Source organism: Heterocephalus glaber, unplaced genomic scaffold, assembly GCF_053883595.1.
Source record: "Heterocephalus glaber isolate CG9 unplaced genomic scaffold, H.glaber_assembly_v1.0 deba00000474, whole genome shotgun sequence".
Lineage (NCBI taxonomy): Eukaryota > Metazoa > Chordata > Mammalia > Rodentia > Bathyergidae > Heterocephalus > Heterocephalus glaber.
In genome coordinates, this window is record NW_028258146.1 from 2107818 (window position 1) to 2251996 (window position 144179).

Sequence of the window (144179 nt, forward strand, 5' to 3'; positions counted from 1 at the left end):
TTAAATCATATCAGTGTATATGGGAGATGGGGCAGCTTAAGCCTAAACTGTGTCCTCTTCTGGAATTCACATGCCCATGTAACTGGTAGGCTAAGCCCCTAAAGTGGACTGGTATGAAGCACCACATAGACAACTTGGCCCAGGACCAAGTCCATGTGCAGTGGCGGGGAGAAATGCATTCTGGGTAGTGTTGTACACAAAGACTGGCACCATGATATCTGAGAGTCAGTAAGGAAGAGGTGTTCGAGCAAAAGCTAAAGCAATTATTTAACTAATAATATATTCCAATGCAAATAGCATTTCTTTGTTGTGCATAAAACAAAGTGAGCTACAAAATGGGAGAGGGGTTGAAATTAAGTTTTGGCACACTAAGAGCCTTGGAGGACAGTGGCCTTGGCAGTATGCATTGCTTGGGTACATAGTGGGAGATGTCAGTTTCTAGTTCAAACCAATACAAGGCTCAAAGGGGACCTTGATGTCACAGGACATCATTTGAGTGCCCAAAAATCAGAGGAAGAGGAAGAATATGGTGACCACTGCCTAGTTGCAAAGCCAGAATTTACACTGCAGTATTTTTGGGGGGCATACTAAAATAAGATGTGATTTTCAGGGGACTAATGTCCTCAATGAGTGGCAAAGTTAAAGAAAGAGTAAAATATCCTTTACTGGTGTAAAATTTAAATACCAATTGCTTTTTTTGGGAAGCCAAGAAGTTGTAAAAAACTAAGGCCCAAAGAAATCAATGAGGCAGCATATTAAGGGAGAGAAGAATAGGTACTTCCTAAACTACCTTTTCCTGATAAATGTTGCTTGGTTTATCTTCATTTAATTAAAACTTGGTTTATTAATTTAAATTTAGTAGGAAATTATTATGTAGACTTCAGGAAGGAGGTTGTGAAGATACCAGTGATTCTGTGGGCTCTTTATTATTTTTTAATTTTGCTTCAGGAATTCCCTTTTAGTAAGCCTTTTCTGACTCCTTCTGCTCTGCTATCTTACAGAAATATACTTCTTGAGCCAGAGATATAGCTCAGGGGTAGAGAATATGCTTAGCATGTGATACCATTGGTTTAATCCCCAAAGCCAATAAAATAAAATAAAATGCACATTTGTGGCTGTTACACAAGAGAAGTGACTTGACTGAAGTGTGATTTCAGGTTGAATGGGAACTGCAGTGTATTTGTCCTTCTGCTAAGCTGCTTCCCAGTGCCATTGCTTAACAGTTCACCATGTAGGTGGCTGCTTGTCCATTTGGACCCAGGGAAAGCTGATACAGATAACATTATTCTTCCCCACAAAAGCCTTTGCTTGTCACTTTGACAAGAAACATAATGCATAGCTTTGGCAAAGTGTCTGATGGGCTTTAGTTTTCTTCCAGGGGTGCTGAATATCGATTTTAAGAATACTGAATGGCAAAATAGCTTTAGTTTGCTGAGCACCAAGATACTCAGAACTTGGTGATGCTGGAACTTGGTGTGAAATGGCATGTTTGATATGTGTGCTCAGGGCACACACAGATGGCTGGGAAGAGACTTGTATCTGCATCATAGTTTAGCCCAACAAGTGGATCTTCTTGTGAAGATGTACAGCCATGACGAAGGGGTGAGGGAAATTCTTCCATAGATATACAGGGCCTCCAATGAAAGCTTAATAATGTAGGGAGAGTCCTCATGACATCAGAATGTAAATAATTTACTTTACTCCTTCATTCAGCAGGGGAAGGGGAGGGAAGATTAATGGGAGGTTTAAAAGAAAGTCCAGTTAAAAACCTTTGCTGTCCTAACGTCAGGGAAGCAAGAGCTAGTTCGATGTAAACAAAAGAGGAGACTCACCCATTTGGGCAGCTCTGGGAGACCACACAGTGGCTGAGAACTGCCCATCAGTCGGATCCCGCTCTTTATAGACCATTTGTTTCCATTTGTAGTGAAAAAGGAGATGCGCTTGTAGAGGTTAAGTCACCCAGTTATTTGTTATAAACTTTCAGAAAGGAATGGGTTTGAAACAAGTCTTAAGTGTTTCAGTGACAAATATTTAATGTCGCCCCTGAGATTTATGGCACTTCTGTTCACTCTTTGAAAGCTTTTAGTTCAGTGGCAAAGGTTACAGGGGCTTGCCCAGCAGAGAGGAGGTTCTTTCTGTTGTTTTATCGTCTTGAGTGCTGATTGAAGAGTATGCCTAAATTTTGGTAATGAATAATCACCCTCTCTGCTCACATCATCATTTGTCCTACGGTCATGATTGTCCTACCACTGCAATTGTCCTCAGAGGTAAATATAAGGCATGGAAGTGCTCCTGGCATTTGGTCTGCCAATATTTCATACTTACACAGCTGTGAGGCTGGGTGGGAGGTCACTGAAGCCTGATTTCAGGCTGTTCCTGAAGCCAGAAGACCACAGAGCAGAGAGGCCCAGGCACTATATACCTACTGTTAGTCACTGGCACCCTGTCTGGAACACCTGTTGTGGTGAGATATCGGTACTAGAATAATCCTAATGTGAAGGCCTCGTCACTTTGTGGCTGAGGGAAGTCTCATTTTTTTTAATGTCTACATTTTGTTAATGAGAGCCCTTGCTGGCTTGGTTACAGGAAATGAGGGTCCCAACAGTGTTCCCTGGCTGTTTCTGGTGGGATGCTGTGTATGACCTAGTGCTACAGCACTGAGAAGTCTGTTGCTGCTGACCCTGCTGCCACCCTCTGGCCTTAGGGGTGGGAGGGGTCTGAGGAGAGAGGCTTTCCCTCCCAATGTTGCAAATTGAACTGGAACTCTGATCTTTCTCAAAAGACTGTAATGGCTTAAAATAACTCTCTAGATCCATCCAGGCAAATTCTAATGGGCACGCCAGGCTCTCTTGTTCTGTGTACCATAATAAAAGCATCAGCTAACACTTATTGGATGCTTATGATGGGACTGACACTAATCTAAGCATTTTGTATGTATTATTCTGCTGATTTTCACAAAAACTCTGAAATATGTGCGGTATGAGCTCCATTTTACAAAGAAGGAAACCAAGACACTGGGAGAATCAGCTAGCAAATGCAGAGAGGGATCCCAACCCAGTCAGCCAGCATTCAGGGTCTTCAAGGCACTGCATTTTGTATTCTTTCCTTTTCCACCAGGAAGCTCCGTGCAATTCTCTGCCTTAAAGTTCAGGCCCACTTGCTGAACTTAGGGCAAGTCCCTTTAAATCTAAGGTTCTCCCAACAAGTCTTTTTTTCCTCTTCCAGAACTGATCTCTTTAAATAGATGACTGAAAATGTGTTTCCTCTGGAGGACACTCTGCCTCTTCCTGAAGAGGAGAGGGCCAGTTCTCACTGTCTCAGAGGTCTCTTCCTGCCCCTCAAGGCATGCTGTGGAATGATTCAATACATATCACAAGGTCCAGCTATTCAGTGAGGCTACAACACTGCCATGCCTGTTTTTTTCCCCAGTCTCCTTTTTCTAAGGAAAGAAATGAGATCAAGGACGGATATTGCTTTGCTGCTTTCCATTTGCCTTCAAACAGGTAAAGAAGAGCACACACAATTCTGCAGGAATTTTTTGTCCCTGGAGGTAGAGGGGAGTCTGAATCTTTACCTAAGAAAGGAAGAAACTTCTCTACATCAGTGGATCTGGACCCTGGAAATACAAACACTGCTAGAAAAAACGTGAAAACAAAAAACAAAAGCCAAGGCTTTTGTACTATAAAAGCAAACTCTCATATGTGATTCTAATACACAATTCTGGTTGCAAATTACTGACCTAAGGAAAAGTAGAGCAAAGATGTAGAACTGTTAAAAGATATATAGTTGGATGTCTGTTTCTGTGATTCTACATCTTTGGATGGAACAAACTGCAGATCACAAATATTTGAAAAAATTTGTATCTGGACTGATCATTTACGTGCATATTTTTCTTGTTATTTTCCCTAGACAATATAATAGAACAACTGCTTATGCAGCATTCCGTTATATTAAAGAATTATAAATAACCTAGACATGATTTAATGAAGGAAGATGGCATAGTTATATTCAAGTACTACACCATTGTACATAAGGGATATGAGCATCTGCAGATTTTGGTATGGGGGGGGTCCTGGTACAAATGTCCTGTAGAAGCTGAGTGACAGTTGTGCTCTCATTTATCCAGCAAACACAACATCTAAATATAGACTGAAGCAATGCAGTCTGGTGGGTCCTAACACTCAGGTTTTATACAACAGCAATGTGTGTGTGTGTGTGTGTGTGTGTGTGTTTGGTCCATGATGTATTTGTTTTGCATTTGCTAACAATGAGGTCCTGTGCAAATACTAATCCTGCCAACTTTAAGGTGGCATAAAATTCTCCTAAAGTGTTTATATGGTAATAAAAAGTATTAACTTTCATTTAACTGAAAAAAGAGAATATGAAGTAAATCTGAAGAAAGTTTCACAACACAAAATTTTAGATCCTTATAAATTCCTTTCATTTTTAGGCAGAAAGATTTTAGAAATGGTCAAGAAAGTTGGAATATTTGTGTTTTACCTCTTCATAATGGCTTAAGAGTAGCATATTCTAGAGCATATTACTTGTTTTTATACTTGAAAATTAACTTAGATAGCCTTGGTTCACACTTTATTTCCTTCAGAACATTGTAGGTATTGCTTTATGGTCTTTCGGCATCCAATTTCATTATAGGAAAATCTGAAGGCAGCCTGACTGTTCTTTTGCACTGAATAGTGTTTTTGTCCATAGGGCTGAAAATTCGGTCTCTATCCTTGAAATTACATAATGTAACGAGGCTATGTCTTGATGCCAGTTATTTTCTCTCACTTATTCCCAATCCATGTGGTATATGTTTAACCTATAGATAATTTTATCTTTTTTGAAGATTGTGTGTATGTTTGTGTGTGTGTGTGTGTGTGTGTGTCTATCTTGGCAAATTTTTCTCTCCTACCTTTTGGCTTTTTCATTATAGGAGCCCCAATTAGCTTTACATTGGGTATTTTTTGTCTGCTACTTCTTAATCACTTTCCTTGCCAACAAGGCACAATACTTGACACTCGTAATTTAAAGGAGAGATTTACTTTGACTCATGGCGGCAGTCCATGGTTGCCAACTTCATGGGAAAAATGGAATGGCACCAGGACAAGGCGGATACAAAGGTGCTCATGTCATAAGTGCCAGGAAGAAGAGAGACAGAAGGGAGGAGCCAGGGAGGTATATACCCCTTCCAGGTGATGGTCCTGTGACCCGCCTCTAGCCATGCACCGCCTCCTAACTGCAAGTCAGCTATGAACTCATTGATGAATATGGCGACCCCATGATCCAACAGCCTTCCAAAGGAGATTTTTAGGGACATTTTTATCTAAAGCTTAACAGTTCCATTAACCATTCATTCTGTAATTTTTTAAACGTTTTTGTTTATTCCATTCATTAAAAACACCGGAAGTCCTCCCTCTATGCTATTAGCTTAATTTTAACATTATCTACTCTATTTCTTGCTGTTTCTAAAATACCGCTGGATCCTAAATACAGAAGTATTACTATGGTCTTCAATTTGTTTCTTTTTTATCTGAAGATTTTGTAATCTTGACTGAATTATAGCTTCATTGAATTTCTTTTATTTATTTACTTATTTTGGGGGGGATTTTATCATTATAGGTTCTTTTTTTCATTAATTTTACTGGTACATTTTAGGTATACAATATTAAAACATTCACTATTTGGAATTCATACCTTTACATAATATATCTTGACTCTTATTTTTTTCCCCATTCCTCTGCCCTCTTTTCAACCCCTCTACCCCTCCTCATTTACAGAGACTTTGTTTCCAATTTTTTCTTTGCTCATATATATTCCTTTCCCTTCTTTCTTTTCCCCTACCCTTTCCACTTCCCCTTCCTCTTTGGACCTGCTCTTCCTATTTCACATTATCTATTATACATTTTGATCCTCATTTACACTTTCAGCTTCTCACACCAGAGAAACTATTCAGTATTTACATGTGCATCATATTTATTTCACTTAAGAGTATGGCCTCAATGTGCATCCATTTAGCTATAAATGTCTCTAGTTTCTCATTCTTTATGGCTGAGTAATACTACATTTTATAAAAAAAATTTTTACTAGCTGTTCCTCAGACAAAGGTCTACTATCTAGAATCTATAAAGAACTTAAAAAAATCAGACCTTGCAAATTTAAAGACCCAATCCAAAAATGGGCATCTGAATTGAAAAGACATTTCTCAGACAAAGAAATAGAAATAGCAAATAAACTTATGGAAAAATGTTCAACATCACTGGTCATTTGAGAGATGGAAATGAAAACAACACTGAGATTCTACCTCACCCCAGAAAGAATGGCTGCTATCAAGAAATCAACCAATAACAAATGCTGGCAGGGCTGTGGGGAAAAAGGAACCCTTCTCCACTGTTGGTAGGAGTGTAGACTGGTGCAACCACTGTGGAAATCAGTATGGAGATACCTTATAAAACTAGGATTAGAGGTCCCATTTGACCCAGCTATTCCCCCAAAAGAATTAAAAGAATTATACCATAGTGATATATGCTCAGCCGTGTTTATAGCAGCACAGTTTGTAATAGCTAAAATGGAAACAGCCCAATTGCCCATCAACTGGAGACTGGATAAAGAAAATGTTGGTTTTAAAATTTTTTTTATAAAATGGAGTACTATTCATTGAATTTCAATGCATTGGTTCTTTGGGTTATGTTTTGCTCCAGAGATTTTCCTTTGCCTGCTTGAGGGATGCAATTTTTATTGTTGTGGATCATTTATTCATTGGCTTTCTTATTTTATCCCCTGTTTGAACACACACACACACACACACACATACATATATATGTATACATGTATTTTAATATGTCATCTCCTTTTATGTTTTCTTGTTTAATCTGGGTTAAGTCTGTCCACCCCCTTCCCCCTTTGAACTATATTTTCAGGTCAATATTTTTTTCATCTGTCATTCTGTAGTCTGTTTGTTTGACCATGGGAGAAAGGGGGAGACCAGTTGGGGGAAAATTAACCCTTTCTAGGAAACATGGGCTCTTCTGTGTTTCCTAAAATCTTTTGTATGATCTGTTCCAGGGCACTCTCCACCTAGTGGGTTCAGGTCCTTTGTTCTACCTCAGATGCTGCCTCTGAAGATGGCAGATATTCATGCCCCTTCTTATTTCTGTCCAGACTGTTACTTTTTCATTCAAGTAGGTGCTATGATACCCTATTTTTTAGATGAGGAAATTGAGGTTCAAATGAGGCCTATTCAATTATCTCCTCTATTGAGCTATTTCTCTTATCTCCCTGTACTGCCTAAATTATTATAATTTATATAAATATTTTAATATGCTAAATTCCATATAAAATATAGTGTAGCATATTAACCCATTATGATATAGTGTCATATAAGTATATGGATAGCATTATATAAGATACATTAATGTACTATGGATATATAAATTAATACATGTTGGGCAATCTCCCCCTTCCCCTGTTCGATTTCTTTTGTATTTATTTTTGTTGTTTTATATTTTTTGGAAAGAACTCTTAATATCATTGATTTGTCAAAATCTCTTTGCCATTTTTTATTGGAGTTGCATTAACTTACAAAATAATTTGAGAATCAGCACAGTGAGTATAACACTCAAAGCCCCAAATGGCTTCTCCATTTGGTCAATTAACCTACTGATCTTGAAAATTCTTGACTTTCATATTTGTTGCCCTGGTGAATATGAGTATATTAACCTTTCTTTCCTTGTTTTCTAATTCTTTTGTTGGTAATACATAAAACATTAATACATATTTTATATTTAACATGAATAATAATAAATTATCACTGTTCAGTTGCCTCTCTTGAGGTTTGCAGGAGGATAATTCTATTATTGCCAATAATTTTGATTCCTCCATTTCAGTATGTTCAAGTCTGACTTCATCTTTTGAGGACTGGTTGGAATGAATAGCTCTCTTCCAGGACAATACTAAGCTGGTTGCTCAGTCAGCTATTCACACCATACTCAGTGGCTGCAGTCAGCCTCCCTGGCCTTGCTTCTCACCCTCCATGCTCCTTCTCAGGCTGCCCCAGGGGCTCACAAACCTAAGCTGTCTTGACTGGCTTGGCTCTGGGTTATAGGTTGAATTCAGGGGCTGAATTTAATTTACTCTGGATTTGTTTTGTGTTTATATCCACAAGTGTGCTTCTCAGATTTTCAGTGGAAGCACTAACGTTGAAGCCAACATGAATCTTCTGGGTTTTGAAATTCAAAGCATCCAGATTGACTTTGTCAGGAGACTCACCACTAAACTCGTAGAAAACGCTGCCCAGATGATCTATACCAGAGAGACAGTTTCTGTCCCTTCCATGGCCTTTCTCAAGTTCTCATCAACCCCCACAAAGCAGTCACTACTGCCTTCCTTCCCTCAAAGGGCTGCATCTATTAGCTCAGTGCTTGTTAGCCTTCAGGATTCTCTTCAATCACCTGGGAGTCTAGTTCAAATGCAGTTCGTTATTGTGGTACACCCTGGAGCTGAGATTTTGCATTTTCACAAGCTCTCAGGTGACAATGGCCCATAGTCCCTGCTTTGAGTAATACGATTTGGACTACAGCAAGACAACAAGAATATAATTTGTGTCCCGCTTTTTGAAAAGAATTATGTACTCTTTTTTTTTAAAATTAATTTTATTGGTACATTTTAGGTATACGATATAATGACATTCATCATTGGAAATTTGCACCTTTACATAATCTCTCTTGGTTCTAATTTTTTCCCCATTCTCCTGCCCTTCCTTCAACCTCTCCATCCCTCCCTATTTACAAAGACTGTTTCCATTTTTTCATTTTTCTCATATTCATTCCATTCCCTTCTTTCCTTTCCCCTACCCCTTCCCACTTCTGTTTCCCCTATGCCCCTTTTCTTCGTATTTCACATGATCTATTATACCTCTTAGTCCTTATTTACACTTTCTTTTTTTTATTAAATTCTTTTATTGGTACATTGTAAGTATGCAACACAATTACATTTCTCATTGGGAATTGTACCTTTACATAATGCATCTTGGTTCTTATTTTTTCCCCATTCCTAGCCCTCCCTTCACGCCCTCCACCCTTCCCTATTTACAAAGACTTTATTTCCATTTTTCCCATTTCTCATCATTTTTCCTTAAGAATTATGTACTCTTAATGGCAATGTATAAGTGACATAGGGTGAGTGAGAAGAGTACTGGGCAAGGTCAAGATTCTCATTCTGGTTCTGCTATTTATCACTTGTATGCTTTCCATTTTCATTTTCACATACTGAAAGCTGGACTAGTCAAATGTCAGAATGGAAGTGATTACATGTTGCCTAAAGCATCCACATGAACTATATCATTCTTCATGATTAACTAGAATAATTATCAACATTTCCTAGATAATTTATTGTCATCAAAAAATAGCATCATTAAGTAGCCAGAAAGGTAAGGTTAAAAGAGGTCATTGATGTAAAAAGGCTATTACTGTGCCTAGAATATACATAGTAACTAAGTGCTATTGTTTTGTTTTATTCAATTTGGTAAGACTGGAAGCTATGCTTTCTAAATGGGTCTTATCAAGGGATGTTACTCTGTCTTTTTCATGTGGTTCTGTGTTAGTCAGTTGTCCATTGCTGTGATGAAATACCTGACATAAATCAACTTAAGGGGAGAAAGGTTTATTTCAGCTCCCAGTTTCAGAGTCAGAGGTTTCAGTTCATGGTTAGTTGGCTCATTGGTTTCAGGCCTAGGCAAGTAGTACATTAGGGTGGAAGGGCATGGTGGAGGAAAGCTGCTCACTTCGTGGCAGCCTGGAGAGATGAGAGATAGATAGATAGAGAGAGAGAGAGAAAGAGAGAGAGAGAGAGAGAGAATACTTCCGTGACCCGCTCCCTTCAACTAGGCCCTGCCTCCTAAGTGTCCATCACTTCCTGATAAAGCCATCAAATTATGAATCCATCAGTGGATTAATTCACTGATGAAGTTGGAGACCTTATGATCCAATCACTTTCCAAAAGCCCTATCTCTGAACACTGTTGCATGAAAGACCAAGCTTTCAACACTGAACCTTTGGGAACATATCATATCCAATCCATAACAGTCCCCTTTGGTGCTGGGAGTTGTGCATGTGTTCTCCCAATGAGGACACATACAGAATAAGAAGGATGGCCAATTACCTTGAATGTTCACATTTGCATCCATTAGTATACTTTAAGCTTCAAGGAACAAAACCTCCAAATTCAATTTACATTAAGCAATGAGGATGATTTATTGTGTCACTTAACAAGAAGACCTGAGGTAGGGGACTCTAAGTTTGAAGTCTGTTTGCAGTGACTAGCTTCTTAAGCTTGATTGATTTAGCCCCTGGACAGATTTTGCATTTTCATTGTGTTGTAGATTTCCTCCTGATCTCAATATGGCTTCAGCAGTTCCAAATATGATATCCAGACAAGGCAATGTTTATGAAAGCTAGAGATTCTTTTCCTGCATTTCTCTTTTTTTACAATGGAGAAAATCACTTCCAGAAGATCTCAAAAGACTTGCTCTGCTATCTCATGGGCCACATGCCCCTAAGTATGCAACTCCACTGCAGAGGGAATGATTGTCATGTTGATCTGGAGAGTACATTCAGGAATTATCCCTGTGTCAAATGGGGAAGGATGGAGGCGAACGTACCATCAGAGTTCAGCATTTGAGAAGGAGGATGAGCACTAGGTCACTTAAAGCTGATAATGCTCTACAGGTAAAGGGCATGATGCATGTTGAAATCCTTGCAGTGGCAAAAACCTTTGAGTCCCCCACATAGGATGAGTTCCCTTTCTGATGTACTCAACCTTAATGTATTCTGTTAAAATTTTTAATGGGGAGGGGGTTAATTGCTTTGAAGATCTTTAATTTCTCCTTCCTCCTCCACTGGTCCTAAACTACACTCCTAGCTAGAAGCTGAAAGAAAGTTTAGCATTAGCTGTACCAAGCCATTGGAAGGAGGTGTCACCCTCAACTTTTGAGGATGGAAATGACTCTGAGGCATTGGCTAGGGATTGAGCACGTGTCCAAAGCTCCAAGTCTTCTGGACATTTTGTGTGTCTTTGCGTGACCCCATTGGTTCAAATTCATGTTGAACATGCTGACCTTCCACACATACTGCTTCTCCTAATGTTTCATCACTGTGCTCTTAAAAACAATCATACCCTACATACCCACTCCCTGCAAGGAAGGTGATCATTGTATACTACAAACATGTACTAATAAAAAATAAAAATTGAAAAAAAGTGAAAAACAAACTAACAAAATGCCAATCATATCAACATGTCACTTTAAACTTGTTGGAAGTGTGCTGCTTTAATAAACTATCTTCATATTGTCAGCACCACCAGTAATGCCTCCCATCCACCACATCTGCCGTATACAATTGTCCCTGACTCTTTCAGCTGAATGAAAAAGCTTTAAGATCTTTCAAGACCAGATTTAGAAGCCACTAAAAATATGACCCATTTTCTTTGAACTCTGAGCAAGTCAATTGACCCTCAATAGATTCCAGAGCTTAGAGATGTATACATCTAGAGAGATTTAAGCCCTGACCTCTTACTTACTTCCTGAGTAGTTCACCTTTGTTCAGAGGCATTGAAAAATCCACATTTATTTTTTGCTCTAATAGCCTTCTTGGAAGCTTCAGAAGTATTCTATTATCTATTCCAAGATGGAAGAGATAACATTGAAATTAACCTCATTTCTATGCAATGTAATCTTTTAAAGTGGACATTATTCAAAAGGGCAACATTAAAAGCTTAGTTTCCTGTCAAAAGTAGATTTTCCCCATAATCATCATTATTTGAAAAAATGTAAAGGAATTTTGTCAAGAAACCGCTACTTAAAATGTTTGTTTATTTTTATGCTTTTAAATCCTTCATGACCTGGCCTTTTCACATTATTGCCTCTCCATGAAGAACAGAGCCCCATAGCTAGGTGTGATGGCACATGTTTATACTCCCAGCACTCTAGGAGGCTGAGGCAGGAAGACTATAAGTTAGAGCCCAGCCTGGACAACTTAGTAAGACCCTGCTCAAAATTTTTAAAAAATTTTAAAAAGGTTGTGGATGTAGCTCAATGAGAAGGCCTTGAGTTCAATCCCCAGTTCTGAAAAACAAAAACAGAAACAAAATACAAAACAAAACAAGAAAATATGGCCTCATGAACATGAATAAAGATCAAGGGAGCATAGAAACATTACCAGGGCACACAGCCCACATGACTGTGTCCAAGTGAAGCCTGCTGACAGTCTGAGGCAGACTAGGAGAGCAAAGGCTCCTCTCTGCTTACCTGCCTGCACAGCCACTAGGAAAGCTGTGGCTGGAGGCTGAAGAGGCTTCACAGGCAGGAACTTCTCACCTCGAATTCCTGATGTCTGAGAGCAAAAGTCAAGTGAAATGGTTTAATGGGAAGGGGCAGCTTATCCTTTAAGCAGATCCTAAATCAGACCCCCTAGAGAACTGTACCCAAAATGTAGGCTGGAGAGGCTTTGTCTTTACATACCTTACTCAGAGAAGTTCTCCTTTGTTCAGAGGCATTGGAAAATCCACACGATATTTACTTCTTGCTCTAACAGCCTTTATGCAGAGCTCTGAATGTGCATCCAAATTTATTTATTTATTTATTTATTTAATTATATATTAGTTGGTACATTTTAGGTATACAATACATTTACATTTATCATTGGGTGCTTGTACCTGAACATGATGTATCTTAGTTCTCATTTTTTCCCCCATTACCTGTCTGCCCTTCACCCCCTCCACCCTTCCCTATTTACATAGACTTTGTTTCCATTTTTTTTTTCTTTTCTCATAGTTTTTCCTTTCCCTCTTTTCCTTTCCCCTTCCCCTCCCACCACCCCTACACCTTTGGACCTTTTCCTATTTCAAATTATCAATTATTCGTTTTAATCATTTTAATTCTTATTTATACTTTCAGTTTCTCACACCAGAGAAACTATTCAGTATTTACACATGCGTGTCCTATTTATTTCACTTAAGAGTATGGCCTCAATATGCATCCATTTAGCTATAAATGTCTCTAGTTTCTCATTCTTTATGGCTGAGTAGTACTCCATTTTATAAAAAAAACACATCTTCTTTATCCAGTTTCCAGTCAATGGGCACTTGGGCTGTTTCCAAGCTTTAGCTGTTACAAACTGTGTCACTATAAACATAGGTGCCCATATATCGCTGTGGTATGATTCTTTTAATTCTTTGGGGAAGATCCCCAGTAGGGGAATAGCTGGGTCAAATGGGACCTGTAGTCCTAGTTCTTTGAGGTATCTCCATACTGATTTCCACAGTGGTTGCACCAGTCTGCACTCCCACCAACAATGGAGAAGTGCTCCTTTCTCTCCACACCCCTGCCAGCATTTGTTATTGGTTGACTTCTTGATAGCAGCCATTCTTTCTGGGGTGAGGTGGAGTCTCAGTGTTGTTTTCATCTGCATCTCTCGAGTGACTGTGATGTTGAAAAATGTTTTCATATATTTATTTGCTGTTTTTACTTCTTTGTCTGAGAAACGTGCATCCAAACGTAAAGCACCACAGATGACTGAGGCCAGTGTTGAAAACAATGCATTCTGAGCAAAACTGCCCAGAGTCATAGGCTTCAGAATCAGCATCAGGAATAGATGCTCTCTGCCTACCACAGCTCCTCTGTGCAGGGTTTGTTACATAGTTGTCCCACCTTCACTAACCTCACAAGTTCAGTGGCCCAATTTACAGATAATGAGAATGAAGCACACAGAGGGCTAGGTCATGGTCTGCTCCTGGATATCACCTTATCTACTTGATTCTAAGACCCATGCTTTATGTCTGGGCCTTTCAGTCTCTCAAACTAGCACTTAGGCTCTGAACATACAAAGACAAATATAAAATTCATTTGTAGAACACATCCTAGTGGGGTTTGAGGGGTAGTTTCTCCTTCTGCTTCTAGATGTGGAAAACCAACTTGCCCAGTGATGAGCAGGACCAAGGCTAGGGAATGAGACTTCCTACCAATTTTCTCCTGATCTAGTGACAAATTTAGTGTATTGGATAGTTTGGCTTCTGAGCTTCCTTTGCAGCAAAAGAGACCTCCAAGAACAAAGCAGTCCAAAATGGTTTGGCTCATGAGAAATTTAGAAGGTGCTCTATTCTTTCCCAAACAATGTGTCTACGATGGTGCTTAAAGTTGTTGAGACATTCCTAAATTATGGTGTTGTGTGCTGAGTTAAATAAGATGGTTGACATGGAAGCACTGTACATGTATTACCTAAAGTCCTGTCAGATCAGCCTTACAAATGTGCCATTTCCAACCTCAGAATGACAATAATATTGCTGAATATCCATCACGAGCAAGTAATGAATCCATCATGTGCAAGTATTGCATCACTAATGCAAATAACTATCCCATGTTATTAAAGATACACACATCTTTACAGCAATCCCCCCTGCTTTTCAAAAGTGAGAAATGAGGCTGGCTAGGGAAGACACATAGCTAGTACATAGTTCAGCTCAAGACCTGAGATTTTATATTTAAACACTATATATACATTGTGCTGTCTTTTGCTAATTATGCATAAGATATTCATGCCTTTAAAGATGGGATGTCTATACAGAGCATATAGTCCTAGAGGTGATGTAGTTCATCCTCAGTGTATGTAGAAATGGACTGTGTATAATTCTCTGATCACAGGATGTGTCCTCCCAGAAACACTTTCAAAGGTGGACAGTTTATACCTCATAGGTGAACTTCAAAGTTCCCTTATGTCTATAGGACCAAGAACAAGCTCCCCAGGCATGCATATCTAGGTCCACTTACTTTCTATCTCTCTTATACAACTTCTTTTTAAATTTGCTTTAATGCTAGGGATGAACCCAGGGCCTCATGCATGCTAAGCACCTGCTCTACCACTGAACCTCATCTTCAGCCTTTCCTCTTACTTCACAGACATGTTGGTCTACTGCTATCTACTGAGTGGACAATGCACATTTGCAATCTCTGCTACTGAGTAAAACCCCATAAGAAGTAATATTATATATTGTTTCCAGGAAAATGTGTACCTAATACAGTTCTGAGGCAATATATACAAAACCAAGCTGAGGGAAAATTTATTAGTGCCCTGGGATACCAAAACAAAATACCACAGGCTTGGGGGAGGGGGAAGCTTAAACAACAGAAAAACGTATTTCTCACAGTTGTGGAGACTAGAAGTCTGAGATCGTGGTATAGGCAGGTTTGGTTACTCCTGAGACTTCACTGCTTCTTGTCACATGCTCTTTCCCTTCAACAGGTGAGCGCCTGTTGTTCATCATGTGTCCAATCTCCTTGTAAGGACACTAGTATGACTGCATTAGGTCCCACTCTAGTGACTTCATTTTAACTTCATTATCTATTTAATGAAAGGTCCTATCTCCAAATTCATTCTCATTTTGAGGTACTAGGGTTAGGGCTTCAACATACAGATTTTCAGAGCTAACAATTCAACCCATGAGAGCAGGATTAGATCCTCCTGAAGGCTGTGAGGGAGACTGTTCTGGGCTCTCACCCAGCTTCGGTTGGCCTCAAGCCTCCCTTGACTTGTCCATGGTACTGCCCCTGTCTTCACATCTGGCTTCTCCCTATGGATGATAAGTTTTTTGGGACATCTGTGATCACATTTCCTCATTGTAGAAGGACATCAGTCATACTGAATTATGACTCACCCTAACAAACTCAACTTGATTGTTTCTGTAAAGACCCATCTCCATAGATCACATTCTCAGGAACATATCTTTTTTTCCCTTTAAAAATTTTTTAAATGTATTTAATTTTATCCCTTTTCACTCCTCAAGTACCTTCCCCTCCCTATGTACAAAAACCTTGTTTCCATTTTTTCCTTCTATTTTCACTTTTTCTTCTCCATTCCTTCCTTTCGTCCTCCCTCCTTCCTTGTTCCCCTTCCCATTTGAACATTTTCTTCCCATTTCCCAACATCCATTATACATTTCAGTCCTTATTTCTACTTTCAGTTTCTCACACCAAACAAACAATGCAGTATTTAAACATGTCCAATTTATTTCACTTAAGAGTATGGTCTCAAGGTCCATCCATTTAGCTATAAATGTCTGAAGCATATTCTTCTTTATGACAGAGTAGTACTCCATTGTATAAAAAACCACATCTTCTTTATCCACTCATCAGTTAATGGGCATTTGGTCTGTTTCCAAGGTGTGGCTACTACAAACTGTGCTGCTATAAACATAGGTGTGCATATATCACTGTGGTATGATGCTTTTAATTCTTTCAGGAAGACACAAAGAGGAGGTATAACAGGGTCAAGTAGAACCTTTAGTTTTAGTTCTTTGAGAAATCTCCACACTGATTTCTGCAGTGGTTGCACCAGTCTATACTCCCACCAACAGTAGAGAAGGGTTCCTTTTTCCTCACAGCCCCTCCAGCATTTGTTATTGGTTGATTTCTTGATAGTGGCCATTCTTTCTGGAGTGAGGTGGAATCTCAGTGTTGTTTTAAATTGTATTTCATGAATGACCAGTGATGTTGAATACACTTCACGAAGAAAACCCAGACTGCATGGGAAATACTACAAAGAATCAACAACTGGGACCTCATCTTCTTAAAAAGCTTTTTCACAGCAAGAGAAACCACCAACAGAGTGAAAAGACAGAGTGGGAAAAAAATTTTACTAGCTATTCTGCTAAAGGACTATTATCTAGGTATAGAAAGAAGTAAAAAAACAAATCAGACTCCCCCAAATTTAAAGACCCAATCCAAAAACGGGCACTTGAAATAAAAAGACACTTCTCAGATGAAGAATTACAAATGGTAAATAAATATATGAAAAAGTGTTCAACATCAACATTTTTTTTATGTGGGTGTCATTCAACCTACAATAGACAATATGATTTCAGGGCCAGGAGAAGGATGTTTAAGGAGCTTGAACTGTATGTCTCCTGTTTTCATTCTTAAATTGGGTGGAGGTGGGCATTTCATAGCATTGACAACAGCAACAAACAGAAGAACTGAGCTGGGCTGTCAACTTGATCCTTGCAAGGACAGTCAGAGGCTAGGCTGGTGCTCTGGTTTGGAGGAGTCCCTCAAAGACCCATGTGTTAAAGGCTTGGTGCCCAGGAGTTGGGAGGTGGTAGAAACTTTAGGAAGTGGGAATTATTATGGGCCCTTAAGTCACTGGGAATGTCTTCTGTAACACAATTCCGGGATCCTTGTCCCTTCCCCCATCCCCTTGTAAATTTTTTCTGCCTTGTGTACTTATAATAAATATAAAGCTGAAAAGAAAGATAGTGTGGGCTTCCATGAAAGCAGGGGATGAAGTCAGGACTTGGTATGTTCAGCCAGGAAACATAACAAGGGTAAGCACTTTGTGGCTAAATAAGAGCAACAATCTTGTGAGAAGAGGAGCTGGTGCATGTGACGACAGGAAACAGGAGCATCTGAAGACATGAAAGTTTCCATGGTTTAAGGATTGGGGCCAGGAAAGTGCAGGTGTTTGTTAAGGCTGGCTAGAGGCCAGAAAGTCACGTTGAACAACTGTTGCTTTTATTTTGAAAGAAGGTATGAGAAGTTTAAATAGGAAAATATGGTAAGATTTACATTTTAGAAACATTGCCTTAGATGCAGAGGTGGGGTGGGAGATTGCATGAGTGATAATGAAGGGAGAAGCCTTTTATAGGGTTATTCCAGAATGCAGCCCTGCAGAAAATAGAAGCAGGTTTGATCAGGGTGGTGATGGTGAAATGTGAGTGAACGTCTTTATACTAAGGATCTCAGATTCTGGGCCTTGTACAAGCAGTCCCTGACTTATGATGATTCAATGTACAATGTGTGTGTGTGTGTGTATGTGTGTGTGTGATATACAATGTGAAAGTGATATACAAACCAAAGTGAAAGTAATATACATTCATTAGAAACCACACTTCAAATTTTTAATTCTGCCTTTTCCCCTGGGCTAGTGAACAGTTTAATACTCTGTCATGATACTGGACAGCAGTGAGCCATCAAGAGAGAAAACAACTGATATTCTAAGCTGTGACATTTGGTAAGTTGTGTCAGTTAAAAGCTTTTTGGATATACAATATTTTCCACTAAGGTAAGTTTGTTGGGACATAACTTTCTTGTAAGTTGTGGAGCATATATACTTTTAGGCCAGGGGTCAGCAATCTCCAACTTGTGGGCCAAATCTAGCCTCTATCTTGATTTTTTTAAAAGAACTTTTATTGAAACACAGCTATGATCATTCATTCTGAGACAACTTTCATACTACCACAACAGAATTTGGTAGTTGTGACTGATACTGTCTAATCTAAAAGGCTAATGTGTATATTATCTTGTCCTTCTCCAGGAAAAATGTGCCAATCTCTGCTTTAGACAACTTCTCATATCACAAATACAAAAATGAAAATCCCAGGCAAACCTATTGACTATAACTCAATCTATTTCAGTATTAGATCTGCCTGGGACCTACAGACATGATTCATTTAAGCTTTTATTCTAGGTTTTATAAATGAAAGGATCTAAATGCTATGGAAACTTGGTTCTTGTTGTTACTAAGGAGGATTTGGTGGAGGAATGCTTAATAAAAGATGAATTCATTGACTTGTTAAAGTCTTTGCCTACTCCACAGTATGAGAGTAGTTATCATAGTAACTAAATAGCAAAGTGCAGTGTTTCAATGTAGTCAGCGTCCAATGTGTTTGTTTTGTCTTTCTCTCAGAAAACTCTTAAGTTAGAAACTCCTAAGAAACTCATAAGTTAGTACAGTCTTTGCAGTACTGTACATGATAGCTGAGAAATATTTTGCAGACAATATAACTCATATTACTCTAGTCTAGACCTAACATAAATGAAGTAAGATATAAACTCCGTTTATATTCTTACTCTGGACCCTGCAAATGTTAGGGTGGACCAGGACAAAGAGAAGGGTCAAGATTGTTTCTTGGATATCTGGTATGATCACTTAAGTGATGAAGGTGACAGCCAGTTTGAAATACCACAATCTCTGACTTTTGATGGTTTGATATAGAATTATTTTATTTTACAATGAGAGAAAGGTTTACTCATACAACCCTTCTGTTTATTACTTCCTGTATAGTATTCAACAAATTACATGAAATATGCAACACTTTATTATAAAGTGGGCTTTGTGTTACATAGCTTTCCCACTTTAATTGTGTAAGTTTTCTGAGCACATTTAAGGTAGCTAGGCTAAGTTAGAATGTTTGTTAGGTTAGGTGTATTACATGCATTTTCAATTTATGGTATTTTCAGTTTATGATAGGTTTATCATACCGTAACCCCACTGTAAAGCAGGGAGTTTCTGTTGTTTTGAAGAGCTTTTGAGGATGTAGGTTGAAGATGTGAAGCAGACACTAGAATATTAGAATACTCAGAGGGGAGGTCTGGGTGGACTGGGGACATAGAGTCAGCAGTTGTTGGTCATTGAATGTATGGATGTAGTCAAGATCTCCTAGAAAGAAGAATTATGAAGAAAAGAAGGCCTGAGGATCAGTCTTGAGTTATAAAGAGGACAAATATGCTATGAACAATGTAGAGAAGAAGAGGAAAAGCAATAGGAGCAAAGCTTAGGAAATGGAGACTATTCATAAAAGCTGAACATAAAGTATCTTTGGAAGGAAGATTTGGTTCATTGGAAGCCATTAGTGACCTCAGAGCTATTCTCATGAAATTGGAAGGAGAGGATTTGAAAGCTACTTTGAGATGGTTTGAGAAGTGTATGAGACATGAGAAAAATTGAAACAATAAGGAAGTTCAAGGTTGTTAAAGGAAATCAGCAGGTGTTAGCTGAAAGAGGGAGAGGACAAGAGAGGATTTTTAATTCTTACTTTTAAGGATAAGAGGGATTCAAAGATGTTTCAATGCCAATGAAAATGTCTCACCAAAGAAAGTGAGGTTGACAGTCAAATAAAGAGGTGGGATTGGAGAGTTGGCGCTATAGTTCAGTGGTAGAGCACTCTCCAAGTATACTCAAGGCCCTGAGTTCAATCCCCAGCACCTTAGGAGACAAAAAGAAAATGAATTACAGTTAGGTCTTAAGCTCAGGCGATTTGTTCGTTTTTAAACTCACTGTGCTGATTCACTCCTTGTTAAGTTTCTGCTAATTCAAATGGACTTAAAAAAAAACAGCATGAGCATTATGCTGGGTGAAAGTCCCTGCAAAGCCACCCTCTGAGTTCTCATCCCCTCAGACTTAGCTGTCTGTACAGCATATGGTCTTCTGATTCAGTTGCAGACAGAAGAGGCTTTTGCTATTATCCCTTAGAAGATGCATTACATTTAAAATAGATCTCATTTTAGATCCAGAGGGCTGTAATGCTATTAGGATACTAGAAATAGCTTGTTGTTCTCTTGGTTCATTGGTATCTTAACAGCAGGAGTCCATGTTTCACCAATGCGCATGGCCTGCATGAGCATCTGAGATGTTTTCCATCATTATTTTACCTGATTAAAATGTTTGCACTCCACAAAGAAATGGCATTTAAGACACAGGGGTCTCAGAGCATCAGAATTTTCATTGTAAAATGAAGTTTAGAATCTTAGAGATGGTATCAAGCTGGGAAATTTACATATTATCAGGAAGCAAGACTAGCTGTCTGGAATAATGGAAGTCTGCAGTAATAGCTTGAGTTGTCCTAGGGAGTGATATTAGAAAACATAATAAATATTTTCTGGTTTTGAAAGTATTTATTTTTCTTCTCTTTACTATAAAGAGATCCTGTCAACCTCATAACTAAATACTTTCCTTGATATGCTTTAGTTCCCCAAACGCTGATCCCCATCATCACCAATGCATTTGTAGTAACTATTGTGCTAAATGCTTTACAGACATTTCCTCATTTTACTTTCATCACAATCTTGAGAGGTCCTGTTGTAATCATTCAAAGGAGGAGGAAACTAAGGCTCAGAAGATAAATTTCTTGCACAAGTCACACAGCAGAGTCTAGATATAAATGCAGGCAGGAGCCCCCACATTGAGCTCCATTTCCCTGTTTAGTAATGAAGGAATTTTAGCTTCTGCCCTCAGGGAGCTTAAAATCAAATTGGAAATATATGATGTAAGTACTCATAACCTTTCCATAGGCAAAGTGTGTTAGGTACAATAAAGTAACTATTCTTGAAGCTTAAGACACTGAGGAATTAGTACTAGAAGTGCAGAGGTGCATACTATTATAGTTGGTTCTTCATTCTTAGAACTAAAGGACTAGATGAGTTGTGATTGTTTGAGAATGGAGTGGAGTGAAGGAGATCCAAGGTGAAAGAAATAGTAAAGGCAAAGGCAAAGACAGGTTACAGTAATATTGGGGAAACAATGGGAAGTTCTGTTTAACTGATATGTGTGCGGTAGACATTGGAAAAACTGTCTGGGTCACAGCGTGGAAGTCTGTATAGCTAAAAATTTCTGACTTACTATGGTTAAACTTACTAATTTTTACTTTTCCCTGGTGTGAAAATGATAAATGCAGTCAGTAGTAATCATGCTTTAATTTTTGAATTTGAATATTTTCCTAGGCTAGCAGTGTGCCTTGAAATATTCGTTTTTGGTATTGGACAGGGGCAATTAGCCACAGTGCCCAGTCAGTCAGAGTATCATGAGGGTAAACAATGAACACTCTATAGTTTACTATGTTGCTAAGCTATGATGTTCAGTAGGTTAGGTGTACTACATGTATTTTTTATTTAATGATGTTTTTGACTTCAGGTGAGTTATTGAGACTTAAAGTTATTTTAAATTGAGGAGCATCTGCATTCCGTCCATATATTTTGCAAATGGTATAAAGATTGAAGTTGAGTTGGATAAAAAAATGACTAAACTAACAAAGCCAGTTGTGCTTCTGCCATCCAGGGGACAGATGTTGAACTCAGATGATATCATTAAAAAGTAAACAAATGTTTTGCATTTTTATTAAACTATTAATATTTTATTAAATTATTTTTAATAATTTGAATTTTCCCTTCTTATCATGCAATCAGCAATTAAGTCCTGCTCTTTTTCTGTTTATCCTGGCTGCATACTAGAAATCATCCTAGGAGATGTAAAAACTCCTAATGACCTGAGACTCCTGAATGATTAAATCAGAATCTACAAGGGTAAGAAATAATTAGCATGTTTTGAAGATTCCCAGGCAGTCCCCATAGGTACTTGAGGCTAAATACTACTTTAACAGATTCTTTGCTGGATAAATGAGCTAATTAATTAATTACTGCTGCAAACATGGCCAGGTAAGTAAAATGATAGTTGTGCTGGTAACAGAAAATTACAGTTTAGGGAGAACTGATCTAATACAAGATGAGGAAATACATTTGTTATTAAGTATAAGGAAATTGTCAAATCTGAGTGGAGACTGGATGTTCCTTGTAGGTAGGGTCTGCTTTTTATTGTAGTCTCATATTTGAGCAATGTTTCCTGTGCATAGTGCCAGAAAATAAACATCTGAATTTAAACATTGCCATCTGAAACCAGTATTGCTAAGATCCAGATGTTCATCTGCATATAGGTGATAATGTACATTCTATAAACAGAAAGAAGACAAAAGGCTGGTGACACAGTATAGGAAGTGATAATATGAAAAGAAAAGGAAAAGGAACTAAGGACAGGAGCTACATTTAGAAAAGGACAAAATAATGCAGGAATAAAGAGATGGAAATGAAGTCTAAAGAGTGAAGTATATGTTGCAAATGGTAAGGGAAGATGAAATCTAAGGTGAAAACCTTGAAGGTTTTGGTATATATGGAATATAGAAAAGTTTTTTGTTTGTTTGTTTTTCTTTTGGTGCTGGTGATGGAACATGGCCTCATGCCTGCTAAGCACATGCTATACCACTGAGCCATCTACATGGTCTAGATTGTTTTTTTCTGGTACTGAGGATCAAACTCAGGACTTTGAGCTTGCTAGGCAGGCACAGTACTGCTGAGCTACATCCCCTGGTCTCAGATGTGTTTTATCTTAAATCAAAAAATATACAATGGTTGCTTTGTTCTCAACTCAAAACCCTGGATATGTTCCTTCCATATTTTGGCCAACTTAAAAGGTAAAAATGGTAGTTTAATGTACTTTTACTTGCTTTTGATTACTAATTATGCTAGGGGTTTCTCATATTTATATATATAATTTGTACTTCCTCTTTGTGCATTTCTTTTAATTTCATTAACCAGTCCTCCCATTCAGTGCATTTTGGTATTTTAGAAATATAGTCATTTGTTACTTATGATACTTTTTCCTTCACATGTACAAAGCAGAGTGATGTGTGTTTTTGCCTCATGCCAATCCACCTTCCCTGATTTTCAGGGCTGATATTATGATAACCCTCATTTGCATTTCTTTGGTCAGTACTTGGGATGAGGGAATGACTAGAGGGTTTCTCTGTGAGAAGATGTTGAGACAGAGTAGGGCATGAGGGATGATTTAGTGGCTCAACCTTCCACTAAGAAAAGGACCAAATGGGATTGTGCAAGAGAAACAGACAAACCAAGATGCTGGTCAGACAAGGTTTTGACAACCATTCATGAAACTCTAGATTAAATATTATCCAATGCCACTCCTGTTTGGGGCCAAATGTCTTGGTCCTTCTGCTCTTGCCTTACTCAGTCATTGGATGAGTAGAGTTGATAGTTTCACTGAATAAACTATAAGATATACAATTAAATTTAAATTGCAGATAAGCAATGGATACTTTTCAAATATGAGTAAGCCTGAAAGATTAAATGAAGCATACATTTAATAATAAAAGTCCAATTCATTATTTATCCGAAAGTCACATTATACTGAGCATCTTATATTTTATTTGGCAACCCTAAATGTGGGCTGCTTAGGAAAGGTGTGACCTTCAATGAAGTGGCCCAACTAAGGCAGGCTCTGAAGAATTTTACAATTGAAGGTGGGGGACCACTTTTCTTGTGTCTGAATAGGAGGTACCTTAATGAGGAGTGTAGGGAGTGCAGGGAGTGTTTACGGGAGTTGTATATAGGACTCCAGTTCTAATCCGGAACTGGCAATCCTAATAGAACAGCTTAAATTAATTGGCAATAAAAGAATCTATGATTAGAAAAAGTAAAAAATTCTTATACAATAGGGTAGAGAAAGCAGTGAGTACATGCTATTTTAGAAAAATATTTTGGGGGCAATTTTTTTTTGATGGGGGATCACAGAACATTAACACTAGGAAATAGGGTCAAGGGAGACTTGTGATGTTTATAGCAGAAAGAGGATGGATGGAAGATGTTGAGGTAAAAGACAAGGTAACTCTTAAAGTTCTAAAGAAAAGTGATCATTGTCAATTAAGAATGATCTTTCTTCTAAAAAAGCAGGGAAGGAAAGTGAAGCTCATGAAGTGGAAGAGAAGGAAATCATTGGTAGAAGTACCTCTATCATTCAGAAAATAAATAATCAAGGACATCTCCTGAAGGTGAGGGATGAATGGTTAGTTCTGGGGCTTGAGGGACATGAAATCACCTTCACCATAATGAGCATAATTTGGAATCAAGGATTATTGAGAGTAATCTTAACATCAAGAGAAACTTTTTCCTATGCCACTCACAGTAGATGAATTATATAAAACATAAATCCTGTTTGGAAGAAGCTTGTAGTCTCCCTAAATATGGAGAGAGAATTTATAAGAAAAGATAAATAAGCATCAAAGGCATGCACATTAAATACTATTTTGTGGTTAAAGGCAAAAACTCTTACCATTGAGAAAGTTAAAGATTATTGTAAACTAGAGGATCTGAGAAGGATTCAGCAACAAGTAGATACTTTAGCTGGATGTTGGATAGGCATTAGATAATGTGGACAAGTAGTACAAGTGGTCCAGATGGGGGTGTTGGCTTCTTGACAAGCAGGGTTTGGCTGGAATCTTGTAGGGTTCATTTATCTATGGATGACGTCTATCACATTTGGCAAATGTATTTCTGCAATGTGCTAAGCCTGCAACACCCCAAGTCATCTTGGTGCTTTTGGTTCAACTTTTATCATTGTCTTGAATGAAAGATCGCAGACATGGCTTCTGTTCTTTTAGTCCCATAAGAATAGATGAAATCTCAACTCTTGTGGAAAAGGGGACAGTGGGAGGTTCAAACTGGTATGTGGGCTGGTGGCTGACAGTGCTCATTTGCTGCAACAATGGAATGGGATATAAAGAAGTGTTCAAGAGGTCCCTGGACTGCCTGGAGACTCCCTGGGCTGTAGGACTTGTTTTAACTCATGAATACCAAATGAGAGCAAAGAGGTAATTTAACTTAATGAACTGAGAAAGTGTTGCTAGACTACTTGAATACTTTCCAGCCTATGTTACCTTAACTGCCTCCTAAAAGTAGAAGAGATTGGATGCATTTTTTCTCCTAGTTTTTAACTCATTGCTAATTTTATCTCTATTGCCATATAAGAGACTTAAGATAGATCTGCCCTAATACTGCCAGACTAATCTTCTTTATTTACAAGTTTTATTGCATTGTTTTCCTGCTTAAAACTCTTCAACTGCTCCTCATTTCCCACTATAAATTCTTGATTTACAAAATTGCCCAAATCTCTCTAGTTTGGCCTCACATGACAACTATATTCTTTTTTAAGCTTTAAAAAACACACACAACTCCCTTGACGAGTGGCCCTAAGTGAGGTTTTAACAGTGAGCCATAGATAGCATCCTCAGGGTGTGTACATTTAGTGATCATCCTGTTCAGATCTTACCACAGTCACATAATGGCAGTAATATTTTCATGATCCTGTAAATCCTATTTTCTCAGTGTTTTTTTTTTTTAATTTGGTCTTCAGTCTGTCTGCTAGAATTTTCACCAATAAATGGGGCTTTGATTATAGATTTCATGAAAAGCCTCTGGTTTTGGTAGAGTTGATCTATCTTTGCAAAAACTAAACAGCTAGTGTTTTGTCAACATTAATTCCTAGTTTGCATTAGAATTGTTAGTGGCAGAACAAGTGGTATTTGGGTGAGCAGTGATTATCAAGGGAGCAAACAAAGAATTGGGTAATTCTGTCCATGTTTTGCAGGTATACTAAAATGAAGACTTGTCACAAAGACTTTCAAAATAGATGATAACATGATCTCAATTGAACATCTCCACCTCACATTCAGAAACCCAGCTAATTTGCTAAAACTACATAAAAATCAAGAAAATACAGATTTGGCATCAGAAATTGGGAAAAAGCTCCATAGATGTGTTATAACATCTAAAGGTTTTCTGATACAGTCCAGGGGAAGTGAGAGAAAATAGTCATGATTCCTCTTTTTTGTAAATGTTAAGTGTTGGTTGTGGTAAGCTGATGCACTGGCTTTCTGGAAAAATAAAGCCCTAATTTGGAGTATTTGGCATGTGGTGTAAATGCCCTGCCATGGCCAATTTCAAGCTACGAAAGTGGAACCAGGAAGAGATGCACAGCTTCCGCTCTTGCATACTTGCAGTTGGCCCCATCACACTACTGAATATTATGGGAAATTAGTGTAAGTGGTGGTTTGGAATAAATCTCCCAAAGTGGGCGTATGGGTGTGAGAATGTGTGACAAGGATTGGAGCCCACAATGAGATGATGTTGACTTCCTGGGCTCTGTTAACTGTCAGGTTCCAGTTTCTAGTAGCATCAGTCCTGGGAGGTGCAGGAACAAGTCAACCAGTGAAAACAACTAAGCAAACCCCCTGCTCTCTCTGATACAGGTTCACAGCTGCAAGCCTCTTTCTCTATAAGCCAGGTGCTTTGGCTCCCATGAAGGAGGAACGTGGAGAGACAAATAGAAGAAAAAAGTAGGTTCATAAAGATGGTCCTACTGCAAAGACATTGTTACAGTCTGAAAGTTTGTATGGCTCCCAAATTCCTATGTTAAAATAGTAACCCTCAATGGGATAATATTAAGAGGATGGCTTTTGGGAGTTAGTTGGGGTCAGATGAGGCCATGAGGGTGAGGCCCCTGTGATGGGATTAGGGATCTCATATGAAAAGAAGAGCATTGGAGCTTCCTCTTTCTGCCCTGTGAGGACATGGTAAGAAGACAACCTTCTAGAAGACAGAGGGCTCTCACCAATGCCCAGCCATGCTGGTGACCTCTCTGAACTTGGACTTCCAGCATCCAGGCCTGTGTGAACTAAAGGTCAGTTGCTTAAGACACTCAGCCTATGGAGTTTTGTTATAGCAACCTAAGCAGAGCAAGGCACACATTCACAAAAAAGAAAGCATATAATGCTGTGGTGGAAATATACCCAGATTTACTGTTGTCATAGCAAGAATGGAAATGTTTTTAAACTTCTGATCAGAAGATACATTCCTTAGATTGGGTAACAAGGAAAATGTCAGCTATATACTGTTTTTAGGGGAGGCACCTAAAATAAAATGACACAGAAAAGTTAAAAAAATCATAGGATGGCAAAGGTAACTCACCATACTACAACATAAACAAACCCAGAGCTTAATATCACATATTAAAGGGAATTTAGGCTGGAAGAATTGAGTGGGATAAAAGAGTTACTTGGCATTAATGAGAAATTAGAAACAAGAATAATTAAGCATCTCAAAACTTTAATATTGAGATATATAAAGCATAACTTAGGAAAACCAAAAGTTTATATAATCTTGTTGTACTTAAACAAAATGTGACTTTCACAATCTGACTGATAAATTAGAAAGAAAGGATTATAGAAGAGTGGGATAGCTTAGTTATCACAATTAGTAATTATATTAGATTTAATGATTATACATTTTACTTTTGATCTTAAAAGAATATGGATTATTTTTTAAACCCATTGTAAAATTAATTCCATAAGCATTTAGCAAGTATTTGCCACATATCTGGCCTTAATGCTAGGTAGTGGATGGAATTAGAACAAACTTGTAATTGGACCACCACACAGAGCTTATGTACCAGGCATGTTTGTAGAAGGAGATGCAGCAGGGGACAAAACTGATAAAAGTTCTTTCTCTCAGGGAGCTTGTATTTCATTGGGGGGGCACAGATATATAAAGTCACAACTAGTGTGTCAGAAAAAGATGAATAAGAAGAGCTAGAAGTGATAGTATAGCATGCTATCTTAAAAACAAACTCTGAGAAGAGCCTCTCTGATCAGGTGATATTTGAGCAGAGACCTGAAAGAAGTGAAGATGTGAAGGTGATAGAGAAAGGGATACTCAGGAAAACAGGATAACAAAAATGGAAGCGGGTTTTTTCCTTTGTCTTCTGTTAAATGTCTTGAGTTGAATACTTACTTTTTCGTCAGTCTTGTTTTCAAATACACCAAAGACCATGATTTTATTTTTGTTGTTGTATGCTTTGATCATATCTGCTATGGTTTGAATGTGGTTTGTCTTCATCAAAACTGATGTTGAAGCTTAATTTCCCACTGTGACATCTTTGTGATGTTGTAATCTTTAAAAGGTAGATCATAGGAGATGGTAAGATCATGAGGGCACAACTCTGGGAAGGGATTAATAGCAGTTTTCTCAGGACTAGGCTAGTTCTTGCAACAGTGGGTTGTTATAATGTAAAAGGGCAATTTATGTACCTGTACCCTCTGTACCTAGCCATTTCCCTCTTCACTCATCTGCTGTGTTCTGATGTAGCTAGGGATTCTCATCAGTCATCATTGCCATGTTGTTTGGACTTTTCAGCCCCATAATCATAAAGCAAATGAATTTCTTTTCTTCATTAAATTCTCAGCCTCAAGTATTTTGTTACAGCAAAAAAAAAAAAACAGATTAAGAAAATATGCCATATGTCTTTGTTTTAAATTTCTAACTAGTTTCTAACTGCAGTGTTTATGTAATTATTGGCCCAAGACTAAGCTTAAAAATTTAAATCTTTCCCTTCATGGTTAAACTTTTTGACTACTCTTTTAGTATGTTTTAGTTTCACTTGGAGCCAAATAATGTACCCTGAACAATTTCTCTTGAAAATCCATGTACATTTTGTCAGTAGACAAGTATACGACAAAATCCGGCCAATGTCCCCACACTGTCATTTTCATTGGTATCAGCCTAAGTCTTCTACAAGTGGACATTATTCCCTTCTATCCTTTCCCCTAGCCCTCCCACTTCCTTCCCCTTTGCCCCTTTTCTTCCTATTTCACATTACCTATTATACATTTAGTCCTTATTTACACTTTCAGTTTCTCACACCAGAGAAACTATTCGGTATTTACACATGTGTGTCCTATTTATTTCACTTAAGAGTATCGCCTCAATGTGCATCCACTTAGCTATAAATGTCTCTAATTTCTCGTTTTTTATGGCTGAGTAGTACTCCATTTTATAAAAAAACCACATTTTCTTTATCCAGTCTCCAGTTGATGTGCATTTGGGCTGTTTCCAAGTTTTAGCTATTACAAACTGTGCTGCTATGAACATGGGTGCACATATCACTGTGGTATGATTCTTTTAATTCTTTGGGGAAGATCCCCAGCAGTGGAATAGCTGGGTCAAATGGGACTTCCAGTCCTAGTTCTTTGAGGTATCTCCATACTGATTTCCACAGTGGTTACATCAGTCTACACTCCCACCAGCAGTGGAGCAGGGTTCCTCTTTCCCCACAGCCCCACCAGCATTTGTTATTGCTTGATTTCATGACAGCAGTCATTCTTTCTGGAGTGAGGTGGAATCTCAGTGTTGTTTTCATTTGCATCTCTCGAATGACCAGTGATGTTGAACATTTTTTCATATGTTTATTTGCCATTTCTACCTCCTTGTTTTGAGAAATGTCTGTTCATTTCAGATGCCCATTTTCAGATTGGGTCTTTAAATTTGGGAGGTCTGATCTTTTTAAATTCTTTATAGATTCGAGATAGTAGGCCTTTGTCTGAGGAAGAGCAGGTGAAGATTGTTTCCCACATTGTGGATTGTCTCTTCACACTGCTGGTGGTTTCTCTTGCTGTGCAGAAGCCTTTTAATAAGAAGAGATCCCACTTGTCAATTGTTTGTGCTAGTTCACAGGCAACTGAGGTTTTGTTCATAAAATCTTTTCCTACACTGATGTCTTCAAGGGCTCTACCCAACCCCTGTTCCAACTGGTTCAGAGTTTCTATTTTAATATTTAGATCTTTAATCCATTTTGATTTTAGTTTAGTGCATGGTGAGAGATATAGGTCTAGTTTTAATCTTTGGCAAGTTGAAGCCCAATTTTTCCAGCACCATTTATGAAAGAGGCTATTTTTCCTCCAGTGAGGGTATTTGGCTCCTTTATCGAAGATGAGATGGCTGAGTGTGTCTGGTGTTGTTTCTGAATCTTCTAATCTGTTCCACTGGTCCTCAAGTCTGTTTCTTTGCCAGTACCATGCTGTTTTTTATCACAGTAGCTTTGTAGTATAGTTGCAGGTTGGGGATTGTGATACCCCCTGAACATGGCATATCTTAATTCCTTTTTTCATTTCTTTCCCCTCTCTTCACTACACCCTCCCACCTCTCTCCATCTCTTGGTCTCGATCACTTTTGCAAAAGATATCTTTCCCTATTTCCTATTATCTATCTTTTATTTTTATCTTTATTTGTATTTTGGGTTTCTCATGTTTCTCACAGCCTTAATCCTAGTGCCCTCAGGCCTAGTCCCACCATGAATCAATCACACACTCTAGATTCTGCCACCTAGAAAAAAGCATGAGGCTTTGGGGAGACATCTAAACATAAGCCATAACAGCAACATTCTAAAACATTCTAGAGACATTTTAGAAAACAGCCATGCCTTGGTTCTCTACTGTCTTGAAATTTCACAATTTTGGTACTTCAGGCATTTTAACATGAAAAATTTTGTGCTGATACTTGTCATTTGTTTGGTACCCCCTGACCTACAAGCTAGTGTAAGCTAGAACCTATTGGTTTCAATTGGCTTGTGATTCACTATCCTTTCCACCCAAAATAATGTCTTTGGTAATAGTTATTTTAGTACTTGTGGTGCCACCTGGAAGAAATTAACAATACATACTAAGGTACCACTATATATTGATGCAAAAAAGAAAAGACTTTTTACAATGTTTAATTAAAATAATAAAGACACCAATAACCAAAATCATGGTAATGAGGAAAAATGAAAAGCCTTATCATTAAAATAGGATGGGGCTCAGGAAACCATGGTATACAAAACAAATCCAGCTATGCTCATTTTTAAAGTTTATAGCTGCTTTCAGACTACAATGGCAGAGTTGAGAAGTTGTGACAGAGGTGGTATGGCCCACAAAACTAATTTACTGTCTGGTTCTTTACAGAAAAACCTTGCCAACCTCTTATAAAGAAGAAGAAAAAAAAAGATTCACATTTGCAGATATTACCAATCTTATTCTGTAATTGCCATCCAACTAAAGATATGAAATAGAAGTAGATATTAGTAGGAAGAATAGAGGAAATTACCATTATCTAAAATGATTCACTTTTGACCTAGGAATCTCAAGAAGCTCAATGCAAATATATTAGGACTATTAGGAAAGCACACCAGGGTAGCTAGTTGGAAGATAATTACAAATCCTTATATTCTGTAAATAAATATAGTTAGGAAATAGCAGCACATTCCTAGCTCTTAATTTATGTTTTCATGAAATCTTTATAATTTTATTTAGAACAATAAAGATATGAGTTTGTGAAGATTCATAACACACTCTTCAACGGGAAGATTAAATATTGTACAGATGCCAATTCTTCCAAATGAAACTTCAAATTTAATGCACTTCCAACCAAAATTCCAAAGAGAAAAAAGAATTTCCAGACAGATTTTGAAAATGTCAATGATTTGGGGGTATATCAGAACAGACTAGCCTGGAGTACCACATAAAGCCCACTCCCTGGCTATCCACCTCAGTTGCTTAAGATGATAAAGTTTCATTTTCAATGCTGTAAGTCCATTGCAGAGTAATTCTTTTTTGTTTTCTTACAATGAGATTGAAGCTAAAGTAGCAGCTGTTTCTGTCACAGATGTTGGCAGGGATTGTGGCAGATAAAAGAGACCTCTAGAGAATCAAAAATTGACTATTAAAAACTGTGACCTGGAAATTGCATATGCCCCAGCGCTCACAGGCATGGACACAGTCATATGGCTCAACCAATGAGAAAGGCATGAACCCTAGTCCTCCTGTAGAAACAGGAGAACCAGGTGATAGTGGCAGCAGTTACTTCATCAGAAGTGTAGAAGCGCAAAACAGAGAGGATTTCACTTTACCAAACATAAGGATATATAAAGATTAGTTTTAAATTGTGATAATGTGTGGTACTATTTCCTGGATGGATAGACTAATAAACACAACAGAATAAGAAGTTCCAAGAGAGAACAATTGAATAAGAATTTAGTCTGTGATTAAAGTGCCATTGATTAATTGATTATATAACCTTTAATTTAGTATCAAATGATATAGATTTTTATAAAAGAAGAGAAGAGAGTAGGAGGCTTCTGGGCCAATGTACCACTGCTCCCAGCACAGAGGAGGTGAGCTGCGTACCCCCCTGCCCCATCGAAATGAGAAGACACGTAAACAAGCCTCAAAACCAGACTTCCAGGTCACCTATAGCAACCCCAAAGGGAAACAAGATGGAACACTCTGATACTCAAACACCTGAACTCCCTGAACTGGCAACAAAAGGGGATCTGGAAAAAATGAAATCAGAAATATAAAAGAAGAGAAAAATATTCTGTACGATAACACAATAATGGACCTGTGGCATTATTCCTTTGTCCAAACCCATAGAATACACAACACCAGAAGTCAACTCTAATATGAACTATGGACTTTGGGTGATGGCTTGTCAAGTCAATGTAAGATCATCAATTGTAACAAATGTAGGACTCTGGTGAGGAAGTTGACATGTGTTGGGGGAGGTGTATGTGGGATACCTTTGTACTTTCCATTCAATTTTGCTTGTGGACCTAAAACTGCTTTTCAAAACTATCTTTAAAATATCAAAATAAAAATTCATTTACTGGTGTTGGGTGTATATGTAAAGTGAGGACATACCAAGTCTTGCAAACTTCACTAAGAAAAATATATGTATTACATATTATTTGCATTTCTAAAGATAATGGCTTTTTAGAATCAGTGATTATTTTTATAAAGGATTGTTAGCCATTTTTTCCTAATACAAAAATCAGTATGAATATAGCTTTTTAGTAGCTGGATTAAAACTATAATTAATTGATTTAACAATGTTATACCTTGTGCTTAAATTTTTATCGTATAATAAAGAGCTCTGTTAGAAATTTCATGTATGATAGTTTCCATCTAGTCCTATGAATAGGCCATTGCTAAAGGAAACACCTGAAAACTACTGAATCTTTAAATTTTATGTCTGTAACTTCAAAATGAAATATATGTGAGGAAGTTGAAATTTCTCTTTCCTGAAGGTAAAAGGAAATTTATTCTGTTCATAGTATAAAAGAGAAGTCAGAATATTTGATTTAAATGAACTGTATTACTAACTCATCTACAGCTTCTGTGGTGGTCTACTGAATTGAAGCCAAGCAGAACTTGGAGAAAATCTGAGACTTATGTCCTGTTGTATCTGAGCAGAGATAAAGCTAAAGTCAACCTAGCAATGAAGGAAGCTGATGAAGTTTCATTGATAAAAGAGTAGAAATCTTGGGGTTTTTAACATCACATCATAAAGCTATCAGGAGATAGAACAGTCAAAAGTCATAGCAATTATATGGTTGAATAACGATAGCATAGAATTTTCTACAAGTCCTTTTCTGTGGCAAAACAGTAAGGTAAAAAGTCATTTTGCAAGTTGAGAGAGAAAATAGGATGTTAAAGAGATTTTTCTTTGACTGAAAATGGCCACTAATGAGACTAGTGGTGTTGTGGCTGTGAGAAATCTCTAGCCAGGGCAATAAAGATAGCCAAAGTCAAGGTGGCTTGAGTTAAAACAGGCAAGTAGTATTCTCACGTGACTGCGAGGGTAACAAAAGATCCAGGACAGCCAGCGAGTGACAGAGAAATAATAGGTTAACTGATTAAAAGTTGAAAACTGATGGGATTAATCAGAAAAGACACCAGTCCATCCCCAGGTGTTATACATTTTTTACATATTGCTTCACATTTTTCTGTAACTTGGGTAATGTAGGATGCTATAGTTTACATCTGGAATGACCCCCAGAGGCCCATGTGTTAATAAAGACTTGGTCCCTCCTTGTTGCAATTGGGAGGCTGTGGAACCTTTGAGAGGCAGAACCTAGTGGGAGGTCTTCTGGTTGTTGTAGGTGTACTCTTGAAGGGGACAGTGGGGCTTCTTTTTCTACTCTTTCACATCCTAGCCATCAGGCAAGAGTCTTTTCTCTGCCATGTGTTTCCACCATGATACGCTGCCTCTCCATAGGCCCCAAAGCCATGGAGCCAGTCAATCACAGACTGAAACCTCCAAAACTATGAGCCTTTTCTCCTTATAACTTGAATATCTCAGGTGTTTGATACAGTAATGGAAAGTTGGCAGAGTAGGGGCAGCAAAACTCCAATTCCATCCTCTTACAGTCCTGTCTGGGATTGAGAATTAAATTGACGTAAAACAGATTAACGGGAGAAAAGCATACAAATTTATTTAATACAAACTTTTTTTTTTGTACCGGGGATTGAACTCGAGACCTTGCACTTGAGAGGCAGGCGGTGGAACCACTGAGCTAAATCCCCAGCCCTTATTTAATACAAATTTTATGAAGCTTGGGAGCCCTTACCTGGAAGTGCAGATGGAAAGGACCAGCTAGTCAATTACTTATAAATATATACTAAACTAGACTAAAAATAGTAGTTTTGAAACTGTTATAAGGAGAGGCTTGGGCCAGGTTTTTAATTGGGTAGAGAATTGACTAGGAAGATAAAGATTAGTTTAATAAAGTTTGTTTGTACAGAATTCCTTTGATCTCAAGTTTTCTGTCCTTGATGATAAGAGTGTCACTTTTTTTCTGGTATAGGGAGGACATCTTTCACACAGGAATTTCATTTTCTACTTTTAAGAAACATCATGAAGGTCAGAGTGATAATATTTCATCTGTTGCTTTTCAAATCCTTTTAACTTAAATAGCCAGTAAGCTGAGTTGTATCCTTTTAATTCCTTTAGTAATTAATATTTATATTTTATTCTCAATTTTAAAAGTAGCAGCAGTGGTGAATTTTATCTGATTCTAAAGTAACTTTATTTAAATATGATGTACATCTAGAAAAGTGTGTGTACCAAGGTCGATGAATTGTCACAGAGTGAGCATCCCCAACTGATCACCACTAATGGCAGTGTCAGCACTACATAGGACTCATAATCTAACCAGCTGCTCTCTACTGCCTCCTCTCAAGTGTAGATTAATTTGGCCTGTGTTTGAAGTTTATATGAGTGGAATCATTCAGCACACATTTATTTTTTATGATTCTTTTAGTAAAGAGTGTGGGATTTATCAATGTTATTGTGTTCAGAAATTAATCATTTATTTTTACTGAAGCATAGTTTCTTGAGGAATGAACCAATAACAATTTATTTATCTAGATTCCTATTGATAATTTTTTTTTTTTTTTTGGTACTGGGGATCCAACTCAGGACTTTGCACTTGCGAGGCAGGCAGCAGCACCACTGAACTGTATCCCCAGCCTGCTGTTGATAAAATGCATTAGAATTATTTCTATTTTTTGACTCCTTGAAATGCTGCTATTCTTTTGCAATATTTTGGTGCATGTCTGTTGCTCATATAGAGTTAGAGTTTAAATAGGAAGTGTCATCCAGTTATGGTGGTGCATACCCGTAACCCCAGCATTAGGGAGGCTGAGACAGGAGGATTGCTGCAAGTTTGAGGACAGTCTGGGTTCCATAGTTAGTTCAAGGCCAGCCTACACTACATAGTGAATCCCTGTCTCAAAAAAACAAAACAAAATAAAAATAGGAAGTGGACACTCTAATTGGGGGTGCTAAGTTCATCAATGGATTAATTCATTGATGGGTTCACTAAGTGATGTGCAGTTAGGAGGTAGGGCCCAGCTTGGAGGAACTGGAGGCATGCCTTTGAAAGGTATGTTATTTCTTCTTAGGTATTTTCCTTCTCTCTCTGCTTCCTGGCTGCCATGAGGTAAGCAGTTTCCTGCACAATGTCCTTCTTCTATGCTGTTTCTACCTTAGAGTCATCCGACCATGGACAGGAACTATGAGCCAAAATGAACCTTTTCTCCTTCAAGGTCTGTTTGTCAGATATTTTTTCCCAGTAACAAAAATCTTATTAATATACAAAGAGAATTGTTGAGTCATGGATCAACTTTATATTCAACTCTAGTAATTAATGCTGAAGGATTTTCTAGAGTAGTTGCCTTCACTATCATTTCTACCAGTTATGTATATAGAAGCTTCCTTTACTTTAGCACCAGAGCTTGGTACTAGTAGTCTTTATGGTGGGTATGATGTAATATCTCACTGTGGCTTTAATTTTTGATTCCTTGGTAAAAAAAAAATGTGTTGGGCAACTTTATTTATATTTACTGGCCATTTGAATTTACTCTGCCATATTCCTCTTTAAGTTTATTGTCTAATTTTCCTTTGGATTTTTAGTTTTTTCTTATTCATTTGTAAGAATTCTTTATATACTTTGGGTGCAAACTCCTTTTGTTATCTGTATCTGTATGTTTTGTAAATGTCCTTTTCAATTTGTATTTTGCTTTTTCATTCCTTTATAATGCCTTTTTGTGTATTTAATTTCAATGCAGTCCAAATTATTGGCACTTTTTTGTAATTAGCTTGTTTGTCCTCTTTTAGAAGTCCTTCTCTACCTCATTATCTTTTTTTGTTTTGGTACCAGGGATTGAACTTGGGTCCATGCTCTTGTGAGGCAGGCGGCAGAAACACTGAGCTAAATCCCTGGCTCTTCTACCTCATTATCTTTAAAATTGCATTCTTATTTTATTTTCTAGAAGCTCTCTATTGTTTTATCTTTCACATTTAGAACATGTATTTATTTGGAATGAATTTTTGTTTATAGTGTGAGGTAGAGAATCATGTGTTTTTTCCCCATTTGACTATCATATTTTTAATAGTAGGATATATCATGCAAGATAAGAGGCAACATGGTAAAAATGCCAGTTATCTCCAAATTTACCTATATATTTAGTCCAATTTTAGTCAAAGCACCAGCAAGTTTCTTGGTGGAAAAGCCTTGGCCCTCAATTCATTGAGAAATGTGTAAACCCCAAAATAATCACAATATCCTCAAAGACAAACAATGTAGGAACTGTATTCTAGTAGATATCAAGTTGTATTTAAAAAGTGCCATAATGAAGGCCAGATGGAATAGATCACAAGAATAAAAAGAAAGCCCAGATAGACATACACATATTGTTTCTTGATTATTGTGTAGGTGATAGTACAGAGCAGTAGAGAAGGGACTTTAAAATTCCTTAATTTTAATCAAGAGCAATAACTGAAATTAGAAAGGTAGTAAGTGGTACTGAAATATTTTAGGCATGTGTCATTTTAAAGTATGATAGCTTTTGATATTTTGTGATGTTAGTAGTTACTGAGTTAAGGGAAAGGCCAATTTAAAATTCAAGACATGTTCTAAACATTTGCTGTAAGGTTGAAGTTCTGCCATCACTATAGTAGCTTAATTGTTGTTGAATGTCTAACCAACAAAACCAATACCTGAAAACTTACCTTGAGACTAGCACTGAGCAAGGGCTCTTGAAGATAAAAACTATGATTCACCTTTTAAAGAACTATAGACCATGTGGTGCTCAAATCAGCACATAACAAATGAGAAAGAAAAAAATGGGTTCTAGAAAAACAACTGATTATACTGTGGTCAAGAGTATGGAACATCAGGGAAAAGAGGCATCAAGTTGGACTGATTTCCAAAGCATTTCCTGGAGAAGGGGTATTTGCAATGAGACTCAAAATCTGAGTGGAATATATAGAATCATAAATGGGAGGGAAGTAATGCGTAGCATAAATGGACAAGAGAAATTAAAGAGATATAGAAGAGGGACCAGGGATTTGGCTCAGTGGCACTGTGCCTGCCTCACAAGCACAAGGTCCTGAGTTCAAGTCCCAGTACAAAATAAAGAGATATAGAAGAGAATGATGTTTGTACATGTGTTCTCGTGAGGTCGTTTGTGTGTTTGTGTGTGTGTGTGTGTGTGTGTGTGTGTATGTGAGTGTTTGTAGGAAAATAGCAAAGTGGGCTGAAGCATTTACATGGATGAGTAGAGGGGAACAGTTGGGTTTACAGTTTGGGGTCACATTATAGAAAAATTTAAAATACAGGACAGGAATTCACATTTACATAAAATGCATAAGAGAACTGAGAATTAGTTGTCTGTTTATCACTTTGTACCCTCACATATCAGTTTGTGGCACATACTTCATATTTAATAGACATTTATTTTAAAAAAGAATGAAAAAATAGGATTCAAACAAGAACAGGCAGTCTGTGTCCTGGTTTAAGACATATAACAATGACTAATTGAGTTTCTACTTGAAGTATTTCCAGGGCACTGGTGGCTGCTGACACTGTTAAGAAGAACTGAAATTATAATTGCCAAATCATTCTGAACTCCATAGGGAAAATGTTTCACTGAACAAATACTGTTTATTAATTTCCATTTCAAAAATTCCCAAAGAGAAAGCCTCCTCTCTGAATCTCATTCTCTGACTCTGTTTACATGTTTTGAGAGACTATGAAAGATGTTCAACCCGGGGAAACAATAGAATTCACCTGTTTTGGGAATTTACCATTTTTTTTTAACAAAAAAAGAGAACTGATAATAAATGACATTTTCATCACCAGGGTTTAGGCTTCTGCTTCTCTGCACATTCAAAGTTAAGTTATTCAAATGTTTGCGGATGTCTGAGCTTCCATCTGTTCATTCTCCTACTCTAGAGAAGGACAAAGTACATACCTCACCCTGCAGGTTCCACCTCGTCATGCTCTACTAATCACCCTTTCCCTGAGGCTGCCACCTGTCCTGGCTCTAACTCAAAAACCCTAGTGGAAACCTTCAGGGAAAGGTGAAATCCTTCATTAGAGCCTACATAAGACTCAATCTCTGCTCCTTCATTCAGTGCTTGAGATTTCCTACGAGGGGATAAAGAAGGATTAAATCCAGTATCAAACTGTCCTCTGCCCAAGGATATCCACAGGCCTCCACACTTACTCATGGAAGTCCAGGATTTTGCAGATGAGGAGACTAAGCCTGACAGATGAATTGTACAAGGCTACAGAGCTCATTAGTGGCAACAATGGGAATAAAGCTAAGAACTCTGCTCCTCACTTGCTATTCCTGCACTTCACCTGTCTTAGTCCAGTCTTACTGCCCATCACTAGTAGCTATAGTTTTGGCCTTGGTTTCAAATCAAAGTCACATAGTTGTCATAAAGTAAGTTTATAAGGCTGATCACCATTGCATTTCACAGTCCTCTTATGGCGTTTCCCGTTTGTCAAGCACACAAGGAAGTCACTTACAATGAATCAAAGCTGGAATGACATGTGACTTGAAGAGCTCTTGGTTGAAAATAACTCTGTTCCAAGACATGTGGCCCCCAGATAAGTTTATGTGGAGGGTTGATTTTTGAAACATAAAGTGCTTCTTTTGTCTAAAATCCATTGGCAATTTAGAAGAGTTTATGGAAAGAGCTCTCAAGCTGACAGACTACAAAAGAATGGGCTTTGCAAGGAGTAAGGCAGAGCATCTGGGAAATCAAAGGCCAGGAAATCCAAATGCACGGATGATCATCACCTTGATTAGTGTGAAAAAGTTTGTCTCACCCTGGCCAATACTTGATGGGTCATTAAATCTGGAAAGGACATGAAGTCCCTCTGACCCCCTGCCACCCCGTAAACCAACCAAAGCCCAAAGAGTGCAGATAACTTGGTTGCTGAGTTGGGGCAGCTATATTTTCTAACACTCGACCTCATTTATATTAAAAGTAAAAAGCTATGTAAAAGTTATGTAAAGGTGACTCATTTATAGACTTTAACACTTGTAATAAAATAAAATCCTTTAAAAATCTTAACTGCTTTTTTGAGATAAACTCTCACCTTTTTTTGACTCTGATATTACTGAATTCCTTAAACAAAGGCAGGTACTAGCTTCTCTGAAAGTTTTTGTGACATTTTTTCTGCTTTCCTCAAACAACACACACACACACACACACACACACACAAGAAAAAAATGAGAGGGAGGGAAAGAAGGAGAGAGAGGGGGAGAGAAAGGGAGAATGACAGAAAATATAGTTAAATGGGTTTTTGGGAAACAAAGAAATATACTTCTTAGCACTATTGTTTACTTCTCTACCTTAAGAAAAATGACAGAAAAAATATCATGCATTGGGATTCTGTTATCAGAAAAAAGTAATTCCAATTCCTAAAGAATAGGCAGCATTTTCAGATGTGAACTAATTTATTTCCTATATCTTAAAGAGCTCTACATATCATTTTTCCAGATAAATTCATAGTTCCTGTATTATTAAAACTCTTTTGTCAACACAGATATGCCTCCTAATTTATAAAAACAAAAGCACATTCAAGATTTCCTCTCCTACTTTTCTCTTTTTCATCTCAATATGTGGCATAGTCCCGGTCACTTGTTCAAGATGGAAACCTACGACTCATTCTTGATTAATCCATTATACCTCAATACTTCTTTCCTACCACCTCTTCTTTTACCCTGTTGCTTCTGACTCTATAATACATCCTGACTAACTCCACTCCCCTCTCCCCGACCAATCCTAGCCACTGTCCATCCATCTGGTCCTAGCGATCATCTATCTATCCATCTTTCCCTTTGCTTTTACTCTGACCAACTTGCTAAATGCTCTTACTCTTGTCCTACTAAAACCCTTTCTTCACCCAGCAGCCACAGTGATCTCTTGAAGATAACTCAGTTCTTTATCACTGCTGCTCAAAAGCTTCCATGGGCTTCTCATTGCATCAAGGAGAAACACACTTCCCTCCTCAACTCCTTGTATTTCCTGTTCCCAGTATGTCCTGGGCTGGAGCACATTTTCCTCTGCTCTGGATCTGGATAGATCCTTCAGTCCTCTGCATGTCATGCCCTCAAAGAGGTTCTCTTGAATTAGCTTATGGAAAAATAATCAAACCCCACTCTCATTCTAGTTTCACTGTAATATTTTCTTACCATCTCTTAGCCTGATCTGTAATTCTTCTGTTTCATAAAATGTTTTTCTTCCCTTACTGTAATATAACCCTTCCCAGTACCTAAAGTAATTTCTATCTAGGAACACAATAACCTCTCAATACCTGTATGTTCAATATTGAATAATGCTAGGTCCTACTTAGCACATAGAATGTGCTATATGCAGGTCCTTAGTAAATTATATTACATTTTATCCTCACAATAACTCTAAGAAATGAGTATTCTCATGTTATAGATGAAAAAACTGAGACCCAAAATGATTAAGAGCTTTGACCAAGCAACTTATAAATAGTACAGTACATTCTTCTCTCTGACACCCTTGTCTTTACAGTCCAGAGACAAAAGTGTTTACTGGGGGCTACAAATAAAGGTGGTCACTTTTTAGTGAGGCTAGACACCATGGTTTTGCCATGTGACTTCTTCACTTTGTCCCTTGCCTGTGGTCTTCTCAACTTAGGGCTTCAGCTCCTGTTAATTTCTGCTTTCCATTCAAATTTTTCACTCTGTCAAGGGCCATCTCCTTGTGGAATCGGCAGATTAGGTAAGGAGAAGTCAGAAGGGGAGGGATCTGCCAGTAACTACAGTGGGAGCTTTGACCTCATTTTCTTTATCTGTAAAACTCAGGAATGATCTCCAAGGTCAATTTCTAGGTTTATAATTTTATGGCTCAGATAGTACTTTGCATGGTCTTAACTGAGGTTTTTTTTCCCCCAGGTCCTCTTCTTAACTATTTCCTCTCTGTTCACTTACTCATTTCACAGGTCTTACATATCAAGGTTAGAATAACATCATAAAACAGACCAGACAAATTCTTCTGATGCCAAGGTATTTGGCAGAGCGGCTGGCTAGGTTTGGTGACTTTCACTTCCCCTTGGGAATTTCTATTCTATTCAATTGTCCATTCATTCATATGTTTATCTAAGAAATAATTACTGACTACCTACTATGTGTTAAACTCTGGGTGTATAGAAAGCATTGGGTATATACAGAATCTGGACATTCACAGAACTAGTACAAAAAGAATTATTAATAAAAGGGAAGTCACAAAAATAAATGTAAAACTATAGCAGTGATAGGTATTATGGAAGGGACGTATATGGTGGTCTTAGGACAAAAATTGCTGGAACGTGACCTAACTGAGAAAAAAGGTGGGGGATTCTCTGAAGAAATGTAAGCTAAAATCTAAGTGCTGAGTCGGAGTTCACTAGAAGAATGGGAGGTAGGATAGAACATCTAGGACTAAAAGGTCCATGTGACTTTTTCACAGAGAGCAAAGTGATTTACTCGAAGGCAGGGAAGACTTTTCTAAGAAGGAAAAGCTAAAGCTGAAATCTAGCAGAAAAGAAGTTGGACAAAGCATTATAATCCAAAGAAGACTATTTCCACCTAGTTAGAGCTCTGCTGACATGTTTCTTCACTATGCAAAATGTGGAAGTTTCAGGCAAAGGCAATTAAAATTTAAGGGGGGAGTTTCTCATGATCTCATCTTTTGTGTACAGCTATACTGGGGACATCTCTTTGGAATCAAGAAGAAAGTCTCCATCAATTGTCAATTGACACCAAAGACTGGATACAAGGAATTCAGCAAAGGACTCTTGCCCTGCCCTTTGCTGGCCATGCTATAATAGATGGCTGCGTGTGTTCTGGAAGACTTCCTGCTCCCCCAATCAACCAAATGAAGACATACAGAGTGAATAGAAAGCATTTTTTAGAAAACTAAAACCAGGGGATCACAGACAGGACCAAAAACCACAAGACATTGCCTTCCAGTTGTTCTGAGACAGAAATCAAAGTTTGTTTTCCTTTGTAGAAATAACACAATCAATAGAGGCTGTATGTTCCAGAATAAAGTTTAGAAACAATAAATGGAGGTGATTCAAAACAGTGGTAATTGCCCATTCTTTCCCCATTCTGTATGACTCACACAGGATCAATAATCCAAATTACTTTCTCCTCATTAGTCCCCAAATGGAAAAGTTTGCCATGGTTGTAAGGAGGAGAGTTAATGTGTATTAACTGAAATCTGCTTCATAGATGCTAAGTGGCCCCACAAGCTTAAAACAAACTACCTGCTTTACAAACTCTCTGTAATTCTCTATGGCAGAGGAGATAATGGGCAGAATTAGTGGGGGGGCTTTTAAGAAAAGCACCATTGCCATTACCATTAGGAAATTTTAGATGTAAGGCAGGTCAGCCCCTTTGAAAAGTGTGAATGTTAGTGTGTTAAACAAATATTTTTAAAAAGAGCCTGCTTGACAGTTATATTTAAGAGCCTGGAAAATATATTTTTTCTTCAGTCAAAGAACTCAAAATTGGCTTAAGTGGAGTTTAATTGAAAAGGTTTGCCTCAAGAGTGTGATTAACGCTGGAAAATTTTAGCCAATAGGGGAATTTTTCATAAAATTATGACTGAGTGGAAATAGTGTTACAATGGAAGTCTGTGTGTAATGGGCACTATTAAAATTATATGTGTATATCTTTGAGCATCAACAGGTAAGTGAGTTACAAGGTTACAGTTCTGTGACTGGTTTAGCTAAAGGCACAAAGCTCAAATCACCCAAATTCCTAAATAGAATTACAGTTACATCTGAACACATTCCTGTGGTAATTATCCACCAGGCATGGTTTGATGTTTTCTGCTTATAGGCTTTGCTTACATAATGTCTAATCAGACTGACAAGTAATAGAATCATTGGCTATTCAACAGGAATTAGCTTCTGATTTTCTAGTTTGTTTTCTCCCCTAAATTCATAAAGGAAACAAACATAACAGCAGTCCTGCAAATGCTGACTGCCAGAGAGGTTAAGTGACTTACAAATTAAACATTCAGGATGGAGGTTTAAAACTCAGGTGTCTTAGTCCTGTACTTACTTATCATTTTTATTCTTCTTTTTGGTCTTCTAGTCTTTCAGTTAATACAGAACTCCACAGTTTTTATGTAAGAGGAGTGTAGAATGTTAATTTGGTTAGCTCATAGTAAAAAGCAACTAGGAAAATGATTGTCAAACCGCATCTCATCAGTGCAGACATATCTGACTTTGGTCAGTAATGTTCCAAAAAGCTTGAAGGTGATGCTAATGTGCTGGTCCTGGAATATAACTTCAAGTAGGAAGGATGTAGAGGGCTTGTCTTATGACTGGGTTTGCATATAGACGCTAAGTGTAAAATAGATAATATGTTTTTATGTGGAACGTCTGGGGTGATGGATGCAGCTTAGTGGTACTGAGCTAACTCCCTGGACTGATGCCCTCCCAATCAATTCTTGGCTTGAATTCTAGTATGATTTGAATGTATCTCCCAAAGTTCATGCTTTGGAAACATAATTCCCAAATTCAAATGTGTGTGATGTTTGGAGATGGGACCTTCGGAAGGTGATTAGAAGAGGTCATGAGAGTGGGCCTCTTATGATGGCATTAGTGGCTTTGTATGAAGAGGAAGAGAGACTGAGCTAGCACAGATATTCTCTCTATCTGTGTGATACTTCCCACCTTGTTATTTATGATGGAGCAGGAAGGCCTTCACCATGTACTGTTGCTATGATTTTGGACTTCTCAACTTCCAGAATTATGAGCTAAATAAACTTTTATTCTTTTTATCTTCCATGCTGGGGTTAAACCCAAGTCTTTGCACTTTCTAGGCAAGTATTTTACTACTGAGCTACATCCCAGCCCAGCTTCTAATCATTATAAATTATTCAATCTCAAATTTTGATACGGTAAGAAAAAAATGAATGAAGACAGCTTCTTGGACTAGAATGGCTACTCAACTTAATTCTCAGGTCCACCAGGTTTCTCTAGACTCTCCGTCTAGAAGGGTCACCTGCTCAGTTTTATGAAGGTCCTGCTTTGATTTATTTTAATTGTATGTTTGTACCCTGTTAGATTTGAGAAATTTTTAACCATTATTTTTTCAAGTACTTTTTCTACTTTATTTCAGGAATGCCCATTGCACAAATAAGAAATTTTTGTTATACTTCCACAAACAGTGAGTCTCTGTTCATTGTTTTTGTTTTCTTCACCTGGGATAAATTCCCTTGTTCTACCTATTGCTCTATCTGCCAGCTCACCAATTCTTCCGTCTGTTCCCTCCATTCTGTTGTTAAGCATTCACTGAGGTTTTAATTTCTGTATATTTGTGTTATGCTGCCCTATTTTTGTATTTATTGTATTTTCCAGTTTTAAAATTTCCATTTGGTTCTATATTTTTGCTGTGGCTTTCCCTGCTTGTTTGTTTGTTTTAAACATGGTGACAATGGCTAATTGAAGCATTTTTATTGTGGCTGCTTTAAAATCTTTGTTAGATCATTTTAACATCTCTTTTATCTTAATGTTGGTGTTGTCTTTTATTTTTTTTTTCAGTTTGAGATCTTTCTGGTTCTTGGAAGGCTGAATGGTTTTGGACTAAAACTTGGACATTTTAGTATTGTGTGTGATGAAACCGAATCTTACTTAAATTTTCTATTTTAACTGGGTTCTTCTGACACTGCTGTAGCAGGGGAAGGCAGTGTCCAAGTTGTTTCTGTCAGAAGATAAAGGTCTAGACTCCCTGCTCAGCCACTGTTGGTGCATGGGTATGGGTGGACCCCTCCTTACTCCTGGGTGGGGTGGGAGTCCCAGCTTTCCTTGTGGTCTTCACAGATGCTATAAGATCATTACTGGCCCATGGGATGAAGGTTTTAGTTCCTTACTTGGATTTCTTTGACACCACCTGGGGTGAGCTATGCTGGGTGTCTTGGAGTACTTTGTTTAACCTTCCCTGCGCCACATGCTCAGCCCTTGGTGATGGTGATAGGGAGGCTCAGATACCATATTTTCTTGTTACATGACTTGAGTAGAATTGTCACCGCCAAAGTATTTTCCCTCTTTCTCAGCAGCCCCTTCCTTGTCCTGTGAGTGGGTGTGCAGTCTTTTGCTGGAGACTTTTTGTCTCTGCCCATTGGTATCCTGGTTACAGAGTTCTTCATCTCCCAGTCTGAGATACATGAAGCTAAAAAAGACTAGTGAACTTGTCATCATCTCATTCCTCCAGTTCTAAGATGCCTAGGGAGTTGATCTTCTCTTCAGCTTCCAAAGTCTTTTTGCATATTAATTTTGTGTGTAACATCCAGGGATTTCAGTTGTATTTAGTGGGAAGAATAGGAAAAAAATATCTTTACTTCATTGCCCCAGAAATGAAAGTCATAATTATTATCTTTCATTTATATAAGGGGGCAACATGCAACATACAGTACAAATTAATTTATAACTGTTTTTCATATGATATTATGATTTTAGGAACTATTGCTGTTGATACGTGAATATTTAGGCCTAATTTACTATTGATTGTTGCATAGAATGAATGACCTGGGTTAGTAACACACATACAAGCATGAACTAAGCAGTCTTGATAATCTGCCATTCCCATGACTCATAGGGACTATACCTAAGTTACTTAATTTGGTGTGTTTTCTTTTTTGAATGAATCTATACTTTTAGCATCTATTGGGAAGTGAACTAGAATACATTTAAAATGGAGCAGGAATAAGTAGAAATTGTGGGTTATGGCAAATAATAGTATTGGTCTAGTAATAACAAGTAAAACAGTAAAAGAATAATATTGTTACTACCATTGTTGGATTATTCCTTGCTATGTGCCAAGTATTTATTTCTCATAACATCTAGGTTTAGTGCTATTGGCCTTATTTTTTAAATAAGTAGATGAGTTCACAGAAGTTAAATAACTGAAAATCATCCTGTAAATACTTGCTAATAAAATCTTCTGTGAAATTTTTAAAGGAAAGTCATCTCAACTAGTAAAAAAATTTAAAAAATCTCATATGAGGATGCAGAAGAGAGGTATCTTATTCTGTGTGTGTGTGTGTGTGTGTGTGTGTGTGTATTCTCTTACCAACAAAAATATTTATTGCAAGCCCTCCAAAAATTTCTTCTACATCATATTCACCAAAATTGTATTATATACTCAGGACCAGTTACATAATTTGCAGAATTAAAATGTCTTGTCATATGTCCTGTTCAATGATTGTTAAGAACTTTATGATGACAGTAGAGCATCAGAACTTCCACGCACAAGGTCCTGTGTGGACTACACAAGTTATATGTTCATAAAATTGGCCTTGGGTATGATTATGGCTAAACTAATTTCAGACAAGGAGAAAAGGACCACCATTACTGGCTTAGTGCAACTGAAATTTATTCCTGAGCCATGTAGAGAAAGGCGAAAGCCAGAGTAAACTAGGCATGCTGGTCTCCAAGAAGTTGGAGAAAAGGACATTTGTTGGTAATCAGCAGTGTTTGTTTATCTCCAAGGTCCCTATTTGCTTTCCCAAGAATTTATCTGCCTTCAGACTAGCTCAGTTCTGGTATCATGGGACTTGGAACAAGTTTTTTGTGGCCTTGAACTTCAATTTTCTTATTTATAAAATGTCCTCACATTTCCAGGTATTACCTTCCTGCTCCGGTATATCTACCACCGAAAGGTGGAATCTAAAGCTCTTTCCTTAGGTAATAACTCAAGCAAGTCTTATATACTCAACCCTCCTGAGTGTTTTGATGCCTTTTACTTAGATATTGAAAAAACAGACTCTGCCTCTTCATGAGAAAATCTGCAACACAACATATACAATGGCATGGAGAGCAGAGAGGTATTTATGGCATCTTGCAATCTATCACACAATCTAAAAGGTAGCTGAGTGTGCAAAACAAAAATACCTACTCTGAAAGGGCACCATTGTTGTGTTATGAAAACCCTCTGTTGCATGCCTGTGTCTTCTTTTTCCTACTCTCTCTCTTGGTGTGATTCTGTCTGCTAAGTTATGATGTAACAAGATCTTCATTAAATATGGCTTTTCAATCTTGGACTTCTCAGCCTCCAAAAATATAAGAAATATTATTGTTTTCTTTATAAATTACCTAGTCTGTGGTATTCTGGTATAGCAGCTGTGAAATGGATAGAAATGGTTTGAATAAGTGTCCTCCAAAAGCCATATGTTAACACCTTGCTCCAAGTCTGTGGCACTACTGAGAGGTGGTGGAACCTTTGAGAGACACAGGCCAGTGGGAGTAGGTTAAGTTCCTGGGGGGATGTTCTTGAAGGCAATATGGGAACTCTGGCCCCTAACTGTCTTTCTCTGCTTTCTGGCTGCCATGAAGTGAGCAGTCTCCTCTGCCATGTAGTTCTTTTCTCTGACTGCTTGGAGAACTTTGTTCTTCTGTTGTGTTTCTGGAATCTTAACTATTATATGTCTATGTGTAGATGTTTTTTGATCAAGGCTATTTGGAGCCCTATATTCCTCACTTATCTGTATGTCAAGCTCTTTTCCCCTGCTTGGGAAGTTTTCTGCCATTATTTCTGTGAAGAGATCTTTTATGTCATCTGCACTCTCTCTTGTTTCTTCATTGACTCCAATCAGTCTTATGTTATTCTTCTTTGCATCATCTAGCAGCTGCTGGATTGATTTCTCATGTTCCCTTATAATTTTGAAGCAATTTTTCTTTTCCTGGTCACTAATTGCAATCTTATTTTCTATATCTGAAATTCTGTCCTCACATTGGTTCATTCTGCTGTGTAGACTTTCAGTGGAGTTTTTCATGTCCTGGAAATCTATTTGCATCTGTTTTATGGATTCCATTTGTTTCCTATGTTGGGATTTCATCATGTTCCTCAGCTCCTCTCTAGATTTATTAATCATGTCTTGCACTAGGGGCACAATTTCTCCTGTTATCTGAGAAATTATTTCTGATTTCATTTTTTCCAGATCCCCTTCTGTTGCCAGTTCAGTGGGTCCAGGTGGTTGAGTATCAGAGTGTTCCATCTCATTTCCCTTTGGGGTTGCTGTAGGTGATCTGGAAGTCTGGTTTTGAAACTTATTTACATGTTTTCTCATTTTGACTGGGGCGGGGGGCTGTTAGTGCCTGCACGGATTACCTCCTCTGAGCTGGGAGAGGTGGGACAGGGGCCAGGAGCAGCGGTAGGGATAGTGGCCCAAAAGCCCTTTCCTGTGGGCTGGGAGCAGCGGGAGGGATGGTGGCTGGGAAGCCCCTTCCTCTGGACCAGGAGCAGTGGGATAGTGCCTCCAAAGTCCCTACCTCTGGGCTGGGAGTGGTTGGAGCTATGGTGACCTGGAAACCCCTTCCTCTGGGCCAGGAGCAGCTGGGCAGAAGGTGGCCCAAAAGCCCTTTCCTCTGGGCTGGGAGCAGTGGGACTCAGTACCTTGGTCTGGTGGTCTGGTGTCCTCTGCATCTTTGTACTGTTGAACCAGGTGGCTGCCTGTCTGCAGCGGGGTGATTTGGCATCTTCCGCGTGACTCAGGACCTCGGTAGGGCGTGCACAGACCCGCCTGTCTGCAGCAGGCTCTGCCATGTAGTTCTGTGATGTACTGCACTGCCATAGGCCCAAAGTGATAGGGCCAAGTGACCATTGACTGAAATCTGAAACCATTAGCCAAAATAAATCTTTCTTCTTGGTAAATTTATTTATCTCAGACATTTGTTAGAGCAATGGCAATCAGAATAAAACAGAGACTAAGACAGACACTAACATACAGCTTCCAGGGAATAGGATATGAACATTTTTTTTGGGGGGGGGATTATTCTTCTGACCATGAAGCTCATGCTATAAAATACTATACTATTTAGATCTCCTTATCCCTACATCTTTGCAACAACAATCTAAACATAAACTCAAACAATATTTAAAAGAACACATTCCAATTTTCCAAGTTCAGTAAACAAATTCTCCCCCTGTTCTTAATCCAGATGAGGATGGACATTCATTGTGCATTTTGGTTGTTGGTAGAAATATGTTCCTTGTGTCTGTAGGGCTGAGACCTTCCTTTCCTTTTACACTGTTTGTTAAAGAACATTTCTGTCTGCTATGGTTTATGTCTAGATGTCCTCCTAAAACATCATATGATCATAGGCAGGACCTTTGGAAAGTGAATGGATTATACAAGCATTATAGCATTCTGTTAGGAGGTAGGGCCTGGTTGGAAAAGTTGGGTCACTGTGGGTGTGACCTGGGAGGTTGTCTTTCTTTCTTGTGTTCTGGATCTCCTTCTTCTTCCTTTTCATCACTCACACTCAGCTGGGAAAAGGACCCTGTTTCAAAGAACCATGTGACTAAACTGGGCCCACCAGATAAACAAAGATGAACTTCCACTTCAAGGTCTATACATTTTTTGGGGGGTCTATACATTTTGAAACATCTACAAAGTCTTTTTTTTTTGCTATTTAAGGCAACACATTTTTAGGTCTAAAGATTAGGGCATGTATATCTCTGGGAAGCATTATTCTGCCTACCACACTATCCTAGAACCTTCAGCCTTCCAGCTGAGACACTAGCTGACCAGAGAAGCCTGAGAAAGTCCAGCAGAGAGTGACTGAACAGGATCAGACTAGAAGAGCCATGAATTCACTCACAGAACCATAGCTACAGGAATGATGATTGTTCTAAGTATTTCATTTGGGAGTGGTTTGTTATGCAGCATATTAGATAGGCACTACAAACCACACACTGGATCATGACTGAACCTTTTATGTTACAACATCATGGATACAGAGCCAGATAGGACACAAGAGTTCTATAGCCCTTACCTCATCTCCTTTGGGGGATTGGGCATGTATCCTGCAACCCCTTAAAACAAAACAGAATCTTGTCTTGAACATTGGGGTCTTTTCTGTGAACTCAATATATTTTTAACTGAAGCTGCTTTAAGGGATATTATGGCAAATTAAAGTGGCATGGCTTGGGAATATGCCACCCAACAGAATAAATTGCATGTGGTTTTTATTATGGTGCAATGTATCAGCATACCCTTAGTGGCTTGGAACTGCACGCATTTTTTACCCTGATTCTTGTGAGTGGGGTTAGGACATAGCTTCATTGGTTCCTCCACTTAGTGTCTCACATGAATATGTGGGATCAAGGTGTCATCCTGCCTGTCTTCTCATCTGGAGGCATGCCTGGGGAAGAAATCACTTTCTAGCTTTCTTGGGTTGTTGGTAATGTTCATTGCCTTGAGCTGGGGGAACTGAGGACCTCTGTTTTGTGCTTGGATAGAGGCTACTCTCAGCTTCTAGTGGGAACCTATATTTCCAGAGGCCACCCCATGGATTTAGAGACCACTCACATTTCTGTGTCATGTGGAGTCCATAGCATGGCTGTTTTCTTCATCAAGCCAGCAAGTAGAGCTTCTAAAGTAAATCTGCAGACAAGACAGAGTGTTGCAACAGGTTGTACTCATGTGAGTGGCATCTCATCATCTCTGCTGTATTTTACTGGTTAGAAGCAATCCGTAGATCCTACCCAATCCAAGAGGAGAGAATTGCACACAAGCGTAAACACCAGGAGGTAAGGATTGGGGGAACCAGCTTGAACTCTACCTGCCACAGTCCCCAAACAGGTAGATAGTAAAAACAATATTTGCTTTCTTTGGACTCCTGTTGTCCATAGCATTGACCTTTAACACATCACTTCATCTTTTTCCTGAGGCTTTTCATCCATTTCAGAAAGTCTTTTGGACAGCTGATCATTTTCAAGTTAAGTCCTTTAGATCAAACTGGAGAGGCATCCTGGCAATTTAAAAAGATACTGCTGAGTCTGATGAGGACAGCTTTAGTTAAAAGTTTCCCACACTTCACCTCATTAGAAGGGATAAGTCTGTTCTCTGCTTTTGTTTCACCTCTAGGAATGAGGCTTCACTGGAGTCTCATGTAAGATGAGAGATGTGTTCAATAGCATAGAGGAGCAGGATGGCACTCTTACAAAAGGACAGAGTAAGAAATTAATGACACTCTTGCCTGGCAGTTTTGGGCTAATTGAGCAAAATAAAAATATGTTTGTAAAAGAACAGTTGATCAAATGCCAGTTAGAAGGCACATTTCATAAACAAACTCTGCAAAGGAAAAGAACCAAGGTGCAAGCTTACAGTTTTGATTATGGTTGTTGAAAACAGAGAATTAGATTTGAAACATATTTCTTTCTCCTGCACCCTTCTCTGTACACCATGTGACAGTGTGGAAATGGGTTAGAGTATCTACTGTTTTCTGGTTGCCATGTCTTTCATCTTTCCTCAAATTGCCTTAACAATGGAGCATCTGTACATCCAAACAGACAAGTGGGGAGATTAATGAACTGACCTTTAACATTGCAAGTATTTATTCCAGAGCCCAGGGGAAATGCATTTCTGTGCCACTGAAAATCCCAAAACTGTCTTTGATAATTTGGTATTAAAGATAGCTCTGTCAAATATTTCTTGAGGCATTGTGAGCATTGCCCTTCCCCTAACCCCAAGCTTCTTTCTCTTTGCATACCTCTCTCCAGATTCAAAGGGTTTGATCCTATCCCCTCTTGTATACTCTAAAAGAGCTTCTACTCAAGAATATTAGCTGGCATTTATTAAGCACCTACTACATCAGGACCCTTGTTTAGCTATTTTAATAATCTTCATCATCTAACATTTTGAGCATTACTGTATAAAGGCAATCTCGTATTCTCTCATTTAATTTTTGTACTAGCCCAATGAAGTAGACATTTTAAAAAATAGAATTGACTATTTACTTGTGCATTAATTAATGTCAGACAATGGAATGGGAATCAGGCCTATCAAAAATTTGATGAGATAAAGCAAATGGCTCCTGAATATTGTCTATAGATTTCCTTGTTGCAATGACATGGAGAATAATTGGCATTCTAAGCCAAAAGGTACTATATGTAAACGGTGTCATTCTTTCTGGCCTTCTGGGAACTTCTTCAGTCCAAATAGGTGTATATAATCAGCACACATGCATAAATGTAACCCCAGGAAGGCCAGGCTTATCTTTTCCATGCATTGCTCTTATAATATGGTAATACTTTAGAAGTAGAAAGTCATAAATATGGATCAAGAGCTTGGAGATACCTCAGACTTATAGTTTGGAGTCAAAGGATAAGTTTATTTTGGTGCCACTGTTCAAAGATGGTCTTTCCAAATATGTGTAGATTGCTGTTTCTATAAAGCACACATTTTGGAAAAGGGCAATTTGTTATGCAGCCCTGGGTAACAAGTACACTCCTGTTTCTTCATGCAAAGTTTTTTCTGCAAACCTATCATTAAATGTCTTTCTTTCCCTTTCTAATTCTTCTCTCCTTTCAAATTCATGTCACAGAAGCAATGGAGCTAATTCAAGAGTCCTTCTTGCATGGGAAGCAATCCAGAGAACTTTCCACCTCTGCCTTAAAGGACCTATTAGGACCTGGATATAGTTTAGAGGAAAAGAGAAAAGTAGACAAGAGACCAAATTTTTTGTTCTAGAGAGGAGATTTCTTTGGAGTTGGTTTTGATTTTTTGTATTTCTACTCAATAACAAAAGTAGTTCAATTTGAGAATTATGATTAAGTATGGAATATAGGAAGGTCTCCATGAAGGCTGCTTTCCCAAATATGCAATGTCTGTGTCACTTTTCAGATTACCTGTTAGGGGCACCCAGGGATGCAGTAGTATGGTCTCTGGGATTGTTATTGAAAGTCATCACGGAGGGTTGCTGTGCTTACTAAACTGCAGATTTACTCATCTTTTGGGTTCCAAGAGCTATGATGAACTATCATAAGAATAGTTACATATCATTTGATTTCATGTCACTTCAACCTGATTATACTAGTATTAATTTTTAGGCTCTAAAGTAACTTTTAATAGTCTAGTTTGCATTCTTCCCCCTTTTTCTGGTTGATAAAATTTTAAAAGGACATCTGTGTGCTAAAGATGACTTTTTCATAGGATCCAAAGTCACTGGAAAGTTTGGTAGCAGTTTTTCTTAGGTAATAACTTCCCTTATCTTATAAAATGAGGCTTTGGCTTAAGGGCTCTTTTTATTCAATTGTTTAACTTTGTCATTTGTTGACTGGACAAATGAATGATCCTCTCACACTGCACTCTAGTTTTTTTATGCATTTGTCTTCAAATCTAAAGAAGGAATCTAGAATCTGGAGGCCTGGCCAGAGGAATAATGAGAAATTCTAAAGCTGTTTTGGAAAGTTTTAATGATGAATCCATCTCCTTCAGTCTATGGAGGAAGGTGGAGAGAATCTGTGCCATGATATCATTACCATTCTCACTAATGGCAAACATTTAATGAGATTCTGTCCTATGTACAGAGCCTTATGATATGTCTATGGCAATTATTTACAACTAGTGGTCATTTTACTGCCTTCTGCTTCCCAGAAAACATTTGCAAATGTCTGGAGACATTTTTAAGTGGCATTACTGCAGGCAATTTTGATACTTAATGGACACAGCACAAAAGTGATGTTAAGAATTTTAATGCAGAGGAGGAGGTTTCCAGGCCAACTTAGCACCACTCACAGCCCAGAGGACGTGAGCCACATGGGCATCAAGAGTACCACCCACTTCATTGAAATGAGAAGACATGTAAACAAATCTCAAAACCAGATTTCCAGATCACCTACAACAACCCCAAAGGGAAATGAGATGGAACAATCTGATACTGAACCACCTGGACTCCCTGAACTGGCAACAAAAGTGGATCTGGAAAAAATGAAATCAGAAATAATTTCTCAGATAACAGCAGAGATTGTGCCCATAGTGCAAGACATGATTAATGAATCTAAAGAGGACAAAGATTAAAAAAATAGAGGAGCTGAGGAACATGATAAAATCCCAACATAAGAAACAAATGGAGTTCATAAAACAGATGCAAACAAATTTTCAGGAGATTAAAAACTCCACTGAAAGTTTACACAGCACACAGCAGAATGAACCAATGTGAGGATGGCATTTTAGATATAGAAGATAAGATGTAAATTAGTGACCAGGAGAAGAAAAATTGCTTTAAAATAGTAAGGGACCACGAGAAATCAATCCAGCAGCTGCTGGACAATGCAAAGAAGAATAACATAAGACTGATCAGAGTCAGTGAAGAAACAGGAGAGAGTGCAGATGACACTAAAAAAAAAAACTTCACAGAAGTGATGGCAGAAAACTTCCCAAACAGGGGAAAAGAACTTGACATATAGATAAGTGAGGCATATAGGACTCCAACTAGCCTTGATCAAAATAAATCTACACATATAATATAATAGTTAAGATTCCAGAAACCCAACAGAAGAACAAAATTCTACAAGCAGTTAGAGAAAAGAAACAAATCACAAAAGAAAAAAAGGAAAAGGAAAAAGGAAAGCCCATCAGAATCACAGCTGACTTCTCAATGCAAACCCTCAAGGCAAGAAGAGCTTAGAGTGACTTATCTCAAGCCCTAAAGGGAAACAATCTCCAAGTCAGATCGACGTACCCTGCAAAACTGTCTTACAAAACTGATGGAGAAGTAAGATACTTTCATGACAAAGAGCATGTTAGTAACTTCATGAATACCAAACCAGCACTCCAAAAAATCATAGACAATATCCTAGGAAAAGATATTGAGGATCACAACCTCAGGAAGCCCAGCAGAATGAATCCATCAGGCATGGCAAGATGTTAAATGCAAAGGGGGAGAATCCAACAAAATGAAAAAGTCATGACAATGATAAGTCAACACGTATCAGTTGTAACCATCAATGTTAATGGTCTCAATTCACCAATCAAAAGAAACAGATTGGCAGAATGGGTCAAGAAGCAAAATCCAACAATATGCTGCATACGAGGAACACACTTAATTCAAAAGGAGACTCATAGGGCAGGGGATTTAGCTCAGTGGCGCTGCACCTGCCTCGCAAGCACAATGTCCTGAGTTAGATTCCCAGTACCAAAAAGAAACTCATAAACTGAAAGTTAAAGGGTGGAAAACAATACTCCATGCGACAGGAACCCCCCAAAAAGCAGGAGTAGTTATCCTCTTTGCAGATCAAGTGGATTTCAAACCAACACTGATTAAGAGAGACAAAAGAAGGATACCACATCTTTCTAAAGGGAACAATCCAAGAGGAAGAGATAACAATCATAAATATATATGCACCAAACACTACTGCACCCAACTATATAAAACACATACTAACAGACATGAAAAATCAAATAAGGACTATTTGAGTAGTGGGGGACCTCAATGCCCCACTGTCACAAATATAGATCAACTAGACAAATAATAAGCAATGAAATATTGGAACTCAATCAAACTCTTGAACAAATGGACTTAACGTGTGTTAACAGAGTGTTCCACACCACCCAATCAGAATACATATTCTTTTCAGCTGGACATGGATCATTCTCCAAAACAGACCACACACTCACTCATAGAACATATTAAAGTAAGTGGAGAGGAATTGAAGTTATCCTCTGTATATTATCAGAACATAGCATGATGAAATTGGAGATAGATATCAAAAGAAACCACAAAAACTTCATAAACACATGGAAATTGAACAACCCACTTCCGAATAACCAATGGGTCACAGAGGAAATTAAAGAAGAAAGCAGACAGTTCCTACAATTAAATGACAATGACAATACAACATATCAGAATTTATGGGACACAATGAAAGCAGTCTTATGAGGGAAATTCACAGCAGTGAATACTCATATTAGGAAAACAGAGTGAGCCCTATTAAACAACCTGATGCTGAACTTGAAGCTTCTAGAAAAAGAAGAGTAGGACAACCCCAAAGCTCATACAAGGGAGGAAATTATAAAGATCAGAGCAGAAATCAATGCAATGGAGACTAAGAAAATGATACAAAAAATCAATGAAGCAAAGAGTTGGTTCTTTGAAAGAATAAACAAAATTGACAAACACTTAGCCAACATTATCAGGAAAAGGAAAGAAAAGACCCAAATCCATGCAATTAGGAATGAAAAGGATGAAATTACAACAGACCCAGCAGAAATTCAGAGGATCAATACCTACTTTGAGAACCTATATGCCAATGAGATGGAAAACACAGAAGCAATGGATAGCTTCTTAGATATGTATGAATTACCAAAGTTGAACGAAGAAGACCTAGATATTTTAAACAACCCAACATCAATCAATAAAATTGAAAATGTAATTAAAAACTTACCAGCTAAGAAAACTCCGGGTCATGACAGCATCTTCACTGCATTTTACAACACATTTGGAGAGGAACTACTGCCACTACTGTTTAAACTCTTCAATGAAATTGAAAGGGAAGCAATACTCCCAAATTCATTCCTGGAAGCAAGCATCACCTTGATCCTCAAAACAGAGAAAGACCCAACTGAAAAAGAGAACTATAGGCCAATCTCATTAATGAACATAGATGCAAAAATCCTTGATAAGATACTGGCAAATAGAATCCAGAAGATCATCAAAAAGATCATACACCCTGATCAAGTGGGATTCATCCCAGGGATGCAGGGATGGTTCAACATACACAATTCAATAAATGTAATACACTATCAGTAGAGCCAAGGACAAAAACCACATGATCATCTCAATTGATGCAGAAAAAGCATTTGACAAAATCCAACATGCACTTATGATACAAACCCTGCAAAAAATTGGAATAGATGGTCTCTACCTCAATCTGATAAAAGCCATCTAAGAAAAACCAACAGCCAATATCATATAAATGGTCAAAAACTGAAATCCTTCACACTCAAATCAGGAACAAGACAAGGATGGCCACTATCAGCACTTCTGCTCAATATAGTCTTGGAAACATTAGCCATGGCAATTAGACAAGAGAAACAAATAAAAAGACTAAAGACAGTAAATGAAGAAGTCAAACTGTCATTGTTTGCTGATGACATGATACCTTATAGAGAAGACCCCAAGAACTCCGCCAAATATCATCTAGACTTAATAACCAAATTCAGTGCCCTGTCTGGATACAAGCTTAACACACACACACAAATCAATAGCTTTCCTCTACATGAAAAACAGATTCACTGAGAGAGAAATAGGGCAAACAATTCCTTCTACAATAGCATCCAAAAAACTGAAATACTTAGTAATCGACCTAACAAAAGAAATCAAAGTCCCTTTCTCTGAAAACTATAGCACTCTGAAAAGAGAGATTGAGGTTGATTTTAGAAAATGGAAGGACATCCCTTGCTCCTGGGTAGGAAGGATCAACATAGTGAAAATGGCCATACTTCCAAAACTGCTACATAGACTCAATGTAATCCCAATTGAAATTCCAGCTGCATACTTCATGGACCTTGAGAAAACAATCCAAAAATTCATTTGGAACCAGAAGAGACCTAGAATAGCAAAAGCAATTCTAGGCAACAGAGACATGGCAGGGGTTATCACAATCCCCAACTTGAAACTATACTACAAAGCTACTGTGATAAAACAGCACGGTACTGGCTAAGAAACCAACCTGAGGACCAGTGAAACAGATTAACAGATGCCAAAACAACTCCAGACACACTCAGCCTTCTCATCTTTGACAAAGGAGCCAAACACCCTCACCGAAGGAAAGATAACCTCTTTAATAAATGATGATGGAAAAATTTGGTTTCACCTTGCCAAAGATTAAAACAAGACCTATATCTCTCATCGTGCTCTAAATTAAAATCCAAATGGATTAAATATATTAATATTAAAACAGAAATTCTGAACCGGTTGGAACAGAGGTTAGGTAGAACTCTTGAAGACATTGGTGTAGGAAACGATTTTGTGAACAAAGCCTCAGTTGCCCCTGAACTAGTACAAATAATCAACAAGTGGGATCTCTTCTTAATAAAAAGCTTCTGCACAGCAAGAGAAACCACTAACAAAGTGAAGAGGCAACACACAATGTGGGAAAAAATTTTCACCTGCTCTTCCTCAGACAAAGATCTACTATCTCGAATCTATAAAGAACTTAAAAAGATCAGACCTCCCAAATTTAAAGACCCAATCCAAACATGGGCATCTGAAATGAACAGACATTTCTCACACAAAGAAGTAGAAATGGAAAATAAACATATGAAAAAAAGTTCAACATCATTGATCATTCAAGAGATGCAAAGGAAAACAATGCTGAGATTCTACCTCACCCCAGAAAGAATGGCTACTATCATGAATCAACCAATAACAAATACTGGCAGAGCTGTGGAGAACACTGCTCCACTGCTGGTGGGAGTGTACACTGGTGCAAACACTGTGGAAATCAGTATAGAGCCACCTCAAAAAACTAGGACTGGAAGTCTCATTTGACCTAGCTATTCCCCTACTAGATATCTTCCCCAAAGAATTAAAAGAATCATACCATAGTGATTTATGTACACCCATGTTCATAGCAGCACAGTTTGTAATAGCTAAAACTTGGGAACAGCCCAAATGCCCATCAATTGGATGCTGGATAAAGAATATGTCAGGCTTTTTAATAAAATGGAGTACTACTCAGCCATAAAAAATGAGAAATTAGAGATATTGACAACTAAATGGATTGACAATGGATGGATGGCTAGCTAAATGGATGGGTGATTTTTTTTGCTTAAATTCTTTTATTGGTACATTTTAGATATAGAATACATTTACATTTATCATTGGGTGCTTGTATCTGTACATGATGTATCTTGGTTCTTATTTTTTCCCCATTACCTGTGTGCCCTTTACCCCCTCTAACCTTCTCTATTTGTGTAGACTTTGTTTCCACTTTTTTCTTTTCTCATAATTTTTCCTTTCCCTTCTTTCCTTTCCCCTTCCCCTCCCACCTCCCCTATCCATTTGAACCTTTTCTGAGGCCATACTCTTAAGTGAAATAAATAGGACACATGTGTAAATACAGAATAGTTTCTCTAGTGTGAGAAACTGAAAGTGTAAATAAGGAATAAAGGTATAATAGATAATGTCAAATAGGAAGAAAAGGGGCAAAGGGGATGGGGAAGTGGGAGGGGCAATGGAAAGGAAAGAAGGGAATGGAATTAATATGAGAAAATGTAAAAATGGAAACAAAGTTTTTGTATATAAGGAGGGATGGAGGGGTTGAAGGGAGGGCAGGGGAAGGGGGAAAATTAAGAACCAAGAGAGATTACATAAAGGTGCAAATTTTCAATGATGAATGTAATTATATTGTATACCTAAAATGTACCAATAAAATTAAATTAAAAAAAATTTATGCTACTTGAGCCAGTCCTTCATAGCAAAGAATTATCTGACCCAAGATAGCACTAGTAGAAGATTTGGTTTATGAAGAGAAATACTTCCTTCATTCTCTGAGGGGATGACAAGTAAGGAATAGAGATGAAATATGGGTATCATACGCATTATTGAGAGAGAGGCTGCTGAGCTTTCTCTTATCACTATACACAATGTGTCATAGAGCCACGCACAATAGGGAAGAGCGCACACCATGGGACCTGATCACTTTAGCAAGAGCACAAACAAGAGGAAAAGAGAGCCACAGGACTCCCCACGGAGTGGGACACAGTCCTTTTTCCTCCATCTTTTCTCTAGAGAGAACTCTCCACCAGTCCTATGGAGTTCATCTCTTTAAGCTGTTGACTCCCAAATGTCTATGACAAGACTCCGAGTCTTTTCCTCTGATATTTAGTCTCACATACCCAAATGAAAGATTTTATGTTTCCCAGTGGATGCCTCTTACACATCTGTAATGTGTCTGATATGGAACATTTGGTTTTCTTTTCCAAACTTGTCCTAACCTCCAAGGATTCCCTTGTCTAACAAATATGTACCATTATGCCAACTTTTTAGGAGTAAAACATAATTCTTACCACTTTCCAAGCAACTATATCCATTCCATAATAAAGTCTATAGATTTTTATCTTTTAAATATTGTTGCTAAACCTTTTTATCTCCATCTCTTTTTTTTTAACTCCCTTAGTCAGATTGCCATAACAGATAAGTTTCAAAGATTAACTTCCTCAGTGATTTAACTTTATGTCCCTCCTCTTGCTCTGCTCTCATCCAAGTCTACCTATGACACCATTATGCAAGTTTGATTTGTCACTTTATGGTAATCTTTAAAAATCATTCATTGTTTTTACACTGTGATCTGAATACCTTACCTGGCTTTCAAGTCCCCCTGTGCTCCTGCTGGTTCATCCATTGTGATGGGTTTTGCTATAAGAACAAAAAGACACAAAGACACATAGGGAGAAGATGGCCATATGATGAGGAGGCAAAGAAAGAGTGATGCAGCCTTAAGTCAGAGAACCCCAAAGATTCTGGCAAATACCAGAAACTTAAAAAAGCAAGGAAGGATTTCCAGGACCATGCTGACACTTATAAATAACATTATCTGTTAAGTCCTCAGTCTCAGGTCTGGCAAAGCAACACGGGCTCCTTATTTTCTTTTCTGCCACCTTCCTGCTACACTGGCCATCTTCCTCTTCCTCAACACATCCAGGTCACTCTCTCCAGAGGCCCCTTTTTAGTTATTCCCTTTCTCTGGAAAAATGCATTTTCCTTGTCATTCAAAGGCCTTTCTTCTTGTCTCTTGGATGACACCTTAGTGTTACCTCCTCAGAGAAGAGGTCTGTGATCACCAGATCTAATGTAACAATCATATGCTATTCCACTCCACCCCACCCCTTGTTTTAATTCTGTTTTAGGACCTAACATTATATAAAATATTGCTTCTTAATTTGTTTATTGGCAATCACCACTACCATGTAAATGCCATAAAACAACACTTTTTTTTTCTGTTAATAACTGCTGTTCCTCTTTTACCTAGAATAGTAGCTGAACTTAGCATATAGATCACAGATATTTTTTTAGTGAGTGGACCACAGTGAAGGTGGTTTGAGTGCTAGATGATAGAAAATAGAGTGTAAGATATTTGATTGAGTTTTTGACTTGGGGAGGGTAAAATATTTCACTGAAGGTAGCTAGAATTCTCTAAAGAAGATTGCCTTCACCTGGGTGAGAAGAATCCCAGCCCATGTTTAATGCTTAACCTTGGGTAAAGGGGGATATGCATGGTTGTACTCCATCAAGCCCACCCTCTTTCCTCTACAAATATTATGTTGTGAGCTCCCGGCTCTCAAGCCTAATGGGAGCTCAGGAGAGCTGCATACAAGAGCTGAGTCTAATGGAGACATTGCAGTGCTATTAGCACAGATGGTTGTCATATGTATGCAAATGAGAAACAAATTGAATTTGGTGTCCCCTCTCACCAGCTGTCCTATCAAGGAAGGCTCCCAGAGCAGCAAAAGAACTGCTGCTACACTGCTAATCTGTCACCACAGATTAATTACAACGAGCACATTAATCACCATTTGTTTCTAATACAAAAGAAAATATCTTGTTTTTCAAATACGGCCTGTTAAAAGAAGGTGTCCAGCCTTGTAGAAACAAGGCTCAACAAGGGCACAAGGCTTCATTAGTTAAGAACTGGAGGCAAATGAAGGATGAAGAGCCCTAGACTGCACACGGCCTCCAGAGCTATCTGCTAGCAAGGCCCCCAGATAAGGCAGCAAGACTGAGGTTGCATAAGGAAGGACAGTGAGCCAGCTCTTCCACAGAGGCACTCACACATTTCAAAGAGGTAATTTTATCCAGTGGATTCTCAAAGACTTGTGAACTGACTAAAAAGATATTTTAAATGAAGTACTATTGTTATTACTATTTGGTAGACAGTGCAATGAGTAGAATACTAGCTATGGACTCATGGGATCAGACCTTGGTTCTGGCCATGTACCTAGCTTTTGTTTAGAAATTGTATTAGGCTAGCATTTTAAAAACTTTTGGAAGTTGAGACCCATTTTAAAATTTTATGAATATGATGGATTCTGTGCCCATAAAATATTTGTAGCCATAAAATATTATATTTAGTTGCATTAGAATCATTGATTCTTCTCAGCTTCTTGTGCAACCATGTGAAGAAGGTTCTGACTGGATGACCTCTACTCTCTGCTTCCCTACAGTACTACAATCCACTATGAGGCCAGTTCCTCAGCTGACCTTTTTTACCTCTTTGAGGTTATGGCTCTGTTTTAGCCACTCATTTGTTCACTAATTATTTAACAAACATTTTCTGGACACTGTAGCTGGTGACAGGTATAGAATGGTGAAGGAAGAAGATGCCACTCAGGTTTTCATGAAACTCACACTCTAGAAGGCGAGAGAGACATGAGTCAAACACATGAAATTTTATTCAAAAGTAAGGGCTACAATGGTGTGTCACTGATACAGTGAGAGCATAGACTAGAGGGATTCAGATACTTGGGGTAGAAAAGGCTTCACTGTAGTGGTGATAGGTATATCAAGATCTGAAAGAGGAGGTGTAGTTAACCTGACAAAGACAGAAGCCAAAAGAGTTCCCTGCAAGCAGGGAATGAACCCTTGGAATAGAGGAGCACATGATTTGCACAAGAAACTGAAAACCAAGGAAAATCATTTTCAGAGAGGCAGAGCTAGTATGGTGAATATGTTGTCAAAAGAGAAAGGTTCTTAAAGGTCCAAGTAAGGAGAACTATATCATGTGAGCAGCAGACGAACACTATAGGGCTTTATACAATAAAGAAAGCTGGTCATATTTGTATTTTAAACAGATCTCTCATCTCTGACATTAAAAACAGATATTACATTTAATGGTGGCTTTGGCTGCTTAAAGTTCTAGGCCAACATTTAATCACCTTGTGATTCTCTGCTGGATAATACATGGAGTTCAGTAAAAATACCAGATAGTGTCCTTCTACAAAGCAACTTTCAATGTTTGGGGGAGAGGAGAATTGAATGAATCAGTGCCATATCTAGAAGTGAGAACTGCTTTTGGGTGGAGAGAGTCCTAGGAGGATTCGAACCAATTTTGGTATTAGTCCTACTTTCAAAGAACTTAAAGTCAGTCTTTTGAGAGTCAAGACTTTCACTAACAAAAATGAACAGAGGTATGAAAATAATAAGAGGTATGTGTGTTGGAGGCACATATCGGAAGAAGTGGAAAGAATCATTCTTGTGAATTTAAACTGTAATGTCTTTCAACTTCTACAAACAGTTATTTTTCTAAGATTTACCAAGCAGCTTCTTGCTGGCAATTGTGTTGGCAAATAAATGAGAAGCTTCCCTTTATATTGAATTATTAATATGTTATTTCATATGACTTTCAACAAATTTATACATGAGACTGTGATATATTAAAAGAAACATGACAATAAAGTCATATCAGGGGCAAACATTTTTGTCTGGCCTAAGTTGTTGAAAGGAAATGGAAGTGACATCCTTGCTTTTGTAGAGGAGAATTCTTTCCATTCACAAAATAATAAAATATTGGAAAAAAGGAAAGGTGATACATAATTGTGTTGGTTAATTTTATGCACCAACTTGATTAGGTTAAAGGATGCTCAGGTAATTCATAAATCACTATTTCTGGATGTTCCTGGAAGAGATTAGCATTACAAGTGGACTGAAAAGACCCACCATTGCCAACATGTGTCAGTAGTATCTACTCTGCTCAGTACCTAGAAAGATCAAGTGGGTAGAGGAGGGGAAAATTTTTATTCTGCTTCTTGAGCTGGGGCATCCATCTCTTCTCTAGACCTTAGACATTGGAGACCTTGACTCTCCAATTCTCTCTCTTCAGAATCTGAGACTTATACTCCAGCCACCTCGAGGTCTCAGGTCTTCAAAGTCAGGGTAAGGTTACTGCATTTCCTCTCCTGACTCTCAGGCCTGAATAGTCAGACTGAATAACTTTATTAGTTTTCCTGGCTCTTTAGCCCATAGACAGCAAATCATGGGACTTTTCATTTTCCGTAATCACACAAGCCAGTTATCACACACACACACACACGCTATTGATTTATTGATTCTGATTCTCTAGAGAACCCTGAATTACATATAATGAAGGATGATTTTTTTTTACTTTTATTGGTACATTTTAGGTGTACAACATAATGATATTCATCATTGGAAATTTGCACCTTTACATACTCTCTTGATTCTTATTTTTCCCCCTTCCCCTACCCTCCCTATTTACAAAGACTTTGTTTCCATTTTTTTTGTTTTCTCATATTAATTCCATTCCCCTCTTTCCTTTCCCATACCCCTTCCACTTCCCCCTCCCCTTTGCCCCTTTTCTTCCTATTTCACATTATCTATTATAACTTGTAGTCCTTATTTACACTTTCAGTTTCTCATACTAGACAAACTATTCTGTATTTACAAATGTGTGTCCTATTTATTTCACTTAAGAGTATCGTCTCAATGTGCATCCATTTAGCAATAAATGTCTCTAATTTCTCATTTTTGATGGCTGAGTAGTACTCCATTTCATAAAAAATCCACATTTTCTTGATCCAGTCTCCAGTTGATGGGCATTTGGGCTGTTTCCAAGTTTTAGCTATCACAAACTGTGCTGCTGTGAACATAGGTGCACATATGTCACTGTGGTATGATTCTTTTAATTCTTTGGGGAAGATACCCAGCAGAGGAATAGCTGGGTGAAATGGAACTTCCAGTCCTAGTTCTTTGAGGTATCTCCATACTGATTTCCACAATGGTTGCACCAGTCTACACTCCCACCAGCAGTGGAGCAGGGTTACTTTTTCCCCACAGCTCTGCCAGCATTTGTTGTTGGTTGATTTCATGATAGCAGCCATTTTTTCTGGAGTGAGGTGGAATCTCAGTGTTGTTTTCATCTGCATCTCTTGAAAGACCAGTGATGTTGAACATTTTTTCATATGTTTATTTTCCATGTCTACTTCTTTGTGTGAGAAATGTCTGTTCATTTCAGATGCCCATTTTTGGACTGGGTCTTTAAATTTGGGAGGTCTGATTTTTTTAAGTTCTTTATAGATTCGAGATAGTAGATCTTTGTCTGAGGAAGAGCAGGTGAAAAGTTTTTCCCACAGTGTGGGTTGTCTCTTCACACTGCTGGTGGTTTCTCTTGCTGTGCAGAAGCTTTTTAGTAAAAAGAGATCCCACTTGTTGATTGTGTGTGCTAGTTCACGGGCAACTGAGTTTTTGTTCATAAAGTCTTTTCCTACCCCAGTGTCTTGAAGAGTTCTACCTAACCTCTGTTCCAGCCAGTTTAGTGTTTCTGTTTTTATATTTAGATCTTTAATCCATTTCGATTTTAGAGGAGTGCATGGTGAGAGGTATAGGTCTAGTTTTAATCTTTGGCAAGTGGAAAACCAATTTCTCCAGCACCATTGATTAAAGAGACTATCTTTCCTTCAGTGAGGGTATTTGGTGCCTTTATTGAACATGAGATGGCTGAGTGTGTGTGGAGTTGTTTCTGCATCTTCTAATCTGTTCCACTGGTCCTCAGGTCTGTTTCTTTGCCAGTACCATGCTGTTTTTATCACAGTAGCTTTGTAGTATAATTTCAAGTTGGGAGTTGTAATACCCCCTGCCATGTCTCTGTTACCTAGAATTGCTTTTGCTATTCGGGGTCTTTTCTGGTTCCAAATGAATTTTTGGATTGTTTTCTCAAGGTCTATGAAGTATGCTGCTGGAATTTCAATTGGGATTGCATTGAATCTATACAGAAGTTTTGGAAGTATAGCCATTTTCAGTATGTTTACCCTTCCTACCCAGGAGCAAGGGATGTCTTGCCATTTTCTGATATCCCCTTCAATATCTTTTTTCAAAGTGCTATAATTTTCAGAGAAGAGGTCTGTGATTTCTTTTGTTAGGTTGATTCCTAGGTATTTCAGGTATTTGGATGCTATTGTGAAAGTAATTGTTTGCCCTATTTCTCTCTGAGTGACTCTGTTGTTCATGTAGAGGAAAGCTATTGATTTTTGTGTGTTGATCTTGTATCCAGCTACTTGACTGAATTTGGTTATTAAGTCTAGAAGACTTTTGGTAGAGTTCTTGGGGTCTTCTATATAGAGTATCATGTCATCTGCAGATAATGACAATTGGACTTCTTCATTTCCTATCTTTATTCCTTTTATTTCTTTCTCTTGTCTAATTGCTGTGGCTAATGTTTCCAAAAATATATTGAACAGGAGTGGTGATAGTGGACATCCTTGTCTTGTTCCTGATTTGAGTGTGAAGAATTTCAGTTTTTGACCATTTAGTATGATATTGGCTGTTGGTTTTTCATAGATGGCTTTTATCAGATTCAGGTAGAGACCATCTAATTTGATTTTTTGTAGGGTTTTTATTATAAATGCATGTTGGATTTTGTCAAATGCTTTTTCTGCATCTATTGAGATGATCATATGGTTTTTGTCCCTGGCTCTATTGATATAGTGTATTACATTGATTGATTTGCATATGTTGAACCATCCCTGCATCCCTGGGATGAATCCCACTTGGTCAGGGTGTATGATCTTATTGATGACCTTCAGCAATCTGTTTGCCAGTATCTTATTGAGGATTTTTGCATCTATGTTCATTACTGAGATTGGCCTATAGTTCTTTTTTTCAGTTGGATCTTTCTCTGCTTTGGGGATCAAGGTGATATTTGCTTCCAGGAATGATTTTGGGAGTATTGCTTCCCTTTCAGTTTCACTGAAGAGTTTAAACAGTAGTGGCAGTAGTTCCTCTCTAAATGTCTTATAGAATTCAGCAGTGAAGTCATCAAGACTCGGGCTTTTCTTGGTTGATAAGGTTTTAATTACATTTTCAATTTCACTGATTGATATTGGGTTATTTAGAATTTTTAGGTCTTCTTCATTCAACTTTGGTAATTCATGCGTGTCTAGGAATCTGTCCATTTCTTCTGTGTTTTCCATTTTGTTGGCATAAAGGTTCTGGAAGTAGGTATTGATGATTCTCTGGATTTCTGCTGAGTCTGTTGTAATTCACCCTTTTCATTCCTAATTGCATGGATTTGGGCCTTTTCTTTCCTTTTCCTGATAATGTTGGCTAAGGGTTTGTCAATTTTGTTTATTCTTTTGAAGAACCAACTTTTGGCTTCATTGATTTTTTGTATTGTTTTCTTAGTCTCCATTGCATTGATTTCTCCTCTGATCTTTATAATTTCCTCCCTTGTATGAGCTTTGGGTTTGTCCTGCTCTTCTCTTTCTAGAAGCTTGAGGTTCAGCATCAAGTTGTTTAATTGGGGTCATTCTGTTTTCCTAATGTGAGTATTCACTGTTATGAATTTCCCTCTTAAGACTGCTTTCATTGTGTCCCATAGATTCTGATATGTTTATTGTCATTGTCATTTATTTGAAGGAACTGTCTGATTTTTTCTTTAATTTCCTCTGTGACACATTGGTTATTCAGAAGTGTGTTGTTCAATTTCCATGTGTTTATGAAGGTTTTGCAGTTTCTTTTGCTGTTGATTTCCAATTTCATCGCACTATGGTCTGATAATATACGGGGGATAACTTCAATTCCTTTGCACTTACCTAAATGTGTTCTATGAGTGAGTATGTGGTCTATATTGGAGAATGACCCATGTGCAGCTGAGAAGAATGTGTATTCTGATTTTGTGGGGTGGAAGACTCTGTAAACATCTGTTAGGTTCATATCTTCAATAGTTTGATTGAGTTCTAGTATTTCATTGCTTGTTTTTTGTCTAGTTGATCTATCCATTTGTGACAATGTGGTATTGAGGTCTCCCACTACTACTGTATTAGTGCTTATATGGTTTCTCATGTCCAGTAGTATTTGTTTTATATAGTTGGGCGCACTAGTGTTTGGTGCATAGATATTTATGATTGTCATCTCTTCTTCTTGGATTGTTCCCTGTATAAGGATATAGTGTCCTTCTTTGTCTCTTAATCAGTGTGGGTTAGAAATCCACTTGGTCTGCAAAGAGGATAGCTACTTCTGCTTTTTTGGGGGTTCCTGTCACATGGAGTATTGTTTTCCACTCTTTAACTTTCAGTCTGAGTTTCTTTTTTAATTAAGTGTGTTTCTTGTATGCAACATATTGTTGGATCTTGCTTCTTGACCCATTCTGCCTGTCTATTTCTTTTGATTCATGAGTTAAGACCATTAACATTTATGGTTATAACTGACATGTATTGAGTTATCCTTGTTGTGACTTTTTCTTTTTGTTGGTTCCTCCCTCTTTGCTTTTAATTTCTTGTTGTGCCTGGCAGATTCATTCTGCTGGGCTTCCTGGGGTTGTGATTCTCATTGTCTTTTCCTAGGATTTTGTCTAAAATTTTTGGAGTGCTGGGTTGTTATTCATGAAGTTCCTAAGGTACTCTTTGTCATGAAAGTATCTTATTTCACCATCAACTTTGAAAGATAGTTTTGCAGGGTACATCAATCTGGTTTGGAGGTTGTTTTCCTTTAGGGCTTGAAACACATCACTCCAAGCTCTTCTTGCCTTGAGTGTTTGCACTGAGAAGTCTGCTGTGATTCTGATGGGCTTTCCTTTGTATGTGAGTTGTTTCTTTTCTCTAACTACCTGTAGAATTTTGTTCTTCTGTTGGGTTTCCGGAATCTTAACAATTATATTCCTATGTGTAGATTTTTCTTTTTGATCAAGGCTAGTTGGATTCCTATATGCCTCGCTAATCTGTATGTCAAATTCATTTCCCCTGCTTGGGAAGTTTTCTGTCATCACTTCTGTGAACAGTTTTTTTGTGTCATCTGCACTCTTTCCTGTTTCTTCACTGACTCTGATAATCTTATGTTATTCTTCTTTGCATCGTCTAGAAGCTGCTAGATTGATTTCTCATGGTCGCTTACTATTTTAAAGAATGTTTTCATTTCCTGGTCACTAATTGCAATCTTCTCTTCTATATCTGAGATTCTGTCTTCACATTGGCTCATTCTGTTGCATAGACTTTCAATGAACTTTCAATCTCCTGGAAATCTGTTTGCATCTCTTTTATGGATTCAATTTGTTTCCTATGTTGGGATTCCATTATGTTCCTCAGCTCCTCTATTTTTTTTATCTGTATCCTGTCTAGATTTATTAATCATGTCTTGCACTATGGGTGTGATCTTTGCTGTTATGTGAGAAATTATTTCTGATTTCATTTTTTCCAGATCCTCTTTTGTTATTAGTTGAGGGAGCCCAGGTGGTTGTGTATCAGAGTGTTCCATCTTGTTTCCCTTTCAGGTTGCTGTAGGTGATCTGGAAGTCTGGTTCTGTGGCTTGTTTGCCTATGTTCTCATTTTGACGAGCAGTGGGGTGAAGGTGTCGGGTAGGTCTGTGTTCCTGGTGCCTGGGAAGCTCACCTCCTCTGGGTTCGGAGCTGTGGCATGCCTACCCAGAAGCTTCCTCTATGCTGGGAGCCACAGCACACCTACCCGGAAGCCTCCTGCTGCTTGAGAGCCATGGTGCACAGATCTGGAGGCCTCCTCTGGTGCTTGGAGTTGTGACATGCCTACCCAGAAGCTTCCTCTATGCTGGGAGCTGCAGCACGCCTGGAGGATGATTATTAAAGAAATACTATATGTAGCATCTATCCTGAGGAAAAGAGGAAAAAATTGTGTAGAAGATATTTATCATCAAAAAGATGGAAAAAAGTCTATATTCCCTCACCCAAATAGTACTCATTAGATAAATAATGGTCAACTATATAAAGGAATGCTATGCAGTAATTTTAAGGGTATGATTGAGATGCATATTCATTAACATAAAATATGCCCATGATCAGTACTCCCTTGTCTTCCTCCCACCAAATTTACAAAACTGCCTTGAGTAGCATACATGTTCTCTATCTTCCATCTTGGTTCAAAGGAAGAGAGCTTCCTGCTTCTACTGATGGACTATTGTTCTACTTATTATCTGGACTCTAATCTCCTCTGCAGTTGTTACATATTTTTTGTTCATTGTAAAATTCTTCCTTCTTTTACAGTTATTCCCCTTGGCATGGAAAAGAGCTCCAATTCTTCCCACATTTGACAGCATATGTTCCATCACATGTACTTACCCATTCAGAGCAAAATTATAAAATTTTTCCTACAATGCCCATTTCCACTTCAGTTCACTCCAATCTAGTTTTTCTCCCTACTACCCAATAAAATCTTTGTCAAGGTCACAAGCTGCTTTCATGCTGCCAAACACTTTGGTTGTTTCTGTGATCTCATTTGATTCATTTAATGGCATCTGATATTATTGACCTTGTCTCCTCTTGGTCTTGATCTTTCTTTTGACTTTGCTCTCTACTCACACTAATGTCTAACTTGGAATGCTTCAAGATTTAGACTAACTTTCCTCCTTTCCTCATGAGATAGGTTTTTCTCACTTTTGCTTGCATGCTAGTGTAACCTAGAAAAGTTTATAAATCCTGTGATGCCTAGGCTCCATATAAAGATAATTAGAATTTCTGGGTATAGAGTTCTGGTTTGGCAGGTTTTAAAAGCTTCATGGGTAAATAGACCCTCAAAGTTGGGAAACATTGATCTTGATTGTAACATTTGGTTCCATGCTTCTATAAATTATAGTCCTTGTGCTGAGTTACTGCTAAATTTATATAATCAGTCTTTGGATAGAACTCACTGGAAGAATAGGCCAACCTATTCTGAGATACTCAATGTCCCTTGACCACACAGCCTAACATAGTAAGAGAACCACATTGGAGTCCTATGATATCCTATGAATGTGTACATCACACACTTGGTATATTAAAATCTGTTTGTCAGTGTTGTGAATATTAAGAGAGCAAACATAAGAGGTACATGCAAAGGCTTTGATGAAAACAGTCTTTCCTCTTGTCTCCTTGCCTTTCTCAAAATGCTGAAGACAGTAGATGGTATCTGCAGGTGAGGGTCTGGGTCACATCAACATTCATTTGGGAAGGTCAGAGGAGACAGAGGTATACTTCCTGTCACTCTGCTCAGCATTTCTAGACTCTAGAACTAGCCTCAGGAAGAACTTGGTGAATCCTGTGTATGGAGAATGACTGGTAGTCTTGGCCTGTACACCTATTTCTTCCTGTGTGATCATTGTGATATGCAAGTGGTAATAGTAGTCCAAAAGCATAGTGGTTTTTCAGAAAGTGCACACCCCATCTCCTCTTTTTCAGTGTTCTGTTTAAGGGTTTGCTAAGATTTACTTACTCTTGATTAATATATTTTCATTTTAAAATATTTATTTCATTTTTAATTGATATATAGTGATACACATTTGTGATGTTATGAAAGCTGTATACCCTATGAGATGATTTAATCAGGTCAATAAACAAATCTATTGTACTACTCCATGTACTACTTCTTTCTTTTTGGGGGGGAACATTTAAAATTTCTCTGATTTGGAAATGCACAATACAGTACATTGACATTAACTATAGTTATCCACACTGTGCATAGATCACTAGCTTTCTTAATCAATTTTGTCTTAATGTAGCAAAACCCTGAGATAATCAATTTATAGAAAAAGTTGATTTTGGCTCACAGTGTTGGAAGCGTCAGTCCTTGGTTGGTTGCCCTGTTGCCTTTGAGCCTGAGGCAAAGTGGAACATTATGGTGAAGCATATGGTGGAAGAAGCTGGAATCCAAGAACCTCACAGGTGGAATCCAAAAGAGATGAAGAGGAAGGGGCTGATGTTCCACCATCCCTTTCAAGGGCACATGCCCCATTGACCAGAAGACCTCTACTACATCCTTCCTCCCTGATATATACAAAAACAGCATGTACAGTATAGGGTTTAGTATTATCTGCAGTTTTAAGAATCTACTGAGGGTCTTGGAAGGCATCACATACAGATATGGGAGATTACTGTACTTCAAAATATATTCACATCCTACTGATGGATATTTAAGTCATTTTAATTGTCTTGCTACTGTTATGGTAAGCCTGTGCATGTTGTATTTCAGAGCTCTGTTAGTTTATTTTATGGTTACATTTCTAGAGGTGGAATTACTAAGTCAAAGGCAAATGTGCTTTAGCTTTTTGTTTCTTTGTCAATTTTCTGACAATAGTGGCATAGTGTTTTCTACTCCCAGCAATGTGAGCATCCACACTACTTTTGAAAATAGTGCATTATCCACTATTTGATAGTGAATAAATGACACATAGGCATTTGATTCTGATTTTGATTTTTCTAATTGTGAGTACAGCGGGGCATATTTCCATAGTTTAATAGCCATTTAGACTTTCTTTTCTAAAAGAGCTATTAATATACACTCCCAATTTTTATTTAATTACTTCATTTATTCCAATTGAGTTTGGAAGATTTTTATATATTAAGAAACTGTCATTTTTGTAGCAGAACCAGCATTTTCTCCTAATTTTTATTAATGCTTTATGGATCTTTTCTTATTATTGAAATTTAAAAGTATATTCTTAGTGGTCAAATGTTTTACTTTTCTCTTTTATGGAATGTTTTCCCTTACAGCAAAAACAAAAAAAAATAATTATTTAATTTTAATGTTCACATCTCTGATTAATGAAATTTAGTTTAGTCAAAGTAGGAAATTTTCTTTTTGTTGGTTGGTTGATTTTGGTTTACTTTATGTTATGAGTTACAAATGTCAAGTTGACTATTAAAGTTATTTTTTTAAATCTCTAATCTTTAATACACATGTTAAAATTTTTCCTCTGAGTTCTGTGTTAGCTCTATGCCATACTTTCTAGTAGATAGTAGTTTTTTATCTTTATTTTTCTAGCTATTTGTAATTCACTCAAAACTTATTAAATGTTTTAAAATTTTGAGATGGTTAAGTATTTGTTTATTGCTAGTTTTCTTATTATGTTTTAGTTTTATTTCATTGCAATAAGAGAAAGAGTTCTGATTTTTTTTCTCCCAGGGATTTATTGAGATTTGCTTTCTGGCTTGATCAGAAATTTGATTCACAAATACTTGCAATGACCATATATTTTCTTATTTTGGGTTACAGAGATAACTATGTGTCAGTTAAAGCCATATAACAGTGTTCTTTAGCTTTCTTTATCTAATTAATTTTCATTTTTAATTGCACTTGTGTAGACTGAAAAAAGATGAAATAAAGTCTGTTGCTGTAGTATTTATCTATCCAGTTATTTCCTGTTTATTTCCTTTTTGAATAATGTTATTACTTGATAGACAACTATCAAAAATATTAAAGATTTTGAGAGAACAGAAGTCTTTTTTTCCTGGAATTTAATTTTATTTTGTAATTCAGCACATGACCAGTCCTTTCTTTGGTTCTATTTATTATTCTTCATATTTTCAAGCTTCCTGGGCCATTTTGTTTTTGATTTGTCAATTTTACAATACAATTTGGGATTTGCCTTGTGATCCAAGCCTTTAGTTTGTGTTATAGAGAGAATTGTGGCTCATTTATGTCTTAAGTGAGAGTGTCAGTAGTCCCATAATTAATTTTCTGTTAAGATTATTTTTCTCTTGATATTTTGTTTAAAAACCTATGTCTATGGTTGAATTTTTATTTTTGCATTTGATGTGTGTGTTCTGTTCATTTGGAAAATTCTGTATTTTAGTTCAAGAATTATTTATATAATCATTAAAATACATATATTCATATTTGTATATGACATTTAAATATCTACAAAAAACAATAAATTGCTTGATACACTTCCCTCACAATTTTCTCTTAGTTTCCACCACACAAATTTAGTGGAATTTCTTATTTCTTATTATTAAACTTATAAATGTTAAATATACTCATACCTCAATTATTTAAAATAAATTTTCCCTTCTTTCTCCACAGCATCAAGGCTGTTTCTTAACTTCTTTCTGTTTTTTATTTTGAATTTTGTTAAGGATTTCATTTCTATATTTTTAGTATTTTAGTATTTACATTCTATTCTAAAGTGTCATCTGCTTTTACTTTCATTTTAACCCTACAGTTCTATCCACTTTTTTTGTCATATTTTTCCAATTTACTATTTTTTTTCATTAAGTTTATTGGTACATTTTAGGTATACAATACAGTTACATTCATCAGTGGGATCTTGTATCCAACTTACTTTTAAATAGCAGAAATATATCCTTCTATAGCTCTTATCTTTGCACATACCTTTTTTTTTTTTTTTTGGTACTGGGGATTGAACTTGGGACCTTGTGCTAGTGAGGCAGGCGCTGGAACCACTGAGCTAAATCCCTAGCCCGATACCATTTTTTAAAAAATCTGTTGTATCATTTACTTCTCTATTGTTTTCTTTCATTTTTTTTCAAACTTTCCTTTCTTTCCTTTCCTCATTTATTTTCTCCATGTCTATTCATAACATTTTTTGTTCCCTGTGCTACTTCTAATATGGCCTTCATGGACTTGGGAGTTTTTTTGTTCATTTTTCTTAACAATTTCTGATTCATGTAGGATTCACTTTTCTCACTTATCTGCTCTGAATGAATGTTTGGTTTTTGACTTCTTGGTTCAGCTCACATATAGTAAACAACATGATCTATTTAATGTCATAGTTTTCACATTTTTGAGCTTTCTGTTGGTGTTTTTCTGTTATTTAAAACATAGTATTGCAAGACTACTAGGGTTCTTAAGCACAAGGAGTCTGTTGTGTTACAGAGAAAATGCATGTGCTTAGATAAGCTCCATCAGGTGTAGAATGGTAAGAATTATCAATATATATTAAATAAGATGTTAAATAGAAATATACTTAAGACAAAGTTATGTTTTGACCAGTTAATAAAAATAGCATGGCCAGAGGCTCACCAGAGCCCAGCCTTGAATATCCCCTGGGAACAGGGCTTCAGTATTTTCTAATTCAATGTTCATAGCAATTTTATATACCTATGGAAAATGGCAAGAACTGAATATATTATCATTTTGGGGGTTACTGATGTCTTTCAGTTATATCACAGACAGAGTTTTTACCTGTCTTTCTTGGTTTTTGATTGTTTGATTGTTGGTTTGGGGTGATTTCTGTGAAAAGCAAGAATGTCTTGCCATTTTAACACTATCAAAACACTTGAAATTAGGGCTTGTTTAAAGGTTTTATTTTCTCAGGCAAAGTTCCACCTACTCCTCATTTGGAAGAGTGGGAAGATTCCAGGTAGGAAGCTTAGGTTCAGAGAAGAGAATAGTGGAAGCAAATGAGGAAAGAAAAAGGGGAGCTGGAAAGGGAACTGGGTCATAAGTTTTGGCTGAGTACAGAGACCTCTGTGCAAGACAGAGTGAGTGATCTTCCAAAGTCTTTCCATAAAGCTACCATTACCCTGATACCAAAACCAGAGAATGACTGAAAAAACAAAAAAACCCCAAAGAAACAAAAAAGAAAACTACAAGCCAATCTCTTTGTTGAGTACAGATGTAAACATCCTCAATAAAGTATTTGAAAACAGAATTCAACAAATTATTAAGAAGATCATACATCGTGATCATATCAACTTCATCCCAGTTGTGCAAAAATAGGAAAACATACATAAATTAATAAATATAATACATACATAACATAAATATAATCAAGGATAAAAACCACATGATCATTTCTTTTTTTTTTTTAGTTCTTTTATTGGTTCATTTTAGGTATACAATACGTTTACATTTATCATTGGGTGTTTGTACCTGTACATGATATATCTTTGTTCTTATTTTTTTTCCCCATTACCTGTGCACCCTTCACCCCCTCTGCCCTTCCCTATTTACATAGATTTCATTTCCATTTTTTTTTCTTTTCTCATAGTTTTTCCTTTCCCTCTTTTCCTTTCCCCTTCCCCTGCCTTCACTCCTTCATCTTTGGACATTTTTTCCTATTTCAAATTATCAATTATTCATTTTAATCATTTTAACCCTTGTTTACACTATCAGTTTCTCACACTAGTGAAACTATTCAGTATTTACACATGTGTCCTATTTATTTCACTTAAGAGTATGGCCTTGATATGCATCCATTTAGCTATAAATGACTCTAGTTTTTCATTCTTTATGGCTGAGTAGTACTCCATTAAAAATATCACATTATCATTTCAATAGATCCAGAAAAAGTGACAAGATCCATCATACTTTCATGATACAAACACTGATGAAAATAGAACCTCACCTCAAGCTAATAAGTCATATATGACAAACCCACTGCCAATACATGCTGAACAGGGAAAAACTGAAAACATTCCCTCTAAAATCAGGAATGAGACAAGGTTGTCCACTCTTATCGCTCCTGTTCAAATAGTACTCAAAACTTTAGCCAGAGGAATCAGGCAATAAAAATAAATAAAAGGGATATAAATAAGAAAGGAATAAGCTAAATTATCCTTACATGTAGGTTATATGATCCTTTATGTAGAAGACCCAAAAGACTCAACCAAAGTCTCTTAGAGCTGATGAATAGAATCATCAGGAAGTATATACATTGTTTCATTCTCTTACATCAATAATAAGTCCACTGCAAAAGAAATTATTGAAACAATTCCATTTACCATAGATTCAAATAATTAAATAACTAAGAATCAACCTAAGCAAGAAAGTGAAAGACCTCTACTAAGAAGACTAGAACTCTGAAGAAAGAGACTGAAGAGGATACTAGAAAATAGACATTTCATGCTCCTGGATAGGTAGAATTAATATCATTAAAATGTATATATTACCAAAGCAATATATACATTTTATGAAATCTCTATTAAAGTACAAGAGAATTCTTCATGAAACTAAAAAATAAGCCAATGTTAAAATTCCTATGGAACCAGGAGAGACCCAGAATAGCCAAAATAGTGAGCAAAAAGAACAAATTCTCAATTTCAAGTTACACTACAAAGGTGTAATAACAAAAACAGAATGAACCTCACATACTTTCATCCACCTGATTTTTTTTACAAAAGAGCCAAAAATATATATAGAGAAAAGATAATTTTCTTAAAAATGGTGTGGTAAAAACTGATTATCAACATGCAGAAGAATGAAGTTATACACATATCTGTTATTCTGTATTAAATAAAATCAAAATGAATCAAATATCTATACAGATATAAAAACAGACATTTTGAAACAACTGAAAGATAACAGAGGGAAACACTTGAAGCCATAGGCACAGACAATATTCCTGAACAGGGAGCCCTGGAACCATTGCATGGAGGCCAGCATTGCCCCTGACCATGGTGCATGTGGCTGGGCAGTATTTGAATACACACTGCAGATGCACTAGGGGGCCATAAAGGCCATGATTATGAGCTCCAGAATATAGAGCAAAATGAACAACAGAGAGAGGCCTCTCTGAGGCTCCTCAATGAAAATTTTCACTGGGAAAGTGAAGAAAATTTCTTCAATAAAAGCACATGGGACCATCATGGTTGGTAAGTTGGTGGAATCAGCACCTCCCATAGGAACCTGGACTCATGTCAGGGGAAGGGCAGCTGGAACCTGCAGTAATGCTTGCAGAGTTCAATCCTGCAGGAGGTCAGGGACTTCAACTTGGGCCTTGCAGCCAGAAATCTGCCTGAATCTCAGTGGACTACAACTGGCTTGCTGAGACTAATTGACTTAGATCTGCACACTGGTGCCCACACTGTCTACTGCAATAGCAGAGACATACCTGATGGAGGCCCTTTTTAAAAAACATTTATTTATATATACATTTTTTCCATTCTTTTTCTCTCTTCTTGTTCTGCATTTTTCTTCTTTTCTGCATTTCCCTCTTTGGTCTTGTTCTTGTCCTATTTCTGATTGTTTTTCTCTCTCTTTCCTTCTCTCAATTGTCATTATTCTTATAGGAAGGTGCACACAGTTTCTAGCCTCCATATTGCTGTTAATTTGTTCTGATTTTGTTTTTTCACTCTGTCTTTTCCTCTTGTCTTCAACAGTTTCCAAAAATTTGCATGATCTTCCTGTGTCCTCTAGTCTCACTTCTAACCTTTTCCTCTCCTTCTGTCTTTATGTTCCTCCCTCCCGAACCATTTCTAAGTCCACATCCTGAAGGGTAAATTGCTATATTGAAGGATTTATTTACTACAAACATACTTTGGGCTGGTCCTCGATTTTGATCTAGTTCATGCAGTTAAAGGTGACAGATTAATAGCTACCACAGATTATCATTTTCTAAGTTGTTTGTGATGCTATTGTTGATGCTGATTGTATCACTTGGGCTAAGGTGTTGTTATTGATTTAATCAGTTGTTCTCCCTGGTTTACTGAAAATGAGATTGTCTAAGAGACATTAGAGATTCAAAGCCTAAAGACCAGTGATACCTGGAAGACATTTCTGAGAAGAAATCATTGCATAAGGGTTCTAAATACAAGCAATAAAGATACTCATAATAAGCAATATTGAAGTATCAGTCCAAGAATTAAACCAAACACAGCACCAACAACAAAAATAGGAATGAGAAGACACCTAAACAAGGTATAAACACGTACATCCAGCTCACCACAGGCAAATTCTGTGGGCAATGAAGTGGAAAAATCTGATAATAAAACACCTGGACACCCTGAACTGATAGCACAGGAAGTAACAAAATAGTTGAATGAGGTTCTAGAAAAATTCAAAACAGAAATAATTTCTCCAATAACTACAAAGATGGTGAGCAGAATGAAAGACATGATTAGAGACTCTAGAACAGAAACAAAAAAATAGATGAGGTCTGGACCATGATGGAAGTCATGAATGCCCACATAGGAAAGAAATAGAATCCATGAAACAGATTCAAACAGATATCCAGGAAATTAAAAATTCCATTGAAAGTATTCACAGAAGAATGAACCAATGAGAAAAAATAATATCAGATATTGAAGACAGGTTTGGAGTTAGTGACCATGAAAAGAGATTTCTTAAAGCTAGTAAGGGACCATGAGAAATCAATCCAGCAGCTGCTAAATGATGCAAAGAAGAATAACATAAGACTGATTGGAGTCAATGAATAAACAGGAGAGAGGGCAGATAACATAAAAAAACTGTTCACAGAAGTGAAGGCAGAAAACTTCCCAAGCAGGGGAAAAGAACTTGACATACAGATAAGTGAGGCATATAGAACTCCAACTAGCCATGGTAAAAAAAATCTACACCTAAACATATAATAGTCAACATCCCAGAAACCCAACAGAAGAACAAAATCCTACAAGCAGTTACAAAAAAGAAACAAATCACATACAAAGGAAAGTCCATCAGAATCACAACAGATTTTTCAACACAAACCCTCAGGGCAAGGATTGGGTGGAGTGAGAGCCTGGAGTGAAATATTTCAAGGCCTAAAAGAAAATAACCTCCAACCTAGATTGTTGTATCCTACAAAATTATCTTTCAATACCAATAGGGAAATTAGATACTTCCATGATGAACACCTGAGAAACTTCATGAATACCAAACCAGCACTTCAAAGAATTCTTAAAAATACCCTAGAAAAAGACAATGAAGGTCACAACTGCATGAGGCCCAAAAGAGCAAAGCCATCAGGAAAGGCAAGAAATTAAAGGACAAGGGGGGAAAAAAAGAGCCAACAACAGAAAAGTATCATGACAAGGATAAGTCAACACATATCAATTATAACCATCAAAGTTAATGGCCTCAATTCATGAATCAAAAGAAATAGACTGTCAGAATGGATGAAGAAGCAAAATTCAACAATATGCTATATACAAGAAGCACACTTAATTCAAAAAGAAATTCACAGACTGAAAGTAAAAGGATGGAAAACAGTTCTCCATACAACAGGAACCCAGAAAAAAACAGGGTAGATATTTTATCTGCAGACAAGGTAGATTTCAAACCAAAACTAATTAAAAGAGACAAAGAAGGTCACTACATCCTTGTAAAGGGAACAATCCAAGAGGAAGAGATGACAATCATAAATATACATGCACCAAATATTAGTACAACCAACTATATAAAACAAATATAAATGGACATGAAAAACCAAACAATCACTAATATAATTTTAGTGGGGAACCTCAATACCCCACTGTCACAAATACACAGGCCATCTAGACAGAAAATCAACAATGAAAGACTAGAGCTGAACCAAACTTTTGAACAAATAAACATAATAGATGTCTATGGAGTGTAGACAAAATCTCAAAATCAGAATACACATTCTTTTCGGCTGCACATGGGACAGTCTCCAAAATAGACCACATGCCAGCTCATAGAACATGTTTAAGTAAGCATAAAGGAATTGAAATTATACCCTGTATATTATCAGACTGTAGTGCAAATAAACTGGAGATCAATAGCATAAGCAACTGCAAGAACTTCACAAACACAAAGAAATTGGATAACACTCTCCTGAACAACTGATGGAGGAAATTAAAGAAGAAATTAGACAATTTCTACAATTAAATTATAATGCCAATGCAACACACAGGAACAATAAAAGCAATTCTCTGAGGGAAATTCATAGCAGTGAATGCCCATACTAGGAAAACAGAGAGAGCTCAAATAAACAATCTAATGCTGAACCTCAATCTCCTAGAAAGAGAAGAGCAAGACAAACCCAAAGCTCATGCAAGGGAGGAAATTGTAAAGACCAGAGCAGAAATCAATGTAATGGAGACTAAGAGAATGATACAAAAAAATCAACAAATCAAACAGTTGGTTCTTTGAAAGAATAAATAAAATCAACAAACACTTAGCCAACCTTACCAAAAAAAGGAAAGAAAAGGCTCAAATCCATGCAATTAGGAATGAAAAGGGTGAAATCACAACAGATCCAGTGGAAATCCAGAGGATCATCAATACCTACTTCGCAAACCTATACTTCAATAAAATAGAAAACAGAAGAAATGGACAGATTCCTAGATACATATGAATTACCAAAACTGAACAAAGAAGGTATAAAAATTCTAAACACCCCAATTTCAATCAGTGAAATTGAAAACATAATTAAAAATTTACCAACAAAGAAAACCCCAGGTCCTTATGTCTTCACTGCTGAATTCTACAAGAAATTTAGGGAAGAGCTAATGTCACTACTTCTCAAACTCTTTAATGAAATTGAAAGGGAAGCAATACTCCCAAATTCATTCCTGGAAGCAAGCATTACTTTGATTCCAAAAGCAGAGAAAGACCCAACCAAAAAAGAGAACTACAGGGCAATCTCCCTAATGAACATAGGTGCAAAAATCCTCAATAAGATACTGGCAAACAGAATACAGAGGATCATCAAGAAGAGCATACACCCTGACCAAGTGGGATTTATCCCAGGGATCCAAGAATGGTTCAACATAGGTAATCAATAAATGTAATACAGTATATTAACTGACTCGGGGACAAAAACAATATGATCATTTCAATAGATGCAGAAAAAGTGTTTGACAAAATCCAACACCCTTTGATAATAAAAACCCTACAGAAAATTGTCGGGAGCAATGCTACATAATTTTAGGGAAAAATCATTTGGTTAGCCTAGTTCTCCTGCCTACAACCCAGCTATGGAATTCTGAGACATAATTGCATTTTGGCCTCCGGTCACAACTGAGACCTCAATGATCTGGTGATGCTGTCTGTGATTCTCCAAGAAACACCCTGGGAGCTGAAAATATGCTGGGAGGAACAAACATCTACTCAGTTCCTCCTTGTTCTTGGATTGTTACTTCTTATTTACACAGGATGTACTGAACTCTCTGCAAGTCATTTGTTACACTTTGTTTCTCCTGATGTACTGAATAAAAGGTGCAGTAAGCTGGGGACTTTCTTGCTGCTCAGAGCAGCACTGATCAGACCCAAAGCTCAGCTTCTTCTCAGTCTCATTTTTCTACCTTTCCTGTAATTTGCCTTGTGCTGCTGTGGCTCACAGGAGACTAGGACTTACTGCAGAGGTTCTGGTAACATCCCCTTTCCCTGTTCCCTACAGAAAATTGGAATAGATAGTCTTTATCTCAACCTAATAAAGGCTATCCATGAAAAAGCAATGGCTCACATAATACTAAATGGTCAAAAACTGAAAGCTTTCATGTTAAAATCAGGGACAAGACAAGGATGTCCACTATCACCACTCCTGTTCAATTGAGTGTTGGAAACATTAGTCACAGCAATTAGAAAAGAGAAAGAAATAAAAGGAATAAACGTAGCAAAGAAGAAGTTAAACTGTCATTATTTGCTGATGATTTGATACTCTACATAGACTACCCAAAAAACTCTGCTAAAAATCTTCTAGACTTAATTGAAAGATTCAGTAGAGTAGTTGTATACAAGGTCAACACTTGAAAATCAATAGCCTTTTTGTATACAAATAACAGACTCACCAAGAGAGAAACCGGGGAAAAAATTCCTTTCACAATAGCATGCCCAAAAATGAAATATCTAGGAAGCAATCTAACAAAAGAAGTAAAAGACCTCTACTTTTAAAACTACAGCACTCTGAAAAAAGAGATCAAAGATATCAGAAAATGGAAAGGAATCCCTTGTTCCTGGGTAAGAAAAACCAATATAGTAAAAACGCCCATAGTTCCAAAACTGCTATATAGATTTAATGCAATCCTAATTGAAATCCCAACAGTATATGTCATAGAACTAGGGAAAACAATGCAAAAATTCATTTGGAACCAAAAGAGACCTAGAATAGCAAAAGCAATTCTAGGCAATGAAGACATGGCAGGGGATATCACAATCCCCAGCATGAAACTATACTACAAAGCCACTCATAAAAACAGCATGGTTCTGGGAAAGAAAAAGACTCAAGGATCAGTGGACTAGATTAGCAGATGCAGATGCAACTCCAGACGTATTCAGCCACCTCATCTTTGACAAAGGAGCCAACCATCATCACTGGAGGTAAGATAGCCTCTTTAATAAATGGTGTTGGAAAAACTAGATTTCAACCTGCCACTGATTAAAACTAGACCCATATCTTTCACTATACTAAACTAAAATTGACGTGGATGAAAGATCTAAATATTAAAACAGAAACACTAAGCTTGCTGGAAGATAGGTTAGGTAGAACTCTTGGAGACACTGGCATAGGAGGAGACTTTAGGAACAAAACCTCAGTAGAATGGGAAGTAGTACAGAGAATCAACAACTGGGATCTCATCCTATTAAAAAGGTTATGCACTGCAAGAGAAACCACAAACAGAACTAAGACAAACAACAAGGTGGGAAAAAGTTTTTACTAGCTGTTCCTCAGACAAAGGACTACTCTGTAGAATATATAAAGAACTTAAAAAAACCCAGACCTCCCAAATTTAAAGACCTAATTCAAAAATTGGCATCTGAAATGAACAGACATTTCTCAAAGAAGTAAAAGTAGCAAATAACATATAAAAAATGTTCGACATCACAGGTCATTGGAGAAATGCAGATGAAAACAATGCTGAGATTCCACATCACCCCAGAAAAAATGGTTGCTATAAAGAAATCAACCAAAACAAATGCCTGCAGGATTACAGCAGGGAAAGGAACCCTTCTCCATTGTTGGTGGGATTGGAGACTGGAGCAACCACTGTGGAGATCAATATGAAGATACCTCAGAAAACTAGGATTAGAGGTCCCATTTGACCCAGATAGTCTCCTGCTGGGTATCTTCCCAAAAGAATTAAGAGAATCGTACCACAGCTTTAAGTGTGCAACCATGTTCATAGCAGCACAGTTTGTAATGGCTAAAACTTGGAAACAGCCCAAATGCCCATCAACTGGAGACTGGATAAAAAAGATGTGTTTTTTAAAAATAAAATGGAGTACTACTCAGCAATAAAGAATGAGAAACTAGAATCATTTATAGCTAAATGGATGCACATTGAGGTCATACTCTTATCTGAAATAAATAGGACATACATGTGTAAATATCAAATAGTTTCTTTGGTGTGATAAACTGAAAGTGAAAATAGGAATCAAAATGTATAACAAACAATGTGAAACAGGAAGAAAAGGTCTAAAGGGGAAGAGGAAGTGAGAGGAGTGGGGGAAAGGAAAGAAGGGAAAGCAAAAAATATGAGAAAAGGAAAAAATGAAAACAAAGTCTTAGTAAATGGGGAGGGGTTGAAGGAAGAACAGGGGAATGAGGAAAAAAATAAGAACCAAGATATATCATGTAAAGGTACAAATTCCCAATGATGAATGTCATCATCATTGTATACCTAAAATGTACCAATAAACTTAATGAAAGAAAAAAAAATTCCTGAACAAAATTGTAGTAGCACAAGAAATAATACCAAGAATCAACAAATGGGAGTATATTAAATTGAAACTTTCTGCATAGCAAAGGAAGCAATCAACAGAGTGAAGAGACAATATTCAGAATGAAGTTTTCCAGCTACTTTTCTGATGGAAGACTAATATCTAGAATATTTAAAGAACTCAAAAAACTTAATACCCTGAAAAACAAATGACCTAATCAAAAAATGAGCAAATGAAAATATATGTCTCAAAAGAAATACAAATGATCAATAAATGCATGAAAAATGTTCATTGTCTTTATCCATTAGGGAAATTTAAATTCAAAAAACTCTAATACTCCATCTTAGTTCAGTAAAAATGGCTATTATCAACAATACAGAAAGCAACAAATGCTAGTGAGGGTGAGAGAAAAAGGAAATCTTCTATACTGGTGGGAATGTATACTAGCTACAGTGAAAATCAGTAAGGAGATCCTCAAAAAACTAAAAATAGCAATTCTATTTGATCTAGCCCTACCTCTCTTGGGTATACTCCTGAAAGAGTTAATCTGGAAACAGCCTAAGTGACCATAAAGAGACTAATGGATAAAAAAAAGTGCTATATATTTACAATTGTATTTTATTCAGCCATAAAGAAAAATGAGTTCATGTCATTTATGGAAATGGATGAATCTTGAGACCATAATGTTAAGTAAAATAAGTCAGATATAGAAAGTTAAAAATCACATGATTTCTTTTATATAAGAAACCAAATTATAAATCAATTAAAGCATAAAATGAAAGAGAGATGATAGGAAATAAGGTGGCAGACATTTTGGAGATGAGATAAAGGGAAAGAGATATATAGAAAAGGGAAAGGGGAGGCAAGGCAGAGTGATAAAGGGATATATATATATATATATATATATCTCCAAATTAATGTAACTATTATATTCCATAAACATGCACCAATAAAAAAGACCTACTGTGTGAATATTTAGGAGTCAGATCACTTTCAGTTTGAGTCTGCATCTGCCATTCATTAACTCTGAAAGACTAAATAAGTTATTACTGCAATTATCTGTTCCCTCTTTGGAAAACTTTCATCATAAGATTATTGTGAGGGTCCCAAAAGATTATATAGAGAGAGCCCTTGTACACTGTAGGCTGCAGCCTGTACCCATACATTCCTCATTCACTCAGGGAGAAAGAGCCTTTGGGAAAGCTGGTATGCTTGGATTTCTGATTTTCCTCAGATCAGTTTATGATCCATGCCCAAAAAACTCAATCTCCAACTCATGGTTGTTTATTACTCAAAGTGCTATTAAACTGCCTGATGACTGTTCTTTTCATGAGGATTGGCACTGAATCACTCTTAGTTATTTTCCAAAATCAAATCTACTCTGAGAAAATGAAAATTTGTACAGGTTACTATGTTGTAGAAGGAAGACATGCTGTGGGTACTGGGAGCTGTGAGACTTGACCAGGAGGGCAGCCCAAGTTCTGCTTGGCCTCACATGGCTTCTGCTTAAAAGGGGATAGCACACATTTGGTTGCTAAAGTCTTGCTCAATATATTCCTTAAAAATCAGCCCAATTATCTTCACATTAGACCTGGAAGGCCTCTGCTGGTGTGGCCCAGAAAATTAGGCTCAGCGTCTTCCCCTTAATGGTGTCAAGACTGGTGGAAGGAAGTAGGAACACTCCTAACTAGTGCCTCACTACCACTCTTCTCACCATGCTAAAGAACAGACCTAGTAGATCAGCCATTTCCCCAGGTGTCTGTGCTGGGACTTTGAAAGGGGAATTGAGGAAGGCCAAGGCTTTCTCCAGATGAGGCTCAACTGTGCCAAGAGGAGGAGATTTTGGTTGTCCTGTTCTCTGGCCAAACATTGGAATCATTGAGTGGAAAATTATAAACTGATAATACGTGTAGATCTGGTGGCACATTGAAAGTTATAAGCAAGACTAGAGTCCTGCATTTGCCTCTCCCTTGTAGGGGAGTTTGATGTAGGTGGGGAGGGACCATGATAAAAGCTTTTCATCCTCATCACCTAACACAGGATTGTAGCTGATGTCTTCTGCCTGGCTGTTTCTACTTAGCATCCATCTTTTTATCTGCCCCCTTTTTCTGTTCTATAATAATGATGATAATGATTCTTCTGCATTCCAGAAATGAGTGAGAAATTACACAGACCGTTCCACACAGCTGATCCATCACTGGGATTACAAACTGGAAAGTGGACACTTATCAATTCGTTTCACAAGTGAGGTAGCTGAAGGTTGGAAATACTGAGTCAGTTACTCAAGGTCACACAGTTGACAGTGGCAATGCTGACATGGAGATCTAAACCTGAATTTCCTACCAAAGACTCTTTAGCGATATTTTGGGGTGCAAAAACACCAAGTTAGCTGTGATGACTAATTTTAGATTTGTAATTTTGTAATTTTTTTTGTAATTTTTTCCACATTAACTTTATTGGTACATTTTAGGTATAAAATACAGTTACATTCATCATTGGAATCTTGTACCATTACATGAGTCTCTTGGTTCTTATTTTTTCCCCCTTCCCTTGCCCTCCCTTCACACCCTCAACCCTTCCCTATTTGCAAAGACCTTGTTTCCATTTTTTTCCTCTTCTCATATTTTTTCTTTTTCTTTTTTTCCCTTCCTCTACCCCTCCCAATTCCCCTGCTCTTTTAGATCTTTTCTTCCTGTTACACAATATCAGTTACACATTTTTAAAATTACAATATCAAGATCTAGGAGACATTACCATAGATTTTACAGAATTTAAAAGGATATAGAAAGCATATTTCAAAAATCTGTTTTGAAATAAATTTGACAACTTCTAAGAAGTACCTCAGAAGACAAATTAATGAAACTAACTCTAGAGGAAATATAAAATTTGAATAGCACCTATTAAAGAAAGTATATTCCTAGCTTGAAAACCTACCTATATGACAACAGCAGGCTCATAAACATTTTAACTGATAAATTATATCAAACATTTAAAGCAGAAAAAAGAAGGAACACTTCTCCCCTCATTTTAGGAAATCAACATTGTGCTAATCCTAAAACTGGATAAAGATAATAGAAGAAAAAAGTATGAACATAGATAGAAATTTGTTTAACAAAACAAACTATTAGAAGACAGATCTGGCAGGATGTAGAAAGTGGATTTATTATAGGGATGGCAGTATTGGTTCAGCATTGGAAGATCCACCCCCAAAAGTCATCATTTTAACAGAGGAAAGGAAAAAGCCATATGATCCTGTCACTAGTTGGAGAAAAAGTATTGGACTAAATTCTATAGCTGTTCATGGTAAAAGCTATCAGGAGGCTAGAAGTAGAACAGAAACTTCTCAATAGATTAAAGACATGCACTCCATACTTCCAGCGAGAATGCCTTATAGAATGGAGAAGATACAATGCTTTCTCCTTAAGGTGGGGAACAAGGGCAGATATGCTTACTCTTTATCTGTCCATTAAACTTTGAAACCTAGTCCCTACCAAAATAGTCTGGCAATAAAATGACACGACTAGGATAGGATTGGGAAGGTAGAAGCAAAATCTTTATATGTAGATGAAATGATCATCTACAGAGAAAATACTAAGAAATCTCTAGGAGCCCTTAGAACTTGTACTTGAATTTAGGAGGATTAGAAAACACAAGGTATATATAAAAATTCAGGTCTGTGTATACTTGCTATAAATGAAGAACTGGATATTGAAATTTAAAATTTATGTAGGAGTACAAAGGACCTAGAAAAGCCAAAAACAAAAACAAAAACAGTGTTGGAAGATGTTTAGTACATAATTTTAAGATTTCTTCTAAAGCTACAGTAATCAAGGCAGTGTTGGTGTAAGGAAAGACATATAGATCACTGGAATAAAACAGAGAATCTAGAAATAGAACCACACATATATGGTCCACTGAGTTTTGAAAGATTATTTAACATTAGCATTTTATAGAATATAAACTCAATTCAAGAGCCGAGGAAGAGATAGTGTTTTCAACAAATGGCACTAGAACACCTGGTATCCACATATAAAAAATCTCAACCCTTTTTTTCCATACACGAAAATAACTTGAAGGGATCTATAAACCTAAATAAGAAAGCCTAAAAGTATAAAACTTTAAGAAGAAATTATAAGGGAAAATATTTATGAATTCAAAGTAGGCAAGAACTACTTAGGATATAAAAAACATGATGTATAAAAGAAAAAAATTGATAAATGAGATTCCATCAAAATTTAGAACTTTAAATGACATCATTAAAATGAAAAGTAGTCCTTAAGCAGACCATATTTACAATGCATATAACCTATGAGCAGAATATATAAAGAATTCTTAGAGCTCAAGATGATAAATAGCCAGTATAGCACAAGGAATGGTGTGCAACTCTAGAATCAGAAAAATACTAATCAGTACAATAATAAGATTGAATTATACACTCATTGGGGAGATGAAGTTCAAAGTTTTAAAAGCCTTGTCATGACTTTTTCTTTTTGTTGGATTCTCCCGCTTTGGGTTTAATTTGTCATGCCCAGTGGATTCATTCTGCTGCTTTTCCTGGGGTTGTGATCCTCATTGTCTTTTCCTAGGGTATTGTCTAAAATTTCCTGGAGTGCCGGTTTGGTATTCATGAAGTTCCTGAGGTGCTCTTTATCATGAAAGTATCTTATTTCTCCATCAATTTTGAAAAATAGTTTTGCAGGGTACATCAATCTGGGTTGGAGGCTGTTTTCCTTTAGGGCTTGAAATACATCACTCCAAGCTCTTCTTGCCTTGAGGGTTTGCATTGAGAAGTCTGCTGTGATTTTGTTGGACTTTCCTTTGTATGTGATTTGCTTCTTTTCTCTAACTGCTTGTAGAATTTTGTTCTTCTGTTGGATTTCTGGAATCCTAACTATTATATGCCTATGTGTAGATTTTTTTTGATTAAGGCTAGCTGGAGTCCTATATGCCTCACTTATCTGTTTGTCAAGTTCTTTTCCCCTCCTTGGGAAGTTTCTGCCATCACTTCTGTGAATAGTTTTTTTATGTCATCTGCACTCTCTCCTGTTTCTTCATTGACTCCAATCAGTCTTATGTTATTCTTCTTTGCATTGTATAGAAGCTGCTGAATTGATTTCTCATGTTCCCTTACAATTTTAAAGCAATTTTTCTTTTCCTCCTCACTAATTGCAATCTTATCTTCTATATGTGAAATCCTATCCTCACATTGGTTCATTCTGCTGTGCAGGCTTTCCATGGAGTTTTTAATCTCTTGGAAATCTGTTTGTATCTGTTTTATGGATTCCATTTTTTTCCTATGTTGGGATTCCATCATGTTCCTCAGATCCTCTATTTTTTTAGTCTGTGTCCTCTCTAGATTTATTAATCATGTCTTGCACCATGAGTAAAATCTTTGCTGTTATCTGAGTAATTATTTCTGATTTCATTTTTCCCAGATCCTCTTTTGTTGCCAGTTCAGAGAGTCCAGGTGGTTGAGTATCCGATTTTTCCATCTCATTTTCCTTTGGGGTTGCTGTAGATGATCTGGAAGTCTGTTTTTGAGGCTTGTTTATGTGTCTTCTCATTTCCACTTGGGGGGGGTGCTTCTGACACCCACGTGACTCACCTTCTCTGCCCTAGGAGCTTGGGATGGCAGCAGGGGAGCTTCCTTCTGGGTTCTGGGACCTGCTCAGCTTCTTTGCCCTAGGAGCTTGGGGTGGGGGTGGGGGAGCTTCCTTCCAGGTGTTGGGACTGGCTCACCTTCTCTGCCCTAGAAGCCTGGGATGGCAGCATGGGAGCTTCCTTCTGGGTGCTGGGGCCAGCTGAGCTTCTCTGCCCAGCTACTTTTAGATTTGATCTTTGTAGTGCACATGCTCTGCTGCCCTTTCACTGTTTTCTAAGGGTTGACATTACAAAAAGAAGGTGCTTGCCAGATGCTGGCAATAATGATGGATTTCCCAGCCTCCAAAGCTATAAGCCAAATAAATCTCTGTTCATCATAAATTACACAGTCTGTGATGTTCAGTTATACCAATATAAAACAGTCTAAACATTAGCTTGAGCAAGAAGGGAATTGATATTCTGCGGTTGTTCATGAAGTCAAAAGACATAGCTGAGTCTCAAGCAAAGATTAAATCTCTCTGAAGTAGCCAGAACTTCTCTCTCTCTCTCCCTCCCTCTCTCTCTCTCATCTGTATATCTATCATCTATCTATCTAATCTCTACCTTTCTACCTTTGTCTACCTACCTATCATCTATTATATACTTCTCTATTTAGCATTGATTATGTATACATATTGGTTTTATTTTTCTCTCTTGTTTATAGTCCAGTGGTCCCCAATATGTGGTATCCAGCCAGCATCAGTGTCACCAAGAACTTACTACTTATGTAGATTCAAAGCTCTGCCCTAGCCTTGCAGAATCAGAAATAAGGGGTGGCAGTCAGCAACATATGTTTTAAGAAGCCCTCTTTATGATTTTAGTGCTCACTAATGGCTGAGAACCACTGCCATGAACCACATTTCTCTCTTTTCTATGTGGCAGAAAATAGCAAATAAGATGGTTCATTTTTCATGTTATCATTTCAGGTCACCAGGAGAATCCTGAATTGATTGGTATCTATTCCTCAGTTTACTTAGATGGGACTTACTGATCAAGCTTGGATCAGTATACAACTCCTGGAACATAAACTACTATGGACAGAAGTGAATGGAGAAGGCAAGTAGAACTGTGTAAGCTTGGTTACTCCACTTGCAAGAAAAGAGCAATAAGTTGGAAAAAGATGCCAGTCAAGAGTATGATGATAAAAGAAGTAGTAGCAGTAAGTAATAAAGAGTGTTAGCAGGAGTGATGATATCTACCAATCATTGAATATTCACTATTCCTCGGGCCTAGAGCTTGGTGTAAATCACATACATTATTTCAAGAAATTCTCAAAACATGTCTCTAAAATAGTAATTGTTTAAAAAAACTGACCCTTTCCCATCCTTGGGGAGGTTACGCTAAGATCTCTGAAATTGCAGAAAGAACAGTTACCCTATATGTGCTATCTTTTCCCCCATAAATATGTACCTGTACTAAAGCTCACTTTACAAATGAGGCATATTAAGAGACAAACAACCATAACTACTAATAGAAAAAATTAATGGGGTTGAAAAATAGTAAATCTTTAGCTAAAATGAAGATTACTTGAACAGAAGTATAGTGATACTGTAACATTCAATCTGACAACTGAAAAGGCTACTAAGTGATGAACAAGTTGGTAGCATATACAGTGTGGATACACTGTACAAAACAGAGATTCATGGCTAGGGCAGGAGGAAGCAGGACAGTGTAAGACTTCTTCATGCTACTCAGGGTTACTTAGTTCTGAATTGTCTACTCTGAAATGTTCCGTTTAATATACTCAGACCACAGGTGACCATGAATAACTGAGATTATAGAAAACAAAGCTAGATAAATGGAGCAGGGGGGTTTATCCATATTTTACAGATGTAAGACAATTTCAAAATTTTTACTAGAATTTTGATGAAGTAATAGTTGAAATCTTACCTATATGGAGGATCACAGATTACTATTCAAAAGTGATCAATACATTCTGTACTGTAAAGCAAAATAAGAAAGGTGATGGAGATGTGGGATTCTCAAGTATAGTTTTGTTTTGAGACTTTTAAGTATTTGAAATTTATTTTACCTAGAGTGAGGTCCAACTGGACATAGAAGATGAAAAGCATTTTAACTAATTTTACTAAGAGAGACCATAAATAGAGAGCAAATGTGGATGGAGATAAAATATCCCAGAGATTTAATCAGCAGGGCTCTGGATGGGATATTTGATTTGGAATCATAGTACTTTTCCCCCAAGTTCACCTGTCTCTGTCCAGCTACAGCTTTAAGGGATGCACACTAGTACTCTTAGATCTTCTGTCATAAAAGTACCAGTTTGCTCTTAGTCTCCTTATTCTTATTCTTATTCATTTTGTGATTTCAGCCTGAGGGGAAGCCTTTCCAGGAGAAATTATCCAGTTAAGAATTTAGCATTGTCCCTTTTTGCTGGAAAATTTCAACAAGCTCATTTTCTTTTACATTTGAGTCCTTTTTATTTTATCATTTTATTACCTTTCAAGAAGATTTAACTCAACTCTAACTGTCCCAGCCTTGGACTCTTTCCTGATGCTCTAAAAGCTTCTAATTTCTGTCCTCAGAACTTTCACAATGTCTCTCTCCCTTGGCCCATATCATTCAGGATATTCTCACTCTTCTACCATAGCTCTTTATGCCAGTCAGCCTTTTCCTGCACCAGCCCACCTATACCCTTACCTTGAGGTTCCCTTTCCCTCTTTCCGCAGCCATACCCTCTCTAAAATGTACCAGAATTGAAGGTCTCCCTGACTTTCTCTGCTTTCCCCTTTTCTTCTGTTTGCTCTTTATCACCTTTCAGACAGCCATATTGAGAATCCTGCTTTCCTCCTTTCATAGTAGCAGTAAGAAACCTCAGGGGCCTTTTATTTACTTAGAACACACAGGGGCTGACATGTTCTCTGCAATGTCTGATACAATGGGGAGCTTTTCATCACAGTTCCCCACAGGGTGCCTTGTGATGCTTTAATGGTCAAGAGCAAACTTAATTCAAATCCAGCAGGCATTATTAGAAGGCATATTGGCTACCATGTCTTTATTGCTCTCATTTTTAATTATGAAGTGTAATAAGGTCACATTTCTGGAAATAGAACTCAGTAAGATACATTGGTTTAATTTGTAAAAGTAATCTCCCTTCATATAGGATATGTTTCATTCCACTTCAGCTAAAACCCACATCAATAGCAGAAAAATGAAACAGGTTTCAATTAGTCTCCATAACCCTTTTGTACAACAATGAACAGGAAGAAAAAAAGAAATTGGTATTTCATATCTTCATCATTTAAGGACTTTGATGATATAAAATAGATTGGCTCTATTTATTTCTCTATTACAGCCCATGTCTTCTTGAAAGATTGTAATATGATAAAATGACTTTAATAAAACAGAGGTGAAAAGGATTCCTTGGAATTGAGTCAAAGTGTTTGACTAGGCAGCAGAAAGGATCCAGGAAGATCTTTTGCAAACTGCAGACTGGAACTGATCTGTGGTTTTGTGGGTGGATGACACAAGCAAAGCTCCAAGTGGTTTCTGGAAGATTTCTTAGCCTTAGGGAGTTGACAATAAAATATTTCAAGGTCAAAGGCCTTACTCATAAGCTTCTCAAGGTCAAAGAACATTTAGTTGAGCATGGAAATAGTAGAGTGTTTAAAAGACCTACCTGAAAACAGTGTGTGGAATCAATAGGTTAAGGACCTAGGAAATCATGAAGGAAAAGGGCATAAGCATGAGATCCAGGGTCTAGGAACAGACATACATCATAGGCACAGGACCTGAGGTGCCTACCTTTCCAGTCCACTTTTATTTGTCTGTGAAATAGAAAAATGTTAGTAAGTCACACTAGTTTTTTTTTTAATTTCAGTGTTAATTTATCTGTAAAGTTTTAAAATGAATGAATGGTGGCTATAAACTATGCAAAGATTCACAGCTTGTTACAGATAACAAAATATTGACATACATGTGATGCAGTTTTATTCTTGTAAGAACTGTTTGAGGGAAACAGGGCAGGAAACATTCTCATTTTTAGATGAGGAACAATGATTCAGACCAAAAGTGACTTATCTGATTTGATATAGATCACTGTGGCAGAGGTGACTTGAATCCAGAGCTCCTAACGCACAGTCATTATTTTCAACTGATTCTAATTCATTTTACACATGTTTTCCCCCATGCCAAGCTCTAGAGGTAAAATATAAATAAGGTAAGTTCCAGACACTTTTTTTCCCCATGCTGGTGAAAGAACTTAGTGCCTTACACATATTAGGGAAGTGCTCTATCACTGAGCTACAACCCCAACTCCAAGTTCTGGACCTTTAAACACAGAAGTAATATCTACATATTTTATATCATAGATTGAACCAAAAGACATTGCCATTTTCTTAGGTCAATAACTCAAAATATTGGTGATATTATTTGATTCAATCTAATTATATGTAAATACTATCATAGCAGTATATTGATGGGTTTGTTTTCTTTTCTTTATGTTTCACATTTATTCTCTTCTCAGTCATCTTTTTCAGTACTTTCTTTAGGAGCTGGCTCTGTCAGAGGTAAATAAATGTCTCAGTAACTTTAACTCACAATAGTGTATGTGTGCACCCTGAATGACATCTCTAGCAATTTTCACAAATATCTCTCCTTCCTGAATCAACCTTCAAGTTCATGTCTAAAACATCATTCTTTTACTGAGGAAAAAACAGAAGCAATGGCTAATGAATAACTTCATACAGGGTCTGAGGTGATATGTAAGGACACATGTGTCCTAAGACATTAAAGATTACAGAAATTCTGATGGATAAAGACCACTAATTTTACAGAAGAGAAGTTTTCACTAACCTCAAGAGCTGTGACTGGGTGTAACACTGGTAATTGACTCCCAAAAGTGTCAGGGTGCATGAGAAAGGGAGGCTGTGTCCTAACATTGGCTCAAAAATGTAGTGGTTAAAAAGAGAAGTCAGAAGTACAGAGTTTAAAGAAATATTTTTTTTTCATTTAAAAGATAGGCTGTATCATAGCATTATTGAAGGTAGAGGCAGAGAGTCAACTAGAAGAGAGGGGTTAAAAGTGTCTTTGAGAGTTGAAAGTGGAAACCACAGAGAGTAAGATCATTTGTCCAGAATGAAGGGGGCCTCTTCCTTTGGAAGAAGAAAGAGAAAGAAAGGAGAAAGGAGTTGATACTGAAGCAAAGGCATTTTACAAAAATGAGACCCCTGACAGATGAAAAGAGGCCTTGATTAGGAAGACAAATCAGGATTCATGACAAATAATATGGTTTACCAACTTATAGAGGGAGAGGGAGAGATGGGATTGAAAAAAGAGGAAAAAATGGAATAAGTTCCAAATAACTAATGAAAGAAATGTAGCAATTAGTAAAGGAGATGAGGGATAATATTGGATAAATGAGGTGTTAGTGTATATTCCTTGGAGATTATTTTTAATGGAAGAAAAAGCCTTTGGACCCAGTCCAAGCAAGATATATTATGATTTTCTCATTCCCCCAAAACTCACAATTATCTCAAGAATACATTGATGTAGAAAGTAAATAACACAAATTATTTCATAGCCCTTGTTGGCTCTGTTTAGCAACTAATAGTGAACAAAGTAAAATCCATTGAATCATACGTCTTTGATAAGTCACTCAACCTCTTGAGCAGGGAGATTGCTGGGCACCAGAGGACAAAGGTACCATGTGCCAAAGGAGGGTCAAAAAGAGGGAAAAATCTCCCACACTTTCACTGAAAGCAACATGGTCAAGCAAGGCTGTGACCCATCCTCATGGCTGACACTGACAGAGGAGCTGAGAGGTTCTATGCATGGTTCCAAAGTAATGCCTGAGGAGACTTAACTGACCTTGATAGATAGCAAGAAGTTCAAACTGATTTGACCCAGGTCTCACTTTAATTTAGCCTTAAACACCCAGCAGAAAAGAATAAACAAAAGAGGTATAAAATAATCCCATAGTAATAAAGCTAGATATAAAAAGGGGCTCCAGTCACTGACCCTTCTGTCAGTTTCCAGCTACACCAGTAGCTGACCATGGTTATGGATCATTACGAAAAACTCTATGGTAAAATCTGTAAGAGCTCAGCTAGAGTTTTATATTTCTTAGTGAAATTTGTTCTTCAAATTGTCTCTTGTCTTCTTACAGCTAAAACTAGAGAGACTTATGACAAAGTATCAGACATATAGATAGCCTCTATCAGTGCAAGAATCTAAGAGCCAGCAGGTTGCAATCACTATTTCAATTTCTAAGTGTGACTCTCTCCCCAACCTGCCCTCTCATTCTAGTGTGCTCAGGCTTAGATTATACATGCTCTAATTTCTTAAAAGTTTTGTTTATTCTTGCCTAGAGGCTGCCAAATTCCAAGCAGTCATAAAAATGGAACCAGTGACAAATGTGCTAGACTGCTTTTACTGGGATCCACCAGATAGACCTTGTACACAGCTCATGACTGCTAAATTATACAATACGACTTCTATGTTGGGATTCTGAAGTCCCCTGAACCTTTTCCTTATCCTCTTTGTGGGAGGCTATTACTAGTTAATCTCACTGGAAACCCTTGTTGGCTATATTCATAGCAATCCTGCTGACCTTATAATTTGGTCCATGTATTAACTGTTTCTTTGGCTTTGTCTCCTCCAGAATCAAACCTATGTGGCTAACAAGATGGCAGTGCTTGGCACCTATGGAGAGTCTTTTTTTTTTTCATTAATTCTTTTATTGGTACATTTTAGGTATACAACACAATTACATTTCTCATTGGGAATTGTACCTTTACATAATGCATCTTGGTTCTTATTTTTTCCCCATTCCTAGCCCTCCCTTCACCCCGTCCACCCTTCCCTATTTACAAAGACGTTATTTCCATTTTTTCCATTTCTCAGCATTTTTCCTTTCCCTTCTTTCCTTTCCCCTGCCCCTGCCACTACCCCTACCCCTTTGCACCTTTTGTTCCTATTTTGCATTATTGATTATTCATTCTAATCATTGGTACATTTTAGGTATACAATATAATGACATTCATCATTGGAAATTTGCACCTTTACATAGTCTCTCTTGGTTCTTATTTTTCACCCTTGCCCAGCCCTCCCTTCAACCCCTCCAGTCCTCCCTATTTACAAAGATTTTGTTCCTAGTTTTCCATTTTCTCATATTAATCCCATTCCCTTCTATCCTTTCCCCTAGCCCTCCCACTTCCTTCCCCTTTGCCCCTTTTCTTCTTATTTCACATTACCTATTACACATTTAGTCCTTATTTACACTTTCAGTTTCTCACATCAGAGAAACTACTCGGTATTTATACATGTGTGTCATATTTATTTCACTTACGAGTAAGGCCTCAATGTGCATCCACTTACTTATAAATGTCTCTAGTTTCTAATTTTTATGGCTGAGTAGTACTCCATTTTATTAAAAAACCACATTTTTTAATCCAGTCTCCAGTTGATGTGCATTTGGGCTGTTTCCAAGTTTTAGCTATCACAAACTGGGCTGTTATGAGCATGGGTGCCCATATATCACTGTGGTATGATTCTTTTAATTCTTTGGGGAAGATCCCCAGCAGTAGAATAGTGGGGTCAAATGGGACTTCCAGTCCTAGTTCTTTGAGGTATCTCCATACTGATTTCCACAGTGCTTACACCAGTCTACACTCCCACCAGCAGTGGAGCAGGGTTCCTCTTTCCCCAAGCCCTGCCAGCATTTGTTATTGCTTGATTTCATGACAGCAGTCATTCTTTCTGGAGTGAAGTGGAATCTCAGCATTGTTTTCATTTGCATCTCTCGAATAACAAGTGATGTTGAACATTTTTTCATGTATTTATTTGATATTTCCACTTCCTTGTCTGAGAAATGTCTGTTCATTTCAGATGCCCAATTTTGGATTGGGTCTTTAAATTTCGGAGGTCTGATGTTTTTAAGTTCTTTATAGATTTGAGATAGTAGATCTTTGTCTGAGGAAGAGCAGGTGAAGATTTTTTCCCACATTGTGGATTGTCTCTTCACACTGCTGGTGGTTTCTCTTGCTTTGCAGAAGCCTTTTAATAAGAAGAGATCCCACTTGTCGATTGTTTGTGCTAGTTCATGGGCAACTGAGGTTTTATTCATAAAATCTTTTCCTACACTGATGTCTTCAAGGGTTCTACCTAACCTCTGTTCCAACTGGTTCAGAGTTTCTATTTTAATATTTAGATCTTTAATCCATTTTGATTTTAGTTTAGTGCATGGTGAGAGATATAGGACTAGTTTTAATCTTTGACAAGTTGAAGCCCAATTTTTCCAGCGCCATTTATTAAAGAGGGTATCTTTCCTCCAATGAGGGTGTTTGGCTCCTTTATCAAAGATGATATGGCTGAGTGTGTCTGGCATTGTTTCTGCATCTTCTAACCTGTTCCACTGGTATTCAGGTCTGTTTCTTTGCCAGTACCATGATATTTTTATCACAGTAGCTTTGTAGTATAGTTGCAGGTTGGGGATTGTGATACCCCCTGCCATGTCTCTGTTACCTAGAGTTGTTTTTGCTATTTTGGGTCTCTTCTTGTTCCTAATGAATTTTGGATTGTTTTCTCAAGCTCCATGACGCATGTTGCTGGGATTTCAATTGGAATTGCATTAAATGTATATAGCAGTTTTGGAAGTATGGCCATTTTCACTATACTAACCCTTCCTACCCAGGAGCAGGGGATGTCTGTCCATTTTCTGATATCATCTTCAATCTCTCTTTTCAGAGTGCCATACTTTTCAGAGAAGAGGTCTTTGATTTCTTTCTTTAGGTTGATTCCTAGGTATTTCAGTTTTTTGGATGCTATTGGGAAAGGAATTATTTGCCCTATTTCTCTCTCAGTGAGTCGGTTGTTTGTGTAGAGTAAAGCTATTGATTTTTGTGTGTTGACCTTGTAACCAGCTACTTGACTGAATTTGGTTATTAAGTCTAAAAGACTTTTGGTGGAGTTCTTGGGGTCTTCTATATAGAGTATCATGTCATCTGCAAATAATGACAATTTGACTTCTTCATTTCCCATCTTTATTCCTTTTATTTCTTTCTCTTGTCTAATTGCCATGGCTAATGTTTCCAGAACTATATTGAACAAGAGTGGTGATAGTGGACATCCTTGTCTTGTTCCTGATTTGAGTGTGAAGGATTTCAGTTTTTGACCATTTAGTATGATATTGGCTGTTGGTTTTTCATAGATGGCTTCTACCAGTTTGAGGTAGAGACCATCTATTCCAATTTTTTGTAGGGTTTTTATCATAAATGCATGTTGGATTTTGTCAAATGCTTTTTCTTCCTCTAGGAAGACAGTCATATGGTTTTTGCCCGTGGCTCTATTGATATAATGTATTACATTGATTCATTTGCATATATTGAACCATCCCTGCATCCCTTGGATGAATCCCACTTGATCAGGGTGTATGATCTTCTTGATGATCTTCTGCATTCTATTTGCCAATATCTTATTAAGGATTTTTGCATCTATGTTTATGAGTGAGATTAGTCTATAGTTCTCCTTTTCAGTTGGGTCTTTCTTTGCTTTGGGGAGCAAGGTGATGCTTGCTTCCAGGAATGAATTTGGGAGTATTGCTTCCCTTTCAATTTCATTGAAGAGTTTAAACAGTAGTGGTAGCAGTTCCTCTCTAAATGTCTTGTAGAATTCAGCAGTGAAGCCTTCAGGGACCGGGCTTTTCTTAGTTGATAAGTTTTTAATTACATTTTCAATTTCATTGGTTGACATTGGGTGTTCAGAATTTTTAGGTCTTCTTCGTTCAACTTTGGTAATTCATATGTATCTAGAATCTGTCCATTTCTTCTGTGTTGTCCATCTTATTGGTGTATAGGTTCTGGAAGTAGGTATTGAAGATCCTCTGGATTTCTGCTGGGTCTGTTCAAATTTCACCCTTTTCATTCCTAATTGCATGGATTTGGGCCTTTTCTTTCTTTTTTCTGACAAGGTTGCCTAAGGGTTTATCAATTTTGTTGATTTTTTTCAAAGAACCAACTCTTGGCTTCATTGATTTTTTGTATCATTCTCTTAGTCTCCATTGCATTGATTTCTCCTCTGATCTTTATAATTTCCTCCCTTGTATGAGCTCTGGGCTTGTCCTGTTCTTCTTTTTCTAGAAGCTTGAAGGGCAGCATCAGTTTGTTTTATTGGGCTCATTCTGTTTTCCTAATATGCATATTCACTGCTGTGAATTTCCCCATAAGACTGCTTTCATTGTGTCCCATAGATTCCGGTATGTTGTATTGTTATTGTCATTTAATTGAAGGAACTGTCTGATTTCTTCTTTAATTTTCTCTGTGACCCATTGGTTATTCAGAAGTGTGTTGTTCAATTTCCACATGTTTATGAATTTTTTTGAGTTTCTTTTGCTATGGATCTCCAATTTCATCACACTATGGTCTGATAATATATAGGGCATAACTTCAATTCCTTTGCACTTACTTAAGCATGTTCTATGTGTGAGTATGTGGTCTATTTTTGAGAATGACCCATGTGCAGCTGAGAAGAATGTGTATTCTGATTTTGTGGGTTGGAACACTCTGTAAACATCTGTTAAGTTCATTTGTTCAACAGTTTGATTGAGTTCTAGTATTTCATTACTTATTTTTTGTCTAGTTGATCTATCTATTTTTGACAGTGGGGTGTTGAGGTCCCCGTCTACATTTCTATTAGTGCATATATGACTTTTCATGTGCATTAGTATTTGTTTTATAAAGTTGGGTGCACTAGTGCTTGGTGAATAGATATTTATGATTGTCATCTCTTCCTCTTGCATTCTTCCCTTTACAAGGATGTAGTGTCCTTCTTCATCTCTCTTCATCAGTGTTGCTTTGAAATCTACTTGATCTGCAAAGAGGATGGCTACTCCTGCTTTTTTGTTTGTTTGTTTGTTTCTATCGCATGGAGTATTGTTTTCCACCCTTTCACTTTCAGTCTATGAGTTTCCTTTTGAATTAAGTGTGTTTCTTGTATGCAGAATATTGTTGGATTATGCTTCTTGATCCATTCTGCCAGTCTATTTCTTTTGATTGGTGCATTGAGACCATTAACATTGATGGTTATAACTGAAACATATTGACTTGTCATTGCCATGACTTTTTCTTTTTGTTGGGTTATCCCCCTTTGCATTTAATTTCTTGTCATGCCAGATGGGTTCATTCTGCTTTGCTTCTTGGGGTTGTGATCCTCAATGTCTATTCCTAGGATATTGTGTAAAATTCTTTGAAGTGCTGGTTTGGTATTCACGAAGTTCCTAAGGTGCTCTTTTCATGAAAGTATCTTATTTCTCCATCCATTTTGAAAGATAGTTTTGCAGGGTACATCAATCTGGGTTGGAGGCTGTTTTCTTTTAGGGCTTGGAATATGTCACTCCAAGCTCTTCTTGCCTTGATGGTTTGTGTTGAGAAGTCTGCTGTGATTCTGATGGGCTTTCCTTTGTATGTGATTTGTTTCTTTTCTCTAACTGCTTGTGGAACTTCATTCTGCTGAGTTTCTGGAATCTTAACACTTACATGCCTATGTGTAGATTTTTTTTTGATCTGGGTTATTTGGAGTCCTATATGCCTCACTTATCTGTATGTCAAGCTCTTTTCCCCTGCTTGGGAAGTTTTCTGCCATTATTTCTGTGAAGAGATTTTTTTATGTCATCTGCACTCTCTCCTGTTTCTTCATTGACTCCAATCAGTCTTATGTTATTCTTCTTTGCATCATCTAGCAGCTGCTGGATTGATTTCTCATGTTCCCTTATAATTTTGAAGCAACTTTTCTTTTCCTGGTCCCTAATTGCAATCTTGTCTTCTATATCTGAAATTCTGTCCTCACATTGGCTCATTCTGCTGTGTAGACTTTCAATGGAGGTTTTCCTGTCCTAGAAATCTATTTGCATCTGTTTTATGGATTCCATTTGTTTCCTATGTTGGGATTCCATCATGTTCCTGAGATCCTCTCTAGATTTATTAATCATGTCTTGCACTAGGGGCACAATTTCTCCTGTTATGTGAGAAATTATTTCTGATTTCATTTTTTCCAGATCCCCTTTTGTTGCCAGTTCAGTGGGTCCAGGTGGTTGAGTATCAGAGTGTTCCTTCTCATTTCCCTTTGGGGTTGCTATAGGTGATCTGGAAGTCTGGTTTTGAGACCTATTTATGTGTTTTCTCATTTAACTGTGGTGGGGGTGCTGCTGGTGCCTGTATGGATTACGTCCTCTAAGCTGGAAGAGGTGGGACAGGGGCCAGGAGCAGCAGTAGGGATGGTGGCCCAAAAGCCCTTTCCTGTGAGCTGGGAGCAGCGGGAGGGATGGTGGCAGGGAAGCCCCTTCCTCTGTTCCAGGAGCAATGGGATGGAGGCTCAGAAGCCCCTACCTCTGGGCCGATAGTGGTGGGAGGGTTGGTGGCCGGGAAGCCCCTTCCTCTGGACCAGGGTCAGTGGAACAGTTGCTCAGATGCCCCTAGCTCTGGGCCTGCAGCAGCGGGACTCAGTACCATGGTCTGGTTATCTAGTGTCCTCTGTGTCTTTGTAGTGTGGAACCAGGTGCTGTACAGAGGAGTCGGGGGTGGGGGTCCAGTGGATTGTTGCTGGTGCACGGGCTGATTCAGCATCTTCTGTGTGATTCAGAACCTCGGCAGTGTGTGCACAGACCTGCTTGTCTGCAGCGGGCTGATTCGGAGTCTTCTGGGCCACTCGGGACCTTGGCAGGGCATGCACAGACCTGCGTTTCTTCCAAGAGTTTTTAGATAGACACTTTGTAGAGTAACTCTAACTGCAGATCACAATTATGACCCTCTTCAGCTGGAAGTAACCAGAACCATCTTTGCCCTTTGCCCCCTCACAATAGTTAGGGGTACTTCTTCGGGGGGAGAATATTGCAGATAGGTAAGTTAACTATATATCTTGTGTGCAGTTAGAGAGGACCAGCCCTCCAGGAGCTATCACAGCAAGGAACCAACATGGAGAACAATTGAGGCAAATTCATTGGTTAGCTTTATAAAAAGAAGAGGCACTACTTCTCCTAGAGATAGATAGCAGTGATTGATATTCTAAATGGGAAATTCCTTGTTTGTGATTTGTTTTCCAATTTGATCCCCATTTAATCAATATCACCTGGGTGACTGTACTTGTAATCTTATTGGTTGGTTCTGGTTTTGTTCCACTTCATGCCCACCTTGTAAATTTCCATTGGGTCTTATAGTTTTGTCCCACTTTGTACCCACCTCATCACATGGTTTTGCTGTATAAAACATGTTTGAAATGTGGGGTGGGTTGGCAACCCACTTTCCGGTCCTCCTTCTGTCTCTTTTAGAGAGAAGTTTTCTTTCTCTCAATAAATTTTTCCTACTCTAAAAAAAAAAAAGTAAAACCCATTGAATTTTTCACTGAGGAAATTAGCTGCAGGAGGGATATTTTATGGCAATGAGCATTAGCTCCTAAAACCATCCCAAATGTCAGTGGCTTAACACAATAAAGGTTTATTTCTTGTCCACTCAAATTTCTGTCTTGGCAGATATCTTAAGCAGCTCACCTGAGTAATTTTCCTTCTGTCTCATCAATCCACTGCTGCCTGGGAAATCACCATCCTCCAGCAGGTCACCTGTGCCTAGGAAATGTGATGTAGTGTGAAAAATTCATATAAAGCAGGGTATGTAAATTTAGGGACCAAATTCATCCCACTGCTGATATTTGTATGGTTTCCAAACTAATTATGCTTTTCACACTTTCAGTGATTGAAACAAAAATCAAAAGAAGAATAATTAGTTTGTGGCATGTGAAAAATATATGAAATTCAAATTTCAGTAGCCATAAGTAAAGTTTTATTGGAACAGAGCTATGCTCTTCTTTTTCCATACTTTCTTTTCTATGGTGTCTTTTTTTTTCTAAAATGACAAAGTTTTGTACTTGAAATCATGATTGCACAGCCTGTGAAACCTACAAATATTTATTATCTTTCTTTGGCAAAAGTGTTTGCCAGCTTCTGACAGAGAGGATCAAGGATCCAGTACTTACCCTCTTCATCCCAGAAGGTTATACTATTTTTCACCCACAGTCTGTCCACAAGAACTGGTCATATTTGCTCAACTACATACAAAGAAGCTAGGAAATGTAGTTTCCAGCTAGGAAGCCACTTCTCTGCTCCAACTCAGCCGTTTCACAGTGGGTACATAATGGTGGATCTCATAGGAAATAGATTTAAATATGATTAAGATATTTGTGCTCTCCCACATCTATTTTCAACTGTGTCACTGTAAGATAGGTGTGTGTGTGTGTGTGTGTGTGTGTGTGTGTGTGTGTGTGTGTAAGGGACATGGGGACTCTTCTTTCGGTTCACCAATTTTTAAAATTTCTCTTCATATATCAGATCTAATTTTAGATCAAAACCCCAAATTCACTATCATTTAACCTTCATTACTTATACAAAGTTACTCTAAATACAGTCACTTTGAGAGTTTAAACTGCAACATAAATTTTAGAGTTTACACAGTTCAGTCCACAGCATGCCCACTTTGTGCTTCCTCCCTCTCTTGTCCTAAGAAACTCATCTATGCCTGAGGATCTGTTCCCCAACCACAACCTTACTTCAACAATACTAAATACAGGCACTTATAGACTCGTCCATCCTTAGAGGGACATACTCATCAGGATTCATTAAGCACAGCAACTCTTCACATGAAAGAGGCATGCTTTGTAAAAAATATTTCTTTCATTTGCTTAAAATTGTGAAGAAATCCAAGTAAAGTGTCAACACATTAAATTCAAATAATTATATAAAAGCACTGTAGGGACCTGTTGGTGCCAAAGGGTAGCTTATTAAAGATTCAATAACTCCATCATGTCTACCACCATCATCATGTCTGAAGCTACCTAAGTAAATATAATACCTATGTGAAAATGAGGCTGCCATGTATACCAACCCACAGAACCTTTTCTCCCCGCTTAAAATTTTGAGTCAGGATCTTACTAAGTTGCCCAGGCTGGGCTCAAACTTTCAATCCTCCTGGTTCAGCTTCCCAGAGTGCTAGGATCATTGGTGTATACCACCATGTCTGGCCATAGAACTTTTTTCTTACACTTCCTGGCCTTAGGTGACATGGCTCAAAACTCTACTCTATAAAATTTCTGGATATTTCACTGTGATACAAAAATTAAAGCATTCACTGCTCTTGAGGGAAATCATGATGTAATGGAAAGACAGACTTTTATTCATCTTGCATAATAGAAGATAGACTAAAATTAGTGCCTGAATTGAGATCCAAACAATGTTCTCTGAGCAAACACAGAGGTGGAGTGATTAATTGTGGCAGATGTTAAGCAAGAGTAATGATTATGTGTCAGGAATAGAAAGCCTTTCTCCACTACACTTGCAATACTAATCCCAATTCATTTATCATCAAACTTCACCTTGCCTAGCCATTTATCCTAAATGCAAACCCAGCTCTGTTCAGGAAAATCAGTCATCTCCATTTATCCTTTGCAGACATTCAGAAATGATAGCTGCTCTCTGCTATGCTTCATATTCATTCACTCACATGATGGGTCAGGATCTTGCCAAGTGATCTCTTAAATTGAGATGATTTTAAATTCAAACTAAAGCTAACGCTTGGGAATAGAGCATATTGAAATTGTAGCATATTCTAGGACATGCACGGTTTCTTGTCTGTGGTCAGGAATTCTAGTGAAAATAATATCAAATGCCTCCTCCTCTTTGGAGGGCATTAAATGCAAGATGATTGGCATGGTGCCCTTCACTTCAGAATGAAAGGCCATTATGCAGATAAACAATAATGATGTAAGACTGAAGGTGAAGTAGAAGGAGAAGGGTACAGACCAATAAATAAAGAACTCTGACTGAGTCACGCGGAAGATGCCAAATCAGCCCGCTGCAGGCAGGCAGGTCGGTGCACACCCTTCCGAGGTCCCAAGTCACGCAGAACACACCAAATCAGTCCACTGCAGACAAGCAGCCACCTGGTTCAACACTACAAACACGCAGAGCACACCAGACCATCAGACCACTGTACTGAGTACCACTGCTCCCGGCCCAGAGGTAGGGGCTTCTGAGCCGCCATCCCTATGCTCCTGGTCCAGAGGAAAGGGCTTCCTGGCCACCATACCTCCCACTGCTCCCAGCACAGAAGAAAGGGTTTTGGGGCCACCTTCTCTGCCTCTGCTCCTAGCCCAGAGGAAGGGGCTTCTGGGCCACCATCCCTCCCACCGTTCCCGGGCCGGGGGTAGGGGCCTCTGAGCCTCCATCCCATTGCTCCTGGAACAGAGGAAGGGGCTTCCCTGCAAACATCCTTCCCACTGCTCTCAGCCCACATGAAAGGGCTTTTGGGCCACCATCCCTACTGCTGCTCCCGGCCCCTTTCCCACCTCTCCCAGCTCAGAGGAGGTAATCCGTGCAGGTGCCAAAAGCTGCCCCCCCACCCCACAGTTGAAATGAGAAAACACATAAATAGGTCTCAAAACCAGACTTCCAGATCACCTACAGCAACCGCAAGAAGGAACACTCTGATACTCAACCACCTGGACCCACTGAACTGGCAACAAAAGGGGATTTGGAAAAAATGAAATCAGAAATAATTTCTCACATAACAGGAGAAATTGTGCCACTAGTGCAAGACATGATTAATAAACCTAGAGAGGATCTCAGGAACATGATGGAATCCCAATACAGGAAACTAATGGAATCCATAAAACAGACGCAAATAGATTTCCAGGACATGAAAACCTCCATTGAAAGTCTACACAGCAGAATGAGCCAATGTGAGGACAGAATTTCAGATATAGAAGATAAGATTGCAATTAGGGACCAGGAAAAGAAAAATTGCTTCAAAATTATAAGGGAACATGAGAAATCAATCCAGTAGCTGCTAGATGATGCAAAGAAGAATAACATAAGACTGATTGGAGTCAATGAAGAAACAGGAGAGAATGCAGACGATATAAAAAAATCTCTTCACAGAAATAATGGCAGAAAACTTCCCAAGCAGGGGAAAAGAACTTGACATACAGATAAGTGAGGCATACAAGATTCCAAATAGCATTGATCAAAAAAAATCTACACATAAGCATATAATTGTTAAGATTCCAGAAACTCAACAGAAGAGCAAAGTTCTACAAGCAGTTCGAGAAAAGAAACAAATCACATACAAAGGAAAGCCCATCAGAATCACAGCAGACTTCTCAACACAAACCATCAAGGCAAGAAGAGCTTGGAGTGACATATTCCAAGCCCTAAAAGAAAACAGCCTCCAACCCAGATTGATGTACCCTGCAAAACTATCTTTCAAAATGGATGGAGAAATAAGATACTGTCATGACAAAGAGCACCTTAGGAACTTTGTGAATACCAAACCAGCACTCCAAAGAATTTTACACAATACCCTAGGAACAGAAGTTAGGTATCACAACCCCAGGAAGGAAAGTAGAATGAACCCATCTGACATGACAAGAAGGGAGGGCTAGGAATGGGGAAAAAATAAGAACCAAGATGCATTATGTAAAGGTACAATTCCCAATGAGAAGTGTAATTGTGTTATATACCTACAATGTACCAATAAAAGAATTTAATACAAAAACAAAATTAAAAAAATAATTAAATAAATAAATAAATGTAAAGGAGGAGAACCCAACAAAAAGAAAAAGTCATGGTAATGACAAGTCAATATGTTTCAGTTATAACCATCAATGTTAATGGTCTCAATGCACCAATCAAAAGAAATAGACTGGCAGAATGGGTCAAGAAGCAAAATCCAACAATATGCTGCATACAAGAAACACACTTAATTCAAAAGGAAACTCATAGACTGTCCTGCTCTTCTCTTTCTAGAAGCTTGAGGTTCAGCATCAGGTTGTTTAATTGGGCTCATTCTGTTTTCCTAATGTGAGTATTCACTGTTATGAATTTCCCTCATAAGACTGCTTTCATTGAGTCCCATAGATTCCGATATGTTGTGTTCTCATCATTATTTATTTGAAGGAACTGTCTGATTTCTTCTTTAATTTCCTTTTTGACCCATTGTTTATTGAGAAATGTGTTGTTCAATTTCCATGTGCTTATGAAGTTTTTGCAGTTTCTTTTTCTATTGATCTTCAATTTCATCACACTGTCTTCTGATAATATACAGGGGATAACTTTGATTCCTTTGCACTTACCTAAATATGTTCTGTGAGTGAGTATGTAGCCTATTTTGGAGAATGTCCCGTGTGCAGCTAAAAAGGATGTGTATTCTGATTTTGTGGGGTGAAACACTTTGTAAACATCTGTTAAGTTCACTTGTTCAAGAGTTTGATTGAGTTCTAGTATTTCATTGGTTGTTTTTTGTCTAGTTGATCTATCTATTTGTGATAATGGGGTATTGAGGTTCCCCACTACTATCGTATTAGTGCTTATATGGTTTTTCATGTCCATTAGTATTTGTTTTATATAGTTGGGTGCACTAGTGTTTGGTGCATAGATATTTATGATTGTCATCTCTTCCTCTTGGATTCTTCCCTTTACAAGGATATAGTGTCCTTCTTTGTCTCTCTTAATCAGTGTGGGTTTGCAGTCCACTTGGTCTGCAAACAGAACAGCTACTCCTGCTTTTTTTCTGGTTCTCGTCTCGTGGAGTATTGTTTTCCACCCATTAACTTTCAGTTTATGAGTTTCTTTTTGAATTAAGTGTGTTTCTTGTATGCAGCATATTGTTGGATCTTGCTTCTTGACCCATTCTGCCAATTTATTTCTTTTGTTTGGTGTGTTGAGACCATTAACATTGATGTTTATAACTGATAAGTATTTGGCTATCATTGTCATGACTGTTTCTTTTTGTTTGATCCTCCCTCTTTGCTTTTAATTTCTTGTTGTGCCCAGTGGATTCATTCTGCTGGGCTTCCTGGGGCTGTGATCCTCATTGTCTTTTCCTAGGATTTTGTCTAAAATTTTTTGGAGTGCTGGTTTGCCATTCATGAATTTCCTAAGGTGCTCTTTTTCATGAAAGTATCTTATTTCTCCATCAATTTTGAAAGATAGCTTTGCAGGGTACATCAGTCTGGGTTGGAGTTTTTTTTGCCTTTAGGGCTTGAAATACATCACTCCAAGCTCTTCTTGCCTTGAGGGTTTGCATTGAGAAGTCTGCTGTGAATCTGATGGGCTTTCTTTTGTATGTGATTAGTTTCTTTTCTGTAACTGCTTGTAGAAATTTGTTCTTCTGTTGGGTTTTTGGAATCTTAACAGTTATATGCCTATATGTAGATTTTTCTTTTGATCAAGGTTAGTTGGAGTTCTATATGCCTTGCTTATCTGTATGTCAAATTCTTATCTCCTACTTGGGACGTTTTCTGCCTTCACTTCTGTGAACAATTTTTTATGTCATCTGCACTCTCTCCTGTTTCTTCATTGACTCCAATCAGTCTTACGTTATTTTTCTTTGCATCATCTAGCAGTTTCTGGATTGATTTCTTGTGGTCCCTTATAATTTTAAAGAATTTTTTCATTTCCTGGTCACTAATTGCAATCTTATCTTCTATATTTGAAATTGTGTCTTCACACTGGCTCATTCTGTTACATAGACTTTCAATGGACTTTTTAATCTCCTGGAAATCTATTTGCATCTGTTTTATAGATTTAATTTATTTCTTATGTTGGCATTCCATCATGTTCCTCAGATCTTCTATGTTTTTTTTATCTGTATCCTGTTTAGATTTATTAATCATGTCTTGCACTATGGGCACAATCTTTGTTGTTATGTTAGAAATTATTTCTGATTTCATTTTTTACAGATCCTCTTTCATTGCTATTTCAGGGAGTCCAGATGGTTGAGTATCAGCATGTTCCATCTCGTTTCCCTTTGGGCTTGCTGTAGGTGATCTCAAAGTCTGGTTCTGAGGCTTGTTTACCTATCTTCTCATTTCACTGGGGGTGGGGTGTGTCCCTGGTGCCTGTGTGGCTCTGTGCTGGGAGCTGTGGCATGCCTACCCAGAAGCTTCACCCATGCTGGGAGTCATGTCCTCCTCTTGTTTGGGAGCTGTGGGACTCTGACCTGGAAGTCTCCTCTCGGCTGGGAGCCATGACACACCAACCCGGAAGCCTCCTCCAGGCTGGGAGCCACAGCATGCCTACTCGGCAGCCTTGTCCATGCTGGGAGCTGTGGCATACTGACCTAGAAGTCTCTTCTCCACTGGGAACCATGGCATGCCGACCTGGAGGCCTCCTCTGTGGTGGCTTTCTGCCTTTTAATGATGCCTTCATTTGTCCTCTAGTTTTCCTAATGATTTAAAATTCATGATAAGGGTGTAATTTGTGTGTCTTGCTTCCAGACAGCTCTGAACCACCAGTGGCACATGACTGTCCTATGGGGGACATGGCACAATCATGCATGTACCACTGGTGGTTTAAGCCTGCAAAAACATATTAATCATTCTTCCCCACTAAGCTCTTTTCACTGTTAAAGATGTGCAATTGCTCACCATTTTGGAGTGTAATCTTAGATCAGAGCCTCCTCTGATCAGTGATGGATGGTAGCTTCCTCCAGCTACCTTTTCTTCTCTTTCTCCACTCCTTGCCTCAAGTCAGCTCTACCAGGATGAGCCACCTCAGTACAGAACGGAGCTACTGACATTGCTTCTTAAGAGGCTCAGTGGATGTTTTCTCTTAATCCTACTTTAGCTTGCATTCTTTCTTTCCCAGAAATCCTGTTTTTCTGGAGTTTATGGAGAATGCCTCCCACTGTCAATATGTATTTCCTTTTCTTTTGTAAATTTTATAGACTGTTTGAGATTTGGTTTCAGCTGGAAATTTTAATCCAAGTGTTAGCAAACAGCAGTAATTAGACCAAATCAACCTTTTGCCTGTTCTGTAAATAAAGTTTTATTGGAAGTCAAGCATATTCCTTTGTATATGTACTGTCCTTGACTGTTTTTGTGTAACAACAGCTAAATCATCAACTGTTTGACTCCCCAAACCTAAAATACTTGCTACCTAGCCCTTGACTCCAAAAGCTTGTCAACTCCTAAGTTACTCTTTCTTATGGTTAATATTGTACAATCTAATGTGGTCTTTGGTTCTCTTAATTATTGATGTGTTGGTTTTGACTTTAGGAAGCCTACAGATATTTCCAAAAAGAATCTCTGGTTCCAGAAATTGGGGCAATCTTACCATGAAGGACATTCACACTTTGATTATCTTGTGCTGCAAACCAGGGATGGCTATTGTGTCTCCAAAAAAAAAATCTCACTATGGAAAAAGATAACTGAAATCAAACACACCTTACTTTCTCAAAATTTATTCCATCTTTTCTTGTAAAAACAACCTTAAGTTGTTTAATGAGCTGGGGATTATGCTCATATAAGTGAGTCTTTCTGAGGGATACTACCTTTGGAGGACTACTAATTGTTTTGTGTAGGCAGGTGGTGTACTTTAAGAGAATGTTGGAAAAAATTTTATTGTTAATAAGGGTCATATAGGTAACACCAAGGTGTCTAACAGTACCACCAAACAATCAATCAATCTATCTATCTATCTATCTGTCTATCTATCTATCTACATATAGATATAGATACCTATACATACTTATCTCTCTCTATATATTCTGTATCCCTATAATATATCTATATCTATATCATCTATATCTGTCTCATGTTTGCCTCCAAGCAGTGAGAAAGGAAGTATGATGGAAAACTGCTGCTTTTTAATATGAGGCCTTCTGTTATATTTACTTTTTTTCCACACATGGGCATGTACTACATGGAGTCTTTGGCAAATCACTTTAACTCTCAGTTTCTTCATTGTTGTAATGGAGATAATAGTTTCTTCTTATCTATATTCCCAGAACCTTAGAGAAATGTATGAGAAAGTGTTTTGAAATGTTAATGATGATGTGACAGGACATATAGATTTTATCCCAGTGCTGTCCAATAAGAAATGTAATTTTCTAGTAGCCACCAAAAGAAGTAAAATGAAATAGATGAAAGTAATTTTAATAATACATTATTGAACCCAATATATCTAAAATATCATTTCAACATGTAATAAGTACAAACAGTTCTTTTTCATATTGAGTCATCAAATTCCAGAGCATTCTTATGCTAACAGCATTTCTCACTTTGGACTAGACACACATCACCTTCTCAGTAGCCACCTGATGCTAATGAGTTCTGTCTTGGGCCATAGCAGGAAAACATATAACTCTGCCTTCCTCCATAAACACTGGCAAATGCTCTGTAAATCAGCAAGCTGGTCATGGGTTAGAGAGCAAATGCCTAACCTGATGTGATTTGTTTCTCTGGTCCCAAGTGGTTATAATCTCATTATGATACCTAATATAAATTAAATACTTATGATGTTCCAGATGCTTTTTCAAGTGCTTGATAAGATTATATTATATTTATAATATAAATGACAAATATAATTAATATATTTATATTATATCAATTATATAAATAACAAATATAATTAATATTTTATATTATATTAATTATATTTAATTTATTACAATAAATCTGTGTGAAAGGAATTACCATTTTTGCATCACCATTTTACAGGTAAATAACTGAACATAAGAAAAATCACAGCATTTTCCCAAACAGTATTTGGACTACAGAGCCAGAATTCACACCTGGGCAAATTCTTCCCAGCCTGTATTAGTCACCATAGAGCAACAGTCTGCATTTCTTAGTCTTCTGCTTTTTGTTACTGCCATTACAGCATCCTCTGGACCTGACAGGGCAATCTTGTTACTAAAGTATGGGAGGACAGTTTCCTTGCCACTTTTTATAAGCTATGGATGTATCATATTTAAAATGACCTGTCCACTTAAATGTCAGTGCCTCTAATGGAAATAGCCTTGCACTTTTAGCTTCCTACTGTCACCTGAGAAAGATATTGAGTTACTTCTCTAACATAAGACTAGAGGGCTTTCCATTCACAAATCTAATGTCATTCCTAAACATAACTCTGATGAAGAAATTTTCATTAGTCTTGCTGCTTATGTTCAGCATTCTTACATGAAAGGGCAAGTTCTTTGCTTTCCATGGCTAATCATTAAAATAGGATAGAATTTGCATCTCTCTTACTTTTTAAGGACTGATGGAAGTGGTCAAAGGAATGTACATTTCCAATTTTTCTCCTCCCCAGACTCTCACTCCTTTCACCAAAGATATAACTACTTTCATTTGTACTTATATGTGTTCTTTAGTCAAATGATTTTTTTCCTTTTATTTTGTTCTTACCTTGAAAGTAATATTTCCTTTTCTACTTTGTTTTATCAGTTTTTATTTTTTATTAGTATATGTTTGCAGTGCATAATAATCACATTCCTTGTAGGGAGTTGGTACATGTATATAATACATCTTATTTCTTTGTTTCATTCCTTCTTTCCTCTCCTTCTCCTATCCCTATATTTGCAAAAGACCTATTTCCCTATTTCCTATTATCTATCTTTTATTTTGCTCTTGAATTATGCTTGGGTTTCTTGTATTAAAAATATCACAATATTTCAGCTTGTATGTCCAATTTATTCCACTTAACATTATGTTGTCAATGTGTGCCTCTTTTCCTACAAATGAATCAAGCATATCCTTCTTTATGGCAGAGTAGTACTCCACTGTGCATACATAGCATATTTTCCTTATCCATTCATCTGTTGGTGGGTATTTGGGTTGCTTCTAAAATTTAGCTATTATAGGGGCCGAGGATTTAACTCAGTGGTTCTGCCACTTGCCCCGCAAGCACAAGGACCCAAGTTTGGTCCCCGGTACCAAAATAATAATAATAATAAAATTTTTAAAAATAAATAAAATTTAGCTATTATGAATTGTGCTGCTATAAACATGAGTATACATGCATCACTATAATATGATGTTTTCAACTCTTTTGGAAAGATACCTAGTAGGAGAATAGCTGGATTGAATGGAATTTCTTGTTTTAATTTTTGAAGAATCTCCATACTGATTTCCATAATAGTCCTTTTCTACTACACGTTTAATTTTATAAATATATCCCTCTTATGTTAGAGTCAAATATTATAAAATTACATAGAGAAAACACTAAAAGTCTCCTTTCATCTCTGCCTCCTCTCTGTTATTTCCTCAGAAGCTTCTTCTGCTATCAAGTTGGGTCATATTGTTTCAACCCCTTTCCTATGCATGCATATCCATATGTATATATGTGTGTGTGTATATATATATACACACACACACACACACACATACACACGTATGGCCTTTAAGCCTTTAAAAAACACTATTGGGGTTATGTTATGCCTATTGTTCTATAGTTTGATTTGTTGATTTGAAAATATTTCTTGCCACCTTGAAGCTATACTCTTAAGTGAAATAAATTGGACACATGTAAATATTGCATTATCTCTCTGGTGTAAGAAACTGGAAGTGTAAATAGGGACCAAAATATATAATAGACAATGAGAAATAAGAAAACATTGTTCAAAAGGAAGGGGGAACTAGAGAAGGGGAAGGAGAAAAGGAAGGAAGGAAAAATAAATAAATGACAAAAGAATGGAAATATGTATTGGCCACTTTTTCACATCATTCCTTTTGATAACTTCATAATATTATACAGTAAACCAATACTGTAATTTAGTTGAATGCTTTCCCATGAATGAACATTTATTATTTTCTATTATATGCTATTTCAAACAATTATACCATGTATACTTTTGTACACAAAAATGTACATTCATCAATATCTGCAGGGATTTAGTTTCATGATCCCCTGGGGGTAATGAAATCCACAGATTCTCAAATTCTTTGTATAAAACGGTGTAGAATTTCATATAACTTATGCATGTCCTCCTATATACTGTAAATCATTTTTAAATTGCTTTTAGTAGCTAAAAAAACATAATATTATGTAAGTATGTATTATTCTGTATTGTTTAGGGAAAATATTTGTATGTGTTCAGTGTATATTTTCAAAATTATTTTTCATCTGTTGTTGGTTGAATCTGTAGCTGTGGAACTCAGAGATATGAAGGCTGGCTATACTTAGTCTAAATTCCTAGTTTACTTTCAATTTTGATAGGTACAACAAATTGACTTCAGTGGGCATTGTCAGTTTATAGTTGAAGTAGCAACAGTATAAGGAAGATCCTGAATCTTTTATGATTACTATGACTTGATTTTATCAAATTTGAAACTTTTTTATAATCTAACAATTTCCCTTTGGGTTTTTCAGAAAATTTATAACAAAAATCTTCAGTCTGAGTTTAGTTTCCAGAACATAGAATCTAGCCAGACTAGCTAGGTGTGTGTCATGGCTCTGCTACTTACTTGTTGCATGGTCTTAGGCAAACTATTTCACCTTTTTATGGGTTTGTTTCTCCCTTCTGTGAAAAGTCATAACAATGATACCTAAATTATAGGGTCATTTTGAAGATAAAATGGGTTAACTCTATAAAATCATTGTAGTATTCCCTGCACATAGTAAAGATATGTAAATATTTGTCTAATTACTTTTTTATTTTGTTTCATTTTCCTGTACTTAAAACAAATGGTTTTGGCATATTTTCCCAACTGGCCATTTTGTTGTGTAAGTTACAACTTTTAATGACTTCCTTTAAGTTTTCTTGGTAGATAATTTTTAAAAGTTAGCCATTTGGTGTCTTCTTGGGCAATAGTTAAAACTTTTTTTCTTGTCTTATTGCATCAGCTAATATAGGTAACACTGCCTCTAATATTTTACCATTAAGTGGAACATTTGCTGTAGGATTTTTCTTTTATTTAGTAGTATATGTTTGCAGTACATAATTATTGTATTTAATGTGGAGGATTGGTACATGTACATAACACATGTTAATTCTTTTTTTATATCTGACCCCTCCCCTTCTTTTGGTAAATACCCTTTTAGAAAATGAGCACATTTTATTCTAATAAAATACTATTAAAGGATTTTTAATGAGAGAGATTGCTGAATTTTATTATATGCTTTCTTTGGCATCCTTTGTGATCACATACTTTTTTCTATTTTAATCAGCCAATGTGGTATATTATACTAGTGGGTTGCCCAATGGAAGATAAGAGTAATCTGATTTGGTCTTCTATTATTAAATGGTTGGATTTGATATGCTAATTTATTATTGAAGATCTTTACTTTTGTGTGTGATACTAGTCTAGTTTTTTATGTGCTACCCTTACAGATTGTTATGAAATTTCCTATTTTGTTATATTTTACATTATATTAAATAACATTAAATTCTTTTTTCCTTGATGCCTTGGTAGAATTTACCTATAAAACTCTAAGGCCTGCTGGGGATGTAGCTCAATGGCACTGTTCCTACCTCACAAGCGCAAGGTCCTGAATTCAATTTCCTGTACCAAAAAAGAAAAAAAAAAAAAAAAAAAAGACAAAAAAACTCTAAGGCCCAGAGAATTTAGTGTCAAATATTTGATCATCCTTTCAGTTTCTTGTACAGCTTTTACTTATTCTGAGTAATTTCTTGAGTAATTTCTCTTTTCCTAGGAAGCCATTTATTTCATCCAGGGTTTTGCATTTGTTGGCATAAAGTGATCCCACATATTTTCATGATTTATAAGTCTTCTGTCACCTATCACTTTTCTTACTTTCTATACAGCTTACTTCTTTTTTTGTCTTTCTTTCTTTTCATCAGACCTGCCAGAGATTTATTTAGTTCACTAGTATTTACAAAGAATAGATTCTGGTTTACAGATCAGTTTTCTGTTTGTTTTTGCTTTCTACATTATCAATTCCTGGGGTTATTCTTATAATTTATTCCATTTATTTCCTTTGTGTTTATTTTATAATTTTGTTTCATCATTTTAAAATATGAGAGATGGGATATATAAACACAAAAACCTCATAGATGCTATGATAGAAATCTAAATATAATGAGGACATGAAATAAGAAGAAATTAATTCCATAAATTGGAGTAGGGCAAGGTGGATGTCTTAGTCTATTCAGCTGCTACAACAAATTCCATAAACTGTGCGGCTGTTAAAAAAAAAAAAAAAAACACCAAGAAGTTGATGTCTCACAGTTTTAGAGGCTGAGAAATCCAAGACCGAGTTACCAGCAGAATCTATATCTGGTGCTGGCCCATTCTTCCTATATATACATCTTCTTACTATAAATACCTTCACAGGTGGAGAGGGCAAGGCATATCTCTGGGATCTACTTTATAGGGGCACTAGTTCCAACCATGAGAATTCTGCCCTTATGATTCAATGCTCTTTCAAATTTTCCACCTCCTAATACCATCGCCTTAAGTGTAGGATTTCAACATACAAATTTTGGAAGGACACAACCTTCAGAGCATAGACTGAAGGGTAAGTAAGTGAAAGGAAAAAGTGTCCAGTCATTCATGCTTGTAAATGGTTAGAATATTTATGGTAACAGTCACACACACACACACACACACACACACACACACGCACACACACACACACAGCTTGTTACAGTGATTGCCTCTGAGGGAGGTAAATGAAGGTGATTAGCATATATCCCTTTATGCTGTTTGGTTTTATTTTACCATGTGCTGCCATTATTTATTCAGTATGCGTGGTTCAGATAAAGTAACATCAGCTCATTTTCTCATAGCCAAAACTTCTAAAACTGGAAAGACTTTCAGAGGTGAAGGAGTTTGAACTTCCTGCTTGATTTAGACATATTTTTAAACTGTGGTCACAGAAGGGACATTAGAGCTCCTAGAAGCATGCAGTGCAGGTCAGATATTTGTATTAGAAGCCCAGACTCCATAAAATCTGCTGTCTGGTCTACTGATGTCGGCAGTGGCTGCAAGAATGTAGTTAGTAAGGCTGGAGTGGAAGGGCATCCTTAGATCCAGCCACAACAGTGACAGAGAAGGAATGAGAGGTTTCCTGTCTGAGGCAGCTCTTCTTTTCATTTTAAAACCCCTTATCTCTGTCAGGTTGTGTCTGCCTCCACTCACCTAACAGCTTGCCTGGCTCTGGTTTTTAGCTTCTGAATCACCTCCAGCCCCAGGTAGTGCCTCTCTCTGCCCTGCCTTTGACCTGCAACATCTTTTTATTTCCAAACCACCCCATCTCTGTCTCCAAGTTCAGCCACTTTACTGCTTCTCTTACCAGGGGATGGGGAGGTCATTGTAAATGCAGATTATAAATAACCAAAAGGTCAAACATGGGCACTGAAAGTTGGCTAGAACAGATGTGAAAAATGTAATTATCTAGATGAATGGAAGCAGTAATTAATATTTGTCTGAATAGAATGAAGAGCAATTTTATATTGAATTGGGAATGAAAGCACTGCTATGTTTGTAAAAGGAAGCACCAAAATCCAAGATCTCAGAAGGCAAGGCCAAAAAGAAGCATATAGAAAATAAACATGCATTTGTTGAGTGCCTTCTGTGTTCTATGGGTTCCATACCTATGATTGAATTCAATTCTCTCAACTTCCCCACATTTTACAGATGAGGACTCTAAAGCTCATGGAGACCAAATCTCTTGCCTAGGACACTCATAATAAGTGGAGAGACCCAGATTATAGGTGAATGATAGAGAGAGGTAGATGGCAGTCTGACAGTGAAACTGAATAGACAGAATCTTTTCCTTAGCTCTACATGAATTTGGGGAAGCAAGAAGTAAGGCATGGATTGGAAAAAGGAACACCTTCATTTGCCTGGTTGCTCATACCAGAAGCTTGGTCAAGTACCATGTGTTAGCAAGCCTTGTTGACTCTCACTTCCAAAATACTTCTAGAATCTTCACTCTCTCCAAGTCCATAATCACCACCTTAGCCCACGCTAAGACTCCTTATCTAGACTATGTCCTTACCTAGACTGTCTTAATAACCTCCTACTGATCCTTTTGCTGATCCTTTCTCTATGTGATCACTTTTATTCAGATGGAATAATCTTAGTAATATGTGTATTTGATCATGTTTTGCTATCTTGGTTGTCAAATTGACTGGATTGAGGGGTTTCTTAAAAATTGGTAAAGTTATTTCTGAAGTATCTGTGGACATGTTTCCAGGAAAGACCAAAATGTGTGGTCAGTGAGCTGAATGGGGAAGACTTGCTCTGACTGTGAGCAGCACCATCCAACAGGCTGAGAACTTTGATGCAGCAAAACGGGGAAGAGGGGGATTTGTGTACACACATGCTTGGCCCTTCTTGGGCAGACGTGTTTCTTTGACTTCAGATTCTTTACCCTTTTAACATGGACTTGTACCAGTGGCTTTCCTGTGAGCTTTCAGGATTTTGGCCTTTGGCTCATCATTGGCCTTTCTATCTTGTTCTGAGGCTTCCAGCTTCTCAGACAGAGCTACCGGCTCTCTAGCCTGCAGGCAACCATTCTTGGACTCTGGGCTCTGAGCTTCTGATTGTATAAGCCAATCTAATAAACTGTTATAATTTTTTATATCTATACCTATCTGTTCTCTGGAGGGTTCCGATAACATAGAATCCTTTGAAACTTTCCAGTAGGTTCCATCCAAGGATAAGACTTGTCATCCTCAGTGGGAACTACAGGGCACTAAACGATGTATCCCATGCCAACTTTTTAAGATAGTTTCTCCATGTCTACCCACAAATTGGAAGTTTCAAAAAAGAAGAGATTGTTTTATTATTTATCCAGCTTTTAGTTGATGCCACTTTTGGATAAATGAATACATGCATGTAAAATTAAATGAATGAATAGAGAAGACTCATTAAAGCAAACTATAATGTAAGGACTTGACTATTTTACAAAGTGTTCTTGTAAAGGATGAAATGGGCTTTCACACAAACTGCTTGCTGTAACTCACCGAAACTTAGAGGTAATGGTTCAGCTGGATACCTCATTTCTCACACCACCCTGATAGGGTTTGGCTCTAATCCTCTTCCCATCTTGACTTGTTATCTTTGCTTTCTCCCCACAATTGCCTCATTGGTCTGTTCCCTACCTCTCACTGTCTTACTCTAACTTGGGATTTTAGGTGATGTGGATGCACTATTTCCTCCTTCTTATTTACTGTCACAACAGAGGGTTTTGGGTTTTTTTAACACAAAAAGGAAAAGGAAACTTGAAGAAAAATATTCAGGAGAAACAAACTCCTTGCCTGTTTGGAATTTCTGTAGAGCAATGCAGGGGCAGTGTCCTCATTTCTGCCTTCCTGGCTCCAGTACCCATGAGCCGCAGCCCCCAGCGATGACGTTGTCAGTCTCAGCAAGGGGCACCAGGCTCATTCAGAGGGATCTGGGATTTTTCCATGCAGTGAGTCAATCTGGGCAGACAAACCCTGCTGCAAGTAGTTATAAATTGGGGATTGTGAACTTCTCCTGCTGAGAGGCACTAACAGTTTATAAGGGAAAAAAATTGATAAACCCCTGGGTATCATTTTTTTTTGTTTTCATTTCACTCTGGGGCCAGCTGTGAAAGGGAAATGACTGTAAACAGCCCATTAGCAAAACTGCTTTAGTAAATATATCACAAGGGAAAATCATAAGCAATTGTTAATGTCAGCCACAGCTTCCCACCCTGCTTTGAAAGGCAAAAGAAGTGGAAGAAAGCCTTGAGGTGCACCTATCTTGCTAAAACCAAAGCCAAACAACATCTAACTCTTCCCTGGGGAGTATAGTTGGACCATATGGCCCTAAGAAGTGGTAACAGATCTGGGTCTCCAGTATTCATCAGCCCCTGAATGGAACTAACTGTCCACCACTCTGTTGAAATACATGTCTGGTATTACATCTAGTCAAAAATAAATTGTGTACAGCCCTATACAATATTAGAAAGTACATTACAATTGCAAACAAGGTCCTTAAATCCAACAAGTCTTTAAGTAAACAGAGAAGAGAAGTTTCTGGTCTGAGTTGTTTTCTTAGTCCATTTTCTGTTGCTATAATTTAATATCACAGGTAGGATAACATATGAAGAATAAAGGTTTATTTAGTTCACAGTTCTAGAGGCTGGGAAGTCCAAAAGTACTGTGCTGGTACCTGGTAAGGACCTTCTTGTTGCATCATAGGATATCACATGGGTAGAGAAATCAAGGGTGTTGATTAGGATCTCTTTTCCTCTCTTCCTCTTCTTGCCATCATAGGGACCCCACCCTCATGACCTCATTTAATCCAAATTACATCTCAAAACCTTGGCATCCAAGTAACATTATTTTTTGAATCTGGGAATAAAGTTTCTGACACATGAACTTTTGGGGGACAATTCAAACAGTTGTTAAGTGGAGGAAATAAGGAGGGTGGGGGGAAATGGAAGATGATTCTATATTAAAGGGGCAGCAGGAATAGAGGATTCAGGGAGAAAACTCACTGAGGAGACCAGGATTCATTCTTAGGTCAGTTTCCAAAAGTACATCATTATGTGAACCTAAATATACATCAAATCAAAAGCATTAAAAAAGTAGAAGTTAAATGTCAGTTTGTCTGTGCCTGATGTTGTATTATTCCTTTGTTGGATTCCTAGGAGGATACGGCAGCCTTGGAGAATAGATCTGTGGTCTGAGAACAGCAGCTTGGATGGGCCTCAGTGCCACAGGGCATTGCCTGTCCCAGCTGGCAGCCTCCCTTGGCTGTCCTTTTTTCCAGTGTGGGTAAAAAAAGCTGCCCCAGCCTGGCTTCTAAGAAGTCATTCCAAATCTGAGGCCCCCTGTGGACCCCAGAGACCCCTGGAGACCTCTGTGAGGTCATTGTGATGCCTTAGTCCTTTGGCTGGATTTCAGACCCAACACCTCAGGTCCCAGGGGAGCCTGGCATGAGCTGAGGAAGATTTGTTTATTAGCTGTTCTGTTAAAGTTCCATTCATTTATTTAAGTAAACAACTCTGATCTCTGTTCCTAACTCAAGACTTTCCCCAGGCAGCCTTAAATCAAAGGAAGCTTCTGTTATACTTTATTACTTGACTTTGCAAATTTGACTTAAAAGAAAAAAGGAGTCAAAACCAAACTGCTTTATGGCTCACAGTGGCAGCCTGTTCAGTTACCAGCCAGGGTTTGCACTCCAAATCTTAACAGCTTTTCATTCTGTAGACCGTGTTAGTTAGTTAAAGCTGCAGGAGGGCAGAAGAGAATGCATGGCCTCCAGTAAGAATAACCATTTTGAATAGATTTTTCTGAAATTTGAAGTGATGAGGATAGTGGGAGACCAGACTCTAAATTATGCTTAGCTGTGACCTTGCTCTGTGACAACAAGTAGCCACGGTGCATCTCTGACTTTCAGTTTCTTCTTTTTATAAAATTTGATGATGGCCTTGCACTAGGCTCCACCTCCAATTTCACAGGGGTTCATTTGAAACTGTCCTTTGCTCCCCTTCTATTCCCTTTTGCCTTCTGCCTTTCCCTAATCCTTTGTGCTAAAGAGAAGCCCTTCACTAGGTTTTAGTTACTTAGACCCAGCAGGTAGAAGCCTATTGTGATGTTCCTGCTGGAGAAGAGGACAGAAGATAACATCTGGATTACAAAAATCCTATCTACTAATAGCCTTCCTGTTCATTGTATCTCCCTTTGCTTCTATAAGAACTCTTCATATTTTGAGCTCCTCTGAGATGGAGATTTGAATAGGAAAGTCTCCTCATCCTTCTTCAGGGCCAGTATTGAATAAAACTAATTCTTTCCATTAATTTCTGTCTTCTGAGTTTCTGGTCCAGCAATGGGCAGCACAAGCACATAGTTCTGGTAACACCAATAACACCAGAGGCTGAGAACAAGCCTTCAATACATGAGCCTTTGGGGACATTTTGGATTTAAACTATAGCACAAAGGTGTGGTCAAACCATGAACAGTGGCTAAAGAAATCCACATATCTGTCTGTATAATATGTAATGTATATAATTAAATTGTACATTTTTTTCTAACTACTCAAAACCTTTTTTTGAATGCCACCATAGTTATTAATGAGCGCTTAATATTCCTTTTAAATTTTTGTTTTTTGTCCAATTTTTTTCATATTAACAAATATTCTATGAACATCCTTATGGCTGAAGTTTTAGTTCATTTATTTCAAAAAACATACATTATTTGGTGCAAAATTTCTAGGTAAAAATGGGTGAACACAGTTAAGGTTTTGATATATATTGTACATATTATCAAAATACTTTCCAAAATTAGAACTAGTTTATACCCACAAGGCACTACTTCGATATATATTTTCTTATATTTTTCTCAACACTGGAAAATGTATTTCTATTTAAATGATTATGAATCAAAAATGGTCTTAGATTTCCTACAATATCATACTTTAAAATATAGCTACTAGCCATGTGTGTTTCTTCTTTTGTTAATTGTATATTCATGTTCTTTTCTCTTTTTATTTTAGATAATTGCTAATCTTTCATTGATTTTCCGAGTTCTTTGTATATTGTGGATTTAATTTTTGTTCTTGCCATGAGCATCATCTGATTTCTTTTGTCTTGATTTGCTTAGTGTTTTTTTGGTTTATTTTGTAAGTGGTTTCATTATATCATGTTATTTTCCATTATCTTTTTGCCTTTGCTCTTATGTGTATATAAAGACCATCCTTGTCTTACATTATGTAAAGATTTAAAAAATACTTCTAGTCTGCCTTTTAAATATTTTCATCTATAATTGATTTAGACTTCTTTATAGGATAAAAATTTTTACAGTGATGAACTACAACTACTAATATAACTACAATTATACCATGGATCAATTACAATGTCTCTTTTAGCACGCACTAAATATTTGCAGTCAATTGATTTCACTTTTGTGTTTTAATTTGCCTGAACCCAAAGGACTTCCTCAGTAGAGGAAGCCTGAACATTTAATTCAACAAATGTTATAGTGATCTTATTTCTATTATCTTGTACTCTTTATTTTAATGCTCTTATTTTTATTTTTTACTTTTAATTGTTTTGCAGTATAAGCTATTATTTTTCTTCAAATATCTTTTCCAGTAGTGACTTAGAAGGAAAATATTCTTTTCCTTCATTGTCATTGATAACCTAATTGCCAACTCAAGCAGCCTCACATCTGTGAGGTCTTTTTATGTAAAATGGTGCCATTAGCTCTCTTGTTTGATTTCAGATTTTTCTCTGCTATCACATAGCGTTTGGTTGACAAAGTATGATGGTAATCCAAGGAATTATCTTCTCCATGCCTCAGTTTTCTCATCTTGAACATGACAACTGTAATGGTATAATAGAGTTTTTCTAGAAATTGAATGAAATAGTGCCACAGGATATATTCAGAAAAGTTTCAGGGGCTGGAGATGTAGCTCAACTGTAGAGCAATTCTAAATGAACAAAAATGTTTTAATGAAAATAGGATCTATTATAGCTTTAAAATTTTTCAAAACATTATCATCATATCAAACTTTTCATTCATTAATTACATTTACTGCATTAGTTTTGTAATTTTTTTAATTTTCTACTTTAACTGTTCTCTCATACTACAGTTTCCTTTGTATGGACTCTTTATTTTGATTCATCTGCAAGAATAGAATAGAATAGAATACAATAGTTCCTTGAATAATTTTAGGTCGTAAATGTGTTTTATAGTTACATTAAATTTGCAAAGATCAGGAAGAAGAAAACAGTAACTTTAACAAATCGCAGCTCATTTTGTTATTTCATGCCGAAAGAGCAGTAACCTGGAGCCACTGTGGAAGTTTCGGTGAACAATTACCGATGTCCCAGCTCCACCTATCTTTCCCTTTCACTCCTGCTATTTCCAGGAAACAAAATGGCTGTCCCAGCACCACCTATTGCATTTTCATCCCATTCAACATGAAAGAGAGAAGCCTGAAGAATGGCATGACTCTTCCTGTTAAGGGAACTTCCCACAAATGGCATATGCCACACTGGCTTACTTCCCATTGGCCCAAAGCTACATGGTCACAATGCAAGGGGACCTGTGAAGTAAACACTTCATTCTGAATAGCTGTGGGATCAGCTACACATTTATTTCTGAGATAGAAGAGATATCGGAGCCAAATAGTTATGTCTGTCAGCCTGCACTTGTGGCCACCTGAACAACTGTTTTTCCTCCTCATATGACATGGCATACTCCTCTCCCACAGGGAGACAATCCTTAGTCCTAGCCAGTAGGATTGCAAGCCATCTGGTCTTGGATGGTTCCTCATATCTGAATGCCTTAAAACTTCATGATCCAGTGACTTAAAACACACATTTTTTTGTCCTTCCCATATCTATTGTGTATCAGTGAAGAAGCAATATGATGGTATGTATCCAACATATCACATTGTACATAATAAACACATACGATTTCATCTGCCAGTCAAAACAACAAAAATAAAATAAAACAAAAACTTATTTTGGGAGAGGAAAGAAAAGAGCTTTAGAAACACACAGTAGTTACTGACCAGTGGCTGCTATGTTTCTAATTACGTCCCCCCCATTGGATCTATAACAAGGAACCCAGCCACTAAGAAACAGCAGAGAGTAGGTAATGGGGTGGGCTGCTGGGTGGTCCCATCTTGTAGCCTTTGCCTCTGCCCCTTTGCTCATTGTCCTCTGGAGTCACATAAGAGGTGAGCTTTGGAGTGGTTGCTCTTTTAGGGCACTATGCATATTATTATCTCTCTTTCTACCAGATCAGATTTGAGAGCATGGGGTTTATTACAGCTTGAGTGGTTACTGGTTTTTGAGGCTAAGCTGGTGATTTCTTTGGATATAATTCCCTCACTGCATTCATAGGTTTCCTATATATTTTTTCCTGTCAGCTCTAAAAGACCTTTATTTCCATCAAGCTATTTATTTATTTATTTATTTATTTATTTATTTATTTATTTGGTTCCAGGGATCGAACCTTACGCTTGGAAGGCAGGCGCCAGAACCACTGAGCTAAATCCCCAGGCCTCCATCAAGCTGTTTAAACAGGCCTTTTATTTACTGACCTCCCTACTCTGCCCAACTCTCCTCTCAGTTTAACAATGGTGACTCTGATATTGTTTGAAATAGCTGGGCAAAAGGCAGCCCCTACACACCAGCATTCTGACCATTTTCTACCATATTCTCTTCATTCCCCCTTTACCTTGTAAACTTAATATCTATTTCTCTTATTTTCATTTTATTTCAATCTTTTAATAATGGCCATGCCTTATGCTTATCCCCTTCCTTTCCAGAGTCTTGCTCTCAGGTCTTAACCTGTGTGTTTGATGCTATAATTAGGTATTAAATTGCCATCCACCCCAGTCCATATGTTCAGGGCTTGGTCTCCTGAGCATTATTGTAGGGTAGAAGAATCTTTACAAGGTGAGGCTTAGTAGAAGGCATTTCCAAGGCCAAGGGGTGTGTGCCCTTGGAGGGGACTTTGAAATGCTTATCCCTTCTTTCCCCCTATCTCTTTTGCTTCCTGCCCATGAATGGAGTTACACTGCTCTTCTACGTGTTCCTGCCATGAGGTCCTGCCCCAGATCCAAAGCAATGGAGCCAATTGATCACAGTCTGAAACTTCTAAAACATTAGGCAAATTAAACATCTCTTTACAAGTTGATTTTCTCAGGTATTTGGTCTAGTAATAGAAACTGACTAACATAGTTGGTTACCAGTTCAGAAAACAATTAGACAGATAGGTGTGGGTGGTGGGCAGCAAAAACCCATTCCTCTCTGTAGTTTGTCTTCTCTGTATCTGGCCAACAACTGTCTGTGAGGTGGTGGCCACTGCCTGGTGCAAAAAGGGAAATGATTTTGAGGAGAGCCCTCTGTCATGCCTCCATTACCTTTTCTGCCTTCATCCCCAGGTGTTACGGCAAAGCCAATTGTGAAGTCCACATGACCCCTCTCAGATACACATGACAGGAGGAAGTAGCTGCTTTGTAGAGAACCATGACGCTGAACCTTATAGATATCCTAAGATGTCCAGGTATGTTATTCAAAGACAGTCCTCTGAAGAAATCCCTCTGAATCTCTCAGATTATCATTCATATATATATATATATATATATATATATATATATATTTTTTTTTTTTTTTTGGATGTGGTGGGCAAAGGGATAATTCATGTCCCAGGCGGGTGGGAGGAGTGGGCTACTTGAGATTCCGTCATGCTGTTGAGACTTTAAGAATTATTCCTGTGATTTTCCACTTAATATCATTGAACTATGGTTGATGGGAGATAACTGAAACCTTGAAAAGCAAAAGCAAAATGATGGCTAAAGAGGAACTACTGTATATCTAGTTTATAGTCTTAACATTTAATTAATACTCTCCCCTAATTGTGATGCCTATAAAAATGACTTCCTGCCAGCATGGTGGGGCATGCCTGTAATCCTAGCACTCTGAGAGGCTGAGACAAGAGGATCAAAAATTCTAGCCCAGCCTGGGCAATAGAACAGCTTAGCAAGACCCTGTCTCAAAATTAAAATGAGTAAATTGAAAGGCCTGGGTATGTAGTTCAGTGCAAAGGTGCTGAATTCAATCCTCAGTTCTAGATGAGGGATGTTCTTTACTTTTACTTTTGTTTACTTTTCCTTCTCCAGTCCAGAGAGGACTGCAGTGGTGGGAAAGGAGGGATGCCAGTCCTCCAGGTGATATTGTGAGCCAGATGTTCCCTACCTAATCATGTTACCTGTAAGAAGGCAAGCATTTGGCCTCATATGAATTCTAACAACTTTGTGTGGACAGTGAGAAAAACCAGACCTAGAGATAATAAAGTCTTTTGTTCATATAACAAACAAACAAAAAACCCATTCTTCAGCAAAATATGGTCAGTGTGAACTTGTCTGTAGACAGAACTACATATTCTGCTCCAAGCTGTGGGGACCATGCTACCATCTTCAGTCTGCTGTGCTCTGTGGTGCAGACTCTACTAATTCACATATCATCATCAAGGCTGAATATTGTGCTCCTTTGTGTCAGTTTGGGATACAAAATTTTCATTGAATCATTTCCTTATTCAGAGCATTTCTTTCACAGTTTTGATTAGTGTCTTTGCCCATTTGGAGAATGTTTTATGGTCAAGTCAGGTTTTAAGAGTAATCTAGCCATGGCTGTTTGGCTGCCTGGAACTTAAACAATAATGTCCAGATAAACCCAATAAAATAGACTGTTAAACTGTGTGTGTGTGTGTGTGTGTGTGTGTGTGTATTGGTCTTGAGTCTTGGAGTGTCTTCTTTCCCTTCTTTGGGTGCAGAAGGCGACTACATTTGGACCACCAAATGCTGTTGCAGAGTAGACAGGCTGGAAGCTGTCTATATTCCTTGATGGGCCTCTTCTAGAAGGAAGATTGATGTGAGTTAGCAAAGCCCTCATTAAGTGAATCACACCATTAATAAAAGGTGCAGATTGCAATGTGGTGTTTATTTCAGTGTTGACAGAAACCAGCACACAGTGGCCTAGAATCAAAAATAACCTTGGGCCAGACACATTGAACTTGGATCAGATCTGAAATCCCAGACATTCATTCCTCCTGAAGGCAAACACACATCCAGTTGATACTGCTTCTTTCTTTGTCCTAAGGAGGAGTAGTTTCTTCTCACCTGCATTTGCTGCATGCTTGACAGTTTACAAAGCCTGCTCACTCTCAACTCTCCTGTTTCAACAGAAGTGAACCTTAAACAGTGATGAAATGTTCATGTTCAGGGGTCAGGAAGTTCTGAATCAGAATCACAGCTCTGCTATTTTCAAGCTGTGTGAACCACTCCAAGGTGCAGACTATCCTAAATAAACTCTATGTGCTCTTATTATGCTAAGTAGCCCTCTCTAGTTTCCTTCTGTGGGGTCAGGGTCCTTATAGTCTCCAAGTTATTAGTGAAATAATAATTATATCTTTACTATAGGGCATATAGATTAAACTAGGTAATATAATTAATGAAGTATTGCAATGCATGGCAGATAATGAGAGCTCGAGAAACGTAACCAGGAGGCTTGAGGAATGTAGGTAATTAATAGACGAGGAAACTGGAGGTGGGAAAGTGTATATAGGTCCAAGGTCTAGAGTTAGAGCTAGCTGCTGTCACATGTTGAAACAACCTCCCTGACATCCAAGCCAGTGTTCTTTCAAAGTCCACAGTGACACAGGTCTCTGAACAGCCAGCATGTTTTTCTTTTGTCCTGCTTACTTTCCAGGAAAGGATACTATCTCAAACTTTCCTCCTGGGTCTTGTTAATTTACTATTTTGTCCATATTCACTTTGATATCTTTGTCAGCTGCTGGGGACACACCAATGAAAAGATAAGGTTCTTATCTTCAAGGTGCTTGCTACCCAGTAAACTTAAATATCCTTTACCCCAAATCCTCGAGGTCAGAAGTAGTTCACATTTTAAATTTTTTCTCCTTCTGGAACTGTTGTATATACATAACAAGATATCTTGGGGGGCCGAGGATTTAGCTTAGTGGTTCCATCGCTTGCCTCGCAAGTGCAAGGACCTGAGTTCGATCCCTGGTACCAAAAAAAAAAAAAAAAGATATCTTGGGGATGGGATCCAAATCTGAACATGAAATTTATTTATGCCCCATACACACCTTATACACATAGCCTAAAGATAATTTTAAATGATATTTTCAGTGCAACTGTGTTAATGTATTTTTAAAAAATTCTTTTATTGGTACATTTTAAGTATACAATACATTTACATTTCTCATTGGGAACTTGTACCTTTACATGATGCATCTTGGTTCTTATTTTTTCCTCATTCCCAGCCCTCCCTTCACCCCCTCCACCCTTCCCTATTTACAAAGACTTTGTTTCCATTTTCTCCATTTCTCATAATGTTTCCTTTCCCTTCTTTCCTTTCCCCTGCCCCTCCCACTACCCCTACCCCTTTAGACCTTTTCTTCCTATTTCTCATTACCAATAATTAATTCTAATCATTGGTACATTTTAGGTATACAATATAATGATATTCATCATTGGAAATTTGCACCTCTACATAGTCTCTCTTGGTTCTTATTTTTCCCCCTTCCCTTGCCCTCTCTTCAACACCTCCATCCCTCCCTATTTACAAAGACTTTGTTTCCATTTTCCATTTTTTCATATTAATTCCATTCCCTTCTTTCGTTTACCCTACCCCCTCCCACTTCCCCTTGCCCTTTGGCCCTTTTCTTCCTATTTCACATTATCTATTATATCTTTTAGTTCTTATTTACACTTTCAGTTTCTCACACCAGAGAAACTATTCAGTATTTATACATGTGTCCTATTTATTTCACTTAAGAGTATCACATCAATGTGCACCCATTTAGCTATAAATGTCTCTAATTTCTCATTTTTTATGGCTGAGTAGTACTCCATCTTATTAAAACCACATTTTCTTTATCCAGTCTCCACTTGACAGGCAAATGGGCTGCTTCCAAGTCTTAGCTATTGCAAATTGTGCTGTTATGAATATGGGTGCACATATATCACGGTGGTATGATCCTTTTAATTCTTTGGGGAAGATACCCTGCAGGGGAATAGCTGGGTCAAATGGAACTTCCAGTCCTAGTTCTTTGAGGTATCTCCATACTGATTTCCACAGTGGTTGCATCAGTCTACACTCCCACCAGCAGTGGAGCAGGGTTCCTCTTTCCCCACAGCCCCACCAGCATTTGTTATTGGTTGATTTCATGACAGCAGCCATTCTTTCTGGAATGAGGTGGAATCTCAGTGTTGTTTTCATTTGCATCTCTCGAATGACCAGTGATGTTGAACATTTTTTCATATGTTTATTTGCCATTTCTACCTCCTTGTCTGAGAAATGTCTGTTCATTTCAGATGCCCATTTTCAGATTGGGTCTTTAAATTTGGGAGGTCTGATCTTTTTAAGTTCTTTATAGATTCAAGATAGTAGACCTTTGTCTGAGGAACAGCAGATGAAGATTTTTTCCCACATTGTGAGTTGTCTCTTCACACTGCTGATGGTTTCTCTTGCTGTGTAGAAGCTTTTTAATAAGAAGAGATCCCACTTGTTTATTGTTTGGGCTAGTTCACGGGTAACTGAGGTTTTGTTCATAAAGTCTTTTCCTACACTAAGGTCTTCAAGAGTTCTACCTAACCTCTGTTCCAGCTGGTTCAGCATTTCTGTTTTAATATTTAGATCTTTAATCCATTTTGACTTTAGTTTAGTGCATGGCGAGACATATAGGTCTAGTTTTAATCTTTGGCAAGTGGAAACTCAATTTTTCTAGCACCATTTATTGAAGAGGTTACCTTTCCTAGAGTAAGGGTGTTTGGCTCCTTTATCGAAGATGAGATGGCTGACTGTATCTGGAGTTCTTTCCACATCTTTTAATCTGTTCCACTGGTCCTCAAGTCTGTTTCTTTGCCAGTACCATGCTGTTTTAATCACAGTAGCTTTGTAGTAGAGTTGCAGGTTGGGGATTGTGATACCCTCTGTCATGTCTCTGTTGCCTAGAATTGCTTTTGCTATTCTGGGTCTCTTTTTGTTCCAAATGAATTTTTGGATTGTTTTCTCAAGGTCCATGAAATATGCTGCTGGGATTTCTGATTGCATTGAATCTATATAGCAGTTTTGGAAGTATGGCCATTTTCACTATGTTGATCCTTTCTACCCAGGAGTGGGGGATGTCTTTCCATTTTCTGATATCCTCTTCAATCTCTCTTTTCATAGTGCTACAGTTTTCAGAGAAGAGGTCTTTGATTTCTTTTGTTAGGTTGATTCCTAGGTATTTCAGTTTTTTGGATGCTATTGTGAAAGGAATTATTTGCCCTATTTCTCTCTCAGTGAGTCTGTTGTTTATGTGGAGGAAAGCTATTGATTTTTGTGTGTTGACCTTGTAACTAGCTACTTGACTGAATTTGGTTATTAAGTCTAGAAGACTTTTGGTGGAATTCTTGGGGTCTTCTATATAGAGTACCATGTCATCTGCAAATAATGACTAATTGACTTCTTTATTTTCTATCTTTATTCCTTTTATTTCTTTCTCTTGTCTAATTGCCGTGGCTAATGTTTGCAAAACCATATTGAACAGGAGTGTTGGTAGTGGACATCCTTGTCTTAGTCCTGATTTTAGTGTGAAGGATTTCAGTTTTTGACCATTTTGTATGATACTGGCTGTTAGTTTTTCATAGATGGCTTCTATCAGTTTGAGGTAGAGACCATCTATTCCAATTTTTTGTAGGGTTTTTATCATAAATATGTGTTGGATTTTGTCAAAGGCTTTTTCTGCATCTATAGAGATAATCATATGGTTTTTGTCCTTGGCTCTATTGATACAGTGTATTACATTGATTGATTTGCATATGTTGACCCATCCCTGTACCCCTGGATGAATCCCACTTGGTCAGGGTGTATGATCTTTTTGATGATCTTCTGCATTCTATTTGCCTGTATTTTATTGAGGATTTTTGCATCTATGTTCATTAGTGAGATTGGTCTATAGTTCTCTTTTTTGGTTGGGTCTTTCTCTCCTTTGGGGATCAAGGTGATACTTGCTTCCAAGAATGAATTCGGGAGTATTGCTTCCCTTTCAATTTCATTGAAGAGTTTAAACAGTGGTGGCAGTAGTTCCTCTCTAAATGTCTTGTAGAATTCAGCAGTGAAGCCATCAGGTCCTGGGCTTTTCTTAGTTGTTAAGTTTTTAATGACGTTTTCAATTTCATTGGTTGATATTGGGTTGTTTAGAATTTTTAGGTCTTTGTTCAACTTTGGTAATTCATATGTATCTAGGAATATTTCTATTTCTTCTGTGTTTTCCATCTTATAGGTATATAGGCTCTCAAAGTGGGTATTGATGATCCTCTGGATTTCTGCTGGGTCTGTTGTAATTTCACCCTTTTCATTCCTAATTGCATGGATTTGGGCCTTTTCTTTCCTTTTTCTGGTAAGGTTGGCTAAGGGTTTGTCAATTTTGTTGATTCTTTTGAAGAACCAACTCTTGGCTTCATTGATTTTATGTGTCATTCTCTTAGTCTCCATTGCATTGATTTCTGCTCTGATCTTTATAATTAACTCCATTGTATGAGCTTTGGATTTGCCCTGCTCTTCTTTTTCTAGACCTTGAGGTTTAGCATCAGGTTGTTTAATTGGGCTCATTCTGTTTTCCTAATGTGAGTATTCACTGCTATGAATTTCTCTCATCACACTGCTTTCATTGAGTCCCATAGATTCTGATATGTTGTATTGTCATTGTCATTTAATTGAAGGAACTGTCTGATTTCTTCTTTAATTTCCTCTGTGACCTATTGGTTATTCAGAAGTGTGTAGTTCAGTTTCCATGTGTTTATGAAGTTTTTCGAGTTTCTTTTGCTATGGATCTCCAATTTCATCATGCTATGTTCTGATAATATAAAGGGGATAACTTCAATTCCTTTGCACTTACTTAAATATGTTCTATGAGCGAGTATACGGTCTATTTTGGAGAAAAACCTGTGTGCAGCTGAGAAGAATGTGTATTCTGATTTTGTGGGGTGGAAGACTCTGTAAACATCTCTTAAGTTCATTTGTTCAAGAGTTCGATTGAGTTCTAGTTTTTCGTTACTTATTTTTTGTCTAGTTAATCTATCGATTTGTGACAGTGGGGTACTAAGGTCCCCCACTACTATTGTATTAGTGCATATATGACTACTCATATCTGTTAGTATTTGTTTTATATAGTTGGACTCACTAGTGTTCGGTGCATATATGTTTATGATTGTCATCTCTTCCTCTTGGATTGTTGCTTTTATAAGGATGTAGTGTCCTTCTTTGTCTTTCTGAATCAGTGTTGGTTTGAAATATACTTGATCTGCAATGGGGATAGCTACTCCTGCTTTTTGGGGGGTTCCTGTCGCATGGAGTATTGTTTTCCACCCTTTAACTTTCAGTCTTTGAGTTTCATTTTGAATTAAGTGTGTTTCTTGCATGAAGCATATTGTTGGATTTTGCTTCTTGGAATTCTGCCAGTCTATTTCTTTTGATTGGTGAATTGAGACCATTAACATTGATGGTTATAACTGATATGTATTGACTTATCATTTTCATGACTTTTTCTTTTTGTTGGATTCTCCCCCTTTACATTTAATTTCTTGTTGCACCCAATGGGTTCATTCTACTGTGCTTCGTAGGGTTGTGATCCTCATTGTCTTTTCCTAGGATATTGTCTAAAATATTTTGGAGTGCTGGTTTGGTATTCATGAAGTTCCTCAGGTGCTCTTTGTCATGAAAGTGTCTTATTTCTCCATCAATTTTGAAAGATAGTTTTTCAGGGTACATCAATCTGGGTTGGAGGCTGTTTTCTTTTACGGCTTGGAATACATCTCTCCAAGCTCATCTTGCCTTGAGGGTTTGTGTTGAGAAGTCTGCTGTGATTCTGATGGGCTTTCCTTTGTATATGATTTGTTTCTACTCTCTAACTGCTTGTAGAATTTTGTTCTTCTGTTGAGTTTCTGGAATCTCAACAATTATATGCCTATATGTAGATTTTTTTTGATCAAGGCTATTTGGAGTCCTATATGCCTCACTTATCTGTAGGTCAAGTTCTTTTCCCCTCCTTGGGAAGTTTTCTGCCATTACTTTTGTGAACAATTTTTTTATATCATCTGCACTCTCTCCTGTTTCTTCTTTGGCTCCAATCAGTCTTACATTATTCTTCTTTTTATTGTCTGGCAGCTGCTGGATTGATTTCTCGTGGTCCTGTACAATTTTGAAGCAATGTTTCTTTTCCTGGTCACTAATTGCAGTTTTATCGTCTGTATCTGAAATTCCATCCTTACATTGGCTCATTGTGCTGTGTAGAATTTCAGTGGAGTTTTTGATCTCCTGGAAATCTATTTGCATCTGTTTTATGGATTCCATTTTTTTTCATATGTTGGGATTCCATTGTGTTCCTGAGCTCCTCTCTAGATTTATTAATCATATCTTCCAGCATGAGCACAATCTCTGCTGTTATCTGAGAAATTATTTCTGATTTCATTTTTTCCAGATCCTCTTTTGTTGCCAGTTCAGGGAGTCCAGGTGGTTAAGTATCAGAGTGTTCCATCTCATTTGCCTTTTGGGTTGCCTAGGTGATTTGGAAGTCTGGTTTTGAGACTTCTTTATGTGTCTTCTCATTTTGACCTGGGTGGGGGGCACTGTTGGTGCCTGCGCCACTCACCTCCTCTGAGCTGGGAGCTGGGAGACAGTGGCCCAGAAGCCCCTACCTCTGGGTCAGGAGAGGTGAGTTGGCCACTCAGAAGCCCCTTCCTCTGTGCCAGGAGGGGTGGGTTGGATGGCGGCCTGGAAGCCCCTTCCTCTGGGCCAGGTGCAGCGGGACCACATCTGTGTTAATTTAAAAAATTTATATTATTTTTTCACACCAGAGAAACTTTGATATTTACACAGGATCAAATGTTTAATTGATAGAATGGAATAGGAAGAAAAGGTCTAAAGGAGTAGGGAAAGTGGGAGGGGTAGGGGAAGGGAAAGAAGGGAAAAGAAAAAATGTGAGCAAAGGAAAAAATGAAAACAAAGTCTTTGAAAATAGGGAAGGGTGGAGGGGGTGAAGGGAGAGCAGGGGAATGGAAAAAAAAAAAAACAAGAATCAAAATACATCATGTAAAGGTACAAGATCCCAGTGATAAATGTAACTATATTTTATACCTAAAATGTACCCATAAATGTAATGATAAAAAATCTATATTAGTAAGGTAAAGAAATGTATAGAAAAGAGCATTTGTTCTTCTTAAGGCGCAGTAGAAATAAACCATGGTAACAATTTTTGCATTTCTGCATAACTCTACATAGCAGGCTCTCTGTATACAACATGTTAAAGAAGTAAATAAGGCACATTATTTACCTGAATTAGGTCATAAATGTAAATCAGAAGACAAAAAAAAGAAATTCCTCATCAAGCAGCAGTTTAAGAACTTTTACTTCCTCATTTGGTACCTTTAGAGCTAAGACTCAACATCATTTAAGCTATTACAACACATCTTCAGTACTTGAATTTCTTTCTCTTCTTCTAACATTATTATAATGACTTTTAGAACACAAAGAGAACATAAGATGATCTTTACACTTTTATTGGATCAGAACAATTTAAGAGAATTCCAGTCTATTTTCCCCACAACTCATGAATCCAACTATATATCTTGATATGAACAACTTCCAGTCACCCAGGGCACTTGAATTTTGGCTGAGACCTGTCACATGATGTTGGGTGTAGAATTCTCCACTTACAGTGTCACAGAATTTAAAAAGTTTTAAATTTTAGAGCATTTAGGATTTCAGGTTTTCAGATTAGGGATTCTCAACCTGTAGTTGTTATGGTGAAGTAGTGAGGCCGTTGTGATTTGGTATGATGGATGATGTGGCCATGCATATGGCTGGTATTTCATCAGCCTTTGGAGTGTGGAAAGAAGATATGTATCACAGATTAGCATTTAGGAGGTGGCTCAATCAATACTTAAGAAATTGCTTGCCTTCTCTCAAGGAGGTACATTAAAGCTTTGATTAGAAGGATACACAGGCGTTAGCTAATTGAAGCAGGAAAACCAATTCAGATCAGGCTGGAGGAATAATTTGTATCAAAGGCCACAGGGAGAAAGCATGCCACTTTTGGGACCCTGCAGAGAGAGAGAGGTGCAGAGCCAAGAAAGGAAGGTGAGCTATACTCAGGAGAATTTGGGGAGGCCCTCTTAAGGGGGATGGGCTGTTCTAGGGATTTGGGATCTTATTCTAAAGGCAATTGACATAGGTAATTTGATGCAGGTCTGTGGCTATTCCCATGTACAGGAGTGAAACATACCCTTTAATAAATAAAATCACTCTTTCATTACCAAACAAGGGACCATACATAATTTATCTATGATTCTTATCTATGATTATCTATGATTCTTAGGTCAAGACTAGGCAGTGAATACATCTATTTTGTATATTATTTGGTAATTTTTGAAGTTCAAAGGTTAATAATTATAAAAATATTAGAAAATAATGTAGGTGAGCATTTCTATAATCCTGGGGTAAGTGGGTAGAAAAATATAGGAAAATATTGAAAGATATATCTACAGAAAATCAAAATTATTGTGGGTTGTGAAAAAAAAAGAACCATAAAGAGTTAAAATATTAACAACATTAACTGATTTGTAATACATATGACAAAAGATTACTAGCCTAATGTATGAATAGTTTTTGAAAACTGAAGGAAATGAGATCACTAGCTGAATATATTAATGAATGGCTCATAAAGAAAGAAATACACAGAATTCATGAGGACAGGAAATTGCCTGAGTCATTGATGGATGCCAAGTGCATGGGATGGATCTGGTGCACAGCAAGTTCTATTTGTTGAATGAATAAATACAAAATGATCATTAGCTTTATTAGTACTTTACAAGAATATTTTTGTGGCCCGGGATCTAGCTCAGTACCTTGTAAGCATAAAGTCCCGAGTTTGATCCCTGGTACCAGGAAAAAAAAAAAGAATATTTTTAAAAATCCACAAGATTTACTTTTCAATTATTAATTTAGTCAAAATCTAAAAATATTCAATCAGAGTTTGAAATCATATGGGAAAATTCAAATATGACACATGATAGACTAGAAACTATCAATCCCTAATAAAGACTGATTTCCTATGGTAGAATATATCTATGTATAAGATGAACTACTATGCAACTATTTAAAATGTCTATAACAATTTACACAAATTTGTAATGGAAAGATATACATTGATATATGATTTATTTGAAATTGAAAATTAAATTTGACAAACTATAGAAGAAAATATGAGTTATCTCACCATTAAGTGTGATATTTGCCACAGTTTCTGAAAATATCCTCCAAAGAGTTAATGACATTTTCCTCTGTTCCTGGCATATTTTTAAGCTTTATTTTTTATTTAATTTTTAAATCTAACATGGCTGATGAGATTATTATTAAACTACATATTGTTCTTTATATGTATCTTTTTCACTCCCTGTTTCTCTTTTGTCTCTCTGTCTACATCTTTCTTTCAAATTTTTATCACAATTTGTCTGGATGACAGCCCTTTTTCATTCAGTTCTGCTTAAATATTTGATGAGCTCTTAATTTTGAGATCTTTTTTTTCCATATTATTACTTTAGTTTATCCCTTCTTTGATTTTGAATGTACACATCATGTTTTAATTTAATTTCCTAATTATCTTTTCTCCTTATCTTTATTTGTGATAAATATTAGATCCTATTATTACCTGTTTATTAACTTCTGAACTTCTTCTTTACCTGAATCACGATATTATTTAGTCCATATAACTGATATTTTAATTGATAATATTTATAATTTACAAACTTTCAAGTAATTTCTTCTTTATAAAAAAATCTATAGTATTCATTTGATATTTGTGATATTATAATTTTATTTTTTAAACTATTTTCCACAGTGCTCTGTTAAATATATTCCCTTGAGTATCAGTTTAGCCAGCTACCGTTACAATAATGCTACCCAGCAAATAACCCTGAAGAACCATGATTTACAATGATAAACATTTATTTTTTTGTCCACAGGTCTGAGGACTAGGATAGCTGTACATTAGGTGACTTTTACCTGAGTGGCATTCCTGGCTTCTAGCTGTATTTCTGCCCCACTTCATACTCATCTTGGACAAACTATCTGGAGGCATATTCTTTTGATAGATCACAAAAGGAAGGAGACCATGCCAAGTGGTGCAATTATATTTAAAGCCTTGGCTTACTGCCACATTTGCCAACATTGATTTTCATTTGTATGCTCAAATTTGATTGGATTTTCTGAAACTAATGTTTCTCTGACTATGTATTTGTTCAGTACTACCTGTGTGGAGAAAAGATAGAACTTGACCCCAGATTGCATGTACCTCATGCTGCCTCTAATGATTGTCTAGCAGATGCTATCCACAACCTGTTTGGGTCTCTTTTCACACACTGTTCCGGTGCATGCTGGCTTCTGGATTGACAACCCTAGTAGCAGCTTTCAACCAATCTTGGACTAGAAATGTCCATGAATATATTAGTTGACTTGTCGCTGAGATGGTGCAACACAGAGGTATGTATTATATGGTCTCCCCAACAGGATTAAGCCTAGATGCCCATGAGGATGACCTCTGTGATTTCCTTCCCTTCCTCCTCTGGGTTCCCCAGTCTCCTGCAGGGAATTCTTGGGATCACTTTCAAAATAAACAACTTGCATTCCAGTCCTCTTAGCATCTGCTTTTGGAGGAATCCAGCTTCAGACAAAAATGTTTATTTTGACAATAAAAAGTAATGTATGGATTACATTTCCTTCTTTCTACTCTTTAGAATTGTCTAAATGTTCTACAATGAGTATATGATCAGAAAGAAACAAACCATCAAGGAGCAAAAACTCCTGCTATATCACATTGCCATGAACTTCCCCTGCTTTTTCTTAGAAGCAGGAAAAACACACAAATCAGGCAAATGAATAGTTATCCCCAACAAAAACATGGAACTTATCTTGATTATTTGTGGCTCAGATGATCATTTGGAATGTGCATTGAGCTAAATAGAGAAAAAGATGAGAGGCTCAAAATGTGGCAGATTTTCCTCAATTTCATCAGGAAAGGAGAAAATGAAGAGAACAATTTCCTCTGATTTCTTCAAAGTCATTGATATTATGGGTAAAAAAATTTCATGTGTATCTCGAGAACCTAGTAGATATGAAGCTATAATGTCAGGGAGTCACTGAAGGCACCTTGTCCACATTCTTCTCTCCTCTCTGTCGTGGCCTCCAAGGAGAAGAAGAATGAGCCTCTCATTTATCACTTCAACAAATCCATCATTTTTTCTTTACCAAGGCATGGGCCACAGTAGGAAAGAAGTACAGCAAAGACAAACAAGTCTCTGACTTCAAGATGCTGGTGGAGAAGGAGAAAACGTGAACAAGTAAATCAGAGATGAAAGGGACTTCTGAGGAAGATAAGTAGAGAAATGTTATATACAATGTCTTACTTTGTTTTCCATTGTTGTAACACAATATCAGAGACAGGCTGATTTATAAAGGAAAGAAGTTGATCCAGTTCACAGTGTAAGCAAGAGGCTGGGAAGTCTCTGGACAAGGCAGTAACATCTGGAGAGGGCACTGAGACACTGAGACACAAAGTGGTGGAAAATAGGACAAGCATGAGTGTGTGTGGAAAAGTATGCAAGGTTGATTCATTTATAATAGTTTGTTTTGGTGATACCTAATCCAGTTCTATGAGAATTAACCCTCACCCATGAGACAGTCATTAATCCTTCTTAATGACTTAATGATCCCTTGGAGGCCCAACCTTTCAATGCTGCAGCAATGGCAATGAAATTTCAACATGAGTTTCAGAGGAAACAATCCATATTCAAAGAATAGCAGACATTTACTTTGGAATGAAGTAAGAAATTTTATCAGAAGTTGCACTGGAGCTAAGACTTGAAAGATGAGAAGGTACAAAATAGGAGGAACTTCTAGAACAAAGAGTGTGAAGATATACTAGGAGTAAGAGTCAGGATGAACTAGCTGAGAGCTGGGTGTTCTGGAGACAAGAACAAGAGACAAATGGGCTTGGAGAACAGTGAGAGATTCTATTTTATGAGGCAACAACAACAACAAAGCAAATAAACCCCAAACTCCATCTTTAAATATTCCCAAGTTTAGACAGAGATACACTAAATAATAATACAAACTGTGCAAATGTATGGTAAGGACAGGAAACTCTCATACATCGGTTTTCGGAGTAAAATTAGTACACTTTTTGGAAGGCAATTTGACAATGTGTTTCAATTTAAAAATATTATTTTTCCTTTTACTTCAAATCTTTCCATGTCACTTTTCATTTTAGAATCATGTATTACTTCTGTATTAACAAGTTAGTAAACTATTTGAACCGGCTGTCTTCCCATGAGTCATGTTGTGACCCATATACTCCATATCTGAAACTTAGGCTGGGGCAGAAGCATAGCAGCACACAGTCTAAAACAAAACAAAACAAAACAAAACAAAACAAAAAGGGTAGTTATTTTAAGGTGGAATTAAGCAAAGAATTCAAGCTCATAGAGCAGCCATGATAATGGCTGAATGTAAAAGCTGAATGTAGAAGAAACCAGTTGAAGACAAGTGTTTTGCTTTAATTAAAAGTGTGTTGTTTAAACTGTGTCCAATCCAGGTTTTTCTGGTACTTTATAGTCCTACATTTGGTTCCAAAAGTTTACACCATTTATCACATTTTACACTCACCATGCCTAGGAAGAAACACAAGGCTGGTCTGTGTGAGTTAAAGACATGAGTGTGCTCCGGTCCCACTCTTGCATCATTTCCCCTCAGTGATCCAGGAAGAAGCTTTGAGCTGCAAAGTGGCACATCACAGGCGCCAGCTTACTGCAATCAATGTTTCAGTAACTCCCAACTGGGCCAGATTGAGTCCAATAACAAAGGATGAAAGTGTCTGAGACTATTAAACTACCAGGTGCCTGAATTTACTTAAATCACATATTAATTTCCTTTCCTGATCTCACTGCTAAGCTGTCAAAGCTCAATCCATGTGTCACTGAGTCAACTGTTTTGGAGTCAATTATTTTGAATTGCTTTGCTATTAATTGGATCACAGCCCAGTAGATTTAATTCATTCTTCAAACTGAAATGATCCAGGGTTCAATCACCCCCATGTCCCCTCTCTGAAAACAACACAAAAGAATATGTTGTCAATTGTCCTCCTGGATACCAACCTTAAAATACAGGTATAGACACTAACATCCCAGTTAGAATAAGGTAGAGTAAAAGTGTTTGTGAGTTGAATATCCATCTAGGTCCCAAGAGCAGCTATTTTATTTGAGTCATTAAGGTATAATCTTGTTTTTTTCCTCTCTTCTTCACTAATGTCATAAATGTAATAGTTTATTACTTTTGGTTTCTCACTCAACCTCCATATTTATAACTGTCACTCTTCCACATTGGAATTTTCTACCATCTACCCCAGATCTGTTTCTTAACAAAGTTAAGTCCTGTTCATCTTTAACACCTTTGCAAGTGCCCACACTCTATTGCTCCAGTTTCCTGCTTTTAATGTCCTCAAAAGCCCTCTTTCCTCCTAGCCGACTGGAATGATTCCAAGAGCCCTTTCAGAGGCACAATTCATGGGATCCATTTTCACTGAGGAAGAAGTGTGACATCTTGAAGAAACAATGGAAGGTTCTTCTTAGCTGTGATATTTTTGCAGCTCTTAAAAACACCTGGATGCATTCTATAACCTTCTTGATGGTAAGAATTTCTCCTTCCAAACATGAATCTAACCCACAGCTGGAAATAACATGTTCTCCAAATCTCCCTGCCAATGAGTTAAATATCTTCCCAGCCTTTTAAATCATTTAAAGGCACTTAACCACTCAAAATGGTATGAATTCTCCTTCCATTCACATGCAAAGCATTGCACAATTGACAAAGAGCATCAGAGTGGCTTCAAAACCAAAGGTAAAAAAAAATTAGGAAAAAAGAAACTACTCTAGAGATTTATGAATGAAATCTTTACCTAAGCCAGAGTGAAAGGGTTATTAGGAATGAGTGTGAGACCTCCCTTGATCTCACACCCAAGTTGGTGAGAATTCACTTGTTCTGGCTGGATGTGTAAAGATGAAGCAGGCTTATTCAAAACAAATAAGCATAAGCTCTACAGGAATACATCAGCATTTTTAAAACAGGAAAAGTAAAAACCAATTCATAGAAATATTTCAATAGATCATACATTGGAGAATGGAAACACTTTTTATTGTTTTACATGTCTGTTTTCCAGCACAAGCTGCTTTACCTCCTGCATGGACAACTATAATCACTGCCTAATTAGTCTTCTGGCTCTCACTTTTATCACTACAATCCATTCTCCAAAGGTCCTCCTCACTATGTCACCTCACTTTAAAATCTTCTAATGACTTTCCACTGTTCTTGGAATAAAAGATGACCCCTTTGTCAAATCCAAGACACTGTACAACCAGATTCCCTGCCTGCTTTGAAACCTTTCCTGGAACCTTTCTTGTGCCCACTATGGAGCTACCAACCTGACCTTCTCTAAGGACACACTGAGCCTACTTGGGCCCGGGCCCTTCATACTTGCTATTTCCTCTGTTTGGAGCAGTTGGTTCCTTTTTTTTTTTTCTCAACTTGTAAATCTCAAATTAAATCTTACCTCACAGAAGGCTTCTCTTCTAACCTGTTGGGACAGTTAATTTTGGCAGCCAACTTGACCAGATTAGGAATACTGAGCATTATTGTCAGTGTGTTTGAGAGAATGTTTCTAGAGAAGGTTAACATATGAGTCTCAGTGGACAAGGCAGAAAATCTCCATCAACAGTGTGGATGTGTACCATCTGATTGGATGGGGTCCTGGAAAGAAAATTGGCCTCTTCTTTGAGAGGTAGGACACATTTTCTGCAACCTTGGAATCAAAACTCCAGGCTCTGGAACTTATACCACAGTTCCCCTTGACTGTAGAATTTTTAGGTTTTGGCCTTAAACTGAAAGCTTCCACACTAGCTTCTCCAGTTCTAGAGGTCTTTGGACTAGGACTGAGTCACACTTGTGGAATTCCATTCCTGCAGCCTGAACGTGGACTGTGATGGAACTTAGTGTCCATAATCATGTGAGGCAGTTCCTCCAATAAAGCCACTCCAATGTATCTATACACATATCTCATTGGGTCAATCTTTCTGGAAAATCCTAATGTTCCTGTCTAAAGCAGACTTCCTTTATACTCAGCCAATCTCCACTATTTAATAGGTTTTATTCCCGTTTAGGATATTTTTCACTGTCTATTCCTTTGTTAGAATAAAAGCATCATGAGAGTAGGAAGTTTGTCTCTATTGTTCAATATTGCATCCTCAGGACTTAGAAAACACTGATAAACAAAGCCTTTTATGAATATTTGTTAAATGAATAGATGATGAATTTAAAGATCTTGCATGAAAATGTAGTTTATTAGTCAAAGCAATTCATTATTGAACCAAGCACAGTAAATTCATAATTGCACCTCATGAACAAGCTAATGATGATAAACAATGCCCCAGAGGAGGAACCCTGAGAAGCACATTATTTTG